Genomic DNA, 144179 nt, shown 5'->3' with positions numbered 1-144179 from the left:
GAGCAGGAGGTCTTGAGAAGAGTAGAGAGGACGATTTGGGTGATATTTGGAGACAAGATTGGTGATGTAGCTCGGGCCAGAGTTGTGAATGGCTTTGTATGTTGTGGTTAGTATTTTGAATTTAATTCGCTGGGTGATTGGGAGCCAGTGTAGGGATTGGAGGAGAGGGTTGGAAGACACTGAGCAGTTGGTAAGGTCTATAAGTCTGTCAGCAGCATTCATGATAGACTGAAGAGGGGATAGCCTATGGAGAGGTAGGCCAATGAGAAGGGAGTTGCAATAGTCAAGGCGAGAGATAACAAGGGAGTGAATGAGGAGCTTGGTGGTTTCATTTGTTAAAAAGGGGCAAATTTTAGAGATGTTACGGAGGTGAATTCTACAAACTTTTGACAACGATTGGATTTGAGGCTGAAATGACAAATCAGAGTCTAGGATTACACCTAGTACCCTGGCGTGAGGGAAGGGACTCATGGTTGCATTGTTGATTTTAAAGGAATAGTCATGGAGGGGGTCAAGGGGGAATATTAATGGCTGTTTTAGAGAGATTTTGTTTAAGGAAGTGTTGAGACATCCATGCTGATATGTCAGTTAGTAAGTTAGTAATGCTGTTTGATCTTGACTTTGATTTTGTTTATTCTTTAATATCGATTGTAGAGGCCACCCATAATTTTCTATATGATGTAAGTTTTAACTCTCAACATTTCTCCTATAGACATGAGTCTATAGGAGAAATCCCCTGAAGAAGGATTTGAAACGCATCAGTATAGAAACATAAATAGTCTCCAAACCTGAAGAAAGATTTAAAACACAATGGGAATTTCCCACATTTATGATACAACTCAAATAATTCTTCAGGAAAAGGAGACTATTCATGTCTATGGGAGATGTTGAGAGGTACAACTTACATTATATGGTTACGCACACTTAAAATGTGTGTTTGTTGATTGGGGTCCTCCAGGTTCTTGAGAGAAAGATGTTTTTTTTGGCTGACAAGATTGCCCTTTATTTGTAAGTAGGAACTATGACATAGTATTTTTTAGGATTTGAAATGCGTTGGTATGGAGATTGAAATAGTCTCCATAACCTGAGGAAGTTACAGGACCTCTATGTGTGTAAGTTGGAACTATGTGTACATTATTGTATGATGTTAGTTGTAACTCTCAACATATCTTCTATAGTCGTGAATAGTCTCCATTTCCAGAAGGATTCAAAAGACATCGGTATGGAGATATAAATAGTCTCCAAAAACCCGAGGATGTTATAAGGTCTCTATTTGTAAGTAGGAACAATGACATAGCATTTTATGTGTACATTACTATTTGATGTAAGTTGTAACTCCTTACATATCTCCTATAGACATGAATAGTCTGAAGAAGGATTTGAAATGATATAAATGACATAAATAACGGCTGCGGCCTGTCCATTAAGGGCACGGGGCGCCCCCCCCCCCCCCCATCCATGCGTCCCGCCCCTATGCAAGACGACGGGCACATGAATTCCAACAGGGGGAGGTGTTTTTTTGAAGCACCTAATTAGAGCCAGAGGGTCTAATAGTGTTACATACCAGGTGGTGATCAAGCTGGAGAGGGAGCTTCTCTTGCACCTCCTGTCCGACACCCCTGGTAGTGATGACAGGCAGTGAAGGACACAGAGTGGCATGTTGGCCGATGTAGTTGATGGCGCTGGCTGGGCCTTGGCAGGAACCAGATGGCTGAAGAGCGCTGGCCAGACTTTGAGAACCAGAGCTCTGTATTGCTGGGTCAGCAGATGGAGGCGTAGTCAGGATGTAAGCCAGGAGGTCATCAACAGCCAGGCAGAGCAGGTACCAAGACAAGAGGCAGAGAAGGGACACAGGCCGGGTTCGGTACACAGACAGGCAGCAAGGTACAGGAACATCAGGCAGAAGCTGAGTCAAACGCAAGCCAGGATAAGGTAGGCAGGTGGAGGTCAAGGAGAACGTTCAGGTGTAGGGTAGGCTCGGGGCTCAGAGAATACTAACAAGACTACCCAGGTGTGTTACAATAGCGAATTACTATTCCCTATTTGTAATACTGAACCTCCTCCTGGCCAATCAGGAAGCTGGTCTTGAGACCGTCACCTGATTGGCTGAAAGGACAGGCAATCCTATTGGGCGTCTAGGAGGAGGGGAGGAGACGCACGGCAGAAGCCATCGTGATGGAGGAGCGGACGCAGGACCCGCTGCCAGCTGCCCACTGCCCGCCACCCGCTACCTAGATGGGGTAAGTGCTGGATCGACAGGGAGACAGCGGGCGGACGGGGAGGGTTGGTTGTTTGTGGCTCCCCCCCCCAAAAAAAACACCAGCTGCCACTGATAAATAGTCTCCAACCCGGAAGAAGAATTTGAAATGCATTCTGAATAGCCTACATCTATGATACACCTCGACACCTATATCAAGTGTTCTATTATATGTAATGTGGTATGATGGGGATGTATTTCTGGGTGATGTAATGTACTATGTACAGGCTATGGCTGTACTGTATATTAGAATGTTTTTTAGATTTTTTTATAACAATAATTCTATGTAACGTATGCCTTTGGCATTCCACACAAGATCCCGCCATACCAGAAGCAGAGCACTAGAGGACAATCCCACCGTGAGAAACAGTAATAAAGCCACAATATCGTCATACAGGATCAACTATATATATTGCTCTATAAATTAATTTATCAGGGCCAAATGTTTTCTCCTCCCACGGCTTCCTGCAAATAGCTCAGGCATACCAGGAAAGTACATTCACTGCCGACGTCAATGGCTTCTTCAATGGCTTGTTTCTTTCAAGCCCAACTTCAATGAAAACCGTTTCTATAGAGTTGGAAAAAGCAAAGAAGGATTAGAGCTCCTGTTAAGTTTTCATTGCTGTGTTCCTATTCGGGAGTTTTCTTTTTCTTTTTTTACTAAATTCCTGTCAGCACAGGAAGTGATGGCAAATCGCATACCAAAAGTGTTGGGACGCCTGCCTTTACATGCACATGAACTCTTATGGCATCCCAATCTTAGTCCGCAGGGTTCAATATGTTCAAAAACAACCCCACACCATAATCCCCCCTACACCAAATGTTTTTGACCAGTGCACAAAGCAAGGTCCATAAAGGTTTCATGCTCCCAACTTTGTGGCAACAGTTTGGGGATGGACCCTTCCTGTTCCATCATGACTGCGCAACAGTGCACAAAGCAAGGTCCATAAACACATGGATGAGTGAGTTTGGGGTGGAGGAACTTGACTGGCCAGCACAGAGTCCTGACCTCAACATGATAGAACACCTTTGGGATGAATTAGAGCAGAGACTGCGAGCCAGGCCTTCTCATCCTGACCGTCCTGACCTCACAAATGCGCTTCTTGAAGAATGGTCAAACATTCCCATAGACACACTCCTAAACCTTGTGGACAGCCTTCCCAGAAGAGTTCAAGCTGTTATAGCTGCAAAGGGTAGGCCAACGCAATATTGAACCCTGCGGACTAATGCCGCGATTTTCCGACAACAAATGTTCGATGAGAGCTTGTTGTCGGAAAATCCGACCGTGTGTAGGCTCCATCCAATTCCACGCACAAAATTCCACGCATGCTCTGAATCAAGTACAAGACGGAACCACTGTGTCTGGTAAAACTAGCTTTCGAAATGGAGATAGCACATTCTCCTACTGATCTCCATAATATTTTTTGTCGTTTTGTGTGTCAAGTTACCACAACACCATTATGATCTTGTATTTTTTAACCTCAAGGAGGTTGGTTGGTGTTGGTGTACCTTGTTAATTTGACCTTTGTATTTTTGAAATGTACCTGCCTACTCACAAACAAACTGTCCTGTCCTTTTTTAATGAAAACACATAGCCAATGATTTGAGAAAAAAAAATAGACATTTATTAAGGTGTCATAAAAAATAAAGAGGAGGGAAACAATGGATAAACTGGTGAAATTAGCGAAGCCTTTGTACCCCAGGGCACACATCAACTATTTGACATGCAAAATTGGTAGCCTGAGGAGTCCATTTAATAGGGAGCACAATTCAGTGCAGGACTCCGAGAGATCAGGAACAGCAGCAGATGACATATATGTCCACAGGCTGTGGGCTTACAACAGCCCGCATCTTTTTCCAGACCAGACTGGACCCAGGCCATCACTCTCTTGTCTTCCTTCCCCGCTTGCTTCCAGGCTGTGGCTCTGGTGTTGGAGTTGTGGCAGGAAGTGGAGGAGGAGGAGGAGGATGGTCCAACTCACACAGGTGGGTTTTGCTTATGAGTTTGCCGCTCAAACCCATATTTAGGGCCAGATATATCACTTCCTTACAAATGAGGCGTTGGTCCACCTCCATTTCCTCCATTTTGTTGGCAGCCATGCAGGCATAGGCCTCAAGAAGACTGGGGGGGCGGTTCTGAGGGCCGCAGAAGCCTGCCAAATTAACCCAAAACTGTCTCCTCCACGCTCCTCCCATTCCTGGGCCTTTTTTGGTGAAGGCAGAGGGGAGGGACCTGGGATTCAGTCAGGCTACTAGGCCCGGCCACCTCGTGGCTGTCACTTTCACCCGCCACCTTCTGGCTGCCACTTTACCCTGCCACCTCCTGGCTGCCACTTTCCACAGTCTCCTCCTGGCTGAGGCTTTCCTGTGTATGAAAATGGGACATAGTTTTAGATTATTGTTCAGCAATCACACACAATTTAGAGAAATATGTTTAACAATGCTATACCTAACTCAAGCTGAGCTCCTCCACATCTTCCTGGGTGGAAGGCCCAGGTTGGACGTCAGAAGCCTCAGCTGGGATGGAAGGAAGAGTGGAAGGAAGAATGGAAGGAAGGGTTGAGAGCAATGGCCTGATTTCAGTCTAGTCTGACAGAAACCGCAATCTGTCATAGTACCACAGCCTGAGTACATAAATGTAATCTTATGTTTAACAATGCTATACCTAACTCAAGCTGAGCTCCTCCCCATCTTCTTCCTGGGTGGAAGGCCCAGGTTGGACATCAGAAGCCTCAGCTGGGATGGAAGGAAGAGTGGAAGGAAGAATGGAAGGAAGGGTTGAGAGCAATGGCCTGATTTCAGTCTAGTCTGACAGAAACCGCAATCTGTGATAGTACCACAGCCTGAGTACATAAATGTAGTCTACTGCTGCTCCTAATCTCATGGAATCCTGGACCTTCTTGCACTCCCTATTATAAGTGCTCCTCAGGCCACCAATTTTGCACTTCAAATAGGAGATGGTTGCCTTGGGGATCTGCGGCTTCACAAATTCCAGCAATTTCTAAAGTGCTGCCTGCCTCTTTAGTCAATTTGTATAAAAGGGGTGTTTTGTCTGCCACAGACAGGGCAGCTCTCTGTACAAATCAATTAATTGGGGGAGGAAATCATGATCGTTGATTCAATCCATTTTATCTGCAAGACACAACACAAGACAAACCCTAATATCAGGCTAAACTCCTTCTGGGTTTACTTGACGGAAGAGCCAGGGGGAGATCCTTCATAGGGGTAAGTATGTGAGTGGTGAGGAAGGATCTTCAGCTATGTTTACACCGAGAGTTTTTGAAATTTCTTGGGGCACCTAGGGCCCATATAGGTCAGTTTGTACAAGGGTATGGCAGTGTTCACCAGATCCCGTCAAGTGGAGGCCTGAGGTGGTTCCACTGCCTTCCATTGGAGGAAAATTGTTTCCTTGGCATAGAAAGCCAAGGAAAGATAGACAGTTTTTTTATGGTTGTTTGTGGGCAGGTTGTCTGTAATACCCAGCAGTAGAATTAGGGGGTCAAGCCCGACCGATATTCCACTTATCAAGGTGATATCATCAGCCGCACATCTCCAGAACTCTTGACTCTTGTATGCGCGGGCAAACCACAGTGCTTAATAATTTGCAACAATCAATCCATTTTTGTCACTCAAAAAAAATTATTCAGGATGCTGAAAATGATGAATATTTTTTATCATTAGTGCATTACATACATTAACAACAAAAACAAAGTGTGTGAGTAGCAGACCCACAACATAATCGTTAGCTGAAGAAGAGATTGTCACCTCATGTATCAAAGAAATTATGTTTGCACTATTGAAGAAAAAAAGAAAAGCCCATTGGATAACATAGGAGACAGCTAAAAGAAACACAAGCAGTAAATCAAAGGAAATATTTTTCAGTTTAAAATTAAAATGTATTTAGAAAATGTTTGTTAAACATTTTCTGGCATATCAATGGCCCCCCCTACCCGTATTCCATATATTTTTGACAGCGTTTTGGGATGGGGGGGGGGGGGTCAGGCTAGGATGGCCAGCTTCAAGTGCTGTCAGGGTTTGGTCTTGAAATCCAGCCTAAAGCCCAACTGAGGCCACATAGTTCATCAAATTTCTCTTCAAAAAGTTGTGAAGAATTCCGCATGAAAGGATTATATGGTTACGTTTATATTCCGCCATGTTAATTGGCATAAGGAATAGGCGGAACCGGCTGACCATTATCCCAAAAGCATTCTCCATCACTCTTCTGGCTCTGGCCAGCCGGTAATAAAAAACCCTCTGATCCGGGGTGAGGGTCCTCATCGGGAACAGCCGCATCAGGTGATTACCCAGCCCAAACGTTTCATCAGTGTTCTGATGAAACGTTTCTTCCCCACGTCCACATAGAGAAACTCATATGTCGCCGACACCACTGCCAATATCACAATACTATTAAACCCCTTATAGTTGTAATAGTATGACTCTGAGTTGGGGGGTGGGACGATATGGACACGTTTTCCATCAATTACCCCTTTGCAGTTGGGAAAGTCCCACGCTGGGCAAATTGGGAAGCCACAGTCTGCCATTCCTGTAGCGTTGAAGGAAACTGTGGTGTGAAACAAGAAATTTTTTTTTTTTACTTTTGCACATAACATTGCAAGCAGATTAGACACAAATATTGTTGGCCAACATCAGTATAACATTTATTTGAAGGAGTATTTCAAAAATAAAATCTAAGGTCCACTTATAAAATTCCTCACCCCCCCTGATGGCCCATTCCCTCTCCACTTCATTAAGAGCTGAAAGCATACATAATGTGTGTTACTTTGGCCAGCCCCTCCTTACTTACAATATTGGCAGACCACTGGACAGGTAAGAAGTGTCATAATACAAAAATATGAATACACACTGTCCAAATTGAAGCACATTTTTACATTCTGCAATTACCTATCAAGATAATAGGACAGTGGTTCTTAACCTGGGTTCAATTGAACACCAGGGGTTTGGTGAGTCAGTCTTGTGGGTTCGGCGGAAGTCAAGACACAAATCCGATTCATATGATTCGTGATGACACGCCCCGCTTGTCCATCATTGGCTGTAGGTGATAACGCCACATCGCTAGGCGGCCTATCTGTGCTGCAGGGAATTTGGTGCGCCCAGTAGTCGAATTGTAACTGTCGTGATGGTACGTCGTGTGATTTCTTTCTTAATATTTTAATCCCTTCATACTATGTCAAGCAAAAAAAGAAAGTGATTGGACAAATATGTACAATATGGATTCACATATATAACGGAACGTGATGGGAGTCAGCGTCCTAACTGCATTATTTGCAATGCCAAGTTGAGCAATTCTAGTCTAGCACCAGCAAAACTAAGAGAACACTTCCTTAAGCTGCATGGAAATCACAAGAATACAACGCTCGCTGAATTCAAGGTGAAGAGAGCTAGATTCGATGAAAAGGCTACTCTGCCTGTTCTCGGGCTTTGTACCCATCAACAAACCAATCCTCACAGCATCGTACAAAGTTGCTTACCTGATCGCAAAGCAGGGCAAACCAAACGCAATTGCTGAAACACTGATAAAACCAGCTGTGCTAATGATGGCGAACATCATGCTGGGAAAAGCGGCTGAAGTTAAGTTATCCCAAATACCTCTTTCAAATGACACCATCATCGACAGAATAGAGGACATGGGCAAAGACATCTTGGCTCAAGTAGTTGCAGATCTGATTTCAAGCCCGGCAAAATTCAGCCTTCAACTCGACGAGAGCACAGACGTTTCCAATCTAAGCCAGCTTGCAGTATTCGTGCGCTATGTGAAAGACGACGTGATAAAAGAAGATTTTTTATTTTGTAAGCCTCTTACAACAACAACTAAGGCCGCGTACACACGCGGGGACTGTTCGCTCAACTTTGTCCGTCAAACAGTTTCAGCGGACAGTCCGCTCAAAATTAGCATGGACGGACACACACGACGAACGAACAGTCCGCTGAAACCGTGCGCGATGACGTGAACGGCACGTACGACGGGACTAGAAAACGACGTCCTATACACTGCAATGCAAACTTCGGCGTGTAAATCCTTTCTGAGCATGCGCGGAACTTAGTTTGACGAACAAGCCTACACACGAGGGGACTGTTCGCTGAAACAAAGTTTCAGCGGACAGTTTTTCGGAATTTCCGAAAAACTTTGTTCAGCAGACTGTCCGCTGAAACTGTCCGCTGAAAGCCCACACACGAGCGGACTGTCCGCCGAAACACTGTTCAGCGGACAAAGTTGAGCGAACAGTCCCCGCGTGTGTACGCGGCCTAAGGCAGCCGCTGTGAAGAAACTTGTGGATGACTTCTTGAAAGACAACAATCTTTTGTGGGATATGGTTTCTGCAGTTTGTTCGGACGGAGCTCCAGCCATGCTGAGAAGAAAGTCTGGTTTTGGTGCGCTAGTGAAAGCCGATGCACCACACATCATTGTTACGCATTGTATTCTGCACAGGCATGCATTGGCAACAAAAACCTTGCCTTTAAAACTGGCAGAAGTATTAAAAATTGTAGTGGAATGCGTGAACTATGTGCGAAATAGTGCTCTGAGGCACCGCATCTTCAGGGAGCTGTGTAAAAAAATGGGATCTGAATTTGAGGTACTTCTGTACCATTCTAACGCTCTGTGGTTATCCCTGGGACAGGTGCTGAATCGTGTTTTTGCCGTGCGTGTGGAATTAGCCCTGTTTTTGCAAGAGCACCAACATTGTCATGCAGATTGCTTCAAAAATTCTGAGTTCGTTCTCATTTTAGCGTACATGGCTGATATCTTCGCAGCTCTCAATAATCTCAATCAACAGATGCAGGGCGGTGGAATCAACATCATCGAAGCGGAAGAAAACCTGAAGGCTTTTCAAAAAAAGCTACCGTTATGGAAACGATGAATAGAGAACGATAACTTTGCAAACTTTCCCCTGCTAGACGACTGTGTAAGTAAGATCGAAGATGTATCTGGAATCTGAGAAATTTCTGTACCCGCGGAACTGAAGCAAGCAATTGCCACGCACTTAGATTCGCTTGCAAAGACTCTCGACGGATACTTTCCTACAAGAAAGTCATATCCAGCATGGGTGAGACAGCCGTTCACGTTTAGTGTTGAGACAACAGATGTCAATGATGAATACCTTGATGAAATCATTGAAATTCAGCAAAACCAGGTTCAACAGCAACTCTTCAGGACAACAACGCTCTCAACGTTTTGGTGTCTACAAATGGTAAAGTACCCTTTTATTGCTAAGAAAGCTCTGGAGATTTTCATACCGTTTGTTACAACATATCTTTGCGAGCAATCCTTTTAGAGGATGCTGGACATAAAAACGAAGAAAAGGAACAGACTTTGTTGCGAAAATGACATGAGAGTGGCACTTGCCAAGGTAAAGCCGCGCATTTCTGAACTGGTTTCTGAAAGGCAACAGCAGAAGTCGCACTGATTTGCAGTAAATATTCATTATTATGGTTTTGTTTTTGTGTGAAAATCATGTTTCAATATTCTGATGGTTTAGTTCTTTGTTCTTAATGGTCTTATTCATTTTGTGCACCTATGTATAAAAATATACCTAAGTATAAATGTATACCTATGTTTTGAAGTTGAATAAATCATATTTTATTTTTCAAATTAAGAAGGGTTCGGTGAATGCGCATATGAAACTGGTGGGGGTCAGTACTTCCAACAAGGTTAAGAACCATTGTAATAGGAGAACAAAACTTTAAACAGTACCATTTGAAAGTATTCAGGCAGGCCCTTTCATGCTTTGGTGAATTCATCCATAAATATGAACACAAAAGAGGTAGGTATAGTGTGTATGGGTTTGGCAAAGTCAGCAGGTAGAGGATTGGTATCGGTTGACTTAGCGGTTGAGGGGAGGGAGGGTTCCAAATGATTTTGGGACCCCAAAAAAAAGCCTCTGGCACTCTGCCTAAATTTGAGCACACAAATAACATTTGTAAAGTTGCAAGTACCGCAACGTGGGGTCTAGCCTCTGTTCAGGAGTGATGGCCTGCCGCATGCAGGTGTCCTACTTCATAATATAAGGGGATAGCAAGGCCAACAAATGGTGAAAAATGGGGTCCGTTACCCGGAGATAATTCCTGAAATCATCAGGATTATTCTCATGGATCTCCCGCAACAAAGGCATGTGTGAGAATTGGTCACGCTGGAGTAACCAATTCTTCATCCATGAACTCCTCCCCATCCTGTTCATGGACTGGGCTTGGGTCAAAGTAAGAACACCAAGCCCCTGCACAGCACGAACTCTATGATGAGTACGTAACCGCAACATGGCTTCAAAACAGTCAGCTGGTCAGATCGAACTAACAGAACGCACTGAAAATCAGAAAGGCCTGAGCAGAGCGAGCTAAAATTCATAAACGAGCAGATAAGAACACACTGAAAATCAAATATGTAATATTAAAATACTCACTAAAAACCAGATACGAACTGACTACACGCACTGAAAAACAAATACGAACCCACAAGCACAAACGGAAGAGCAGTAACGATTTGAAAAGCACGAAGCTGAAAAGCGTGAATAGTCTCTCGCCAAACTTCCACTAACATGAGATAAACACGAGATTAGCAGAAGGAGCCCAAAGGGTGGCTACTGGCTATTGAACTTCCTCTTTATAGTACCGTTGTACGTGTTGTACGTCAGCGCGTTCTTGACGATCGGAATTTCCGACAACATTTGTGCAACCGTGTATATGCAAGACAAGTTTGAGCCAACATCCGTTGGAAATAAATTCTAGGATTTAGTTGTCGGAATGTCCAATTGTGTGTATGCGGCATTAGACTGGGATGCCGTTAAAGTTCATGTGCGTGTAAAGGCAGGTGTCCCAATACTTTTGGTAATATAGTGTACATGTGTAGTATCTTGCCATATATTGGTGCCAGGAAAAAAAAATTAATAATTTTTTTGACTTCCCGGATCGAGGTGGCAGCAAACATGTGGTAGTATGCTGCCATAGATTGATGCAAGGAAAGGATAATTGCAGTAAATATTTGATACAATTTTCCATTCTTTCTGAAAATTCTGGCTATATCAGCAGTGCCAGTATGTATTGCAAAATAACTGTGTGACAAATGTTTCTACTTAAAACGGAGTTCCAAACAAAAGTGTAACATCTGCTGATTTGCCTCCTCCTCCTCTCCGGTGCCACATTTCCCACCTTTCGGGGGGTGGTTGAGCGGATGCCTGTCCTTGACAGTTATCCGGTCCCCACTTCTGGGAGTGCGGGCCGCGGCGAATTACATCACAGCTCAGCTCCCTCCTCTTTCCCCTGTCCGTGAGGCCAGTAGGAGAGTGCAGCGGTGCATCACTCCTGCACAGTAGGGACCCGGAGTGAAGCCCTAATGGGGTCCCTTACCCGCAATGGAGGCAGCACCTGACAGCCGATGGAAACATCAGGTACAGTGCCGACATTTGCTGGACTCCAGGACAGGTAAGTGTCCTATTATTAAAAGTCAGCAGCTGCATCATTACTTTTTAAAAATTTTACTTATTTAACTCCTTCCCTCCGATGGTACGCAAATATGCGGTCTCACTGAACTGGGCTTTTTTCCACGGGACGAATATATGGGTAGCTCTCTCTGTGCTGGGAGCATGCTGCACAGCACACTCCTAGCACAGAGACCGGTAATAGAAAGACCGGTAAATAGCTTGATAAAGGTTAGATCGAGGTCAGTGCCAAGGTTAGTGTTAGGCTCAAGGCAAGGGTTAAAGGTCATGGTCAGTATATTTTTGGTAGGATTTAAAAAAGAAAAAAGCTTTTTTTTAACCGCTTTGCACACATCGAAATGCCTAAACTCAATTTTGCAATTTTATGTGTTAAGGCCCCTACACGATCTGACTTTTTGACAACAAATATGCAAATTAGCCTTAGTCTTAATGCAACATCCAACCATGTGTAAGCTCCATCGGACAAACTTTTTCTGTTTTCATCGGACAATTGTTGGCTGTGCGAACAGACAAACTTTTCGACGACATAAGTCCGATGGAGCAAAGTCAGATTGTGTGTACAGAAAACCATCGGATTTTACAAACACGCATGCTCAGAACTAATGCAAAAGATCAGACAACAATACAGAAGTTGACCAAAGGTGGCGATAAAGAGCAGAAAAAACACGTGATTTGGTGAAAGTTGGCTGAAAAAGTCCGATCACGTGTATGTTTAACAAGTTCGTGGGCAACGCCCTTTGTACAAAAGTATCATAACTACTTTTGCATCCAGGTGGATTACACCATGTTTTTACCTGGACAAATTGGGCTTTCATTTGGGGATACATGGTAATGGATATCTCCTGATTTTTTCCCATTTTATTATCAGTGGAAAATGGGCCCAAAATTGTACGTAAATATATATATATTTTTTTAATTTAAATGTATATTTCTTGCTACAACCTAACCAACCACCAAAGACCAACCCAAAATAAATTCTTCTGCTCCTGACAATCACAGCGATACCACATATGTGTACGTTAGTTGTTGTTTGTACCCGTAGTAAAGCCCTAAAACAATAGTGCGCATTTTGTTTTGTTTTTTGTCCTACCTAAAACATACCGACACTGACACTAACTGACACTGATACTAATTTAAAAAATAAATAAAAATCATGTCGAAAAAATACTGACCCTGACCTTTGACCTTGACCTTTGATCCTAACCCTCACCCTTCACCCAAACCTGGCACTGACTAGATCAGTGATTCTCAACCAGGGTTCCTCCAAAGGTTGCTAGGGGTTTCTTCAGCATTGAGCAATTTTTGCCTCTCAGATAAGTTCCCACCGACACCATTGATCTTTTTAGCTATCTGTAAGGAGGTAATTCTTCCCAATGACCACAAGTGTAAGGACCATTCTTCCCACTGACCATCACACTAATGTATCATGAGTTGTAGATTTCACATTTTTAGCAGGGGTTCCCGAGACTGGAGAACTTTTTCAAGGGTTCCTCTGTGTTGAAAAGGTTGAGAAAGGCTGGACTAGATCAAAACTTGGTCTAGGTAATAAAAAAAAAAAGTTAATTACATTTTTTTTATAATTATTATTACCGTATATACTCGAGTATAGGCCGACCCGAATATAAGCCGAGGCCCCCAATTTACCCCCAAAAAAACTGGCAAACTTATTGACTCGTGTATAAGCCGAGGGTGAGACATGCCTGTCCATCCCTGTGTGTGTGTCCGTCCATCCCTGTGTGTCCGTCCATCCCTGTGTGTCCGTCCATCCCTGTGTGTCCGTCCATCCATCCCTGTGTGTGTGTGTGTCCATCCATCCATCCATCCCTGTGTGTGTGTGTCTCCATCCATCCATCCATCCATCCCTGTGTGTGTGTGTCTCCATCCATCCATCCCTGTGTGTGTGTGTCTCCATCCATCCATCCATCCATCCCTGTGTGTGTGTGTCTCCATCCATCCATCCATCCATCCCTGTGTGTGTGTGTCTCCATCCATCCATCCATCCCTGTGTGTGTGTGTATCCATCCATCCCTGTGTGTGTGTGTGTCTCCATCCATCCATCCATCCGTGTGTGTGTGTCTCCATCCGTGTGTGTGTGTGTGTGTGTGTGTGTGTGTGTGTGTGTGTGTGTGTGTGTGTGTCCAGCCTACCTGTGTCCCGAGCCTTTGTCCCGAGCCTCCGTCCCGTGTCGTGCCTTGCCTTCGTCCCGTCCCGTCCCGTCCCGTCCCGTGCCGTGCCTTGCCTTGCCTCCGTCCCGTGCCCTCTTCGTCGGCGGCCATTGTAAAATTCAAAAGCCGCGCCTCCTCCTTCGCCTGTGATAGGCGGAACACTGAATTTCCCAGCAGCCTGTGTTCCGCCTATCACGGACGTCGTATCATCCTCGTCCGTAGTACGAGGATGAGACGATGCCCGTGATAGGCGGAACACAGGCTGCTGGGAAATTCAGTGTTCCGCCTATCACAGGCGAAGGCGGAGCCGGAGGCGCGGCTTTTGAATCATAGAATGGCCGCTGTCTGTCTGCTCGACACGCTGATCGAGCGGGCAGACAGCGATGACTCGAGTATAAGCCGAGGGGGGCACTTTCAGCCTCAAAAAAGAGGCTGAAAATCTCGGCTTATACTCGAGTATATACGGTATTTTACTTTTTTTTTTGTCTATTTCTGCATAGACTGAGCGATACAATGTATCTCTCTCGTCCACAGAGACAGAAAACACAGGGACGGGCTTCACAGTGACTAATCACAGTGATCAGATAACCCAGATTAGGCCATTCCAGGTCCCGTTACAACGGGGCCCAGGGCTCTAGGTGAGACCACCAATCTCTGTACTGGGAGTGCACCGTGCGCCCTGCCCACAAAGGCAAATACGCGGCCCCTTAGAAAAAAGTCCAACTCAGTGGGACTGCATATTTGCGTACTGTTGGCGTGAAGGGTTTAAATTAGTATCATTAATAACAATTAATGTCAGTACACGGGTACAAACAAAAAAATAACATACACATACGTGGTATCATCAGGAGCAATTTATTTTGGGTTGTTGTTTGGTGGTAAATTATGGTAACAGCAAGAAATATACAGCTAATTTGTAAAAAAAAAAAATGTTTTAACTATATTGGCCCAGTTTTTCTTTGATAAAAAAAATCAGAAGATATCCATTACCATTTACCATAAAAAGAAAGCCAGATTTGCCCTAAAAAACAAGGTATAAGGCCCCTTTTACATGGGGCGGATCAGTAATGATCCGCCCCGTGATGATCCGCTCGCTCAGCGGGGATCGCTCTGTTGTCCCCGCTGAGCCAGCGGCGGACAGGGCGGTCTCCGCACACTGTGCAGGGACCGCCCTGTCAGCTCTCCGCTCTCCTCTATGGGGATCGGACGAGCACGGACCGCCTGTCCGTGTTCATCCGATCCGCTCTGCAGACGGATAGAAAAATAGGATTTTCCTCCGTCTGCAGAATCGGACAGTAGCGGAGGCGGACGATATCGGGTGTCTACGGATGTCCGCATGTGTGAAAGGGGCCTTATTCACCTGGATATACAAAGTGAGGATATGTACAGACTTACTAATACATGTCAAAGATGCAAAATTGTGTTCAGGCATTAAAAGTTTTTTTACCCTTAGTCACTGATGGGTTAAAAAAAAAACGTTGTCATCTTTAAAAAAATAAATAAAAATTCCTGGCATCAACACTGCAGCATACATGTGGTAGTATGCTGCCATGGATTGGTGCCAGGAAAGGAAAATTACGATAAATATTAGATACAACTTTCCATTTTCCTGGTGCCAATATAGATGTGGTTTTCCTGGTGCCAGTCTTTTGCAGCATACTACCACATCAGTGGTGGAACTACCGCCATAGTGACACGAGTGGGCACTATGGGGCCCGGCGAGGACAGGCGGCTCCGCAGGTCCGCGGGTGAGAGCACCGGCTGGGCAGCTCGTGGGTGAGCAGGCTGGCCAATCAGAGAGCTGACAGGAAGGGGAGCATAGAGATGACATCATCTCTCCCCGCCCGGCGCGAGCCCTGCATCCCTGCATTGCAGTGAGCAGAGAAGGATGACATCATCTCTCTGCTGCCTGACTGATAATCTGCTGCCTGACTCTGGGACACAGCAGGAAAGTGACACAGCAAGTGACAAGCCGTAACGCGTGGCAGGCGGCGTGGCAAGTAACAATCCGGGATGTGGCAAGTGACAATCCGTAATGTGTGGCAGGTGATGTGGCAAGTGACAATCTGGGACGTGGCAAGTGACAATCCATAATGTGTGGCAACGACAATCCATAATGTGTGACAGGTGACGTGGCAAGTAACAATCCGTGACGTGGCAAGTGACAATCCGTAATGTATGGCAGGTGATGTGGCAATTGACAATCCGGGATGTGGCAAGTGGACAATCGGTAACATGTGGCAGATGACATTCCACAACGTGTGACAAGTGACAACCTGCATCTGGTGGCAGGCAACATGGCAAGTGGACAATCCGCAACGTGTGGCAGATGATGTGGCAAGTGACATTCCATGACAAGTTGCATTTGGTGGCAGGCGACGGTGGCAAGTGACACGATCAGGGCTCCAACTAATTCTGCATTATGGTGAGTTGAACTATTTCATTTTATATAACAGAACAGAAACTGGTTGGAAGGCATGGAGGTCTGCAATGTGTGTCCTCAGGGGCTGCATATAGTATACTGCATACTTTGTTGTTCATAATGAATATAAGCTGTTGCCTGGGTACTGTGCCACATGGGTGTGGTAATCTGTTGTTCAATGGCATTAGTTCATATTTTATTTGTGTGGGGGGGGGGGGGGGGGCCTGCATACAGCATTTTGCTATGGGGCGCTGTGATTTCTAGTTACGCCCCTGTGCCAGGTGTATGCTGCCATGTAGACACCAGGAAGACAGTAAATTGTATCAAATACTTACTGTAATTTTACTTTCCTAAAATATTAATATTAAACAAAATATTTTTGTTTTAAATAAGCAGTAATAAGTTTTTAAAATAATGAATGATATAAAAAAAAAAAAAAAAGTTACTGAGTTATGTTAACTGATATATACTGACACTACAAAATGTTGGTCTGGGTCTCATAGCAGTGCCATTGTGAAAAACGATAAATGAATAAAACAGATGAAAAAAAGTAGAATTACTCACCATACGCTCAGTTTCCAGCATGGTTCCCTTAGGCTCGGGTGACATCACTGGGCCTTCCCATGATATCTTTATAAAGCTACGGAGTGCAGTTTTTTGTGAAAAGTCGCTCTTGTGCAGCACTGGAAAGACTTCTCACAAGATTTGGACTCCTTGGTGTTCCCAGGAGCTGGGAGAAGGACCAGTGACATAACCTTCTTCTAGGACAGCACATCGGGTGAGGTATAAGGTGAGCTACTTTTACTTTCTTCCAATGTTTTCTCACTTTTTTTCAGGTGCTCTTTGGACTCTGATATAAGAGGGGCTTTGGTGAGCAGAGACCCCCTTACAGTAGGGTGACCAGATGTCCCCAGCTTCGGGGGACAGTCCGCGGATTGAGGACACTGACCAAGTCTGTCCCCGGTTTTGTCCCCGGATTTGACTTCAACAGGAGCTGGGGCAATTATCAAAGACCCCCCCCCCCCTACTAGCTGTATTTTTTCCATTATCTGTGTCCCTTTCTGATGATGATGTGCTGGACGGAGTGGATGGACTATTTCTTCAGTTTCCGGCACATGTCCATTCAGCTCCGCTCACATGTTCTTCTGCCTTGGCTCAAATCCCGGCCAGCCGTCTGCCTGATTACCTCCTTGCCTTCCCCGGCAGAGCCATTTTCCTCCTCTCTCCACCCAGTAGTAGCCGGGGCCCGGAGAGTGAGAGCTGTGAGGCCTGCGGAGGAGATGGGCAGAGAGAGGCTGTGAGGCCGCCGTAGGCGACGGGCAGAGAGAGGCAGCTGAGCTCAGCTGACGATGTCCAGCAGCAGGAATAGAGGGGAAGCAGATCCAATCATGGGGCTGCCAGTGCCTTCAAGGCTTCAACACAGGGGTGCTTTGGGGGTGTCTGTGAATAGACTACATTGCACTGTGTCTGTCTCTCTGGCATAATGGATGGTATCAGAACTCACAGGCAGCAGGCACTTATTGGTCAGAAGTTAGCAAAATCAGCACCCAGCAGCCATGTTATGTGACACACTGACAGAGCCAGCCAGAGCCATGATAGAGTGCCTGCTGCCTGTGAGTTATCATAATGCTGATGATCTTAACGAGTTTCCGATCGCCTGATAGCAGATTTACCGCTAAAGGGCGGTCGCACTGTGCAGGATCACTTATATACGTGATCCTGCATTTCTGGTTGTCAGAGCCAATCAGCGGATCCGGCGGACTCGCCTAGTGGTCTGCCTATGTAAACAAGGCAGTTCGCCATTCTGTCAGTGTGGAAGACATCGATCCTGTGTTCCTGCAAAGCAGGTACAGGGATCTATGTCTTCCCTTAGTAAAATCACCTCCCCCACAGTGAGAAAACACTATTTAGGCACACATTTAACCCATTGATTGTCCTAGATGTTATCCCCTTCCCAGCCAGTGACTCCCTGCAGAGGTGGTTCTGGCCAGCTCAGTAGATTGCTTTAAGAAGGGCCTGGATAATTTCCTAAGTGTACATAATATAACTGGGTACTAACATTTATAGGTAAAGTTGATCCGGGGAAAATCCAATTGCCTCTTAGGGGATTAGGAAGGATTTTTTTCCCCTGCTTTAGCAAATTGGATCATGCTCTGCTGGGGTTTTTGCCTTACTCTGGATCAACTGTGGGTATAGAATTGGGTATATGGGATTATATGATATTGTTATTTTTTTTTTTTTTGTGGTTGAACTAGATGGACTTGTGTCTTTTTTTCATCCTGACTAACTATGTAACTATTAGTACAGTGATAGTACATATTTTTAGCACTGATCACTGTATTAGTGTCACCGGTTCCCACAAAGTTTCAAAAGTGTCACTAATGCCGCGTACACACGAGCGGAATGTCCGACAGAAAAAGTCCGACAGAATCTTTTCATCGAATATTCCGATTGTGTGTGGGCCTCATCTGACTTTTTTTTTGAAAATTCTGACGGACCTAGAAATAGAACATGTTCTAAATATTTCCAGCGTAACCAATTCCTATTGGAAAAACCGCTCATCTGTATGCTGTTACGACCAAAAACAACGCATCCTCTGAAACAAGTATGAGATGGCAGCTATTGGCTACTGGCTGTTGAACTTCGTCTGGAAAACCTTCAGAGTTTATTCCGAAACGTGTGTACGCGGCAGTAGTGTCCAATTTATCCACCGCAATATCGCAGTCCCACTACGAGTCGCTGATTGCTGCCATTACTAGTAAAAAAAAAAAAATGTCCCCTGATTTCATTTTAAAAATCTGGTCATCTTACCTTACATCACAGTTCCCCTTTACACCAAAGTCCACAGTGTTCCCCCTTACATCAGAGCCCCCCCACCCCCCCTTTAGATCAGGGTTCCCAGAGCACCCCTTACATCAGAGTTCCATTTACGTTACAGTCCAAAGAGCTCCTCCGTACAGTGTAAGTGGAAACTCTGCAGACTCTGATGTAACAGGGCTCTGGGAACACTGATTAAAGGGGAATGCTGGGAACTATTATGTAAGTGGAGACATCCTTATATAAGAGCTACCCTTTACACCATAGTCTGCAGTGTTCCCCTAACATCAGAGTCCTTAGAGTTCATCCTTACATCAGAGCAGGGGCAGACTGACAACTCATGGGGCTCCCGGGCAATAGGAGATTATGGGGCCCCCAGCCAGTCAGAGATTATGGGGCCACACAGTATACACAAACACACACACACAGTATACAATCACACAGGTTACACATACATGTACACACAGTATACACAGATATGTTTCTATTGGCTGAGAAGGTACTGGAGAGGTGGGGCAGCTATAATCTCGGGATTTTTAGACCAAAAGGATGTCGGTAAGGGACATTTCAGAGGCAGATGTAAAAAAAAAAACACAGATTTTTACATACTGTCCCTGGTTTTACTGAGGCTGGCAACCCTGATGAGGCCCCCTAGTGGCCCGGGGCCCTCGGGCAGTGCCCGAGTGGCTGAATGGTCAGTCCAAATCTGCAGTCCCCCCTAAAGTATAAGGCAACTGTGAGTTCAGATATAAAGGGGAACTCTGCGGATTCAGATATAAAGGGGAACTCTGCGGGTACAGATGTAAAGGGGAACTCTGCGGATACAGATGTAAAGGGGAACTCTGCGGGTACAGATGTAAAGGGGAACTCTGCGGGTACAGATGTAAATGGGAACTCTGCAGATTCAGATGTAAATGGGAACTCTGCGGATTCAGATGTACACGGGAACTCTGCAAGTTTAGATGTACAGGGGAACTTTACAAGTTCAGATGTAAAGGGGAAACTCTGTGGATTCAGATGTAAAGGAGGAACAATGTGGACTCTGATGTAAGGGGGAATGGTATAGTGTATACTTATGGTAAGTATTTGGTGGGAAATTTTCCATTTTTGGTTTGGAAATGGTTAGAACCTTTCTTTTTTTTTGCTGTCTAGGAGATTTCCCTTGACACCCTGTCCTAGAGAAGCAACAGGAAGTGAAAGGAAGTCCCCACTTCTGACTGGAACAAGCATTCCCAATTGAAAGGTTTCTTCTGTTTCAGTGACAACTATAACATTTTGGATTTCTTATCACTTTCTGTCCTGGTGATATTGGTTATCTGGACATATACAGAGAGTAAATCTCACTACTGGAGACACGAATAGCAATAAAAACCTGACAGAGCATCCAAACCTTCTCCCAAAGTGAGAAAAAAGTTTTGACTCTAGATACGCTTACAACTTGTGATGTTTTTTTGGTGTGCATGGACTAATTTTTCACACGGACAGAAGCTATTCAATAAAAAATATTGTTTTCTTTCCCCTGTACCAGCTGAAGACAAACTAATTAGCTTTGTTAGAGGGATAATTTGTCATAGCAGACGTAGGGGGCGAAGGAACAATGAAGAGCTGGCACAATGTATTAGCCTGGCGTGTAATTAAAGTGACTCAGAGGAAGGGCAACTTGGGGCAAGCGTGGGCTTCTTAAAGGGAGATGGCTAAAGATGGTCATACAGAATTTTTGTTTCCTTTTTACTCAGTGCTAGTTGTGTCCTTAACTCTAGACCCACACTTCTTCGTTTCCCATGCATTGCGTTACCTGCGGACGTTGCGTCACATATTAACATTTGTTGAGTTGAGAAAGCCAATTCATTTAAAATGGGCTGCCATTGGACAGGAAGGACCAAACATTAAGCATGCAGTATTACCGAAGCTGTGAACTGCAAAGCCAGTAGTAGGTTATCATGGGGGTCACTGCAAAGTATGTGTGTAGGTATCACTAATGCCACATACACACGACCGGACTTTCCGGCAGATTAGGTCCGATGGAATCAGTGCATCGGACAATCTGAACGTGTGTGGGCTAATTTGATCGTTTTTCATTTAAAAAAACCCAACGGACCTAGAAATAGAACATGTTTTAAGTCTGTCCGACGGACTCAATTCCTATCGGGAAAAACGTTCGTCTGAATGCTGGTCCGACGGACCAAATACGACGCAAGGGCAGCTATTGGCTACTGTCTATTAAACTTCCTTTTTTAGTCCCATCTTACGTTATCACGTTCAAAACTAATTTACTTTCGAACGGACTTAGTCCGTTTGTGTGTGGCCAAGTCCGTTTGCTCGGAAAGTCTGTCGGAACTACCCCGAATGTCCGTTGGGAAGACCGTCGGACCTAGTCTGCCGGAAAGTCCGGTCATGTGTACACGGCATAACAGGTCTCATACCCTATTTTCTGTATTAATGTGGGTGCCCCACTCTCTGAGGTCATATATAATGTGTAGAGTTCAACACCACATGTACATTGGCATGCTACCACACTCTACCCTGCAACCGCCTGGCTGAGCCAGGGTCCAGATAGAATAGGCAAAAAACAAGGAAGAGTTCAGTCCAGTAAATTTTCCAGGCGTTACTCCATAAACGGTATGGCAGATAAGATCCTACATTTCAGGCAGCTATTGACAGTACCTTTCCCAGGGTGGGCATACTTAGTCCTGACCCTACAACTAGGGTTCTAGACCTCTTCAGCTGTCCTTCAGCCAAGGAAATAACCAACATTTCCAGGGCTACATGGTTGTAAATAGAGCCAACTCCAGCAGTTACCTCCTTTCTGTTCTACAACTCTGCCTGAACTGATTCTCTCTCATTCTACCCACAATTTATAAGCTACCAGAGGCTGCCACCTAGTGGCCAAACTGGGAGTTGAGCTAACACCTCCTTACAAGTGCACTGGAGATGTATTGCCTTAATTAAATTTACACTTAAAGAGATACTTTCACCTTGCCCATTCAGGGCAAAATGCCCTGTGAAGGGGACCTACCAACTAACCTTTCCTGCACTCCCTTGCTACTGGCAACAATATCTGGCACTTCTGGGTATGGGAGCACACATGACCTTCTCCTATGTGACAGTGCTTGGGTCTAGCAGCCAATCCCATTAAAGGGGGAGTGGCGGCAACATTTCCATATGCCTTACAACCTGATTGTACAGTCTCTTTACGATCAACCAAAAAATGTATTATAAATACATACCTGACTGAATATAAATTGAATAAATTGTACTGTAAGGCTAGGTTCCCACCAGTACAGTGCAACATAGTGAGTGTGTAGTTCGGCATGTTCTTGTGTGATGCATATTTATTTAAATGGACTGCCCTACCGACGAGAAACGCAAGGAAAGAAGTCCCCAACCCTTTTGTAAAATCATGCTGCGCCAAACCACATGGTGTTGCAGCGCCATGCCTGTTGCCTATGCATGGGGGTTTCATTCAGAATTAATGGCACCCCCCACGTGTCTGCTAAAGACCAGCGCATTTCTGTGCATGTTGGAAAAGTGAAAGTGTTCCCAACCCACGTAGATGTAAACCTAGCATAAATGTACAGCAGTGCTAAAAAAAGTGACACTGCCAGAGTGTAAGGTATCCATTTAGTCATTCCCAACTCTTGGAAATTCTATGGGCCAGCTCCAATAAACACTTGGGAGCCTTTTCTTTATGAGTGCTTTACAAGGTAGGTTATCAGGATTTCCTCAACTCTCCCTAATTGCTTGGGCTTGAGACCTGCATGCAGAATATGATCTGCACAGCTAGTTCCAGTACTGCTACATACCACAATTAGGCTCCAAGATCGCTGAGCATAAAATGTATGGCATTTAGAAAAAGCCTGCTTCCATCATTGCACTACGTGCAACATTTCTGAATGCAGTGACGAAAATCAATCAGACCCATCTAAATGCATGGTAGCAAATGTATAATATAAGCAACAAAAAAAATCACATACTAGAGCATTAAATTAAAAGTAAAAACATTTGAAAATATATGCAATAATGAGTTTTTATAAAGGTAGGCGTAGGTGTAATGCCGCGTACACACGACTGGACTTTCCAGCAGAAAAGTTCAGACGGTCTTCCCAATGGACTTTTAACGGAGTTACGAGGCACTTCCGAATGAACGGACTTGCCCACACACGAACGGACCAAAGTCCGTTCGAAAGTCCATTAGTTTTGAACGTGATGACGTACGACAGGCTTAGAAAAGAAAGTTCAATAGCCAGTAGCCAATAGCTTCCCTTGCGTCGTATTTGGACCATCGGACCAGCATACAGAAGAACGGTTTTACCGATGGGAGTTGAGTCCGTCAGACAGATTTGAAACATGTTCTATGTCTAGATCCATTGGATTTTTTTAAAGAAAAATGATCAGACTATCCCACACACAATCGGACTCTCCGACGGAATGATTCAGTCGGACCTAGTCTGCCGGAAAATCCGGTCCTGTGTACGCAGCATAAGATGGTAACAGCATGCAGTACCTTATTTTAGCCTACTGGGGTCAGTGTGGCTGAACTTTGGATAAAGCAGGCGAATAGCTTTTTCCTATACACAGTTGTGGAATGTGTGGTGTGGTCAAACTCTGAAAAATGCATTTTTTTCAGAATTGTAAAGGAAAATTTACTGCTGATCTCTCCTTATACTACATATAATTGTTGCCTGGTTATCATGTTAATATAAAGGCTTTAGTCTTGTCAGGATCACTGACAAATCTGCAGATAAAAAGCCCTGACTTCAATTGTGCTTGTTCAGGTCAGTGACTGAAGATGGCCATACATTTGTAGATTTACAAGAGAACGTTCGTATGAAAATTCTCAATACATCTAGTGGCTTGACAAATATCACTTGAAAGTTTACATTCAACATTCGATTTTGGGATGAGTGCGATTTCCAAAATAAAAAACACATTTACTGTCGAAAATGTGTTTGTTTGAGAAAAGTTTTCCATCTCGCTCCTTCAAATTTTCTTTTCAATTTTTTCAAATTTCAACGAATGGTGATTTGACCCCACTTACCATTAGAAAACCGAAGGAATGTTCTTAGACTGAGAAGACAATATTCTACTAGTGCAGTCATTCCAATCATGGCTCCATGGTTCCTCCAGAGGTTGCTAGGGTTTTTTGGGCTGCGGCTGATTGACCTCCTATCTGATGATGACTACATAGTTTAAGGGGAAACACCACTTGGCATAGACAGCTGCATGACAACAATTATCTCTTTAGCTGTCTGTAAGGGTGGCATTCTTCTCACTGACTACCACTGTAAGGGGAGCTTTCTTGCCACTGACCACTAATGTAGGGGGTACCATTCTTTCCCCTGACCACCACTGTAAGGAGAGCATACGTGCCACAGACCAGCACTGTAAGGGTTCCATTCTCCCTACTGACCAACATTGTATGGGTTCAATTCTTCCCACTGACCACGAGTGTAAGGGGAGCATTCTTCCCACTGATCACCACTGTAACAGTTCCATTCTTCCACTGAGCACCACTGCATAGGTTCCATTATTCCCACTGACCACCACTGTAAGGGTTCCATTCTTCTCACTGACCGTAACTGCATAGGTTCCATTTTTCCCACTAATCACCACTATAAGGGTTCCATTCTTCCACAGACCACCAACATTGACCGCCACTGTAAGGGTTCCATTCTTCCCACTGATCATCACTGTAAGGGTTCCATTCTTCTCACTGACCGCCACTGTAAGGGTTCCATTTTTCCCACAGATTACCACTGCATAGGTTCAATTCTTCCCACTGACCGCCACTGTAAGGGTTCCATTTTTCCCACTGATCACCACTTTAAGGCAAGCATTCTTCCCACGGAGTGCCAATGTAAGGGACATTCCTCCCACTGACCACCACTATAAGGGGGCATTCCACCAATGTAATGGACATTCTTCCCACTGACCCACACTGTAAGGTGGATGTTAGAGACCTTGCGCTCCTCCACCTTCCATTTGAGGATGCCCCACAGATGCTCAATAGGGTTTAGGTCTGGAGACATGCTTGGCCAATCCATCACCTTTACCCTCAGCTTCTTTAGGAAGGCAGTGGTCATCTTGGAAGTATGTTTGGGGTCGTTAACATGTTGGAATACTGCCCTGCAGCCCAGTCTCCGCAGGGAGGGGATCATGCTCTGCTTCAGTATGTCACAGTACATGTTGGCATTCATTGTTCCCCCAATGAACTGTAGCTCCCCAGTGCCAGCAGCACTCATGCAGCCCCAGACCATGACACTCCCACCACCATGCTTGACTTTAGGCAAGACACACTTATCTTTGTACTCCTCACCTTTTTGCCGCCACACACGCTTGACACCATCTGAACCAAAAAAGATTATTTTGGTCTCATCAGATCACAGGACATGGTTCCAGTAATCCATGTCCTTAGTCTGCTTGTCTTCAGCAAACTGCAGGCTTGTTTCTAGCCTAGGCCATCTTAATGTAGAGCAACAATTCTTTTTTTTAGATCCTTAGAGTTCTTTGTCATGAGTGTGTGAGGTGTCATGTTGAACTTCCATTGACCAGTATGAGAGAGTGAGAGCGATAACACCAAATTGAACACACCTGTTCCCCATTCACACCTGAGACCTTGTGGCACTAACGAGTCACATGACACAGAGGAGGGAAAATGGCTAATTGGGTCCAATTTGTACATTTTCACTTAGGGTTGTACTCACTTTTGCTGCCAGCGGTTTAGACATTAATGGCTGTGTGTTGAGTTATTTTGAGGGGACAGCAAATTTACACTGTTATACAAGCTGTACACTCACTACTTTACATTGTAGCAAAGTGTCATGTCTTCAGTGTTGTCACATGAAAAGATATAACAAAATATTTACAAAAATGTGAGGGGTGTACTCACTTTTGTGAGATACTGTATATGCAGCCTCTCTGCATATATGCGTACGGACGGCAGGAAGAGGTTAAAGTGACAGCTCATTCATTATGAGCACTAAATTAGGCACTCGGAAATGGACACAGACTTTTTTTTGTAAAGGATCATACCACAGCGTAACACATTGGCTTAGTGTTTAGCACTTCCGCCTTGCATTACTGGGGTCCTCAGGTTTTCATGTTCTCCTTGTACTTGCATGGGTTTCTTCTGGGTACTCCCATGTTCCGAAGATATACAGGTATGCAAATTCTTTGTTTCGTAGCGTTTTTTCAGCCTCTTTTAAAAGTATTCAAAATCTCAAGCCCCCCTAGGTGAATTATACCTTGAAGACAAATGGAGTCTTCATTTGGTGGTATATTAACCACTTCCCTACCTGCCCATTTTCATATGACATCTGCAGAAGGGATCTCCTATCCTGGGCGGGCGTCATATGATGTCCTTGGCTCCCCAGCGGTATAGGGGGCAAGTGTGCGTCAGCCGCATCACTGAGGCGCCGATGCGCGTGCCCGGTGGCCACGATGTCTGCTGGGCACTCGCAGTCGCTTGTTACAGAGAAGGACCGTGGATCTGACTCCTCCCCTAGTCAATCCCCTCCCCCTACAGTTAAGAATCACTCCCAGGTAACACATTTAAGCCCTTGATCCCAGCCAGTGACATTTATACAGTAATCAGTGCATCAATAATATATATATATAGAACTGATCGCTGTATAACTGTCAGTGGTCCCAAAATAGTGTCAAAAGTGTCCGATATGTCCTCTGCAATGTCACAAATAAAACCCACAGAGGTGATCAAATACCACCAAAAGAAAGCAATATTTGTGGGGAATTTTGGGTACAGTGTTGCATGACTGCGCAATTGTCATTCAAAATGTTACAGCGCTGAAAACTGAAAATTGGCCTGGGCAGGAAGGGGGTGAAAATGCCCTGTATTGAAGTGGTTAATGGATATCTCTTGATTTTGATATTATCATATAAAAACTGGCCAAAAATGATAATATATATATATATATATATATATATATATATATATATATATATATATATATATATATATAGCGATACCCTCACTTAAGAGGGCCGCAAGTTTGGTTTGGGTCCTGAGCACAGCTCCGCCAACCCCCCGGCAATCTGCACTACCCACTTTGGCACAGTTAGTATCTAGCAATACACATTAAATCACTTATACTCTAAATATGTGTGTGTGCGTGGGTGGATAACTCAAGCTCATAGACAATCCTTGAAAGTATATAACTGACTTTACTTATTGTTTTTATAAAAGGAATAACATGAATCAAACATTTGTATTGCAACACATAATCAGGTCCCTGCAGTAACTAGTAATAAAGATAAACAGAGTAATCAGCATAATAAAGTATTGCTATGCAACTCTAGCGCTGCCCTTTTTCAGCTACTTCCCCACATGGGTAAACTAACACCCAGCACTGTCTACCTATGCAGTCAGGCCTGACTGATCTAGATGGAAGTCCAGTAAAACAATATTCGCTAGCAATCTTTCGGTGGTGCACTTGAAGAACAACTTTGTAATCCAAACGAATAATAAAGATAAAGCATCTGTCTTTAAACAGCTCTCACCACCCGGACAAGTCCAAGTCCGGTTTCTCTGCCTTTTCGTCTAGGAACAGGAATCCACCGACCTCCGAGTCTTCAATCCTTCTGGTGTACTGCAGCAAGGAATGAGAAAATGTCTCTCAGGTGCAGCTAAGCTGGCAGAGAGCTCTTTGGAAAAGAGCACAAGGCCCAGGCTTCAGGCCTTGTGCCTCCAGCAGTGCAGCACAGATCTCCTCTAGCTAGGAGAGAGGGGGGTGTCCAAAGAGAGCGAACTAGGCCTCTCCCCCTCCTTATATTTCCTCCCCCATAAGTCTCTGGGGCATAACTCAAAGCATCCTGGGAACCAGCGGGGTTCTGGGAACAGTAGTTTTATAGTTCTTAAAGAGACCCCGCTACACACTCCCCCCCACTTAAACTCTTTGGTCCCCAAAGATAAACTTTTAACACATATCCTGTACCAATTTTGAAAGTGCTGAGTATGATGTTGGTACAGGGAATTTCCACCAGAACTCAGAGGTGGGATTCCCTGTCCCACAGGTCACACTGACATGAGTGGCCTGCCTAACTGTGCCAGAGAGTGAGCTGGGGTTGCCCTCCACCAAATGGTCAGTGGAAGGATTAGAGCGTTCAGCACTTCTTTTAGCAGTCACAACAGAGTCCTCAGAGCTCTCCCCCATTTGAGAGTAGGTTAGCTTCTTGGGGGGTCTCACAACTCGGCGAGCTCTCTGTTCTCTTGGGACTTCAGGCTCTGGTGCCACAGGCTCTACTTCAGGAACACATTCTGACAGCATCACTGGTTCTGGAACATCGGTTCCTTCCTCTTCTGAGTAAATGCTAGGGATATCTTCCCAGCCTTCAGGCACACCACTAGATGGAATGAACTCTGTAGCTTCTGGGTTCAGTGTCCCATCCTGTGTATCCTCAGTAGGTGGGAGATCTATGGCAGAATTTCCTGGAGTTGATGAAGGCCACAGCCACTCAAGCTCTCCTCTTCCACCTTCACCTCGTTGGGAATTTTGTCCATCTCTAACCCGGGAGGTCTGAGACCGAGTGCTAGGTCCCGGGGTATCCAGAATGGAAACAAATTCAGGTGGACTTCTCAGTGGAGGTATTCTGACTGCTTCAGTAAGCGGGAGCAAATGATTCCTGTGCCAAGTCTTCAAGGGCCCCACTTTCCCCTCTGGTTTTAGCTTATACACAGGCAATCCAGGTAGCTTTCTGCAAAGGACATAGGGCTCCGATCTCCATCTATCAGCAAGCTTGTGCTTCCCTGGGATCCCCAGATTGTGTAGCAGTACACGGTCCCCAGGCTGCAGGTCTTGCACTCGAACCTTCAGATCGAAGTTCCTCTTGTTGCGGGCTCCCCTTTGGTCCGAGGCCGCCTGAGCTTGTTCATGGGCCACTTTCAAATTGTGTCTAAGTCGGTCCACATATCCCTTGTGGGAGGTAGCAGAGGCATGGTCTAGGGAAATGTCAAAGGCCAGATCCACCGGCAATCTTGCTTCTCTCCCAAACATGAGACGGTAGGGGGAGTAACCCGTCACATCACTTGTGGTGCAGTTGTAAGCGTGCACCAGAGCTGATATGTGTTGGCTCCAGTGTTGCTTCTTCTCTGTCTCTAGAGTTCCAAGCATGTTTAGTAAGGTCCGATTAAACCTCTCAGGTTGGGCATCTCCTTGTGGATGATAAGGTGTAGTCCTGGTCTTCTCTACTCCCAATGAGTCCAGTAGGTTCCGGATCAGACGACTCTCAAAGTCCCTTCCTTGGTCTGAGTGGATTCTCTGTGGTAATCCATAGTGGACAAAGTATTTTTCCATGAGCACCTTGGCCACAGTGGAGGCCTTTTGGTCTTTGGTGGGGAAAGCCTGGGCATAACGGGTGAAATGATCGGTTACCACCAGAACATTTCCCAATCCACTCAAATCGGGTTCGAGGCAGAGGAAGTCAATGCACACCAGATCCATTGGACCCTGACTCTGTAGGTGGCCCATTGGGGCAGCTTGATGGGGTAGAGTCTTCCTCTGGATGCATCGTGCACAAGAACAGCAATATTCCTCCACTTCTGCCCTCATACAGGGCCAATAGAACCGGCTTCTGACAAGCTGAAAAGTTCTCTCCGCCCCTAGATGGCCATGCTGGTCATGTAAGGCAATTAGTACCGTCTCTCGGTGCTTCTCTGGGAGAAACAACTGCCACTTATCTTCTGAGTTATCAGAGGGGCCCCTTCGGTAGACCACTCCCTGATGTAATTGTAGCTTATCCAACTCCTTCCTCAGCAGGCGAGCCTCCTTGGAAGGGTGATGTCGAAGTCCCTCTGGATTCTCGTTCTCCAAAGCTTCAAGGACCAATCTCCCCATGGGGTCTTCCAATTGGTCATAGCTCAGCTCCTTTCTGGACAGCTTTGGCAGGAGTTCCTCTGCTAGTTGAGTTACCCCACAGTAGGGTCGAGGGACTCCCACTGCGGTGACTCCTATCTCCTCTGCTCTGGGGCCCCCTCTTGCTTGAAACTCAGCACCCTGACAGAGTGCTCGCACTCCTTCCGGTGCTACCTGGGTCCAGTCTTCCCAGTCATTGACCATGACATGAGATCTTCGGGACAGGCCATCTGCATCCCTATTTCCAGCCCCTGGTCTGTACTTTAGACTGAAGTTGAATCCGGATAATGCAGCCAACCATCTGTGTCCAGTTGCATCTAACTTTGCAGTAGTGAAGAGGTAGGTCAGAGGATTGTTATCTGTCTTTACGGTAAACTCCGCCCCATAGAGATAGTCCTTCAGTTTGTCTACTACTGCCCATTTGAGGGCCAAGAACTCCAATTTATGAGTGGGGTAGTTCTTCTCCGAGGGAGTCAGGCTCCGGCTCACATAGGCCACTGGTCGCAGCTGCTCTTCATGCTCTTGATAGAGCACTCCGCCTAGGCCCTCATGACTGGCATCGGCATGTAGCTCATATGGTCTGGTGGGATCGGCATAGGCCAGGACTGGGGCCGTGGTAAGGCTCCTCTTCAAGGTTCGGAAAGCCTCTTCACACCTTGGGCTCCACTGATCTTGAACCGACTCACCGGCCCTCCTGGGTCCCAAGCCATCCTCTTCTCCTTCAGTCTTGAGCAATTCGTTTAGTGGCTTGGCAATCCGGGCAAACCCATCCACAAATCTTCTATAATAGGAGCAGAACCCCAGGAAAGATCTGAGCTCTGTGACTGTTGTCGGTCTTGGCCAAGAGGTAACTGCCTCCAACTTCTCAGGGTCTGTAGCCACTCCCTTTTCAGACACTATGTGTCCCAGATAGTTCACAGAGGATTGGTAAAACCGACACTTCTCAGGAGAAAGCTTGAGTCCCTCTTCGCTGAGTCTTCTCAACACCTTCTCCAACCTGGCCTCATGTTCTTCCAAAGTCTTCCCGAAGACAATGACATCGTCCAAGTACACAAGGACTTCTATGAGGTTCATGTCTCCAACGGTCTTCTCCATGAGGCGTTGAAAGGTAGCAGGGGCTCCAGACAGGCCCTGAGGCATTCTGTTGAATTCAAAGAATCCCACTGGGGTTATGAAAGCTGTCTTCTCTCGGTCTTCCTGGTGCATGGGGATTTGATAGTACCCACTCTTGAGGTCCATTACACTGAACCACTTGGCACCAGACAAACTCTGTAGGGCATGCTCTATTCTCGGCGCTTTATACTGGTCAGGGATGGTCCTCCTGTTGAGAGTCCTGTAGTCGATACAAAGCCTCAACGACCCATTCTTCTTTCTGACCACCACTATGGGGGAGGCGTAGGGACTTCTAGACTCCCGAATCACACCAGTCTTCTTCAACTCCGCAAGCTGCTCCCTCAGATCCTCCAGATCAGCTAGAGGGACCCGCCTAACCCTTTCCCTGAAGGGTTTGTCTTCTTGGAGGCGGATTCGGTGGGTGGCACTCCTGGCACATCCCACATCAAACTCATCCTTTGAGAAAATCCTCTCCCATCTAGTCAGCTGGGCCTTGGCTCTCTCCTTCCAGGCTCCAGGTAGGTCTGGGTTCTCCATGGAAAGTTTTTCCCAAACATCTCCTCCTTCACCCGTTCCTTTTACTTCGGACCAGCTGACTGGGGCCGCAGGACTCACCTGCCCCAACAGCATTCTGGCAGGGATCTCTATGGGTCTCTCCATAGGGTTTCTCACACTCACTGGGACTCTTCCTCGAACCTTCTTCAGGGCCTTGATTGAAATCACTTCCGGTATCACTTCCAGGCCTGAGTGATCCTCCCTTGGATCGGATTCCAGCATGACAAAGGGGCCAGGCTGCTCCCAGGTAAGCTTCACCGTGGCCCTGAGGCAGGCTACCTCTCCCGGCTGCAGCACCACTCCCTCTCTCCCAAGTCTCCACACCTTCCCTATCCCCTCTCCTGGGGTCTTCTGCTCTAGGACCAACCGTTGGTAGGCTGTCTTCAGCATGGGATGGATATTGGGATCTTGATGGTTACTCGCCTCCACTAGAGGGGTCAGAAGTCTTCGCACCAGATCCGTATTGGTCCCTATGATGAGGGACATCTTGCTGGCCCCGGGCGGTCTAGGACACACAACTGCCAGGGTGTCAAACACCTCTGTTTCCCCGCCACAGATGGATCGAAGGTCAGCTTTATGGGCAGGTAACCATCGTAGGGGAAACACTGAGTTCCCAGGCCCCATATCTCCAGCTCTTCTATCTTTTGTATAGGCAAATGGCTCAAGTGCCTATCATAGAAGTCTCTGTACAACAAAGTCACTTGAGCTCCAGTGTCCAGGAGGGCCTTCGTGTAGACTCCTTCCACCTGGATGGAGACAGTGGGGGACGGGCCGACCAATTCTTCTGGGAAGGGCCGGGTTGAGGCCACCCTCTTCTGGGGACCCGTCTTCATCCAGTTGGTTTTTGACTTTACTCTTTTTCGAGCCTGGTATGCATTGACCCTCCCCACAGTAATGGGAGTACGAACCCGCTGAGGGATGTTATTGTCTCTTATTTGTAGACATTCCTTCTGAGGGGTCTGGTTTCCTCTCTCTCTCTTCCTTCTATTCAGTTTGGAGTTCACTGAAAGGCATGGGCACCCGGTTGACTCCCTCACCGGGGCCCTCTGAAGTTTCCCGCCGGCTGGCGGTTATCTATCTTCTTCTTCTTGGGACTGGAACATCTACTGGCGAAGTGGCCACTGCCCCCGCAGTTGTAGCATAGCATCTCTTCTCGGTCTCGAGTGGGGCTTGGTGTTGGTGTATCTGGAAACAACTCCCTCCTAGGACTTGGTTTCTCGGCTCCCCCTTGACCTTTCGCCATCATAGCAGTCAACATCTCCATCACCTGGGACATCTGTAACTTCAAAGTGTCCAGCTCCTTATCTCTAGCGGGAGTCATGGCCGGTGTAACTATTGCTACCGGTTGGTTGACGGGCTCGGTGAGATCTTCTTCCCTTTTCTCTTTCAGTAGGGCCTCTTCCTCTCTGATCATTCGGATGAGGTCAGTGTACTCCAGACTCTTCCCATCCTGTCGGGCACGTAGTGTCCATGCAATAGGATCCATGGGTTGAGCTCCCCTCAGTACCTGTTGGGCACGGGCTTCATCTACTTCCCCTGGGCTGATCCCCTTCTTTAGGATCATCCTATGCAGGATTTTATCTAAACGTCCCATGTAGTCTGATAGTTTTTCACCTTTCTTCTGGTAGCAATGCTCTAACTGATAAGCAAGCTCAGAGATTTTCTCTGTCCCACCAAACACAGACTGTAGTACATCTAGGTACTCCTGCGCATTACAGTCTGTCCTGCTCATCTTCAGGTTGCGTACGGCCTCTAGAGCAGGCCCCTTTAGACTTTCCACAATCCTCTGCTTCTTTCTGCGCTCTGGAACTTCCCATTCCTCTAGTGCCTGAGTTGCGCTATCTAACCACTCTTCAAATCCCTCTTCTTCCGAAGGTACAGGTTTCCTCCCTGAAAACATCCGGAGTTTTCTGTACCCCGACATCGGGTAATCTGTGGGATCCTTCTTGCACTGGGCCACAATCTCCCCCAGGACAGCACACAGTTCTGCGCTAAGGGTGGCCGGTGCTGATCTGAGACTCTCGGGTGAGGTACGGGCCCCAGCCTGCGGTGATCCCGTTGGCGATGGCTCCTCCCCTGGGAGGCTAATGACCACTGACTGACTTGGGTCGGCCTTAGCCGCTTCACACCACGCTCTGACTCCCTGTGGGTCCATGCCGGTACCTCTGGAGTGTTTACCGCTGTCTCAGAAATCCCGGATTTACGAGCCCCCACGTATAGCGATACCCTCACTTAAGAGGGCCGCAAGTTTGGTTTGGGTCCTGAGCACAGCTCCGCCAACCCCCCGGCAATCTGCACTACCCACTTTGGTACAGTTAGTATCTAGCAATACACATTAAATCACTTATACTCTAAATATGTGTGTGTGCGTGGGTGGATAACTCAAGCTCATAGACAATCCTTGAAAGTATATAACTGACTTTACTTATTGTTTTTATAAAAGGAATAACATGAATCAAACATTTGTATTGCAACACATAATCAGGTCCCTGCAGTAACCAGTAATAAAGATAAACAGAGTAATCAGCATAATAAAGTATTGCTATGCAACTCTAGCGCTGCCCTTTTTCAGCTACTTCCCCACATGGGTAAACTAACACCCAGCACTGTCTACCTATGCAGTCAGGCCTGACTGATCTAGATGGAAGTCCAGTGAAACAATATTCGCTAGCAATCTTTCGGTGGTGCACTTGAAGAACAACTTTGTAATCCAAACGAATAATAAAGATAAAGCATCTGTCTTTAAACAGCTCTCACCACCCGGACAAGTCCAAGTCCGGTTTCTCTGCCTTTTCGTCTAGGAACAGGAATCCACCGACCTCCGAGTCTTCAATCCTTCTGGTGTACTGCAGCAAGGAATGAGAAAATGTCTCTCAGGTGCAGCTAAGCTGGCAGAGAGCTCTTTGGAAAAGAGCACAAGGCCCAGGCTTCAGGCCTTGTGCCTCCAGCAGTCCAGCACAGATCTCCTCTTGCTAGGAGAGAGGGGGGTGTCCAAAGAGAGCGAACTAGGCCTCTCCCCCTCCTTATATTTCCTCCCCCATAAGTCTCTGGGGCATAACTCAAAGCATCCTGGGAACCAGCGGGGTTCTGGGAACAGTAGTTTTATAGTTCTTAAAGAGACCCCGCTACATATATATATATATATATATATATACTCACAGGGGTTGATTTACTAAAACTGGAGAGTGCAAAATCTGGTGCAACTCTGCACAGAAACCAATCAGCTTCCAGTTTTCTTTTTTTTGACAAAGCTTAATTGAACAAGCTGGAGTTAGAAGTTGATTGGCTACTACCATGCACAGCTGCACCAGATTTTGCACTCTCCATTTTTAGAAAATCAACCCCACTGTGACACTGAAACGAATTTAGATGAAGCCCTGATTTAACTATTTAATCTTTTTTTTTTTCAACCAATTCTTTTTTTATTTACACAGATGCCTCCTTTAGAGATTGGCTATCACAGTGATCAGGAAACGATCTTACCGACTCCTAATGGAGACCAGGAGTTGCCGGTGACAGCTTAGGCTTCTGGGGGGTACGCGAATGAACATGCTTCCAGCGCCATCACTTGGTGCATATACATACCTCCCAACTGTCCCTGATTTCGAGGGACTGTCCCTGAATTGGAGCAATGTCCCTCTGTCCCTCTTTCCTCCTCATTTGTCCCTCATTTTTCTCCGATCTATAATATTGTATATAAAATGCACTTTTTATCTTTCAAAAAGTGTTTCCCAGTGCTAAACCTTTTATCTGATTTCTAAATTGCATTGGTACATTTTAACAGCCAATATAAAGGAATAGTAGTGGTAAAAAAATGTCCTTATGGATTTAATTAACCTTTTTATTTGGATAATTCTCCTTTAAAGGGGTGTGGCAGGGGGCGTGTCCTATGCCTACATACGTTTGTTAGTAGGTGTCCCTCAGTCCCATCTCAAAAATGTTGGGAGGTATATATATATATATATATATCAGAAGAAAGTCCACTTTTATAACAATGCATATTTGTGCTAAGCTGTTGTCAGGAGTGTTGTAGTTTGGTGGGTCTCCCTTACGTACCCAACATTTCTCTGGTGGAAGAATGCTGGGTTTATTGGCTCTATTGAGTGCACCCAACATGACTGCCTCATCTCCTAAGCTCCTTAAGTCCCCAGGGAGAAAAGGGCTATAGAAACACCATATTAACCACTTGACCACTGGGCACTTAAACACCCTTAATAACCAGACCAATTTTCAGCTTTCGGTGCTCTCACATTTTGAATGACAATTACTCAGTCATGCAACACTGGACCTATATGAAATTTTTGTCCTTTTTTTATTTTTTGTGCTATAAAAGAAAAAATACAGAAAATTCTGTAAAAAAATGAATTTTTCTTTGTTTCCGTTATAAAATTTAGCAGATTAGTAATTTTTCTTCATAAATTTTGGCCAAAATTTATACTACTACATATCTTTGGTAAAAATAAGTACAAATTGGTGGATATTATTTGGTCTTTGTGAAAGTTATAGAGTCCACAAGCTATGGCGCCAATATCTGAAAATTGATCACACCTGAAGTACTGACGGCCTATTTCAATTCTTGAGACCCTAAGGCCGCGTACACACGCGGGGACTGTTCGCTCAACTTTGTCCGTCAAACAGTTTCAGCGAACAGTCCGCTCAAAATTAGCATGGACGGACTTGCCCACACACGACGAACGAACAGTTTGCTGAAACCGTGCGCGATGACGTGAACGGCACGTACGACGGGACGAAAAATACGACGTCCTATACACTGCATTACAACTTTCGGCGTGTAAATCCTTTCTGAGCATGCGCGGAACTTCGTTTGACGAACAAGCCTACACACGAGGGGACTGTTCGCTGAAACCAAGTTTCAGCGGACAGTTTTTCGGAAATTCCGAAAAACTTTGTTCAGCAGACTGTTCGCTGAAACTGTCCGCTGAAAGCCCACACACGGGCGGACTGTCCGCCGAAACACTGTTCAGCGGACAAAGTTGGGCGAACAGTCCCCGCGTGTGTACGCGGCCTTACATGCCAGAAAAGTACAAATACCCCCCAAATGACCCGTTTTTGGAAAGAAGACGTTCCAAGGTATTTAGTAAGAGGCATGATGAGTTTTTTGAAGTTGTCATTTTTTCCCACAATTCTTTGCAAAATCAAGATTTTTTTTACTTTTTTTTTTTTTTTTTCACAAAATTGTCATATTATCAGTTTATTTCTCACACAGCATATGCATACCACAAATTACACCCCCAAACACATTCTGCTATTACTCCCAAGTACGGCGATACCACATGTATGAGACTTTTACACAGTGTGGCCACATACAGAGGCCAAACATGCATGGAGCGCCATCAGGCGTTCTGGAGCACCCAGGACAATTCTGACATTTCTCTCCTACATGTAAAAATCATCATTTATTTGCTAGAAAATTACATAGAATCCCAAAACATTATATATGTTTTTTTTAGCAAACACCCTGGAGAATACAATGGTGGTCGTTGCAACTTTTTATCTCGCACGGTGTTTGCGCAGCAATTTTTCGAATGCTTTTTTTTGGAAAAAAAAACAGTTTTGTGCTTAAAAAAAAAAAAAAACACAGTAAAGTTAGCCCAATTTTTGCATACTGTGAAAGATGAAGTTACACCGAGTAAATCGATACCTAACATGTCACTCTTCAAAATTGCACAGGCTCGTGGAATGGCGCCAAACGTTGCTATTTAAAAATCCCCATAGGCGACGATTTAATTTTTTTTTTACTGGTTATATGTTTTGAGTTACAGAGGAGGTCTAGGGCTAGAATTATTGCTCTCGCTCTAACGTTCGCAGCGATACCTCACATGTGTGGTTTGAGCACCGTTTTCATATGTGGGCGGGACTTACGTATGCGTTCGCTTCTGCATGCGAGCACATGGGGACAGGGGCGCTTTAAAAAAAAAAAAAAAAAAATTTATTGTTCATTTTACTTTATTTATTTTAGTTTGACATTTTTTTCCCCAAAAATACATTTTTTGATCACTTTTATTCCTATTACAAGGAATGTAAACATCCCTTGTAATAGGAATATGGCATGACAGGTCCTCTTTACAGTGAGATATGGGGTCAATAAGACCCCGCATCTCACCTCTAAGCTGGGAAGCCTGAAATAAAAAAAGATTCTGGATTTGACGAGTCGGTAGAAGCACCGGAGGGCAGCGGGAGGGGGGGGGGGGGGGGGTGTCTATGGCTGGGTATTGCAGGGTATCACCGACTATGGCTGGGTATGGCTGGGTATCTCAGAGTATGGCGTTGCAAAGTATTGCGTTGCAGAGCATTGCAGGATATTGGAGGGTGTTGCAGAGCATTGCAGTGTTGCACGGTATTGGCGGGTGTTGCAGAGAATTGCAGAGTGTTGCAGGGTATTGCAGAGCATTGCAGAGTGTTGCAGAGCATTGCAGAGTGTTGCAGGGTATTGGCGGGTGTTGCAGAGCATTGCAGAGTGTTGCAGGGTATTGGTGGGTGTTGCAGAGCATTGCAGAGTGTTGCAGAGCATTGCAGAGTGTTGCAGGGTATTGGCGGGTGTTGCAGAGCATTGCAGAGTGTTGGTGGGTGTTGCAGAGTGTTGCAGGGTATTGCAGAGTGTTGCAGGGTATTGCAGAGTAATGCAGAGTATTGCAGGGTATTGCAGAGTATTGCAGGGTATTGCAGAGTAATGCAGAGTATTGCAGTGTAATGCAGTGTAATGCAGAGTATTGCAGAGTATTGCAGAGTAATGCAGAGTAATGCAGAGTGTTGCAGGGTATTGCAGAGTAATGCAGAGTATTGCAGGGTAATGCAGAGTGTTGCAGGGTATTGCAGAGTAATGCAGAGTAATGCAGAGTATTGCAGAGTAATGCAGAGTAATGCAGAGTGTTGCATGGTATTGCAGAGTAATGCAGAGTAATGGCAGGGTATTGCAGAGTATTGGCAGGGAATTGAGGGGTTAATTTTCGGTGAGCAGCGATGTGGGCACTGCAGATGCAGCCCACATCGCTGCTGACACTGATCTCTTCCCCCTCCGCTGTTCCGATCGGTACAGAGAGGGGGAGGGAGGAACCGGCGTCATAACATGACGCCGGTTTGTTTACAAGTGATCACTCCGTCATTTGACAGAGCGATCACGTGGTAAACGGCCGCTATGAGCAGGACCCGGCGGTCACGGATGCTCTCGAGTGCGCGCCCCAGGGGGCGCGCGAGAGCGGAATTCTGGGAGGACGTCATATGACGGCCTCCCAGAGATAAGAAACCGCCCTGTAGCCGTCATTTGGCTATAGGGCGGTTGTTAAGTGGTTAAACTAAAACACCCAAATTATCCTAAGCACAGAAACAGTATTAGACACCAAGGAAGCAACTTCAACAAAATAATATATATAAATATATTTAATATACTAAATATAAATATATAATATAAAAATAACTCCATCTACACTTGACCACTCACAATACACACAGCCACGGGCTTTTGTGAATGGTCAGGAAGAGAAAAGTATGGAGACACGAAAGCTGGACTGTGGTCTGTGAGACCCATGGCACTTACATCCTAGGGGCCTGAAAGGAATGAGCCTGGAAGCTCTACTTCCCCAGGCATGCAAGGTGGCTTAGACTGCAGGGGTCTCAAACTGGTGGCCCTCCAGCTGTTGCGTAACTACAAGTCCCATCATGCCTCTGCCTGAGGGAGTCATGCTTGTAACTGTCAGCCTTGCAATGCCTCATGGGACTTGTAGTTTCGCAACAGCTGGAGGGCCAGCAGTTTCAGACTCCTGGATTAGAGGGAGATTAACCATTTCAGCCTCGGAAGGATTTACTCCCTTCCTGACTAGAGCACTTTTTGCCATTTGGCACTGCATTGCTTTGAAAATTGTGCGGTTGTGCGATGTTGTACCCAAATAAAATTGATGTCCTTTTTTCCCCACAAATAGAGCTTTCTTTTGGTGGTATTTGATCGCCTCTGCGGTTTTTATTTTTTGCGCTATGAACAAAAAAAGAGCGACAATTTTGAAAAAAAACACATTATTTTTTACTTTTTGCTATAATAAATATTCCCAAAAAATATATAAAAAAACATTTTTTTCCTCAGTTTAGGCCGATATGTATTCTTCGACATATTTTTGGTAAAAAAAAAAAAGAAAATCACAATAAGAGTTTATTGATTGGTTTGTGCAAAAGTTATAGTGTCTACAAAATAGGGGATAGATTTATGGCATTTCAGCGATTTTTTATCATGACTGCGACATTATGGAGGACACATCGGACAATTTTGACACATTTTTGGGACCATTGGCATTAATACAGCGATCAATGCTATAAAATTGCATTGATTACTGTAAAAATGTCACTGGCATTGAAGGGGTTAACCACTAGGGGGCAGGGATGGGTTAAGTGTGTCCTGGGGCGTGTTTCTAACTGTCTGGGGGATGGGCTAGCAGTGACATGAAACTGATCGCTGCTCCCGCTGACAGCGAGCAGACGATCAGTGTCCTGTCACTAGGCAGAACAGGGAGATGCTGTGTTTACATTGGCATCTCCCTGTTCTTCAGCTCTGTGACACAATCGCGGGTATGGCACGGTCACGGAGCTCGTGGCAGGCGCGTGTGCATGGCAGGAAATTCAAAGTAACATACAGGTACGTTACTTTGCCCAGCCATGCCATTCTGCTGACGTATATATACAGGCGGCGGTCCGCAAGCAGTTAAAGAACGTGTTCAGCATGTGAGGTGGCTTTTGATGCAACTGAGTCTAACTTTTTTATGGTTCGTGCACACAGATGTATGTGTTCATAAAAAAACTGGTGTATTTCAGAGCCTAGAATCATAGGTGGTGGATACAGCCCACTGCCAATACCCTGTCAAAATCAATGACAGGCTGAAATTTGTAGTGCCTGTGCGTACATATGAGTGATACTCATGTATAGGGCCATTAGAATGCAGGGATATACGCCCTGGACGCCAAAAGTCCATGTTTGGTGCATACAGCCCTGTACGTGAATACCACTTGGATGTATGTACAGCCACTTAGTATTCCAGCTTGTCATTGATTTTGACAGTCTGCTGGCAGCAGGCTGTATGCACCTCCATGAGCCCCGGAAGAATTTACCCCCTTCCTGACCAGAGCACTTTTTATGATACGGCACTTCAACGCTTTAACTGACAATTGCACGGTCATGGGACGTTGCACCCAAACAAAATTGACATCCTTTTTTCCCACAAATAGAGCTTTCTTTTGGTGGTATTTGATCACCTCTGCAGTTTTTACTTTTTGCGCTATAAACAAAAAAAAGAGCAAAATTTTTGAAAAAAAAAAAGCAATATTTTTTTACTTTTTGCTATAATAAATATCCACAAAAAAACTAATTTCTTTCTCAGTTTAGGCCGATATGTATTCTTCTACATATTTTTGATAAAAAAATCAAAAAAAAATCGCAATAAGCGTATATTAATTGGTTTGCGCAAAAGTTATAGCGTCTACAAAATAGGGGATCGATTTAAGGCATTTTTATTTTTTTTATTAGTAATGGTGGATTTTTATCATGACTGCGACATTATGGCGCTTACATCGGACACTTTTGACACTATTTTGGGGCCATTGTCAATTATACAGTGATCGGTGTTATAAAAATGCACTGATTACTGTAAAAATGTCACTGGCAGGGAAGGGGTTAACACTAGGGGGCGATCTGTCATTCCTCACAGAACAGGGATTTGTGTGTTTACACACACACACGTCCTTGTTCTGCCTCTCATGCCCTCCCATGCCCTCGCTCATGGCCGGCAGTCATCATTGGCCACGAGCAATCGGCACCATTGCAGTGCATCATGCACGTACCTCCAGCGGCGTGCGTGTGCGGCTGCTATCCCGATCCCGTGAACCGATGTACAGTTATGGCGATTTGCGGGATTGTGCCGACCTGCCGCAGTTTAATGACAGCGGCTGGTCGGCAAGTAGTTAGTAAGCCTAACTCTACACGCAATAGGCTTACCAGTATTACTATTATACAGCATTTATATAGCGCCAACAGTTTGCGCAGAGACAATAAACAACAATATAATTCAATACAAGAGGGTTAGGAGGGCCCTGCTCCCGGGAGCTTACAATCTAATAGGGAGAGGCTGGTGGAACATAAAGGTAGTAACTGTGAGGGGTGAACTGATGGGAGAAATAAAAGATTTGGTTTTATAGCTGAAGGCAGGATAGGCTTCCCTGAAGAGATGAGTTATTAGGGATCGCCTAGTGCACAGAGTAGGAGATAACCGGACAGATTGGGGTAGGGAGTTCTAGAGGAGGTGGGAGGCTCTGGAGAAGTCCTGGAGATGAGTATTGGAGGAGGAGACAAGGGAGCTAGGAGGTCTTGGGAGGAGCAGAGAAGACGGTTTGGGTAATATTTGGAGATAAGATTGGTGATGTAGCTTGGGGCAGAGTTGTAAAAGGCTTTGTATGTTATTGTTTCAAATTTTAGTCAGTGGGCAATGGGAAGCCAGTGGAGGGATTGGCAGAGAGGGGTGGCAGACACTGAGCAGTTGGTAAGGTGTAGGAGTCTGGAAGCAGCATTCATGAAAGAATGAAGGTGAGATCTCCTACCAAGAGGTAGGCCAATGAGGAGGGAGTTACAATAGTCAAGGGTTAGATGTGGCATTCATATAAGGCATGTCCCTTCAATAATGGTCACGTGTGCACACCCCATCCACACAGAAAAGCAGGCAGTATACCCATCAATGTCTAGGTCACGTGACTGCTGTATTTTTTTGGGTTCAATTAAAACTCTGTTTGGAAACACAGAAAATCAATTCCATTTTCGGATTATTTATACATTTGCTTCCATATAAAAATAAAAAAATAAAGACTACAATTCTCCAATGGCAGAAAAATGGAAAAAGGACGGCCGCACTGCAAAATAATGCCTTTATTGAATAAAGCTTGATCAATAAATCAATCAGAGACACAGGTCTAGATGATAGCTTACGCGTTTCGCACCGTTAATGGCGCCTAATCATAGCTCCAACATGTCCAAAAAAAATAAATAAATAACCACATATACTTTTTTTTTTTTTTTTTTTTAATCCAGTTCAGAATCATTTAGCAAAATCATTTTCATTGAAAGGTGTTAAGAGAAGAGGAAATGTTTGATCTTTCCCTTTTATATATAGATTTTAAAAGAAAAAAAGTATTGAAATTTGCTTGGGGTTCATTAAAAATTGAAGACAACATTTTCAGATTTTTTTTTTTTTAGCAGACAGAAGAAGTAAACTTGAAAAGATATTAACCCGATAGAAATAGTCCCCCAATTATATCAGCTAAATGCATTTTATACGTGTATACTGTAGTTATTGCAGAAAATATAATCCCTTATGCAGATCCTCTGCAAACAGCAAAGACATCCGTGCACAGCAAATTATAGCAGAGCATGTTAAAAGGTATTCATGGACATGGTTAACGATTTACTGCATACATTAATGAAATTCCGTGAAATGTTAGTGACTCTGTGTCCTATTAGATGTGTATGGTATGGGAAGCCGCATACACAGTTTAATATATTACTAAAACAAATTTGTACTGTGTGATACGTAGGAGGATATTGTAATGTCTCGGTTGTCAGACAGAAAAACAATTTATTTGTGGGTAATAGGTACTCCTGGTGTGGTCATGGCTGAAATCAATCACTATGTACTATACTTACATAAGAAGGGTAAGCGAAGAAATGAATGGTGGAATAACCCCCTCTTGTGGCTGTATTACATACTGCAAGTTCCCATGTACTACAAATTAAACTAGCCGTTTGGGACTTTTTCCAGAGCGACTGGCAAGTAACCATAGGTGTGCACAGCCTATTGCATTAGGGTGTGAACCTCAAAGCTAAAATGTTGCTGTGCATGTGTATACATACTGACAGTGTCAGTAGGGCAGTGGCAGGTGTCAGTAGGGCAGAGATTGGCGCCAGTAAGGCAGTGGATGCTGTCTGTAGGTTTTATTAGTATTATTTGATTCTTTAGTATTTTTTACAAACTTTTTAGGAGCCCTGTTAGGAGGCCTTGGTGAAATATCAGGGGTTTAAACAGGGGGAATTTGCACCACACAGGGAGATTAGGGTGTGCCCAGGCACACCTGGCACACCCTGTGCACACATCCATGCAAGTAACTAATTGTTTAAAGCCCCACTCAATTTGATTGTAAGCTCTTCTGAGCAGGGCCCTCTTAGTCCTCTTGTATTTTATTGTATTATAATTGTATTGTCTCCTTTTTATATTGTAAAGCGCTGCGTAAACTGTTGGCGCTATATAAATCCTGTATAATAATAATAAAGCCCAACTCTGGGCTTCCCATGCCCGGGGGTCCACTCCACCTCCTTAAAACTTCCGCTTCTCCTAGATGTAATCTTTGCCTTTTCTCTGGCACTGCATAGGCCTGAAAGCGGAGGTCCGCCCTAAAGTGGAGCTTCCGCTCATTGGAATCCTCCCCCCCTCCGGCGCCACAATTGGCACCTTTCAGGGGGGAGGGGGGTGCAGGTACCTGTACAGTACAGGTATCTGCACCCACTTCCGGCGTAGATTCTGCAGAAGGTACGCCCCTTTCCGCAGAATCTACGCCCCTTTCCGAAAGTCCCCCGCTGCCTGCTGGGAAACACACGGATCCCAGAGACAGCGGGGACCATCCTTATTGCGCAGCGCGACTCGCACATGCACAGTAGGGAACCGGGAAATGAAGCCGGAAGGCTCCACTTCCTGATTCCCATAACCAAGACGGCGGCGGCAGCACCCGAGAGACGATCGAGAGATCGGCTTCGGGTGACGACATCGCGGGCGCGCTGGGCGGGTAAGTGTCATTATTTTAAAAGTCAGCAGCTGCAGTATTTGTAGCTGCTGGCTTTTAAAAAAAAAAAAACGGCGGAACTCCCGGCAGACTCCCGCTTTAATGATGCAGAATTTATTCGTACCTATCTATTGTTACAATGGGAGTGCTGGTGCTCCTGAGTGGGCAGGTCCCTGACCCCCTGCCCTTACAAAAACTGTGTGGGCAAGGTGGTTTCCACATTTCTTAACTCGTATGAAAATGTCTTTACTACCTTGCAATAACCCTAAAAATATTTCTACAGCTATACAAACTCCACGTGTCCCTTTACAGTTTACCGTTGCACAAATGCGTTCCATCCATTTAGTGTCTATCAAGCAGCGCCAATGTTCCAATGAAATGCTTACTGTGTCTTTTTCCCAGAATCCTCTTCCTCATCCCTGTCTCAACTTTTATCTTTATATACAGAGGATGAACGGTATCCTATCCTTCCTCAGCTCTCCTGACATTTGCTATAATCCATCACCAGGGTTTTGAAGGATTTCCATACAGTGGTGTCCTGGATACACACGGTGCCCCCTCCTCTCTGCATCTCCTCCTTGTCCCGGTTCATATCGCCAATGCAAGCCCAGCCAGGACTGTCCGACCAGGTCACACACCACTTGGAGTGGTCTTTATGTGAGGAGAATGTGACAGTGGGGTCAAAGGAGAGAGTCAGGGCGTTATATGTGTGATATGCTAGAGAGCAATTTGATTGGAGGATTCCCCTGGAATTTAACCAAAACTGAACACACAGATCGGACTTCAAAGCCTCTGACACCCAGCCGGAGTACAGGTCTGCAGAGAAAGAACACACAGAATCAGGAAATATCCCCACATACCACTATGCCATCATACATATTACATACTGTACATAGCTTACCATCAGCTCCTAAATGCCCTATAACCTCTGTAACATACAGTAACCCAGGGTATTGTTACCCCTGTAAGATAATATTACAGCAACCCAACTCCTGAGTGTCTTATTGCCCCAGTAATATCTTATTACAGTAACCCAGCTCCTGAGTGTCTTATTACCCATGTTATATCTTATTACATTAACCCAGCTCCTGAGTGTCTTATTACCCCTGTAATATCTTATTACAGTAACCCAGCTCCTGAGTGTCTTATTATCCCTGTAATATCTTATTACAGTAACCCAGCTCCCGAGTGTCTTATTACCCCTGTAATATCGCATTACAGTAACCCAGCTCCTGAGTGTCTTATTACCCCTGTAATATCTTATTACAGTAACCCAGCTCCCGAGTGTCTTATTACCCCTGTAATATCGCATTACAGTAACCCAGCTCCTGAGTGTCTTATTACCCCTTTAATATCTTATTACAGTAACCCAACTCCTGAGTGTCTTATTACCCCTGTAATATCTTAATACAGTAACCCAACTCCTGAGTGTCTTATTACCCCTGTGATATCTAATTACAGTAACCCAGCTCTTGAGTGTTTTATTGCCTCTGTGATATCTTATTACAGTAACCCAACTCCTGAGTGTCTTATTGCCCCTGTAATATCTTATTACAGTATCCCAGCTCCTGAGTGTCTTATTACCCCTGTAATATCTTAATACAGTAACCCAACTCCTGAGTGTCTTATTACCCCTGTAATATCTTATTAAAGTACCCCAGCTACTGAGTGTCTTATTACCCCTGTAATATCTTATTACAATAACCCAGCTCCTTTGTGTCTTATTACCCCTGTAATATCATATTACAGTATCCCAGCTCCTGAGTGTCTTATTACCCCTGTAATATCTTATTACAGTATCCCAGCTCCTGAGTGTCTTATTACCCCTGTAATATATTATTACAGTAACCCAGCTCCTGAGTGTCTTTTTACCCCTGTAATATCTTATTACAGTAACCCAGCTCCTGAGTGTCTTTTTACCCCTGTAATATCTTATTACAGTAACCCAGCTCCTGAGTGTCTTATTAAGCGACCCCCCCCCATAATATCTTTTGTGACAGGTCTCACCTCCACCTCTTTATGGCGCAATATTAGAGACACAGCCTGAAATGAAAAAGCTACTTCTTTGCTCTTCCTTTCAAAAACCCATAATGCTCTGTGAATGCTGTATTCAACTTTTAACAATAAAAACATTATATAAATCTGTTTAAAATCTTGTAAAACAGAGAGAAAAAAAAACAGACCAAAAACCATGAAATTTCCTTCTTAGCTTACCGTCTCCAAATCTGGCATGCTTGGCAAAACTCACAAATGTTTTGCCTCCTGCGGAGGTGAGGGTGACTTGCCGGTTCCAGGGTGGTGACGTCACTTCCGCCTTCATTGCTGCGTTCTTTAGGTCAGGGAGGTCATCGATGAAGCAGTCAGGAACAGAGGAATCGTATGGAGTAATGGTGTTGTACAGGAGTTGCGTTCCTGAGAAGGGACATGTACTGTCAGTTATTACTTCCCCGAACCAATTTGTTTTCATTTCATCAGCATCCAAATATCTCTCGGCAACTCAGTTTACCACTGAAAAGTAAACCCCTCCTTCTAAGGTCTAGATCAGCCTTTCTAAACCTTTTCAACACAGAGGGACCCTTGAAATAGTTCTCCAGTTTCAGGGAACCCCTGCTAAAAATTATGTGATGGTCAGTGGGAAGAATGGTCCTTACACTTGTGGTCATTGGGAAGAATTATCTACTTACAGATAGCTAAAAAGATCAATGGTGTCAGTGGGAACCTATCTGAGAGGCAGAAATTGCCCAATGCTGAAGAAATGCCTAGCAACCTCTGGAGGAACCCTAGGGTTTAACGGAACTCTGGTTGAGAATCACTGGGCTAGATAATGTCATTCTCCAATTGACCTGCCCTCCTTCTTTGGACCAATCAGCTTCATTTTTAAGCATCCTCCACCTCACTTTACCACTGACCCCCCCCCCCCCCCCCCCTACTAAATTCCAGACAATGTCAATTCTCCATAGACCCCCCTCCAGCCTAATTTTACCTCTGACTACTGCTGCTTTTCAGTAACCAATCCACATAATCACTACGTAAAAGTTGAACACCAGGTATGGATTTTACTGTAAAGTTACATTGATCCAGCTTGAATCAACACAACTACAGTATGCTTATTCCATACCTGTGGGATCCCTGGGGAAGTTGAAAATCATTGTAGTAGTCGCCACTACTACAGTGATCTTAGTGGTTTTCCAGGTCCACTGCCAAGCGGTTGCCCTGCTGCAGAAGTAACCACAGTGGGCCACTTGCTCGGCACAGGTGCTATTCACAGAACACCTTGCATTTTTGTCAGTGAATGTAAGGAGTTTTCTTATGGGACAAGATTAGAGGTAGTGATATCACCCCCCTCCACCTCATCCAATCAGAGAATGTCATGCATTCATTAAAAAAATTCAAGGCATTCTGTAAATTGCCCCCATGCTGAGCGGGTTGCCCCATGTGGTTACTCTGCAGCAAGGCAACAGCTCAGCACTGTAACAGCATGTGTATATTTACAAGCTGAAGAAATACAAAACTGGAATTCAGTTTTAATCTGAAAAAAATGATCTGCACTCCGGTTGTTGCTCTTAAAATGTCTTCATTTTATTGAATAGCCACAGTGAACATTAAGTCAGCTGACGTGTTTCAGCCAATAAGGCCTTAGTCATCAGTTTTAACCTCCCTGTTCTCTCAGAACAGAGAGATTCGCTTCACTCCCCAATGCCCTTGCCTCTCTTTCACCTGCTCATGTAGCTACTCTATGGCCCTCTTTGTCTCAACCAATTAGCTTTACAATACCATTACTCCAACCCCTTTTCAGTTTCCCATGGATTTCTCCTTAGACCCTGCCTCCTTCTTTTGACCAATCGGCTTCATTTTACCTGCTTGTGCTTTTCAGTACCAACAGCTTTATCTCTGTTATTCTCCTTGCTCTCTCAGGGCCAGTCAGCTTCATTTTGCAATGCTCGTGCCTGCTGGCTCAAATAGCTCCTCTAGGGTCCTTTCCTCTTTGCCTAGACCAATCAGCTTCACAATACCATTAATCCAAACCCCTTTTCAGTTGCTCATTGATATCTCCATAGATCCCTTCTTTGGGCCAATCAGCTTAATATTACCTTCTGCTTTTTCAGTACCAATTCATTTCATCCCTACATTAAGGCCCAATTCACACCTGAGTGTTTTGTAGCTTGAAGCCTGAAGCTACAAAACGCTGGAGGGGAAAAAAAAATCAATTATTCTCTATGAAAATGGTTCACATCTCCACCTCCAAAACGCCTGAAGCCAGAAGCTCCAAAACTCCTGAATCTCAAACAAGTTCTCAAACTTTTTTTAAGGCAGATTTGGATGTTTTTCTGCTTTTTACATTGGTGACTTTTGACCTGTACAAAATCACGGTAAAAACCTGGCAAAATTGCGGCAAAAAGCACGACTTTCTGCCTGAAAACTACGCTCAGGTATGAATGAGTCCTAATGTTCCTGCACTTGCAGGAGCAGTGGGATTCATTCGAAGGTGCTCCTGCCTCTTTTCATACAGCTTTTGCCTTCTCATATAGCCGCTCTAGGGTTCTCCGCTCTTTGCCTAGACCAGTCAGCTTCCCAATACCATTATTCCAAACCCCTTTTCAGTTATTTATTGGTTTCTCCATAGATCCCCCACTCTTTCTTTGTGCCAATCAACATAAGTTTTCCTCCTTCTGCTTTCTAGTATCAATCAACTTCATCTCTATGTTAAATTTCCTTTTTCTCGCAGGACCAGACGGCTTCATTCTGCGATGATCTTACCTATTTCCTTGGCTAAAATAGTTCCTCTATGGCCTTCCCCCCTTTGCCTAGATCAGGGGTGCCCAACCACTGGCCCGGGGGCCACATGTGGCCCGCTGAGCCCTCTGATGTGGCCCGCGACCTCCTGCTCTGGGATAGAATAGAAAGAATACTGTCATTAAAGGTCAGTTTATTACTAAAATCATAGTGTATATATGGGCATATCTTTTTCTGCAGTGGTTACTGGGTTGCTTTCAAACTGATCCGCATAGACTTCTGTTATTACCTGCAAGTATTCTGAAAGTGCACCAAACCTGCAGAATATAATAGAAGTCTATTGCAAACTTCAGGAAAGCCAAAGGTTCACTGCGTTCATCGGGTGCGGGTAAACCTCAGCGCATCAGTGTGAAAGCAACCTTGGACATTTACCTCTAAGTAGTGGCAGACATAAACGGACTTGTGTTCTACCTCCAATACGATCCACTAAAAAGTGGGCTGCGCCCGTGTCCGCTCTCCAGATGCAGAGTGGACACGAACATGCCATCCACCGCTCCGCTCAGTGTGGCCCACGACGGGTTACCAAGTTGCTTAAGTGGCCCTCGCTCTTCAAAAGTTTGGGCACCCCTGGCCTAGATAAACCAGCTTCCTAATAGTTACTTCAATCCTTTTTTCAGTTCCTCACCGATTTCTTTGAACTGCAGGTATGGGTACGTGACACAGATGAAGGTTTGACCATAGTTATGTGCACTGCTGGGCCAGTCGTACTGGGAAGAAGCAGACGGTGGAAATCCGGGGGTGCTGTGTACCAGCCAGTACCCACTTTCTTTGTCCAGGAGAATCACACCTAAGGGAATGAGGAAAACATCCAAAAATATTGGTGGTGTGCTTCAGGAAAAGTACATAACCTGTATTTACACATACCTGGGTTATTTTGAGTACAATTTTGTTTCTCCATATCTCAGTACAATGCTTTTGCCAATTTCATTGGTCTGCTGACAGATACACACAGTCCCTCACACACGGTCTCCAAGCTTCTAAGGCAGGCCATAGATGCTGCAAATTTCTTTCCTGCAACTATGGGTTGCAGGAAAGAAGTTTTCTCTCAGTAGGGGATGGGGGCCGGCGGGGGAAGCCTTCCCTCCTGGGAGAAGATAGGGATTATAGCCAGCAGCTATAGCAGCCGTTAGCGTTAATCGCAAGTGAATCAAGCAGGCTGGTTGTACCAAAGATCGATCAACTTGATACATTCTGCTTGCCCACACATGGTTTAAATCTCAGCTCTCACCCAAAATTTAAACCATCCATGGCCGGCTTTAGTATATGTACATGACATAAAGTTGAACTCCGGGACAAGCCAATAATGTCTAAAGACTAAGAGAACTAGCATCAAACGGAGCTTTTAAGGACAAAGACACTCGCTTTCTTCTTTTTAAGGGCTTTTCTGGCTCAATTTTATTAAAAGAAAGTCCAAAAACAATACATGAGTTTCCCTCACAGGGGTATTCAGCATTGTTTTTCCATCCAAACAAAATAAAATTGAACCTCCTGGCTTACACGTACAGCCCTGTGGTTCTGGCCTTACTCTTCAGGCCCTTGTCTGTTTCCTACAGACTGTCCCCTCACCGACACATAGTTACATAGTTAGTCAGGTTGAAAAAAGACACAAGTCTATCTAGTTCGACACATACAGCTAGTCCATACAGCTAGTAGCCCCTTGCTACTCCGGCTCCCACCTCTCTGCTAGGTGGAGCCTTCCTGACTCCTGGGCGAAGACCTCCTGTCTGCCAGGGTGGAGCCCAGACCCATGGTCAGGTCGCTACAAAAAGCATTTGGTGATATTTGATCACCACTGGTTTTTATTTTTTGCGCTATAAACAAAAAAGACTGGAAATTAAAAAAAAAAAAAAAAAAACATTTTTTTTTTACTTTCTGCTATTAAACATATCCAATAAAAAATGTAAAAAAAATCTAATTTATTCATAAGCTTAGGCCAAAATATATTCTGCTACATATTTTTGGTAAAAAAAACCCTAATACGCCGTCATTGGTTTGCGTGAAAGTCATAGCGTCTTAAAACTACTATGGTGTGTATGTATATATATATATATATATATATATATATATATATATATATATATATATATATATATATATATATATATATACACACATATACACACACACACACACACACACACACATATACATACATACACACACATACTGGATTTTTTTTTTTTATACTAGTACTGGCGGTGATCAGAGACTTATAGCGGGAATGTGATAGCATGGTGTGCAATCTGACACTGATACTTTTGTGGGAACCAGTAACACTAATAAAGAGATCAGTGGTAAAAAATATACACTGTCTCTGTACTAATGACACTGGTTGAGAAGGGGTTAATATCAGGGGCAATCAAGGGGTTAAATGTGTGCTTAACAACGCTTGGTGCATTCCCTGTGTGTTTTTACTAATAGATGTGCTGGTTTTTATTCCGTTCGCAGGGAAACAAAAACCGTCCCGTCCCCGCTGACAGGACAGAGCCCTGTATTGTTTACATTCACAGAGCTCTGTCCTCTTCACTAATCAGCAGTAAGTTGTAATACTTACCCTAGTCCTTGCTTTAGCAGGCTCCAAATCATGCTGTAGACTCCCCCCTGAAGCCTCTTCTCTTAGGTGTCCTGGCCAGTGGTGTCATCAAGTGCAATGCAGAACCAGTAGTCCTGCATTGTATGAGAGGATGAGGATGAGGTCTTTCTCTCAACCAGGAGCAGTGGAGAGAAGAGGAGACCCACCACATAATGACGGCTAAGGTAAGTGTAAAGGAAATTTGTAAGTTCTGTATATAATTGTATTCTATTTTGTATATATTGCACACTGCCCTCACTGTGCGCACGGTACTAATAATGTTTTCAGTACATGTTTGCATTCTTTCGAGTCCTGTTTAGAATTATCCTACCTATGTTACGCCCTTGTTACCATAAAAGTACAAATGTAATAATAATGTGATACCTACGTAATCATGTGTATAAAAACCTTCAATTGCATCATAATAAAGCAGAACAGTTATTTGGAAAAATGAGGAGTGTATTGTGTCTGTTCCCTACTGCAGTAGGTATTATTAATTTGGAACCACTAATCAATATGAGGATAGGAGTTGCCTATCTATAAATGTCCAGGTCAGTAAGTATTACAGCTTCTTCCTTCGCTATTAAGGCAGTTAACCCTTGAATGGGGGGGGGGGGGGACAGGTTGCATTAGGGGATGCAGCTGGTAGGGGAGCAGTGCAAGAGTATTTCATACAAAAACCCCGGGGTTGTTATAAGTGACCTCTGCTCCCTTGCCCCAACTCATGTGCAGAGATGTGGGACAAACTAAGATGGCTCTGCTCCCGATGAAATCACCCGGACGAAACGCATATGGCAGAGCATCTGCCGTCACTGTGTCATTTCTGGTTCCTGTCTGTGGAGCGCATAGCGTCCTGGACGCATTGTATTACATGCTTTATTTAATCATGTACAATGTATGTGCATTCGTAGATTTTTTTTTTAAATAAAATGACTGAACGGATTCACACTATGGGATTTGCCTTAGTTTTCTTACTCTTTATCCATAGCGCAGCTCCATTTTCTATAATATGGCACAAACTAAAACACTCCCATTCCCCAGCAGCCACCAAAAACCAAAATATAAATTTTGCGTGCTTCATAGTATTAGGAAAATCAGTTCAACTATATGATAACATGTTCAGCCATAGGCAGAATGTAGGGAATAATGAGAATACCTTTGGTGTGGCCACGCACTTCATTGCTTGTGTCATGAGGAGGCTGATCGTTATACAGTATATATGCCACATTCTGCAAAAGAAAACAGGATATTGTTCTCATCATTCTATGTTAATAATTATACATATAACTTGTAATCATATCTGATCATTGCATGCAGCCCTATTTGCTCATTATTTTCTGCTTACTGCCTTAATAACCTTTTTTACCTCACTACATGGCTAACAGACAGGGTTGTCAGATACAGTATACTGTAAAACATTACAGCGGCGGGGGATGTTCTTGAAGCACCTGATTAGAGCCATAGGCTCTAAGAGGCGTCATAAAAGGTGACCTGCGAGCGCCATTCTGGGCGCCCGCAGGTCACTCAGCTGTGTTAGAAAAGCAAATGAATATTTGCTTTCCTAACACTAAACCGCCTCTCCACCAATCAGGTGCTTGGGTCTGTTATCTGTCACCTGATTGCCTGAAATGACAGGCGCAACTATTGGACTCCTATCAGGAAGAGAGGACGGGAGATGAGGACGGCAGGAGACACACAAAGGACCTCGCTCGTCGCTGTCATCCGCTGCCCCACCAAGACAGGGTAAGTGCCGGGCAGATGGCGAGCGGGCGGGGGTCACACTGGGGGCATTCAAGGGCACACTGGCAGCATTTAATGGGCACACTGGCAGAATTTGATGGGCACACTGGCAGCATATGATGGGCACACTGGCAGCATATGATGGGCACACTGGCAGTGTTTGATGGCACAGTGGAAGTGTTTGATGGGCACAGTGGCAGCCTTTGGCAAAGTGGCTGCATTTGATGGGCACAGTGGCAGTGTTTAATGGGCACAGTGGCTGCAATTGATGGCACAGTGGCAGCATTTGAGGGCACAGTGGCAGTGTTTAATGGGCACAGTGGCTGCAATTGATGGCACAGTGGCAGCATTTGAGGGCACAGTGGCAGCATTTGATGGGCAAGGTGGCTGCAACTGATGGGCACAGTGGCAGCGTTTGATGGGCAAGGTGGCTGCAACTGATGGGCACAGTGGCAGCATTTGATGGGCACAGTGGCAGCGTTTGATGGGCACAGTGGCAGCGTTTGATGGCACCGTGGCAGCATTTGAGGGCAAAGTGGCAGCATTTGAGGGCAAAGTGGCAGCGTTTGAGGTCACAGTGGCTGCAATTGATGGGCACAGTGGCAGCATTTGAGGGCACAGTGGCAGTGTTTGATGGCAGGACCTCGCTCGTTGCCGTCACCCGCTGCCCCACCAAGACAGGGTAGGTGCCGGGCAGATGGCGAGCAGGTGGGGGTCACACTGGGGGCATTCAAGGGCACACTGGCAGCATTTAATGGGCACACTGGCAGCATATGATGGGCACACTGGCAGCATTTGATGAGCACACTGGCAGTGTTTGATGGCACAGTGGCAGTGTTTGAGGGCACAGTGGCAGCGTTTGATGGGCACAGTGGCTGAAATTGATGGCACAGTGGCTGAAATTGAGGGCACAGTGGCAGTGTTTGAGGGCAAAGTGGCAGCGTTTGATGGGCACAGTGGCAGCGTTTGATGGGCACAGTGGCAGCGTTTAGTGGGCACAGTGGCTGAAATTGATGGCACAGTGGCAGTGTTTAAGGGCACAGTGGCAGCGTTTGATGGGCAAGGTGGCAGCGTTTGATGGGCAAGGTGGCAGCGTTTGATGGGCAAGGTGGCAGCGTTTGATGGCACAGTGGCTGCAATTGATGATTTTTTTTCCAAAATTTTGAGCACTAGCTGCCACTGCTCACAGGCAATACGCTTTAGGTACACTATGTTAGACCAGTTGCATGCATGGAAGAAGTCTGCCGGAGCCAGGAATATGGTAACTATTGTGCCGCGTACACACGACCGGACTTTTCTGGCAGAAAAGGTCAGACAGAATCATTCTGTCGCATATCCGGACTTTTTTCTTCAAATTCAGACGGACCCAGAAATAGAACATGTTTCAAATCTATTTGATCAATTCCCATCGGGAAAACTGTTCGTCTGTATGCAGGTCCGACGGACCAAATACGACGCAAGGGCAGCTATTGGGTACTGGCTATTGAACTTCCTTTTCTAGTCCTGCCGTACGGCATCACGTTCAAAACTAAAGGACTTTGGTTCCTTTCGTGTGTGGGGAAGTCCGTTCGGTCAGAAGTCCGTCGGAACTCCGTTGGGAAGACCGCCGGACCTTTTCTGCTAGAAAGTCCGGTCATGTGTACGTGGCATTACACCTTATCTCTGTACGCCTAAACGAAACAAGCATTTAACCCTTGCAGTGTGTGTGGAGGGGGGAGGTTCCATAGCAAGGGTAGAAGTTGTGTAATTCCTGTAGTTCAGCTTTCATCATTCTGAAAACAGCAAAAGAAGAAGCTGGGTTTGAAAAGGTTCGGCTTTGTCTTTGTAGAAAAGTATGTTTATTCGGCAAATCCCACAACTTAAGCAGTATCAGCAAAATGTAAGCCATCCTTCCTCTTTCACATCTATGACTCTGATGAGCTTCATTGTAGTCATAGAAATAGCAGTGATTGCGAGAGACGCCCAGCAGCTCCGGGCTGTCCTTCAGATTTTCATGTTGCGGTTTGCATATGGTCAGGGTGATTTATATGATAGTGATAACCTCACTTCCGGTTCTCGGGCATAAACACATCTTTTTTTTTATTTACCTTTAAGGTAAAAAAAAAAAAAAAAAACATAAAAAACATTTTTTTTTCTTTTGCTTTTAAGAGTAAAATGAGAGATCTGGGGTCTTTTGGACCCCAGATCTCTCAATAAAGAGGACCTGTCATGCTTATTTCTTTTACAAGGGATGTTTACATTCCTTGTAATAATAAAAGTGATCAAAAAAAAAATATTGAAAAATAAAGAGACAGTGTATGAATAAAACAATAAAAAGTAAAATATATAAGAACATTTTTTTTTTTAAGTGCCTAAGTGCCCCATCCCTCCGCGCTCACGCTCAAAAGCAAAGGCATACCTAAGTTGTGCCCGCTTATGTAAACAGTGTTCAAACCACACGTGTGAGGTATAGCCGCGATCGTTACAGCAAGAGCAATAATTCTAACACAGCTCCTCCTCTGCAACCCTAAACAGGTAACCTGTAAAAGTGTGCGCAATTTTAAAGTATGACATGTTAAGGATCTATGTACTCTGCGTAACATCAGCTTTCACATTATGCAAAAATTTTTTACAAAAAATGTGTTTAACCACTCCACCCCCAGAAGGTTTTACCCCCTTCATGACCAGGCCATTTTTTTGCGATACGGCACTGCGTTATATTAACTGACAATTGCGCGGCCATGCGACGTTGTGCCCAAAAAAAATTGATGTCTTTTTTTCCCAAAAATAGAGCTTTCTTTTAGTGGTATTTGATCACCTTTGCGCTATAAACAAAAAAAGACCAACAATTTTTCAAAAACAATATTTTTTTACTTTCTGCTATAAAACATATCCGATAAAAAAAAAGATCGAATTTCTTCCTCAGTTTAGGCCAATATGTATTCTGGGAACACAGAAAAAAAAACAAAAAAACGCGCTATGATAATGGGTGTGGTATACTCGGTTGCTGCCGTCCCAATACTTCACACCTCCCAAAAGGAATTGTGAACTGTAGCTGTTAGGAAAAATAAAGTGAGGGACTCTGGCGCTACCTATACTGAATATAATTGTGAGCAAATGTGTCCTTACTAAGTAAGGTAATCTATGTTGCCTCTTTAAGACCCCTTTCACACTGGGGCGTTTCTCATGCGTTTTTCAAGGGGCTTTAGCGTTAAAAAAAGCGCCTGTAAAGCGCTTGAAAGAAGCCAAATCTGCAGTCCCAATGTGAAAGCCCAAGTGCTTTAAGAGCCCTTTCACAATGTCAGCACCCGAAAAACGCTTGTAAAGCGCCGCTTAAACTAGCAGCGCTTTACCAGCGTTTTCCGAGCGTTATTGGGGCGCTTTTAAGCCCTGCTAGTGGCCAAATAAAGGGTTAAAAGCGCCCACAAAACGCTGCTGCCAATAGCGTTTTTCAGGCGTATTTCAGGCGTTTTACAGGCGCTTCCCATTGATTTAAATGGGAAGGGGCGCTTTAGGAGCGTTGTATTCACCGCTCCAAAAGCGCTGCAAAGAAGCTGCTTGCAGGACTTTTTTTGACGCCCTGCCAGCGCAGCGCCCCAGTGTGAAAGCACTCGGGCTTTTACATTGGGTTTGCAGTTGCAGCTTCTTTCAGGCGGTTTTTTTAACGCTAAAGTGCCTGAAAAACGCCCCAGTGTGAAAGGGATCTCAGTGTGAAAGCACTCAGGCTTTTACATTGGGATTGCAGTTGTGGCTTCTTTCAGGCACTTTTTTTTTAACGCTAAAGCGCATGAAAAACGCCTGAAAAACGCCCGTGTGTGAAAGGGGTCTAATATTGATGTTCCATAGGTAGGGGAGAGAGATACCACATGTGAGTGGCAAAGAAACAGACAATAAAATGACAATAAAAAAACAATAAGAAAAAGGGGGCAGTTAACATATGAAAACTGCTACAAGGGTCCCTGTATTTAAATTATATTGTATTCCCAGGACCTGTGAGGGTTATCTACTAGCCTCTTGTTTAGTGTATAAGCCAGCTAACTGTTTGTAGGCGTACTATATAAAGATGAAAGACTCAAACTTAGTGCAATATCACATTATGAGGCCATTAACAATCATATAGACCAGGCTCAAAAAGAAACAATAGAGAAATACAAAGAATACAAAAAGGATAGAGGTATCGGTATCCAGCTGTATGGATTGTAGGGCACTATGCCAAATCCATACAAATGGCAGGGAAGGGGTTAACACCAGGGGCGATCAAAGGGTTAAGTGTGTCCCTAGGGGATGTTTTCTAACTGTGTGGGGGATAGACTGACTGGAAGAACACAGAGATCCCCTTAGCATGAGCACAAGATCTCTGTGTACTCCCCTGCCAGATCACCATTCTGCCTCTCTTGGGAACGATCGGCGGGTCACAGCGGACTTTGCGTCCATCGGAACCTGTTGATTGGCTCCCCCCCCCCCCGCCCACTCAGCGCGTGTGCGCGCCCACAGTATCTTTTGCACTAAATGAGGTAAAGGTATGTCGTTTTACGCAATAGAGCCTGCCGCAGTATATATGCAAGTGGGCGTTTTTTAAGTAAATAAAAGACTGCTACGCAAATACCGTGTGAGATAAAATACTGCAACAATCACCATTTTATTCTCTAGGGTCTCTGCTAAAAATATATATATAAAATGTTTGGGATTTCTAAGTAATTTTCTAGCAAAGAATGCTAAACTTGTAAACAAAAAGTTCCATAAAAGGCCTGATCAGTAAGTGGTTAACTAATCAGTGGGCTGTGTACTGTAACTACAAATATTTTAATAGTAGAATGGTAAAATACTACCGTGTTTCCCCGATAGTAAGACACCCCCGATTGTAAGACGTATCGGGAGTTTCAGAGGGGTCGGCTAATATAAGCCGTACCCCGAAAGTAAGACATATGTCTTACTTTCGGGGAAACACGGGGGTATTGCCGCCTCCAGTGGCGTACTAAGAGTGGGGCGGGGGGTGCGGGCCGCACCGGGTGCCACACCCTGGGGGGGTGCCAGGCCAGCGCCCTCCCCCTCCGACTGAAGAGACAGCGCCGTTCTGATCAGTCTCGGGCAGCGGCTGTCACTCACAGCCGAGCAGATTGAAGCCGCCTCCCCCTCCTCTTGTATGGCTACACAGTGCTGTCCATGAAGGAGAAGGAGGGGGGGCGGCTTCACTGAAGCCGCCTCCCCCTCCTCCTCCTCCTCCATACACAGCACTGTGTAGCCATACAAGAGGAGGGGGAGGTGGCTTCACTCTGCTCAGCTGTGAGTGACAGCCGCTGCCCGAGACTGATCAGAACGGCGCGACGCAACCACAGAGAAGGGGATTATTGCGCCAGGTCCCGGATCACTGCCGACAGGTGTCACTGGCTCTGTGTCCTCCCGGTACAGGTCAGTGCTGGTCATACAGAGAGAGACCAAGGAGGGGAAGGGGGAGGGGGGGTGTGAAGAGATTCTCTGCAGCTCTTATTATGTAACCGCAAGATGCAGCTGAGGAGGACTACAAGTCCCAACATACCGGGCTGTGTGGGCTTACAGTTCTCCTCTGCTGAGCATAGCAGCTTTGTATGCTTGGACTTGTAGTCCTCCATAGTGCAGCCTTGCATGCTGGGACTTGTAGGCCTCCTCTGTAGTACAGTGCAGCCTTGCATGCTGGGACTTGTAGTTCTCTGTAATGCAGTGCAGCCTTGCTTGCTGGGACTTGTAGTCCTCTTCTGTAGCGCAGTGCAGCTCTGCATGCTGGGATTTTTTTCCAATATAAGACATACCCCGAAAGTAAGACATAGTGGGGCTTTTGGGGATAAAAAGAAAGTAAGACACTGTCTTACTTTCGGGGAAACACGGTATGTCAATTCCTTCCTTTACTCCACCCTCTTCTCACCACCCCCAGGAGCTTCCCCCACTTGTCTATATACAGTATATTTGCATGTGTATATATTCTTTTTAGAATTTAGGCCGGTGATATGACCTGTAGAGTCCTCTTCCTCTGCACTGAATGGTACTCAGTGATGCAAAGAGCTGCAGGCTCCAACGTAGGGTTGCCACCTTTTCTTCAAGTCAAACCTCAACACTTTAATGGCGCACAGCAATTATTATTTTTTTATATAAACTATGCATAAGAGCAGGCAGGAGGATCCAACAAAAGAAGACGCGAGTCGGAGTAGAAGGGATTTTTAATTTGGCACAGGTCACATTAACCCCTAAAGAACAAAATATTCTGAATTTGGGCTTAAAATGTGGGATAAAGAAACCTGTAAATAAATTTGACGTATATATAGATATACATAAATATATACGAAAATTAAACATAAAAAAATATTTTTTGGGGAACAATCCCCGGGTAGACATTCCCAAGGTATATAGCAATAAGGCAATAAATAGTGGATTAAAAAATAAATCTCTTTTTAATCCCCCCAATCACCCAAATCATCAGGTTGAGGTCTTTAAAGGCCTGGTGTTGAAAGACCTTGAAGCATTGAAACCAATCAGAACACCACACCATCAACATATTAATGACGGGATTAAATCACTTGAGAAACGTAAAGACATCATAATCCGCCCAGCTGACAAGGGTGGAGGGGTGGTAATCCTCACTAAAGAATACTACCATAATCAAATAGTGGCGTTACTATCTGATGACCAAACCTATGTTAAATTGAAAACGGATCCCACAAGCCCCTATCAGAATCACCTGGAAAAGTTGGTGAACTTGGGGAAAAAGGCTAATGTGCTCACTAATAAAGAAGCAAAGTATTTGCTCCCTTTAAGTAATCGTATTCCCACACTGTATACTCTGCCTAAAGTACATAAAAACTTAGAAAATCCCCCTGCAAGACCTATAGTAAACAGCATAGGGTCTGTCTCATCTAGATTAGGCCAGTATCTTGACACTTTTTTACAAAAAAGCGTTACTTGCACTAAGGCATATTTGAGGGATACAAAAAGCTTTTTAAACCTCATAGATGTAGTAGACCTTAAAGCTAAAGATAATATTCTCTTGGTAACAGCGGATGTATCATCCTTGTATTCCATTATCCAGCACGATGACGCTCTATTGGCACTAAACTGGGCATTATGTCAAAGGGATGATCTCCCTCATGCCCAGAAAGTTTTTTTGAGAAATGCTTTGGACTTTTGTCTAAATCATAATTATTTTTGGTATAATGGAGAATTTTATCTACAGAAAAGAGGGGTAGCTATGGGGGCAAAATTTGCACCGAGCATAGCTAACCTCTTTATGTCAGAGTGGGAGGATAAGGTTATTTTTAATAATAGACCCGTGGAATTACTTTTTTACAAACGGTACATAGATGATCTGTTCTTCATTTGGAACGGTAACCAAGCCCAATTAGATGGTTTTCTCAATAATTTAAATAATAATAGTCACAATATTGTTCTGTCCTCAGATTCTAATAAAAATGAGATCAATTTCTTAGATGTGACTGTATATCGTAAGGGAGATAAACTCGAAACAAAGGTTTTCTTTAAGAAAACAGACCGGAACAGCTATCTGCCCATATCTAGTGGACATCATCCAAATTGGCTACGAAATATTCCTAAGGGTCAAATAATGAGGGTCCGCAGGAATTGTACCAATTTCGATAATTATATATCTCAGGCCACTGTTCTGAGTAATAAATTTATTGCCAGAGGATATAATCCCCAGGACATGCAAAAAATTATTGAAGATGTGGGGCAGATTCCAAGAACAGAATGTCTGCAAGAACAACATCTAAGGCCGTTGTTGACGGTGGATGACAAGAGAATGAACCCCATAAATAATAAAGAATGGGGTTTTATCTCTAATTTCCACATACAATATAAAGAAGTGGAAAATATTTTTAAAAAACATTGGCCTGTTCTTTTAATGGATAAAAAACTGAATCCAGTACTACCAACTCAACCACAATTCATTTATCGGAAAGCGCCGAGTTTCGGCGACAAAATAATAAAAAAAGTCGTAGATCCACCGGCTCCTCCTCGTACATTCTGGGATAAAAATGGTTTCTTTGCATGTCGTAAGTGCAAAGCATGTCGGGAAATTAGGAACCCTACTAGAAATCTTGTTAAATTTACTTCTACCTCGAACAACAGAGAATTTACCCTGAACCAATTCATTACATGCAATAGCACTCATGTTGTGTATGCCCTTATGTGCCCATGCGGCCTGATGTACATTGGGAGGACGAAGAGAAAATTGAAAGTTAGGATAGCAGAACACATACATAACATTAAGATAGGTTATAAAGACCATAATGTATCCCTGCATTTTAATCTTCAGCACAATAGAGATCCAACTGAATTGCGTTTTTGGGGGATTGAACAGGTTAAACCCTATTGGAGGGGAATTAATAGAGTTCGCGAATTATCAAAACAAGAAACCCATTGGATATTTTTAACTGATGTTTTAAATCCTAAGGGTTTAAACATTGAATTGGATATAAACTGTTTTATCAGTGACACTTAAGCTTCTAACTGATTGTCTCCTGTAGATTTTATTAGGTTTTTTTTCATTATTTGATTATTATTTGTTTATTTTTATTTTATTTATTATTTTTTGTACATCTATTTATTATTATTTTTTATTTTATTTTATTTTTATTTTTATTTTTATTTGTTTTTTTATTCTTATTTTTATTTTTATTTTTATTTTTATTTTTATTTACATTTACATTTATTTTTATTTATTTTTTATTTTTTATTTTTTATTTTTATTCTTATTCTTATTCTTATTTTATTTTTATTTTTAATTTTAATTTTAATGGGCATTTTTCCGTTTTTATAAAAGGGTTAAATTTTATAAAAGGGTTAATTTTTACCTTATTAATTTTTACCTTATTGATTAAGCATGCCCCTTGTAGAATAAAAATTAGATCATTTTTAGAGCTAAATATAGGACACTAATTGGCGCATATATCTATACGTGTAGGTATAGGATATAACGTGATTTATCTATTAAGCATTGTTGGATGTTTTTACTTATTGGTCTCTATGTTTTTAGATTTTAAGATATTATATATTTATATGTTAAGAAACTCGCATCAATGGATCATGGTTTTATTTGTTATTTTATCTGCTAGTTTATTGGCATACTGATAAGCATGGTCCTGTTAACTTGATTTTATTATGATCCTGGTGTATACATATGCATTTGCGAGATTGTATTGCATGTCATTCAACTGCACATCGGGTCTAATGAGATCGTATTGCATGTTATTTAACCACACATCGGGTTCAGTGATTATGTCGAACGGTGTCTGCAGAGTGGCGAGAGACCCAGATCACAGTAGGTCAGTCTGGGCGGATCCTGGCTCTTGTCGCTCTCAACGAATACTTATTTTCATTGGTTCCCGATGTGTATATGTATCATCTTCCGGCGTGGTGTGTTACTCCCTCGAGACGAAGTCGGAAATGACGAAACGCGTCAGGGCGTAACACACACCGGAAGTTTCGTGTGCGTTCCAGTGACTCGATCGTGAACTTACCAAGGTACCAGGAAGTAAGCCGAACGTACAGGACGGTCGTTCGCGGTAACCGAAGGGGCTCACCACGAGTAACACAGGCACAGTACACTTATTCTATGCGAATTGTTTGATTATATTTGGTACGCCTATTTTGTATGGGGGGTCTATAATAAAGGTTTTAAAAACAGTATCACACTATGTCAGTACGATCTTGTTTCCTTTATATGCTTTGGACCACCCTATTATGGTGACATCAAGCGACCAAAGAATTTAAAGTTTTTGAAGGCTCCTATATCTTTGATTTCCCATGACTAAAGAAATTCAGTAGTCTGGTATATTGAAGGCTCATATATCCTTGATTTTCTGGTGAGTGCATCCCCTTGGGGGGTTCGTTTCTGGAGAGCACATAAGGTGGAGAAACGCCAGGTGGAAAGTGGCTTTGATCTCTTTTCTTTTCTTCACGTGTTGGACTCTATCACCATTCTTTCAAGAGCACATATCAACAAATATCTGAATAAGATTTTGCATACTGAGCGCTGCTATATATATATTTGAATTGTGGACTTTTTGAAGTTTTATCTATACATTTTCTTATGTATATATTCTATATGAAGTGTTATTTTTAACAAGCAGCAGCTACTATTATTATTAGTTTAATTGATAGAATAATCTAGCAATCCTAAGGTTTAGTCTAAAGTTTGCTACATTTTTCTTTTCCTCAAGCGCTGAGCAGTGTGTGGTTAGTAGGTGGGAACGATAAATTTCCAGCACGCAGGCTTGAAATATGCATATATTTTGGAATTAAATAACATTTCTTAAATGAAGTTAAGCACAAGAGTCCTCCCCTTTACATCAGAGTCCACAGTGTTCCCCTTTTACATCAGAGTTCTTTTACACGGGGGGGGGGGGGGGGGACGACTCTGCAGACTCTGATGTAAGTGAGAACTCTGGGGACTCTAACATAAGGGATGCTCTGGGAACCCTGATCTAAGGGGAACACTGAGAACTCTGATGTACAGAGAGAACTCTGATGTAAGGGGGAACACTGAGAACTCTGATGTACAGTACAGAGAGGACTCTGATATAAGGGGAAACACTGAGAACTCTGATGTACGGAGAGGACTCTGATGTAAGGGGAAACACTTAGAACTCTGATGTACGGAGAGGACTCTGATGTAAGGGGAAACACTGAGAACTCTGATGTACGGAGAGGACTCTGATGTAAGGGGAAACACTGAGAACTCTGATGTACGGAGAGGACTCTGATGTAAGGGGAAACACTGAGAACTCTGATGTACGGAGAGGACTCTGATGTAAGGGGAAACACTGAGAACTCTGATGTACGGAGAGGACTCTGATGTAAGGGGAAACACTGAGAACTCTGATGTATGGAGAGGACTCTGATTTATCTCTTAGTATACTCAGAGGCATGAGAGAGGAGCTCACTCACACCTTGGCAGTCAGCACCTCTCATCCAGGTGTAGCTGAGGCTGCTGGACTTCAGATTTCCGGTCCCCGCTTTCCTTTTGTGCGGCACCGGTCCGGGGATTGGAGTGTGGGCAGACACAGAGGGGTAGGGGTGGAGGAAGAGGAGCAGATCAAGCCCTCTCTCCTCAGCCAGCAACCCTGCTGGGAAGCCACTGTCTGGTCTGCATAATGTGTCCGGGTTTCAGGCGGTCTGAAACCCGGATGCATGATTCCAAACCTGAACTGTCCGGGTGACAGGTGGCAACCCTACTCCAATGACTTGAAACATCCACAATGCTCTTGGTAGTCACTGAACATGTGATCTAGGCTCCCAAAGCGTTAGGCCTTGAGTGAGCTTGGATACAGCAGTTTTTATTCATGGTAGGCAAGAGCTAATTACGCATTTAAAATAAAAGTCCCGCTGGCTGCTGAATACAATAACTGGCATGGGAACTTGCTTCATCCACACCACAGGGCAGGCCTCAATGGGAGAGATCTGAACGCGTATCTAGACGTGTATGGCTAGTGTCAGGGTCAGCTCCTATTGTCCACACTATGACATCACATTACACAGTTGAATTTACTAGGCACAGGACAAGAGGACCACTGCAGAGTTACCTGGGACTGTGAGAACTTGTAAAGCTGACTGACGGTCCGTCCAACTGCACTGTCTGTGCTGTTCATCAGTGAGACCCCTGCCTTCCAACCTTCACTGTTACCATCCTGGTACATGTACTTCATTCCAGCCTCAGCGCTGCGATCCAGATGGGGAAGCTTGTACACAATGAACCTGGAAATTATATTCAACCAGAAAATCAGCGGCTTTAAAAATACATTTTTTGCATTAAAAAAAAAAACAGTTTTAAATAAAAAAAATAAAAAAATCAATCAATTTCTATTTTCATCCAGGCACCTGGATCTGTCTTTGACATCAGCCTCCTGTAATTCCCTGCTAATAATGCATTAGTGCATTGTACAGCCCTGCCCATTTAATAGTGGGAGCGGAGTGATGATCTCATCAGTGTGCTTCTCCTGTCAAATTGTCCAATCAAACAAACTTACTTCAACCAATCAAAGCCCCTGCCCCCCCTTCCCCCCCCTTTTACCCTTGTTTCACACCTATGCGTTTTTTAGTGTGTTTTGCAGAAACGCACTACAGCTCACTCATTTAATATGGTTTCCTATGAATCTAGTTCACATCTGTGCGTTTTGAGCTGATGCATTTTTTGGAAAGGGTCAGGGATTTTTTTTCTAGCAGCAGATTGCGTTTTGCATGTAAAAGTCTTCAACGGACCAGCATCAAAAATAAAAGGTTTGCATTTTTGATGCGTTTTTGATGAGTTTTGCTGTTTTTTTTGGCTAATAGGAAACTATTACAGTTAAGGGGAAAACACTGCGCTATGATTTAGTATATGTAGAAGGAGGCCTCAACAGCCAAAAACAGCAGCCAACACCAAAAACAAACAAAGTTCAGCAAACAAAATGATAAAAACAGTGTAGCGCTTCAATAATAATAAATGTGATCAACATAAATTATATAAAAAATAATATAACAGAGATCGTATGAATATGAATGCCTAGAGGAAAGTCCAACATTGGCCGCACATTCCACTATGTAGCAGGTACGAGGGTGACCGAACCGTCACAGAAGAGGAAAAATGGACTAGGCGAATGTATTCATGTGAATCTGCTTGACTGTAAACATCAAGAGAAAGTGGATAAAATACTTCTTACCAACTCAGTTGGACTCACACAGTCGTATGACAGTTGAGTCTAGAAGGCTTGAGGTCACAGTCTGGGACCAAGGAGTACGAAGAGGGAAGTCTGTTGAGCTGATGGATGAGCTCCAAACGATTGTAGGCCCAATGATGGATCCTTTCAGAAGGAACGTCAAGGTTGTTTGAAGTCAAGCTCAGACGCGGCCCGTTGTACTGATGCTCCAATCTCCCCCGAATGGGGAGGGAGATGTTATAGAGGTTTAAGCCAAAGAAACGGAAAAAAGAAAAAAAGAAAAAAGGCTCCACATGGTGCAGGTCAAACGGTATAAAAATGTTGGTTTATTGAAGTCAAAAAATAATTAATGACTTAGTGATCACATAAGAAATATAAAATAGAAATTAAAAGCAATGTAGGGTGCCAACAGCTCGCCCAACGCGTTTCGACATATGTGTCTTCTACAGGGGCAATGCTTTTAATTTCTATTTTATATTTCTTATGTGATCACTAAGTCATTAATTATTTTTTGACTTCAATAAACCAACATTTTTATACCGTTTGACCTGCACCATGTGGAGCCTTTTTTCCTTTTTTCTTTTTTCCGTTTCTTTGGCTTAAACCTCTATAACATCTCCCTCCCCATTCGGGGGAGATTGGAGCATCAGTACAACGGGCCGCGTCTGAGCTTGACTTCAAACAACCTTGACGTTCCTTCTGAAAGGATCCATCATTGGGCCTACAATCGTTTGGAGCTCATCCATCAGCTCAACAGACTTCCCTCTTCGTACTCCTTGGTCCCAGACTGTGACCTCAAGCCTTCTAGACTCAACTGTCATACGACTGTGTGAGTCCAACTGAGTTGGTAAGAAGTATTTTATCCACTTTCTCTTGATGTTTACAGTCAAGCAGATTCACATGAATACATTCGCCTAGTCCATTTTTCCTCTTCTGTGACGGTTCGGTCACCCTCGTACCTGCTACATAGTGGAATGTGCGGCCAATGTTGGACTTTCCTCTAGGCATTCATATTCATACGATCTCTGTTATATTATTTTTTATATAATTTATGTTGATCACATTTATTATTATTGAAGCGCTACACTGTTTTTATCATTTTAATAGGAAACTATGACAGTTCTGTTCATGGCGTGCGACTTTGATACGATTTTACACTCTCTGGCATTCAAGTTGCATCAAAGTCGCATGAAATCATACGCCATAAACAGAACTGTCATACTTTTCTATAAGCAAAAAAAAAAAGGAGCTAATGCATCAAACACAAAACATCAACGCACAACCTGCATAGATGTGAACCTAGGCTTATTCTCTAGGTGCAGTATGCGGGAATAATATAAAGATTGTGTGCTTATCAGTCAGGAAAACTGACTTTTAATGTATCAAGAACCTGAGTAAATCTGAATACAATACATTGGAACCTTGGATTATGAGCATAATCGGTTCCAGGAGAATGTTTGTAATCCAAAGCACTCGCATATCAAAACGAGTTTCCCCATAGAAGTCAATGGAAACAAAGATAATTTGTTCCGCATTGACTTCTATTACACGCAACACCGCATGTGGCCAGAGGTGTGGGGGCGCCGAAGAGAGTCAGAAATACTCGGGACAGCTCGGCTGAACTCAGAAAGCCTCGGAAAGGCTCAGAAACACTCGGGAACGGAGTATTTCCGAACGGCTATGAACCATTCCGAGTGTCCCCAGCGCCCCCCCACCTCTGGCCAAATGTGGCACTGCACACCCCGTTAGCTTGAATTCTGCTCGTTTTGCGAGACAACACCCGCAAACCGAGTCAGAATTTTAAATAAAAGTCTTTCAAAACGCTTGTTAACCACGGTAATTGTAAACCAAGGTTCCACTGTATGTATTGTCTCAGACCTATATAGGAAAGCCCAAAACTTAAACTGATGATCCTATGACCAATGGGAACTCACCAGTCTACTGGTTGGCCATTATCCCCATAACACGAGATGGCAGCAGAGGACAGGTAAGGCATCAGCAGGAACATCAGTAGCTGCAGCGCCATCTTCTGGCTTGAAGACACTACAACAAGACAAAGAATACTTTATAGTGCAAAATTAATCTTAATAAGCGTTAAATTGAAGGCCATCGCAAAAAAAAAAAACACATTTATGAGTGGACACCAAATTGCTTGGCAAATCCCTTGTTTTAAGACACTCAGCAGGAGTGCACAAAACTTTTTCAGCCATGTGACTGATATTACCAATATCTATATATTTTTAATTGTGTATTTAGAGGTTTGCATGAAGTTCAGCTGTAACCATTTTAGGTAGAAGCTGGGAATTACTAATTATCCTCTGCAAAAAAAAAAAACACGAGAGAGAGCGAGTGTGTGTCTAAAGAGGAACTTCGCCCCATGTGATTTTTTGTAATCCACACTTACTGTGGTCACTGAGTTATTCTCAAAATCATAGCTCCCAACTGATTTCAAGGGACTGTCCCTGATTTGGAGCAAAGTCCCCCTGTCCCAATTCCCTCCTCATTTGTCCCTCATTGTGGTCTGATCTATATAAATGTATATAAAATGCACTTTTTATCTTTCAGAAAGTGTTTTCCAGAGCTAAACCTTTCATCTGATTTCTAAATTGCTTCATTTGTAAATTCCAAAAGCCAATATAAAAGGAAGAGTAGTGGTAAAAAAGTACTTGTGAGTTTAAAGTGGTTGTAAACCCTTTACAACCACTTGAACCTACAGGTAAACCTAGATTAAGACATTTGCAAATCACTGTACGACAATTTCTTCTGCGCATGCGCCAGAGTTAGAAAGGGCACGCTGTGCCGTTTCTAACTCTGGTCATGCCGCTAAAGGCGGCTCCCGCGCGCATGCGCAGCAGTGACATCAGGAGACGTCAAGTGACGTCATGCAACTCCAGCCAGTCACAGATCTGGAGTTCGCTGCCCCAGAAGGAAGAGGGGTGAAGAATGCACGCCCGCTACTAGGGAGGAAGACAGGGACATAGCTGGCTTTTCCTGCAGGCAAGAGTCACATAATGGAATACTATGCGATGCATAGTAGCCCATTATGCTTTACCTTTGCAGGGAAACAAAGAGGAAGTAACACCCATCAGGGTGCACAATGCCCCCCAGTGTGAACACATTCATATCATTTAAAGGGAAGCTTTTTTCTTGAGCTTTTCTGGCACTTTTTTTTAAATGCAAAGAGAATGAGAAAAGGAGAAACTCCACCCATCCCACCCCCAAGTTAGTTTTTTTTCTTTATCCTCTTACTTGGTTTTCTGTTCCACAAAACACATATGCATTCAGTGACTTCAACATTGCTCTGCTATAGTATGCTGCTGATATCTTCTTTAGGCCCCTTTAAGCCCCCGTACACACGGTCGGACGTTGCGACAACAAAATCCGTCAGATTTTTCAGACGAATTTTGTCCGAAACTGGTGTTGCATGCACACGGTCAGACAAAGTTGTCGGAAAATCTGATAATTCGGAACGTGATGGCGTTATTTAGTAACGACGGGACTACGTTCAGGCTAGTAGCCAATAGTTTTGGTCTAGGAAACTTGATCTGAGCATGCGTGGCACTTTGTCCAATCGGCATTCTCTACAAATGATCAGACAAAGTCCGATCGGATCATGTTGTCGGAAATTTTTTATATCCAGCTCTCAAACTTTGTTGGTCGGACATTCCAACTGAAAAAGTCAGATGAAGCCCACACACGGTCAGATTATCCGACAACACGGTCCGATTGGACATTTTCCATCGGAATGTCCGACTGTGTAAAAGGGCTTACACAAGGCATGCAGATGGGCCTGCTCAGCGGGGGGATCTCTCTGCTGATCCCTATTGAGCAGGCGGATGACAAGTTTGTGTCTGCTCTGCAGAACGGACATGGACACAGCTCGCTGTTATCTATGGGGCGGTCGAGTGGAAATGGACTGCCTGTCTGTTTCCATACGATTGTCAACCAATCTGGTCCACCAGACGGATGAGGAACGGATCCTGACCCGTCTGTTTTTAGCAGACCGGATGGGATGCCGGCAGGTGTCTGTCTGCTGGCATCTGCCACTCCATAGAGAACAATGGTTGGTCCGTTTGGGTCCTCCTGGAAAATGAAAAGACCCGATCGGTCTGTGTGAAAGGGGCCTTACTTACATCATTGGAAGCTGCCTGTCTCTTCTGGGTTTTTGCAGCCGGCTCCTAATGATGCATCACAGGGAGTGTGCAGTGTATTCTAGATGCCTCCTGGCATGTATGACGTATCTCAGGCAGCTGGTGCTACTTCATTCTTGCCCAAACGAGAAAGGCAAAGTGCGGTATGCAGCTCAAAATTAAGCCCCCCCACCTAAAAAAAAAACGAATTTCACCTGCAGTTGTGAGAATGGAGGGAGAGAAGGAGCAGTATAGATAAAAGCAGGAAAATGGGCTGAAGTTCTGCTTTAACACAAGACAAGCATTTTACAGCATAGAAACTGAAGTTAGGCCCCTTTCACACTGGGGCGGTTTTCATGCGTTACAGCGCTAAAAATAGCGCCTGTGTGGCGCCTGAAAAAAACCGGCCCCTTTCACTCCAGTGTGAAAGCCGGAGGGCTTTCACACTGGAGCGGTGCGCTGACAGGACGGTGAAAAAAGTCCTGCTAGCCGCATCTTTGGAGCGGTGAAGGATCGGTGTATTCACCGCTCCTAAACCGCTCCTACCCATTGAAATCAATGGGACAGCGCGGCAATACCGCCGGCAAAGCGCCGCTGCAGCAGCGCTTTGCGGGCGGTTTTAACCCTTTTTTGCCCGCTAGCAGGGGATTAAAACCACCCCGCTAGCGCCCGCAGACCGCCGCTAAAACGACGGTAAAGCGCCGCTAAAAATAGCGGCGCTTTACCGCCGACGCCCGCACCGCCCCAGTGTGAAAGGGGCCTAACAGATCAACTAAAAGCTGTATGTGTCTCATAAGCCACTGATTAGAGATCAATAACTCAAAAAGGATCATAGCCTTAGGCCTCTTTCACATGACTGATCCGTTCAGGTCCGCCTGTCAGTTATTTAGGCAGACCTGAACGGGTGCTCCATAGACCCCTATGGAGTGTCGGATGTTAGCGGTGACATGTCCGCTGACATCTGACCTGCTCCGATCTGAAAAAGTGTGACGGAGGAAAAATCTACTTTTCCGTCTGCGGATCGGATCGGGTGACGGTGGACTCTGCTGTCCGTCGCCATCCGATCTCCCATAGGGGAGAGCGGCGCTCTGACAGGTCCGTCCCTGCACAGTGTGCAGAGACAGACCTGTCATCTTCCTGCTCTGCAGGGATCGATGGAGCGTTCCCCACTGAGCAAGTGGATGTCCATGGGGCAGATCATCACGGATCCGTCCTGTGTGAAAGAGTCCTTACAGGTAGGATAGACTCTGTAAGGCAGGGGTGTCCAAACTTTTTTCAAAGAGGGCCAGATTTGATGAACTGAACATGCGCGAGGGCCGACCATTTTGCCTGACATTCTTTGAATCGTTAAAATTCGGTCTAAGTGTGTTCGTTCGAGCTCTAATACACTGCCCAACAAGAATTCTCTTGCCTTTGTGGCTGTGTGTGGGAAGAAATGAGCTTGGGCGTATTTGTACATACTGTATTAATTGGCGTATAACACACACCTTCACTTTAAGAGGGAAGTTTCAGGAAAAAAAAATGTTTAAATAAAGAACTGTGAAGCAAAATAATGGTCAGTGCCCACCAATGCAGCCTAATCAGTGCACATCTGGAGACCCACCTTTGCCAGGAACACACCCACCACAGCCAGGAATGCCCCCACCATAGCCAGGAATGCCCCCACCATAGCCAGGAATGCCCCCCCCCCATAGCCAGGAATACCCCCCCATAGCAAGGAATGCCCCCACCATAGCCAGGAATGCCCCCACCATAGCCAGGAATGCCCCCACCATAGCCAGGAATTCCCCCACCATTGCCAGGAATTCCCCCACCATTGCCAGGGACACAGCACCATTGCCAGGGACACAGCACCATTGCCAGGGACACAGCACCATTGCCTGGGACACAGCACCATTGCCAGGAATGCCTCCCCAAATGCCTCACCATTGCCAGGAATGCCTCCCCAAATGCCTCACCATTGCCAGGAATGCCTCTCCAAATGCCTCACCATTGCCAGGAATGCAGCACCAATGCCAGGAATGACTCACCATTGCCAGGGACGCAGCACCATTGCCAGGAATGCCTCCCCAAATGCCTCACCATTGCCAGGAATGACTCACCATTGCCAGGGACGCAGCACCATTGAAAGGGACGCAGCACCATTGCCTGGGACGCAGCACCATTGCCAGGAATGCCTCCCCAAATGCCTCACCATTGCCAGGAATGCCTCCCCAAATGCCTCACCATTGCCAGGAATGCCTCCCCCAATGCCTCACCATTGCCAGGAATGCAGCACCATTGCCAGGAATGCAGCACCATTGCCAGGAATGCAGCACCATTGCCAGGAATGACTCACCATTGCCAGGAACGCAGCACCATTGCCAGGAACGCAGCACCATTGCCAGGAACGCAGCACCATTGCCAGGAATGACTCACCATTGCCAGGAACGCAGCACCATTGCCAGGAATGACTCACCATTGCCAGGAACGCAGCACCATTGCCAGGAACGCAGCACCATAGCCAGGAATTCCCCCACCATAGCCAGGAATTCCCCCACCATTGCCAGGAATTCCCCCACCATTGCCAGGGACACAGCACCATTGCCAGGGACACAGCACCATTGCCTGGGACACAGCACCATTGCCAGGAATGCCTCCCCAAATGCCTCACCATTGCCAGGAATGCCTCCCCAAATGCCTCACCATTGCCAGGAATGCCTCTCCAAATGCCTCACCATTGCCAGGAATGCAGCACCATTGCCAGGAATGACTCACCATTGCCAGGGACGCAGCACCATTGCCAGGGACGCAGCACCATTGCCAGGAACGCAGCACCATTGCCAGGAACGCAGCACCATTGCCAGGAATGCACTGACGAGCGCCAAAGGAGAATCTCCTGTTTACATGGCGGCTTCTTTAATAGAAAGTCCCGCCTCCTTTGATGGACAGAAAAGTCGTCCAATGGCAGTGCAGGAGAAGGACTTCCTATTACAGAGGCCGCCCATAAACAGGAAATTCTCCTGTGTACGGCGCTCGGTCCTGTCCTCCCTGTACCTTCCGAAGCATATATATCAGGGGTAATGAATTAAAATTAAAGGAGGTCCGGTCGCCAAAATTTTCTTTGGGCCGAGGTCCGAATCTCAAGTCTGTGCTACGACTCAGAAATATTGTAGTAACTGTATATCTATCAAAAACATGAGAAATGTACAATTTCCTTAGCATTTCAACAATATTTATTGTCAAGTTAAATCTGGTGTCCCCATCACAGTGCCCCTTTAAATCAGGTGTCCCCATCGCAGTGCTTCTTTAAATCAGGTGTCCCCATCACAGTGCCCCTTTACATCAGGTGTCCCCATCGCAGTGCCCTTTTACATCAGGTGTCCCCATCAGTGCCCCTTTACATCAGGTGTCCCCATCACAGTGCTTCTTTAAATCAGGTGTCCCCATCACAGTGCCCCTTTAAATCAGGTGTCCCCATCACAGTGCCCCTTTACATCAGGTGTCCCCATCACAGTGCCTCTTTAAATCAGGTGTCCCCATCACAGTGCCCCTTTAAATCAGGTGTCCCCATCACAGTGCCCCTTTACATCAGGTGTCCCCATCACAATGCCCCTTTACATCAGGTGTCCCCATCACAGTGCCCCTTTACATCAGGTGTCCCCATCACAGTGCCCCTTTACATCAGGTGTCCCCATCACAGTGCCCCTTTACATCAGGTGTCCCCATCACAGTGCCCCTTTACATCAGGTGTCCCCATCACAGTGCCCCTTTACATCAGGTGTCCCCATCACAGTGCCCCTTTACATCAGGTGTCCCCATCACAGTGCCCCTTTACATCAGGTGTCCCCATCGCAGTGCCCCTTTACATCAGGTGTCCCCATCGCAGTGCCCCTTTACATCAGGTGTCCCCATCACAGTGCCCCTTTACATCAGGTGTCCCCATCACAGTGCCCCTTTAAATCAGGTGTCCCCATCACAGTGCCCCTTTACATCTGGTGTCCCCATCACAGTACCCCTTTACATCAGGTGTCCCCATCACAGTGCCCCTTTACATCAGGTGTCCCCATCACAGTGCCCCTTTACATCAGGTGTCCCCATCACAGTGCCCCTTAACATAAAATGTGCACATCAGGATTTCCCTTAACATAAAATAAGTGTCATGCTGATGGGCACATTTTATATTAAGGGGCACTCTGATGGACACAACAAAACATGCCCCTTAACTTAAAATTTGCCCATCAAAGTGCCCCTTTTAATATAAAATGTACCTATCAGTGTTGCTCTTAAAATAAAATCTGCCCATCAGCGTGCCCCTTAACATGAAATAAGGGTCACACTGATGGGCACCTATTATGTTAGGAGGCATTCTGATGGACAATTTTTATTTTAAGGGGCATGCTGATGAGTATATTTTTAATGTGCACATCGATGGGCATATTTTGTAGGGCACATTTTGTTGTACCCATCAGCGTGCCCCTTAACAAAATATGCCCATCGATGTGCACATTAAAAATATACCCATCAGCGTGCCCCGTAAAATAAAATTTGTCCATCGGATTACCCCTTAACATAAAAGGTGCCCATCAGCGTGACCCTTATTTTATGTTAAGGGGCACGTTGATGGGAAAATTTTATGTTAAAGGGCACTCTGATGGGCACATTTTATTTTAAGGGACACGCTGATGGGTATATTTTTAATGTGCACATCGATGGGCATATTTTGTTAAGGGGCACCTTAACAAAACATGCCTATCAGTGTGCACATAAAAAATATATCCATCAGCGTGTCCCTTAAAATAAAATGTGCCCATCAGAGTGCCCTTTAACATAAAATTTTCCCATCAGCGTGCCCTTTACAAAAAAAAGCCCCTTAAAATATGCCCAACAGTGTGCACAACACTGATCACTAATAGATAACTAATGTGCCCACATACCTTAACTGCAGGAGTGTGGGCACAACTGAAGCTGCCTTGCGATGAGATCCGGGAACCGCGGGCAGCAGGGGGGCGGGGCACGCACGTGACGTCACACCCCTACTGCCCGTGTCTCTTCAGCTCCGAGAGACGCGGCCAGGAGCAGGGGGCGGGCGCTTGCGCGCAGCGTCACTGGTTGCTGGGGAAACCCGCAGTCCCAGCAAACCAGTGATTGCTGTCGCTTGCTACACTGGCAGCGCTCGGTCCAGCCATTTAGTGACGGCTGATATATATCTTTTGTGGCCCCGGCGCTGGGAGATCGTCGGGGGCCACAAAAGATATGTATATCCAAATAACCAGGCAGGCCGTTCAAAACCGGGCCGCGGGCCGCAATTGGCCCGCGGGCCGGACTTTGGACATGCCTGCTGTAAGGGGATGGGTACCCGCTGCTTACTTTCCGCCCAACATAGAAGTACTCCACTATGACATCGTAGACTGAAGCAAGAAAGTAAAGGTACAGAGATGCTAGATTTTATCGACTTAATGAACATATTTTCCCGCACACCTGGCAACAGAGTTGCCAACCTCCTGCAGCATTTTTTACTGATAAAACATGGAAAATTTACTGGCGGAGCACATTTCTTACTGGCAACCTGAGAAATGACAGAACTCCTATTGAAAACAAACACAGTGAATATTTAAACAGTATAAGCATGATATGGAAACACGGACAATACCAATAACAAAGTAATTTGCTTGATTTACACTTAAAAAGTCAACACACCATGAAATGATCAGCCCCCTGATATTTACTGGCAGTTGTAAAAATAATCACCGATTTTTACAAACTGTCAGTAAATTTATTGGCGGTTGGCAACCCTGCCCGGCAAATAGAATTGCACGTTTATAAAAGCTGACGTACACTTGTACTTTCCTAATCTATACAAGACAAGAGCATACATGTCTAGGCAGATAGCAGAGGCTGAAAGACAAAGAGCTGCAAATTGGGAACTCACGTGTGGCGGGGACACAGCGATCTCTGAGGATTTGTTCAGAATTCTGGAGTTTTACAGCAAGTCTTGTGACCGACCTCCCCTCCCCCCCATGACCTCACTCATTTACTTCCCTTTTCTTTACAGAAAATCTCTGCTGTCAATTTTATGTACTTGCAACATACAAAGGATGTTTAAATAGTGCGGACAATACATGGGAAGTGGATAAAAGATACCAACACAGCAAAAACCTGCAGCAATCAATTGTGAACATTTACACAACAAAGCATGTGGCTTGTACATTCAGGGCCCTTGGAAAAGACAGGTACACTTTAACCATTTGCTTATTGGGCACTTATACCCCCTTCCTGCCCAGGCCAATTTTCAGCTTTCAGCGGCTGTCGCACTTTTGCCGCGTACACACGATCAGATTTTCCGACAACAAATGTTGGATGTGAGTTTGTTGGCGGAAAGTCTGACCGTGTGTATGCTCCATGGAACATTTGTTGTCGGACTTTCCGTCAACAAGTTTTGGCTAGCGGGTTGTCAAATTTTTGTTGTCAGACTTTCCGATCGTGTGTACACAAGTCCTTCGCACAAAAGTCCACGCATGCTCGGAATCAAGTACAAGCCGGAAGCGCTAGGTCTTGTAAAACTAGCGTTCATAATGGAGGTAGCACATGGCTATTGAACTTCCTTTTTATCGGCTCGCCGTAGGTCTTGTATGTCACTATGTTCGTAATTGTTGGCCAACATTTGTGTGACCGTGTGTATGCAAGACAAGTTGGAGCCAACAACCTTCGAACAAAATTCCATGGTTTTGGTGTCGGAAAGTCCGATCGTGTGTACGAGGCATAAGAATGACAATTGCTTGGACATGCAACACTGTAAATTTTTTTATAATTTTTTTTCACACAAATAGAGCTTTCTTTTGGTAGTATTTACTCACCGCCGGGTTTTTTTATTTTTTTGCTAAAGAAACAAAAAAAAAGAAAAAAAATTAAAATTTTGAAAAAAAAAAAGCATTTTTCAGAGTTTTTTATAAAATTTTGCGCTGATGAGGCAGTACAGATGGGCACTGATGATGAGGCACTGCCGGCAGATTGGAAGCTCTTGGCTGAAAGCAGATCATGTAGTAAAGGGCTTCTGTGATTGGCCCTTTACCCCGTTCTGTGATCAGCCAAGTTCGAAGGCTTGCAAACAGCGCGATCACAGGAGGACGTCTATTGACGCCCTGCCGGTACTGGAAGCCCACTCTGTAGCGGTCTTTTGGCTATAGCTTGGGTGGAAAGTGGTTAAAGCATATACAGTATCTCACAAAAGTCAGTACACCCCTCACATTTTTGTAAATAATTTATTATATCTTATAGTAGTGAGTGTACAGCTGTCCCCTAAAAATAACTCAACACATAGCCATTAATGTCTAAACTGCTGGCAACATAAGAGAGTACACCCCTAAGTGAAAATGTCCAAATTGGGCCCAATTAGTCATTTTCCCTCCCCGGTGTCATGTGATTCGTTGTTACAAGGTCTCAGGTGTGTTAAATTTGGTGTTATCGCTCTCACTCTCTCATACTGGTCACTGGAAGTTCAACATGGCATCTCATGGCAAAAAACTCTCTGAGGATCTGAAAAAAAGAATTGTTGCTATAAGGAGATTGCCAAGATCCTGAAAATGAGCTGCAGCACGGTGGCTAAGACTATACAGCAGTTTAACAGGACCGGTTCCACTCAGAACAGGCCCGTGCTCAGCATTATATCCAGAGGTTGTCTTTGGGAAATAGACATTTGAGTGCTGCCAGCATTGCTGCAGAGGTTGAAGGGATGGGAGGGTCAGCCTGTTAGTGCTCAGACCATACGTCGCACACTGCATCAAGAAAATAAATAAAAAAATAAAAAAATTATATATATATATATATATATATATATATATATATATATATATATATATATATATAATTTTTTTTTTCTTATTATTGGAGCGGGTACCTTTTTTGACAGATACCCGATCCCACTTTCTCAAGACTTGCCTAAGCATGACATTGCTTGTTTCTCTGCCTCCCTGTCCCACAGCTTTCTGGGTTTCATCATAAGGCTGCAGGACCAGCAATTGCGATCAGGCCATTTTTTTGCAGTACGACACTGCGTCACTTTAACTGACAATTGTGCAGTCGTACAACACTATACTGAAACAAAATTGATGTCCTTTTTTTCCACACAAATAGAGTTTTCTTTTGCTGGTATTTAATCACCTCTGCAGTGTTAATTTTTTGCGCTATAAACAAAAAAGACTGCCAATTTTGAAAATAAAAGCCACTTTTGTTTTTACTTTCTGCTATAATACATATCCAAAAAAAATTTTTAAAAATGATTTATTCTTCAGTTTAGGCCAATATGTATTCTTCTACATATTATTGTTAAAAAAAAAAAAAAAAAACAACGCAATAGGCGTATATTGATTGGTTCGCACAAAAGTCATTGCGTTTACATGGGATAGATTTATGGACTTTTATTTTTTCTTATTGTTTTAACTGGTAATGGCGGCAATCTGCGATTTTTAGCAGGACTGCAATATTGCGGCAGACAAAGCTCAACCCAAATGACAATTTTTGGGGACCAGTGACATTATTACATTGATCAGTGCTATAAAAATGCACTGATCAATGTACAAATGACACTGGCAGGGAAAGGGGTTAACACTAGGGGGCGATCAAGGGATAAAATGTGCTCCCTCAGTAGACATGGGCGCCGTCAAAAAATTTGCTTTGTTTTGTTCCGTATGAAAAAAATTTAGTATTTTGTAATTCGTGTACGAAATTTAATTTGGATTTGTACGAAATACGAATTTTCGTTAGATTCGTAAACTTGTCGTTAAAATAACGAAAGTTCGTTATGATGAATTTATCATTATGAGGGGTTCCCACCATCCCTGTGCTGTGCTGACTTCCTGGGTTTTTAACTTTTAGGTTTGTTAACTTTTGGTAACAATTACGAATGTTCGTTATGATGAATTTACCATTATGTCCCTGTGCTGAGTTCCCACTTCCCGGATCTGTACACCTGCTGTGTGCCCATTATCCCTGTGCTGTGCTGACTTCCTCTGATTGGTGAACAAAACACCAGTCATGTTTCTGTTAATTTGGATCCAAAAATTCGTTAACGAAATTTCGTATTTTGTATGAAATTCGTAAGCATAAAAATGTGTATGTTTCCGGAAATTCATACGAATTTTCGATTCGTACGAAACTAATCGCACATGTCTATCCCTCAACATATTCTACCTGTAGGGGGGATGGGCTGCCTGGGACATGACAGAAATACTGTTCTAGATCACTGGGGACAGTAGATTTCTGAGATGTCCCCTGTCAGAACGGGGATCCGCATTGTTGACGATGGCAGATCCCCATTCTGCCTCTGTACACAGCGATCGTAGGCGGCCGGCAGACACTGAGTCCGTCTGACCCACAGCACGCTGCAGGCGTGCGCCCGTAATCTCACGTGCACGGACCGACGTATGGGTACGTCGGTTCGCGCAGGAGAGCTGACCTAGAGCCATATAAGTATGGCGGCTGGTCAGCAAGTGGTTAAAGTGGAACTCAAGCCATTGATTTAACGGTTTCCTAAAAGTTTTAAGGAATGCTTTGAAAGAAAACTGTGGCCGTTGTCATCTCCAGCACCAGAACAAGGTCAGGTCAAGGGCTAGTGTTGGAGGTGACGGCACTGAATACCGCCATGCTCTGGATAAAAAAAGCCATGCTGGCCAATGACACCGCCCCTTGTCCCTATATAAGTCGCCGCGCAGCGCGTCCCTGGCATTGCGGCCGGAGAGAGCTTCGAGTCAACATCTCCAGGAGAAGAAGAAGAAGAAGAAGAAGAACGGAAGGTGGCGGCGGCGGCCGCGACAGAAGACCGGGCCACCGCCTGTAAAAGAGCTATAAGAAGGCGCGGTGGCCCGGCAGAAGAACCGAAGAGGTGGACAAGACCCCCGAAGTCGGAAGAAGAGGCCGCGGCGACGAAGAAGAATTCCGGGCTCCTCCGCTAGCAAAAGAGCTACAAGAAGATAGCGGAGGAGTCCGGCGAGAAGACCCCCGAAGACGGAAGACCCCCGGAGCTGTGCAATAAATTATTTTATCTTGTGTGTTGTGTTTGTTTTTGTACTTTATTTTACAGGTGAATGGGTAGGGGTACATTGTACCCCATACTCATTCACATAGGGTGGGGGCCGGTATCCGGGGGCCCCCTTATTAAAAGGGGCTCCCGGATTCCAATAAGCCCCCCGCCCGCAGACCCCGACAACCAACGGCCAGGGTTGTCGGGAAGAGGCCCTTGTCCTCATTAACATGGGGACAAGGTGCTTTGGGGTGGGGGGCCGCGCGGCCCCCCCTTCCCCAAGGCACCCTCCCATGTTGAGGGCACGTGGCCTGGTACGGCTCAGGAGGGGGGGCGCTCCCCCGTCCCCCCCTTTCTGGCCGGCCGGGTAGCGTGCTCGGACAAGGGTCTGATGTGGACCTGGGGGGAACCCCCACGCTGATTTTTTTCAGCGTTGGGGTTCCCCTTTAAGTCCATACCAGGCAGCGGGGCTAGCGACGTCTCCTTCGCAGTCCCCGCCTCCCTGGAGACGCGCTCGAAATAAGCGGACTTTACTCCGCGTGTGTGGGCAGTCCGTTCATTTCAAAAGTAGGGCGGATAGTACGGCGGACTTAGTACGCCGTATTAGTCCGCTGAAAGAGTGCCGTGTGTGGGCAAGTAGCCCGTTCGGAAAGTCCGACGGACAGTCTGGCGGGAAGTCCGCCAGACTAAGTCCGTCGGAAAGTCCGCTACGTGTGTGCGCGGCATAAGTGTCACATGATCTGTCATTACATATACACACCTTTTTGAAAAGCCCCAGAGGCTGCAACACCTAAGCAAGAGGCACCACTAACCAAACACTGCCATGAAGACCAGGAAACTCTCCAAATAAGTAAGGGACAATGTTGTTGAGAAGTAACTATGTAAGTACAGTGCTTCATCCATTGGGCCAACCAGAGAGCAGGTCATCGAATCTACATTGAGAACCTGGGTTTAGAGCATGATACGTTTCATGTATTTTGGCATTGGAAGCAGGGTATGATTTGGGCAGATCTATTTGTAGTTTTTGGTAAATTATACCAGAGTTGGCCTCCACCAGACATTTTGATTTTACACTTAGGTGGTAATGATTTGGGCAAGGACAAATCTCTTGATTTAATTTTTTCTAGGCGTAATAATATTGTGAAGTTTCATTTGTCCCCCCCAATAAGATTTTAGTCTTCTCAGAAATAATTCCTAGACTGAAGTGGTTGAACTCTGCTTCTCTACACCCACTCGAAAAGGTTAGAAGAAGGTTAAATAGATCAGTGGAAACATTTTTAGGTCCATTTGCAGGGTTTTCATACTGCCACACCAAATTTGGAGGGTGGTCTCCCTGGGCTATATAGGCCTGACGGGGTCCACTTATCCGATATTGGATTGGATATCCTCAATGCAGTTTTCCCTCAAGGTGTGCTATTGGTCACCTTCCCTCGCATAGGTCAGGCCACCTAGTATCCAGGCAGTTTGAGAAAAGAGCGGGAAGGTGCTCTATTGGTCACCTTTTCCTAGGTAGGTCAGGTGATCTAGTATCCAGGCAGCCTGGAAAAAGAGTGGGGAGAATTTGAAATAAAAGGGGGTTCCGAGCCCTGAGGTTCAGTGGCGCCAGTAAGCACAATCTGTGGCGTTACCTCCCTCACTCCTTATCCATCACAGCTAATTATTATGTGGCAGTGTCACCTTTGTTAAGAGGGACAGTTTCTTGAGCCTAGGTTTTTTTACTGACTAGGTCTCTTAAAGTTTATATTATCTGAGTGATTTCCAGTTGAATAATGTTTTGATATTATGGGTGAAGAAGAGAAGAAGAGGAAGAAGGCGGTGACAGCGACAAGACCGGGCCAACGCTAGTAAAAGAGCTGTAAGAAGATAGTGGAGGCCCAGCAGAAGAACTGAAGAGTGGGACAAGACCCCCGAAGTCGGAAGAAGACCCCCGGACGGCGGCGGGGACGAAGGAGAAAGCCGGGCTCTTCTGCTAGTAAAAGAGCGGTAAAAGAGCAGAAGATAGTGGAGGAGCCCGGGCGAGAAGACCCCCAAAGTCGGAAGAAGACCCCCGGAGCTGTCTAATAAAGTACTTTAAAAACCTGTGTTGTGGTTTTTTTAACACTTTTTCCCTCAGGTGAATGGGTGGGGGTACCATGTGGTGGGCCAGAATCTGGGGGCTCCCGGATTCCGATAAGCCCCCCGCCCGCAGACCCCAACAACCAATGGCCAGGGTTGTCGGGAAGAGGCCCTTGTCCTCATAAACATGGGGACATGGTGCTTTGGGGTGGGGGGGCTGCAGGGCGCCCCCTTCCCCAAAGCACCAACCCCCCATGTTGAGGGCACGCGGCCTGGTACGGTTCGGGGGGGGCACTCGCTTGCCCCACCCCCTTTCCTGAGCTGCGTGTTCGGATAAGGGTCTGGTATTGACTCTGGGGGGACCCCCACGCCATTTACGCCATTCGGCGTAGGAGTTCCCCTTTAAATCCATAACAGGCGACGGGGTTCGCGAGGTGTCAATCTCGCCGATGGAGGCAGCAACATTGATTTCCTTCTCTAGTCCCGTCTACTTGGAGTCACGTTCAAAATGAACGGACTTTACTCCGTGTGTGGACAAGTCCGTTCATTTCAAAAGTCTGGCAGACTAGCACACAGACGAGCGGATTATCCGCCGGACTTTTGGGAAGAAAAAAAGTCAGCTGAAGCCCACACATGGGCGGATTGACTAAGTCCGCCAGATAGTCTGATCGTGTGTACGTGGCATTAGCCTTCATGATGCTGTTTGTTCATGAATCAGTGCCAGCGTTAGTAGTAAAGCACCGCAAGCTTTACCGCTGTTATAGCGGCACTTTTCGCCCGCTAGCGGGGCACTTTTAACCCCCACTAGCGGCCGAAGAAAGGGTTAAAAGTGCCAGTGTTGCTTGCAGGACTTTTTTTCCCATCCTGCAAGCGCATCGCCCCAGTGTGAAAGCATTCGGGCTTTCATACTGGGGAGGCATGCAAAACACGTTTTGGGTGCTTTACAGGCACTATTTTTAGTGCTAAAATGCCTGAAAAGCACCCCAGTGTGAAAGGGGTCTAAAGTTTTCTAAAAAATCTCCGAGGGCTTCACAGAACAGCTGTATTTGTACTGAGATTAAATGACATATAGGTGGACTCCTAGGTGTCTTCTGAAGCCAATTGGTTCCACTAGATTTTAGTTAGGGGAATCAGAGTAAAGAGGGCTGAATACAAATGCACGCCACACTTTTCAGATATTTATTTGTAAAAAATTTGAAAAACCATTTATCATTTTCCTTCCACTTCACAATTATGTGCCACTTTGTGTTGGTCTATCACATAAAATCCCAATAAAATACATTTTCTTTTTGGTTGTAATATGACAAAATGTGGAAAATGTCAAGGGGTATGAATACTTTTTCAAGGCACTGTATTTGGTTTGTGTATATTGGAGAGTATATTCATGTTTTTTTTTTTTTTGTGGAGGGGGTTTATTTTTATTAATATTACATTTTTTCTCATTCAAAAGGTTTATTTGTTTTAGAAATAATAAATAACAACAAATACAGAATATTTGACAAAACAAAAATATTAAAATATAACATTAAAGTATAAATGTTATATAAAAAATAAGTAAATACATAAATAAAGCCATTGAGGTGCCCTAGACTCTCCGTCATATTCTGTATGTACCAAACTGTCTTGTATTACAAATCTGTATACATCACGCCTGTAACTGTAGTCGTGACCAATGTATGTGTTCTTTTTTGTTTGTTAGTTTGCTTGCTGTTGTTTACTGCATAAACTTTAATAAAAAGATTTGCAAAAAAAAAAATACATAAATAAATATGCAAATAAATAAAAATAAACACACTAAAACAGGAGAGGAGTGCTCCATCATTTACAGCCTATGGAGATGAATGCAAATTATAACTACAGATATCTAAGTTAAAAGGAATAAAATACCAAGGAGGAATAATAAACACTCCAAAAAAAAAAAAAAAAGGTGTGGTTATTATATAAGCTAGAGAAGACTAGAGTATAAAGTTGTTTATATCTGAAATGTCAGGAGCTCAATAAACTAGAGAAGACAGAAATATATAAATTTTACATATTTGAGCAAAACGAAATCCTGACCTTAGGTATACTTCTATATAGATAACAAATACTGTAGTATAATTAAAGGTTTTTTGAAGAAGCATGGAAGAGAAAATGGTAAAAGGAAATGGGGACAGAAAGGAGGGGGATAGATAATTATTTAACTCCAGGGGTAAATTATAGTTTATATAGCTAAATATTGTACCAGAAAGAGAGAGAAAAAAAAAAAATATATATATATATATATATATATATATATATATATATATATATATATATATATATATATATATAAATTACCATGACAAGAGCGTTCGATTATCAAAATTATCTGACATATAGTATCTAATCCATGGTCTCCATATGTTATTGAGTTTTGACAGACGATTCTTATCTAAAGCATCCATTTTGGCATGTATGAAAGATTGGTTCATTCTAGTTTTGTTTTCTGAAATATTCACAACAGATGTTTTCCATGCATTGGCTACTGTCTGTTTTGCGGCTATCAGAAACGAGAGGAATAGTTTGAATTGGTTCCTTAGTGAGAGAATCCGGTTTTAGGTTAAGGAGAGCTAGCATTGGGTCTGGTGAAATAGAACAATCGAATAGTTTCGAGATAATCAGAAAGACTTTTTTCCAAAATGAGTACACAATAGGACAATGCCACCAGATGTGCATATATGTACCCTGTTCTGGACAGCCGCGAAAATAGACGCCTGAATTATCAATTGTGAATTTGGCTAATCTGGCAGGAACCAAATACCATCTTGTAGGCACCTTATAAGATGTCTCAATTGCCAAAATGTTTGTGGAAGAAGATTTAGTATTAGACCAGATATGAGACCGAGTTTTGGGATCAATCGTGCGCTCAAGAGCTTTTTCCCAAGTGGATGTATATGTAGGTACTATTGTGTTAGATTTAGTAATCATATTACATTTTTTTATCCAACATTTTTTGATACACAAACATTTTCTATTTTCATAGATTAGCACATCACTTTTTCACCATGAAAATCGGGTGCAAATAGCGCGTGCGTGTTATACACCAACACTTCAATTTTAGCTGCCTCGGAGGGGACAGGGAGGGGACGAGACGAGCACCGTCAGATTACAAACAGTGAGAATCTCACGTTTACTTGGCGGCCTCTGTAATAGGAAGGCTCATATCCTGGGCTGCCATTGGACTACTGTTCTGTCTATCATAGGAGATTCTCACTGTATGTAATCTGTCGGCGCTCGTCCTGCTCCCCTCCCTGTCCCCTCTAGGCTGTAGATGGGCATCGATCAGGCTGCACTGATGGCAATGGTGAGGCTGCTGCATTGCTGGCAATGGTGAGGCTGCATTCATGTGGACTGATGAGGCTGCATTGATGGCACTTGTGAGGCTGCAGATGGACATTGATCAGGCTGCAGATGGACATTGATCAGGCTGCAGATGGGCATTGATCAGGCTGCATTGATGGCACTTGTGAGGCTGCAGTTGGGCATTGATCAGGCAGCGGCTTAAATTTAGTGTTATTATTACTAATACAGTGGAACCTTGGATTACAAGCATAATCCGTTCCAGGAGAATGCTTGTAATCCAAAACACTCGCATATCAAAGCGAGTTTCCCCATAGAAGTCAATCGAAACAAAGTATGCAATACCAAATGTGACCATAGGTTGGGGGGGCACCGGAGAGCACCAGAGAGCCTCGAAAATACTTGGGGACAGCTTGGCTGAACTCGGAAAGCCTCCGAAAGGCTCAGAAACACTCGGGAATGTGGTATTTCCGAGTGACTCTGAGTATTTCCGAATGGCTCCAAACCGTTCTGAGTGTCACCTACACCCCTGCACCTCTGGCCAAATGCGGTACTGCACACCCCAATAGCTTGAATTCTGCTAGTTTTGCAAGACAACACTCGCAAATCGAGTCAGAATAAAAAAAAAAAAGGTTGCTCGTCTTTCAAAACGCTTGTTAACCATGTTACTCGTAAACCAAGGTTCCACTGTATACAGGATTTATATAGCGCCAACAGTTTGCATAGTGCGTTGGGGGGCAATAAAACCACATCTCAACAGCTTGGTTTTACTCCCCTCCAGCCACACATGTGAATGGATCCCTAGGGTGTGTACAGTACATCGGATGAGCAGCTAAAAGTGGTAGTACACCCGCTAAATAAAAAAAAAAAATTTCAGACCTGCAAGGGAAAAGGCATAATGAGCTAGTATGCACCGCATACTAGCTCATTATTAAATACTTACCTTAGAACGAGGCCCTGATATCTCAGACGATCCACGCCGAGGGAGCTGACATGTTCCCTCGGAGTGTCTTCCGGGTATCGCGGCTCCGGTGCTGTGAGTGGCTGGAGCCGCGATATCGTCACTCCCGCGCATGCGTGCGGGAGATTTCTTTATGGCAGAGTCTGGCATCTGCCGGGCTTTCAGCTGAAAATCCCCTGTGCGCATGCGCCGCTGCAGTCAGCGGCTCATTGCGAGGGGAATATCTTCTAAACCGTACAGGTTTAGGAGATATTTTTTTTTACCTACAGGTAAGCCTTATTATAGGCCTTATTATAGGTTTACCTGTAGGTAAAAGTAAAAAAAAAAAACACTATACAACCACTTTAAAGTAAAGCCCACGTGGTCAAATAAACGTTTATGAGAAACACATGCGTACAAAGCATACCTGTCACTGATGTCTGGTCTCTCTCCGAAGGATCACCTTTGCTGACAGCTTAAATGAAGCATCCTAGCAGAGAGGAAAGGAAACACAGGTTTAAATGTATATTATGTATATTATGTATATTACTACCTGCATTTGGCAAATGCCATTCACCACTAAAATCTGCATATTATTATTTTCTGCAATATTTTATTATTTTAAAACACGTAGAAAGGTTGTTCCAAAAAAAGCCAACCTGAAATGTTTCCTATTAGAGAACAAAACATAAATCAACCTTACATAACATATGAGTTATACAACCATAAGGGCCGGTTCACACTGCAGGCGCGGCGAGGCGTCTCCGACTTGCCTCGCCGCGACCTGCGGCGGCCTCGGCGGCGACTTGCAGATGACTTCTGTATAGAAGTCAATGCAAGTCGCCCCCGAAGTCGCCCAGAAGTAGTACAGGAACCTTTTTTCTGAGACGGAGCGACTCGAGTCGCTCCTCTCAGAACGGTTCCATTGTACAGAACGGGGGCGACTTGCGGGAGCGAGGCGAGGCGAGTCGTGTCGCCTCGCATCGCCCGCTGTGTGAACCGGCCCTAACACCACCAAATCCAAAGATGAACATTGTATCTGCAAAATGTTTTGGCCCCTTGCAGACATGGAGGACTCCGCCAAGCGGATCCGCCTGCTCAGGAAGGGAACTGTCCGCTGATCCCTGCTGAGCTGGAGGATGGCCGCTCCATGTCCACTATGCAGAACGGACACAGCTCTTCTCTATGGGGCGGTCAGATGGAAACGGACTACTTGTGGTCCAAACCGATCCGCTGGAGGGATGGGGAACGAATCCCATGTGCTGGAAAGACATCATAAGGCCCTGCTCACAATCGTGCGCCTTTGCCACTCTAACAGCCATCTTTCCAGCATGACAAAAGTGCATAAAAAGTAGTCACCTTTAAATCCTATCTACCTGCACATGACTGTGCTGCAGGTATTCGCAATGGCGCACTTTTAACCGTGGTATGTGCATATTGCATTTTTTTTATTTTTTTGTGCGTTTTCTTGGTACATTTTCTGGACCTTTGAAACATGGACATGTGACTCAAAAAACGCACCCAAAACCCATTAACAATACATTTTTGTATGTGTTTTGTAAGCTCTCTAATTGAGTTGGAATGTGCGATTTTGGTGCTCTTTTGAAGAAGGGCACCAGAGATGCAGCATGCAGAACTTTTAACCACCTCAGTACTGTGCAGTTACACCCCCTTCCTGACCAGACCAATTTTCAGCTTTCAGCGCTTTCACAGTTTGAATGACAATTACTCAGTCATCCAACACTGTATCTATATGAAACTTGCGTCCTTTTTTCCACACAAATAGAGCTTTCTTTTAGTGGTATTTAATCACTAGTGGGTTTTTTATTTTTTGTGCTATAAATAAAATAAAACGTAAATTTTGTGAAAAAAATGCCTTTTTCTTAGTTTCTCTCATAAATTTTTGCTAATTAGTAATTTTTCTTCATAAATTTTGGCCAAAATTTATACTGCTACATATCTTTGGTAAAAATAACCCACATTAGTATATATTATTTGGTCTTTGTGAAAGTTAGGCCCCTTTCACACTGGGGCGGTATTCAGGCGTTGTAGGTGTAACGCCTGAAAAAAACCGGCCCCTTTAACTACAGTGTGAAAGCCGGAGGGCTTTCACACTGGAGCGATGCGCTGGCAGGACGGTGAAAAAAGTCGCATCTTTGGAGCGGTGAAGGAGCGGTGTATTCACCGCTCCTATACCGCTCCTACCCATTGAAATCAATGGGACACCGCGGCAATACCGCCGGCAAAGCGCCGCTGCAGCGGCGCTTTGCGGGCGGGTTTAACCCCTTTTCGGCCGCTAGCGGGGGTTAAAACCACCCCGCTAGCGCCCGCACACCGCCGCTAAAACCGCTAAAACGACGGTAAAGCGCCGCTAAAAATTTACCGCCGACGCTGCTCCCGCCCCAGTGTGAAAGCAGCCTTATAGAGTCTACAAACTATGGTGCCAATCACTGAAAATTGATCACTTCTGATCAGGCCTTCAGTACATCATGGTGAGTTTTTTTAAGTTGTCATTTTTTCCCACAATTCTTTGCAAAATGAAGATTTTTTATTTTTTTTTATTTTTTTTTACTAAATTGTCATATTATCAGGTTATTTCTCACACACAGCATATGCATACAACAAATTACACCCCAAAATACATTCTGCTACTCTTCCCGAGTACGGCGATACCACATGTGTGAGACTTTTACACAGCCTGGCCACATACAGAGCACCAACATTGATGTAGTACCTTCAGACGTTCTACGAGCAAAAATGACGCATCTCATTTCTCAACCACCTATTACACTTTTGAAGTCCCTGGAGTACCAGGACAATGGAATTTCCCATAAAATGACCCCATTTTGGAAAGCAAACACCCCAACGTATAATCTGTGAGGCATAATGAGTCTTTTGAACGGTTCATTTTTTTCCAGAAGTTTTTGGAATATGTGGAAAAAAATTAAAACGCATTTTTTTTTTTACACAAAATTGTCAATTTATAAGATATTTCTAACACATAGCATGTATATAGCAAAAATTACACCCTAAAATACATTCTGCTACTCCTCCCGAGTATGGCGATACCACTTGTGTAGGACTTTTACACAGCCTGGCCACATAGAGAGGCCGAACATTGAAGTAGTACGTTCAGGCGTTCTAGGAGCATAAATGACACATCTCATTTCATTCCTACCCATCACACTTTTGAAGGTCCTGGACCACCAGGACAGGGAAATTCCCCACAAAATGACCCCATTTTGGAAAGCAAACACCCCAACGTATATTCTATGAGACATGGGCTGCAAATAGGTACTCGGGTACTCTGATGGCCTGGTGACAGGTACTCGGGTACTCTGATGGCCTGGTGACAGGTACTCGGGTACTCTGATGGCCTGGTGACAGGTACTCGAGTACTCTGATGGCCTGGTGACAGGTACTCGAGTACTCTGATGGCCTGGTGACAGGTACTCGAGTACTCTGATGGCCTGGTGACAGGTACTCGAGTACTCTGATGGCCTGGTGACAGGTACTCGGGTACTCTGATGGCCTGGTGACAGGTACTCGGGTACTCTGATGGCCTGGTGACAGGTACTCGGGTACTCTGATGGCCTGGTGACAGGTACTCGAGTACTCTGATGGCCTGGTGACAGGTACTCGGGTACTCTGATGGCCTGGTGACAGGTACTCGGGTACTCTGATGGCCTGGTGACAGGTACTCGGGTACTCTGATGGCCTGGTGACAGGTACTCGAGTACTCTGATGGCCTGGTGACAGGTACTCGAGTACTCTGATGGCCTGGTGACAGGTACTCGAGTACTCTGATGGCCTGGTGACAGGTACTCGGGTACTCTGATGGCCTGGTGACAGGTACTCGGGTACTCTGATGGCCTGGTGACAGGTACTCGGGTACTCTGATGGCCTGGTGACAGGTACTCGAGTACTCTGATGGCCTGGTGACAGGTACTCGGGTACTCTGATGGCCTGGTGACAGGTACTCGGGTACTCTGATGGCCTGGTGACAGGTACTCGGGTACTCTGATGGCCTGGTGACAGGTACTCGGGTACTCTGATGGCCTGGTGACAAGTACTCAGGTACTCTGATGGCCTGGTGACAGGTACTCTCATGGTTTGGTGACTGGTATTTGGGTACTCTGAAGGGCGGTGACAGGTACTCATATGGACTGTGACAGGTACTCGGGTACTCAGATGAACTGTGACAGGTACTCGGGTACTCAGATGGACTGTGACAGGTAATCTGGTACACAGATGGACTGGAACAGGTACTCGGGTACTCAGATGGGCTGTGACAGGTACTCGGGTACCCTGATGGACTGTGACAGGTACTCGGTACTCTAATGGACTGTGACAGGTACTCGGTACTCTAATGGACTGTGATAGGTACTCGGGTACCCTGATGGGCCGTGACAGGTACTCGGGTACCCTGATGTGCCGTGACAGGTACTCGGGTACTCTGATGTGCCGTGACAGGTACTCGGGTACTCTGATGTGCCGTGACAGGTACTCGGGTACTCTGATGTGCCGTGACAGGTACTCGGGTACTCTGATGTGCCGTGACAGGTACTCGGGTACTCTGATGGGCTGGGACAGGTACTCGGGTACTCATATGAACTGTGACAGGTACTCGGGTACTCAGATGAACTGTGACAGGTACTCGGGTACTCAGATGGGCTGTGACAGGTACTCGGGTACTCTGATGGGCTGGGACAGGTACTCGGGTACTCTGATGAGCTGGGACAGGTACTCGGGTACTCTGATGGGCTGTGACAGGTACTCGGGTGCTCTGAAGGGCGGTGACAGGTACTCATATGGACTGTGACAGGTACTCGGGTACTCAGATGAACTGTGACAGGTACTCGGGTACTCAGATGGACCGTGACAGGTAATCTGGTACACAGATGGACTGGAACAGGTACTCGGGTACTCAGATGGGCTGTGACAGGTACTCGGGTACCCTGATGGACTGTGACAGGTACTCGGTACTCTAATGGACTGTGACAGGTACTCGGTACTCTAATGGACTGTGATAGGTACTCGGGTACCCTGATGGGCCGTGACAGGTACTCGGGTACCCTGATGTGACGTGACAGGTACTCGGGTACTCTGATGTGCCGTGACAGGTACTCGGGTACTCTGATGTGCCGTGACAGGTACTCGGGTACTCTGATGTGCCGTGACAGGTACTCGGGTACTCTGATGTGCTGTGACAGGTACTCGGGTACTCTGATGTGCCGTGACAGGTACTCGGGTACTCTGATGGGCTAGGACAGGTACTCGGGTACTCATATGAACTGTGACAGGTACTCGGGTACTCAGATGAACTGTGACAGGTACTCGGGTACTCAGATGGGCTGTGACAGGTACTCGGGTACTCTGATGGGCTGGGACAGGTACTCGGGTACTCTGATGAGCTGGGACAGGTACTCGGGTACTCTGATGGGCTGTGACAGGTACTCGGGTACTCTGATGGGCTGTGACAGGTACTCGGGTACTCAGATGGACTGGGACAAGTACTCAAATACTCTGATGGACTGTGACAGGTACTCTGATGGACTGTGATTAACAGGTACTATGAGGGGTGGTGACAGGTCCTCTTTATTGGGGGGGGGCAATCAGTATGATTGGTGTACACTGTATGCGGTAACGAGATGTTACCGCAATCTCCTTCTCACACACGATCGGTGTGTGAGGAGGAGAACCCGGTAACATCCCGTTACCGCAGTTTGTTTACATTTTTGTGATCGGCTGTGAAAGGATCACAGCCGATCACGTGGGTAAACAGCCGGCCAATGGCTGTTTACCAGCGTCGGTGACGAGCAGTGTTCCCGGGGAACACGCCGCCACCGACGTGCACGCGCAGCGCGCTCGCGATCGCGCGCATGCGCCGTGCACGTTCGGGGTGTGACCATCTGTGATCGGCCGTGACTTCATCACGGCCGATCACGTGGTAAACAGCCATAACCAATGGCTGTTCACCCCCTTCGGTGGCGAGCGGTGTCTCCGTGACACGCCGCCACCGAAGAAACAGGGATGCGCGCACGATCGCGCGCATTCCCTGTTTAAACGGGAGGCCGTCATATGACGGCCTCCCGCCACAATAGGTGCGCCGCCTGGCCGTCATTTGACGGTCGGCGGTCGGCATCTAGTTAAGCTCCTCACACCGGCCATACGCATATACAGTGGATATAAAAAGTCCACACACCCCTGTTAAAATGTCAGGTTTCTGTGATGTAAAGAAATGAGACAAATAAATAATTTCAGAACTTTTTCGACATTTAATGTGACCTATAGGCTCCATACCTATACACAACGCCCCATACTATGGCCAAGTCAGTATATATATATATATATATATATATATATATAAAACATATATTCTGCATATAGGACAGTGCTCAGAGGTGGGTAGGGGGTGGAGACAAAGGGTGACTTGGAAGAGGGGAGTACCTGCACCTATTATCTGAGAATAAAAACCCTGAGTATATATCTCTATATATATATATATATATATATATATGTATATACAGTACAGACCAAAAGTTTGGACACACCTTCTCATTCAAAGACTTTTCTTTATTTTCATGACTATGAAAATTGTAGATTCACACTGAATACATCAAAACTATGAATTAACACATGTCCAATTATATACTGAACAAAAAAGTGTGAAACAACTGAAAATTTGTCTTATATTCTAAGTTCTTCAAAGTAGCCACCCTTTTCTTTGATTACTGCTCCGCACACTCTTGGCATTCTGTTGATGAGCTTCAAGAGGTAGTCACCCGAAATGGTTTTCACTTCACAGGTATGCCCTGTCAGGTTTAATAAGTGGGATTTCAAGCCTTATAAATGGGGTTGGGACCATCAGTTGTGTTGTGCAGGAGGTGGATACAGTACACAGCTGATAGTCCTACTGAATAGACTGTTAGAATTTGTATTATGGCAAGAAAAAAGCAGCTAAGTAAAGAAAAACGAGTGGCCATCATTACTTTAAGAAATGAAGGTCAGTCAGTCCGAACAATTGGGAAAAAACTTTGAAAGTGTCCCCAAGTGCAGTGGCAAAAACCATCAAGCACTACAAAGAAACTGGCTCACATGACGACCGCCCCAGGAAAGGAAGACCAAGAGTCACCTCTGCTGCGGACGATAAGTTCATCCGAGTCACCAGCCTCAGAAATCGCAGGTTAACAGCAGCTCAGATTAGAGAACAGGTCAATGCCACACAGAGTTCTAGCAGCAGACACATCTCTAGAACAACTGTTAAGAGGAGACTGTGTGAATCAGGCCTTCATAGTAAAATAGCTGCTAGGAAACCACTGCTGAGGACAGGCAACAAGCAGAAGAGACTTGTTTGGGCTAAAGAACACAAGGAATGGACATTAGACCAGTGGAAATCTGTGCTTTGGTCTGATGAGTACAAGTTTGAGATCTTTGGTTCCAACCACCGTGTCTTTGTGCGACGCAGAAGAGGTGAACGGATGGACTCTACATGCCTGGTTCCCACCGTGAAGCATGGAGGAGGTGTGATGGTGTTAGGGTGCTTTGCTGGTGACACTGTTGGGGATTTATTCAAAATTGAAGGCATACTGAACCAGTATGGCTACCACAGCATCTTGCAGCGGCATGCTATTCCATCCGGTTTGCGTTTAGTTGGACCATCATTTATTTTTCAAATAGGACAATGAGCCCAAACACACCTCCAGGCTGTGTAAGGGCTATTTGACCAAGAAGGAGAGTGATGGGGTGCTGCGCCAGAGGACCTGGCCTCCACAGTCACCGGACCTGAACCCAATCGAGATGGTTTGGGGTGTGCTGGACAGCAGAGTGAAGGCAAAAGGGCCAACGAGTGCTAAGCATCTATGGGAACTCCTTCAAGACTGTTGGAAAGCCATTTCAGGTGACTACCTCTTGAAGCTCATCAACAGAATGCCAAGAGTGTGCGGAGCAGTAATCAAAGAAAAAGGTGACTACTTTGAAGAACCTAGAATATAAGACATATTTTCAGTTGTTTCACACTTTTTTGTTCAGTATATAATTGGACATGTGTTAATTCATAGTTTTGATGCCTTCAGTGTGAATCTACAATTTTCATAGTCATGAAAATAAAGAAAACTCTTTGAATGAGAAGGTGTGTCCAAACTTTTGGTCTGTACTACATATATATATATATATATATATATATATATATATATATATATATATATATATATATATATATATATATATATATATATTGTGACAGAGCGAGGCTCTGTCCTTATGAAATTGGGGGAAAAAGGGACACAGAGTTTGCATATCTGCGGACTGCAAGACTACAGAGTGTAGCGTTTAAATGGAGAAAACTGCTCTGTCAGTTTTCTCCAGGTTTTGCTAGCTCCAAATGGGATTCTGTAGTTTGGAGATCCGAGAGTCATGGGTGGGATGGGATCTCCAACCCTGTGTCCGGGTCTTGAGGATAGCGAGCAGGGTGTGTGCCCAGCTGCACACAGGCCATATAACGAAGGGCTGCCCAGCTGCACACAGGCCATATAACGAAGGGCTGCCCAGCTGCACACAGGCCATATAATGAAGGGCTGTTGGGAGTAGAGTGTGGAGTGTGGAGGATGGTGGAGTGTGAGCAGCTTGCTGTTGTTTGAAGCGTGGGCTGCCCTGTGGGAGACTGTAGTCCGTGTAAGGGACTGGAAAAGGCTGACAGCCTTGAGAGTCAGGAAGACTAAGGAAGTTGGTGAGTCCAGGGGGCTGGAAAGAATTGATAAATCTGTTGGGAGCAAGCAGAGGAACTGCTGACAATTGAGAGCCAGGTGACTTGGTATGTTTTCATTTGTGTGCTGAATGAAGTTAAACCCCTGCGTGGGATTCCTGGATGGACTATTGTTTTGTTTTCCTTTTAATAAACGTGGGCTACCAGGCCCTTAACTAGAAATGCCTGTCTGATGTGGACTGAAAAATGCATCTAACCACTTGAGCTAAACACCCCAATGTCACAAGTGGTGCTCGCATGTGGGCATGTAGACGGTGGAATCCGGGTCCTTGCTCCATGGTGAGTCGCATCAGGAACTACTGCTAGCTGTGTCTGGCAGCCAGGCGAACAGCATTGCGCATAGGTATTTGATAAACTGTGTTGCATGCAGGTTATGTACCTGTGAAAGAAGTCAAAGTCAAAAGAATCAAACATCATATAATTTTTTATTTTTTTCCTCTGCTGAGAACTGTTACAAGCTGCTGTGTGCAAGACCGCAAGGATGGGATGGTCAAAGCAAAAAAAGGAAGCAATCCTTGCTAAAGCCAGGGAGTGGCTATTGTGGCTAGATGGTATTTCACCACATGCCCCAGCCACACCAGAGAATTTGTCTGAGTCTGACATCGCTGTGATCTGGGGTAAATTGATCATGTCACCCCCAGTTAAAGGAGAAGTGAAAGAGGATGTTGTTTCTGGCAGCCTGAGCCCAAAGGTGCCACAGCATGACGCAAGGAGGCCTCTGCACTGCATGCGTTGTAGTGAGTGGGGACATGCTGTTGCCCATTGCCCCTTGTCACAGGAATGTTCGTGGAATAACCAAGCTGGACGGGAGGTTGATGAATTCTGGAACACCTCTACTAATGATTGTGATCAGCTGTGTCCTCAGAAGTGGTATCCCATGGCAACGAGTGAGAGCCGGTCATGGAGGAGACTCCAAGAAGTGAGCTCAGCGTGGCCTTAGAAGATGTCTCCACCTTGTAGAGCCAGTAAAAAGGGGCCAGTGATGTGTGAGACAGTGAATGAATGGTTCAAGCGGAATCCCAAAGAGTTGGGTGCACTGCAAGGGGCTGAGATCTTGGCCTCTGTCTATATGCAGCCCATGCTGCCTACAGAGGAGGTGGGAGACCTCCTTGTAAAATTTGAAAAAGTTGCTGTAAAGAGAAAATGGCCTAGGGACCGGTGGCCAAAACTGCTGCAAACCTTATTTGCGGATAGAGTTCCGGTCGGTTTACCATTTGATGGATGGGGACCAAGATGACTACCCCAACTTTAAAGAGGAAATTCTTCTTAGAGGAGAGTTCCATCGCATCATGGGCCACCAGCAATGCTCCAGGATGGGAGAAGTGTCACCTGAAGACCTAGGTTTTGGAAATCCAGATAAACGTAAGGTTTTCTGTCATGACCACTTAGGGAAAGTCGTCAGACCAGAAAGAAGAGCACATCAGCCTGAATCCTGCATGAGATATAGCCGACCAGATGTGGAGTGCAAGTTACCCCTAGCAACCAGGATCTTGTGTTACCTACAGGGGGCGTCAGTGGGTCCAGAAAGGCTGCAGTTTTGCTCCATGGCCACATGGGGGAGTCAGCCTGTAGAGACACCACACCTGTGAGACAACGCACTCAAGTGAAGGCTATGACACCAGCTGCAGGAACTGGTAAGACTGTTTCAGTTTATGATGCTGAACCCAGTGAAGTGGGAGAATGTCCAGTGGGGAGATCCGCAGTACAAATGGACATAGACTTGCTGCAGTGTGCTACCCAGAGCAGTGGGGAGGCGCAGCGTAAAGCCCAACTAGACACAGGGCTAAATACTGAAAAGGCCATGGGGACTCTGCATGTGCCTGCTATAATCCAGCAGACGGCTGGGAAAAATGAGCTAGGGGTGACCAAAACAGTGCTGGTACCATGTTCCCTAGTGACAGCTGCTGCAGGGTTGCCCAGGAAAACTTCCAAGAAGCCCACAGTGATGGAGCCGAGAGTTTTCCAGGTCAGCTATGGAGCTGCCCAAGTAGGTAAGAGGGCTCCTTTACAGAGAACGGGTGCTGTGAGGAGTCGCTCAGATATTGTGGTGGCTCATAGACAACCCACAAAAGCAGTAGCTATGTCTCCATGTAATGAAAATATTGATGGTCATGCCGACAATAGTGTTGGCCAATGTGATGTGATGTGATTATGACGTTGAAAAATGTATTTCCTGTAATGTTATGACTGAGCCACACAGTGAGAGAGTGTGGGCGCAGCCCCACAACCCTACGTGTAACCCAGTGGGCAAGGGGTTAATTCAGCCTGCAAAAGCTGAGTGTACAAAGCTGGATGTGTCTGTAGTGCCACCAGAAAAAGGTGTTCAAAATGGTGTGTTGCACCAAGCTTTAGGTGACGAAGCATCACCCCAATGCAACATTGGTAAAAGTGTGGTGTCACAAAATGATGTATATAGAAGTGATGAATGTGCAATTGAAGCTATTGATTCCCAGGTTTCTGTGCGGCCTTCTACAGCAGGTGATGCAATGCTGTGGAACACCCATGAGGGAACCACAATGGACTAGGACAGCTGGGCCAAACAATTGCTGGGTAAGGCTAGTTTAAGTAACAAGGGTGTGGACACAACTGCTATGCCAGACAGGGGGATCGCAGAGGCACTGGTGGTTGAGGGCGTCTTGGTCCCTGCAAAGGTTGCTGCCCTCCAGTCTGAAGAAACAGTTCAGAGCACTGGCATCCCAGATGTGTTGTCCACAGCCTCACAGCTAAATGATGTTGAGTGTGATAGTGTGACTTGTAATGACCTGCAGCGGCTCACCAACACTGGTGCAGAAGGGCTAAGTGTGAGACATGTGTCTGACAGCGCTCCAGGGGAGCAACAAGCTGTGATGATGGGTACCTCCAAGGAGGATGAGGTCTCTTCAAATCACCCCCTTCTGACATCATGTGACGTTGGAGGGGGCGGGGTCACACATTTATGTCACCGGTGGACTGTGGGGGCTACACGCTCGTTTTGTTTTTTGTTTTTTTTAAGTGTGGGTATAAGAGTTTGCGTTTTTCAAAGTTAATCTTTGCCTAAAATGCAGTTTGGTTTGGGTTTATTTGTCTAGATTTAACCTCTGCATCAGTCTGACTGGACTGTGACATGTTCAGCCTGGCCACAGGGGGCACTGTCTCTTGTGGCAGGCATGGAACTATGGTCTGGTTAGGTGCTTAAGTTACTCTCTTTCAGAGCCAGGTCTGTGGGAGTGGCTCTCTCGTTGTGCCCTCTGGGAGAGGGTATTTACGATGCGGACATCACGTGGTTCGGGGTTGCGGTCCAGTATGATGTGCTGACTTCATGGTCCTGGTCCTCCTGACCAACCCCCAGGAAGGCTATGGCCTGGGGTGCGGATCCACCCAACTTTAACCACTTGAGATCCGCGCTATAGCCAAATGACGGCTACAGCGCGGATCTCCTTTTCCGGGACTACGTCTATTGACGTCGTCCCGTGCACGAGCGGCCTGCTCTGTGATCGGCGAGTCCATGAGACTCGCCTGATCACCGATCCGTGCAAAGGGTCGATCCCGACCCCTTATCACGTGATCAGCTGTCAGCCAATGACAGCTGATCATGTGATACAAAGGAGCCGGTAATCGGCTATTATTCCTCCTCGCGCTGTCAGCGCAAGGAGAAAAAAAAAAGCCGATCACCGGCGGCCGTGATCGGGACATCAGTCCCGATCACGGCCAGCCCCTTCTAGTGCCCACCTGCCCCCTGCAGTGCCACATGTATTAAAAGTAAGTGCCCACAGTGCCACCTGCAGTGCCACCCAGCAGTGCCCACAATCTGCCTCAAAGGTGCTGCACCCCAGTGCCACATATCCGTGCCCATCAGTGTCATCTACCAGTGCCCAGCAGTGCCGCCCATCAGTGCCCAGCAGTGCCACCTATCAGTGCCCATCAGTCCCATCTATCAGTGGTACCCATCCGTGCCACCCATCCGTGCCACCCATCTGTGCCATCTTATCTGTGCCCATCTTTGCCCATCAGTGCCGCCTTATGTGTGCCCATCGATGCCGCCTTATCTGTGCCTATTAGTGCCGCCTTATCTGTGCCTATTAGTGCCGCCTTAACTATGCCTATCAGTGCCCACCAGTGCAGCCTATCAGTGCCGCCTAATCAGCGAACTTCCATGAAGGAGAAAAATGACCCGTTTGAAAAATTTTATAACAAACTATTAAACATGATTTTTTTTTTTTTTTTTTTGCATCTTTTTTTGTTTGTTTAGCAAAAAATAAAACTCCGAGCTGTAACTAAATACCACCAAAAGAAAGCTCTATTTGTGGGAAAAAAATTATAAAAAATTCATTTGGGTACAGTGTTGTATGCCCGCGCAATTGTCATTCAAAGTGCATCAGCGCTGAAAGCTGAAAATTGGTCTGGGACTGAGGGGGGTTTAAGTGCCCAGTAAGCAAGTGGTTAATGTCTAGGGGCTGGCTAACTCGAGGCAAGGAAACTAAGGAGGATTCTGAGGTGGTTGGGTGCCGTCTCAGGTTCGGGAGAGACCTAGAGTACTTTGAGCATTCCAGGGGAGGACTCTTTAGAAGAACACCACGTACGGGTTGTTTTTTTTTTTTGTAACAAGAGCCTGGAAGGGCTGAAGTAACTGAGAGAATCCCGTCTTGTGGATATCGCCAAGCAGGCTGAAAGATCCAGGTATCCTACAAGCATTTCAAGTTTAGTTTCCCTACATGTCCTACAACAACGTCTGTGGCAGAGACATTATTTTGTACATTCTACAACAACGTCTGTGGCAGAGACATTATTTTGTACATTCTACAACAACGTCTGTGGCAGACTTGTTCCTGAGTTAAGCACCTTGTTGGCTGCAAGGCCTTGTGATAGAGGGACTGTCCAACCTAAATGATCATCCAGCTGCGAATGGCTATTCTCTGGATGCAGTCAAAGTAGTAAGTTCTGACTTTGACACTAATGCCGCGTACACACGATTGGGATTCCGGTCAGAAAAGGACCGATGAGAGCTTTTCATCGGAAAATGCTCCATCGGAATTTAGCTGTCCGAATTTCCGCCAGCCAAAAATTGATAGCATGTTCTCAATTTTCCCGATGGAAAAACGTTCTATCGGTAATTCCGATTGTCTGTATGCAATTCCGTCACGCCAAAAATCACGCATGCTCAGATTCAACTACGAGACAGAAGCTATTGGCTATTGAACTTCATTCTAGTCACGTCATACGTGTTGTACGTCACCACGTTATAAACGATCGGAATTTGATGTGGCCGTGTGTAGGCAAGACAGCTTGAGTCGAATTCCGTCGGGAAAACCATCAGAGCATTTTTCTGACGAGAATTCCGATCGTGTGTACGCAACATAAGAGTTCCCTACCCTCTGATCCCAAGTTGAAAGACTGTTCAATTGACTGAGTTTTGCAAATAAAATCCATTCAAGTGGATGTGTTGTCAGTCTAAAGTTACTGGGCTATTTACCACGGGACATCCCCTAGACGTGCCACAAGGAGAACAGAAGGTAACGGTAAGCCCAAAAATAACCAGCAGCTCCTTCAGGGGTTAGTGCTACATATGTATACTGCAGGGATTCGGCAATACAATAACTCACATGTCATGGAAATTGAATGCAGTTCGAAATGCATCCAATTCGCATATATGTGAACCGAGCCTCAGGGTGATATGATCAATGATTAGCGGGTGCTCAGATCATCAGCATCCACTCTTTATTGCTGCCAGTCATGCCCCCTCTTCCCCAGTTCAGATAATATTTATTACAATGTTAGGATCCTTTTTTCAATGCTTTTGCACAGTCATGCCTAAAATAGTTTCATTTATATTGAAAACCAAGTATTGGACAGGGGAGTTCATAGACAACATTTACAACAAATGCGTGCATTTACTGTGCATCCATGTTTTATGTTATGCTCTTTAAATTATTATCATAATTATTAAATTATTATATTATAGCGCTGATATTTATGCCTATTAATGCAATGTAAATATTTTATAATGAAAGTCTATGGACAATTCTATAGCTTAGTATTTGGCGCCATCTAGCGGCCAAATACAGAAAATGCGCTGGGATGACATTTGTTTTCAAGAACATTGACCTAATACAGGAAGCAACTGTTTATTTACTTTGGAGATTTGACCTGCTTACCCAGAATGCCAGCTGACCTACCCATGGACACCCTCTCTTGCACTGCATGCTGGGTAGGAGATAAAAGGACCCCGCGTGGCCATCTTAGGCCTCTTCTGGACGCATGGCCTGCCTGTGAGGTCCTGCGAGGAGGTCTCCAGAAGGAGCGGCCTACAGCCATTGCCAAGCGCAACTCTAACAGATTGTGTGAGCTATCTGACAGCATGAGAGACACTGTGACCGGATTGGGAAAGATCCAGAGACACTAGTCTGTGCATCAGAGGACCTGGTTCACCCAGCGGAGCGGTGTGATGGAGACGGCTGGCGCTGAAGCGCGTCACAGAGCACCGGACCAGAGCTACTATACCAAGCTTCAGATCCAATTGGTGAGCGGGTTGCAGCCCACAGTTTCATTATGCACTTGCATCTAGTCAGACTCATATACAGTGTTTGCTGGGGCCTGTAGTCCTACAGAAGAAGTTTACAGAAACTGACTTTAGGCAGGCATAAGGCCTAACTTTTATTGCATCTTAAGCATTGTACTATACCTCAGGAAACACTCACTGGAACATTTACAGAAACATTAACAGGACCACTCCTTAATCAATCCTAATTTCTTTACCGTTTGAATTAAAATTTATAAGAGACCATCATAGCTAGCAGAAGACAAGAATATTAAAGACTGTGTACTTTTAATGAGATCTTGCAACTAGCTATTAAAGTAGAGGGAGCTCCCTTATAGTTACACTGTGTATAATTGTTGTTCAGTTTCATTGTCCTGTCATTTTGTGTTAAGGTGACAGTACAATGATTGTAACCACCTGTTTATCATAATTTACAGTAAAGTATACTTCTGGTTAACTACTTCAATTGTGTGGAGTATTGCTTTGACTCATCAGGTGGAGCCATTGGATACCCTGGTGATAATACAGGTATATTATATTGCATTGTGTATTGTGGGGTTATCTCGCACCATTTCATTACACACTCCACATCGCACCACAGCTGTGTCGAGGGGACTGAGTCAAGTCAGTGAGGGTTCATTAGCAGAGTGCAGGCTCAAATCAATCAAACCGTTCCTTTGGGGGTTAGTGCTACATTTATTTATTTTAATTTAATTATTATTATTAAATTATTTAAATGGGAAATACAGAGTTTGCTGATTCTCATTCTCACGTACTTACCACGCATCTACGTTGTACTGTTAAAAAAAAAAAAAAACTCCTTAATTAGTATTGATTTTGCTTTTTCAATGACTTTGTTTTCTTGCGTAGAAAATGCAGTCTAGTGTGAATGAACCCTTAAGCGTAATTAATTGGTTTAATTACTTAAGTCTTCAAAAGTGACTTCAGAAGATGTCTACTTGTCTAGGCATTCTCCAAATATCTACTATAAATAAGAGAAATTGTAAACTTCGCCCGGCAGTTGGGGGAGAGGGTGATTAGTCACAAATGAAGATGATAAGTTTAAACTTAAAACCCTTTATTTAAATTTTTCATTTAAGTTGCGTACAAAACATAATCAAGTATTAAAAGAACACCATAGGACCAAAATACATTCATGCCCTTCAATTTTTCACATTATTCTGGTTTTCTTTCTTTACTTCTCGAGTTCTTCTAAAATATCCTCCTCCCACCCCTCTCCCCACCCCTACCGACCCATTACCTCGTTAAAAATCATAGATTGTCTAAAGATTTTCCAGTATTTCCATTTCACATGGAATCTCTTTCTTTCTCTTTCTTCCTCCATTCCCAGCCCTTCAATACTATAAATTTCCTCAACTTTTCCTAACCATTCCTTTACTTTGGGTGCTTCTATTTCTTTCCATTTTTTCGGAATCAGACTTTTTGCCACGTTTATTAATGAGCTTGTAAGGGAATTCCTATACTCCTTAATTGGGGTATCTACTGCATGGAATAGGCATAACCATGGGTTCTCAGGTAACTGTATTTTAGCTATTACTTCTATATATCTTATTATTTCTCTCCAATATTCTTTAATCTTGGGACAGTCCCACCATATATGGGCCAAACTTCCCGTTTGTCCACAATTCCTCCAACATTTCCCAGATTGTCCCTCCTGGTACTTTGCCATTATATCTGGGGTCCTATACCATCTTACTAAAATTTTATAATTTGTTTCTATCATCTTACTATTTTCTGTGGATCTGTGCACCATCTTCAATATTTTTTCTATATTTTGGTTTTCACCCCGTGCTCCTATCTCTTCTTCCCATTTTTTAATGAAAGTTGGTACCTCCGCTTCACATTCCCGTCTCAAGACCTTATAAAACTGGGCAATACCTGCCCTTGGGGATTTCCCCTCACATATCCGCTCCAAGGCAGTCAAATTTTCTCCATCTCTAAGCGGTTGTGGTAGTCTTGAGACGAAATGTCTAAGCTGCAGGTATCGCCACTCATTCAAATCCATCCAATCATTTTCTTTCTGTAATATTGCTAGTGTTTTCAATTTCCCCTCTTTAATTATGTGTCGTAATTGCATATTATCTTGTTTTATCCATTTCCCTCCTATTGTACTTTTACCAGGTGCAAAAAAATCATTATCTTTTAAATAAATTAAAGGGGAATTATATTTCCACTTGTTATGTTTGTGTATTCCCTCTCATACTCTAAACACATTTTTTGTGACCAAAGGTGTTGTCTTCCCTAGTGATCTATATTTTAAAGGATTCCAGATTTCTCTACCTAGATTTGTGCCTGATAAACTGTGTTCTATTTTTCCCCATCTTTTTTTACTTTCTAATTTTGCCCATTCCACCACCCGTGTTAACACTGCTGCTTCGTAATATTTTCTAAAGTCTGGGACATTCAGACCCCCCTCATCTTTTCCCTTTTGCAAAGTCTTCAGTGGGGTTCTAGGTTTCTTGTTGTTCCAGATAAATTTAGAAATGAAAGAATTTAACATTTTAAAATATAGGGGGGGCGGGGGGATATATATTGGTAATAGCTGGAATTTATAAAGGATTTTAGGTTGAATAATCATTTTTAAGGCATTAATTCTTCCTAACCATGACAGGGGCTTTGTTCTCATTCTCCTTATTTCTTCTCTCAATTCTTCTAGAAGGGGGATATAGTTTATTTGGTATATTTTTTCTATTGATGCAGTCAGTTTAATCCCTAAATATTTAATTTATTTTTGCCATAGAAATGGGAATTCTCTCTTAATGTCAAGTTCTTCTCTCGGATTTATATTTACGTTTAAGATTTCTGACTTGCTTGGGTTAATTTTAAAGTTAGATAATTCCCCGTATTCCTGTAAAGCCTTTAACAAGTTTGGCATGGAGATTCGTGGGCTAGATACATAAAACAGAATATCATCCGCGAATGCGGCTGTCTTATGTATTTCCCCCTCTATCTCAACCCCCTTTATATCTGGGTTTCTCCTTATCGTCTCCAGGAGTGGCTCCAATGCCAGAACGAACAATAGGGGGGACAGCGGACACCCCTGTCTAGTCCCATTGTTCATTCTGAAGGCTGTTGATAGTACCCCATTAACTCTTACCACTGCCTTGGGGCTGTTATATAGTGCCTTTATCCACTTCAAAATTTTGGGTCCAAACTCCATTCCCCTTAGGGTACCCATCATGAATCCCCAGTCTACTCGATAAAAAGCTTTCTCAGCATCTATTGATAGGAGTAGACTGGGGATTCTACTCTCCTTCATCCCCTGAAGCAGTAATATTGACCTTACTCCATTATCTTTTCCTTCTCGCCCCTCAATGAATCCCACCTGATCTGCATGGACTAAGCTAGGCATTAACTTCTTTATTCTAGCGGCCAATATTTTTGCGAACAATTTAACGTCCGTATTGAGTAGTGAGATCGGTCTATAGTTTGAGCATATTGTATTCTCTTTTCCCTCTTTCAATATCGTGGAGATTGTCGCAGTGGAGGCCTCCTCGCTCAGTCCATATTTTGTACCTAGTCCATTATAATATGCACATAAAATTGGGGCTAGTATGTCTCCAAACTTTTTTAGATATTCTATTATATAGCCATCAGGCCCTGGACTCTTTCCTCCTTTGGTCTCTTTTATTGCCTGTATTACTTCTTGGACTGAGATTGGATTCTCCAATTCCTGCGCTAATTCCCCCGGTATTTTAGGGATATTTGCTTGGAAAAAATAGTCTTTGATTTTTTCCCCTTCTCTTCATCTCTTGTTTTTCTGTCTCTTTTTTTCTCACGGAATATAACTGCCCATAATATTCTCTAAAAACTTCTGCTATTTCCTTAGTTTTATAGACCGACTCTCCCTCTTTATTTAATATTTTCTCTATATAATTCTTCGATCTTTTTTTCCTCAATATCTTTGCTAAGATCTTACTATTTTTAATGCCGCTATAATATCTCTCTTTAGTAATCCTATTATATATCGTCCTCATTTCCTGTTCCATTAATTCCCTGAGTTCCTCTCTTTTCATAGCCAGTTTATGTAATAGGTCCACTACCTGTCCACTTTCCCTGCCATTTGCCTTTTTATATTCTTGCTCTAATCCATGGATTTCCTCCCTCAACTCCCTATTCTTTTTAATACCTTCTCTCTTCCTATTTGTACCTAGTGAAATATATATCCCTCTTATATAAGCTTTATGTGTCTCCCAAATAATATTTTCCATATTCTCTTAATTTAAATTAGTGGTAAAAAAAAACTCCAATTCCTTTCTAATTATTTCCTCTCCCTTCTCGTCCAACAGTTCCCTATTCAATTTCCAGGAAAAAGGAGATTTCTGAAATCCTGGGATTTTGATCTTCAGGCATATTGGAGAATGATCAGACAATGTTCTAATTCCTATATCTGTGGATATCACCTCGTCCAGAACCCTGTGTTCCACTAACCAGTAGTCGATCCTTGTGTACGTCCCGTGTACAGGGGAATAGAACGAGTAGTCTCGTATCCTTGGGTGCATAGTTCTCCACGCATCCATAAGCTGATACTGATATAGCCTGTGTTTTATTATTCTCCTCTGCTCCTTTCCAATCCCCTGCACACGGGACGAACTATCCATTTGCGGATTCATACAAAAGTTCATATCTCCAGCTATAATTACTCTTCCTCTTTTAAAATCCCATAAATAAAGAATAAAAAAATAAAAAAAATAAACTTAAAACCCTTATTGCATTGCTTGCAATGTGCAGCTAATGTGTTCACATAAATGAGTGCAAGTACAACAGGTTCACCATAAAAATCAACTGACAAATTGCATCCTCCGGCATGCACGGGTGTTGTGTGCTCATTGCAGTGACAAGGTCATCTAGAGCCCAGGGCCGACATGCCAAACTGTGCCCCCCCCCCCCCAAGATGTATGAGCATTATAAAAATCTCCCCCCCAAAAACAAATTGAAAACTAATCTGCATGCTTATCCCTAAGCATAAATCCCCCCCCCCCCCTCCTCCCAGAACAAATCAACCCGCCTGCTTAAATCCACCCCCTCCCAACAAATCTTTGTCCCCCAAATCCCCCAAGCACAATGCGCCCCCCCCCAAAGAAAATTACCCCTCGTAGCCCAAATCCTCTACCCATCTAATGTGCCCACCGAGTGCACATTCTCCCTCTTCAAATTCCCCCCTCTCAGCACAAATTCACCCCTATCACTTCTCCTAGCACAAATACCTTCCAATCATCTCTACTAGCACAATTTCCCCACCCATATACCATATCACCTCTTCTAGCACAACCCCCCCTACTAGCACCTACACCTACTAGCAAACGTATGTGGGCATAGGACGCCCCCCTGCCATACCCATTAAAGGGGACATAACCAAAAAAAAAGGGTTAATTAAATCCACAAGTTTATATTGGCTTTTAAAATTGACAAATGCAACCATTTAGAATTTGGATGAAAGGTTTAGCACCGGGAAACACTTTTTAAAAGATAAAAAGTGCATTTTATATACAACTACCGTATATACTCGAGTATAGGCCGACCCGAATATAAGCCGAGGCCCCCAATTTACCCCCAAAAAAACTGGCAAACTTATTGACTCGTGTATAAGCCGAGGGTGAGACATGCCTGTCCATCCCTGTGTGTGTGTCCGTCCTTGTGTGTCCGTCCATCCCTGTGTGTCCGTCCATCCCTGTGTGTGTGTGTGTGTCCATCCATCCATCCATCCCTGTGTGTGTGTGTGTCCATCCATCCATCCATCCCTGTGTGTGTGTGTCTCCATCCATCCATCCATCCCTGTGTGTGTGTGTCTCCATCCATCCATCCATCCCTGTGTGTGTGTGTCTCCATCCATCCATCCATCCCTGTGTGTGTGTGTCTCCATCCATCCATCCCTGTGTGTGTGTGTCCATGTGTGTGTGTGTGTGTGTGTGTGTGTGTGTGTGTGTGTGTGTGTGTGTGTGTGTGTGTGTGTCCAGCCTACCTGTGTCCCGAGCCTGTGTCCCGAGCCTCCGTCCCGTGCCTTGCCTCCTTGCCTCCGTCCCGTGCCGTGCCTTGCCTCCTTGCCTCCGTCCCGTGCCGTGCCTTGCCTCCTTGCCTCCGTCCCGTGTCGTGCCTTGCCTCCGTCCCGTCCCGTGCCTTGCCTTGCCTCCGTCCCGTGCCTTGCCAGGATCGCCGCTCTTCGTCGGCGCCTCGGCGGCCATTCTAAAATTCAAAAGCCGCGCCTCCGCCTTCGCCTGTGATAGGCGGAACACTGAATTTCCCAGCAGCCTGTGTTCCGCCTATCACGGACATCGTCTCATCCTCGTACTACGGACGAGGATGAGACGATGTCCGTGATAGGCGGAACACAGGCTGCTGGGAAATTCAGTGTTCCACCTATCACAGGCGGAGGCGGAGGCGGAGGCGCGGCTTTCGAATTGTAGTATGTCCGCCGTCTGTCTGCTCGATACGCTGATCGAGCAGTCAGACGGCGATGACTCGAGTATAAGCCGAGGTGGGCACTTTCAGCCTCAAAAAAGAGGCTGAAAAACTCGGCTTATACTCGAGTATATACGGTATATAGATCAGACCAAAATGAGGGACAAATGAGGAGGACAGAGGGACATTGCTCCAAATCAGGGACAGTCCCTCGAAATCAGGTAAAGTTGGGCGCTATTCATTTTCAACACAATGGGAACATATGATCGTAAGACAGAAATGGTGCTGAATAAGGGGGGGATATCTGCTTAATATACTGTATGAGTCTCTTTAATAGCTAACAGCTAGATGAGAGAGCAATAGCTGTGAAATAGAATTTGATCTAAATTAATATTTGTCAGAAAAACGAGCAAAAAAAACTGCTACATATATAGTTGCTACTTGCTAGTTTAAATCACAGTATTTTAAACCTATACAATACTGACTTCATTGATGTTTGTTTATGTTCCAGTTTTCAACACCAGGGGGAGAACTTGAGTCATTTATTCTCTACCCTTTGACAACTGGCAGAAGAGGCTGTATCAGGCGTATATTATGACTGATTGTATTGCAGCTTTAGCAATATGGGTTAGGTGAGCTGTGCATTTATATGATGTCCATTATTATTGGACAAAAGGAGCGGTATAATAGTCAAAAGTTAGTTTTCTAAAAATATTCTGCTTACGGATTCACAATTCACCTCTGTTTTGATGCAGCAAAACTCTTGCATGTAAAGTAGAAATCCCATTCCTTCCAATGGGGTTAATTCGTATCTATGCACTGAAGTTTAGTGTGAAAGACAAAGGAAACTCTATGGGGTTGATATACTAAAGGCAAATAGACTGTGCACTTTGCAAATTGTGTTGCACTCTGCAAGAGCAGTTGCTCCAGAGCTTAATAAATGATCAGAAGAATCTCTGCTGACCCCCATTATCCAATCATATGCAAGTTAAAATTCAGTTTTTTTTTTTTTTCCTTGCTCGTGATTGGGTATTTCTTGCAAAGTGAAGCCTTATCTCATTTACTAAGCTCTGGAGCAACTGCACTTGCAGTGTGCCACTGAACTTTGCAAAGTGCACAATCAATTTGCCCTTAGTACCAACCCTTATGGAGCAATGCATGCGCACAAAAAGGTAGCTTACTGCTCTCATGTCTTAATTGGCTTTAAACTTGAATTCCAAGTTTAGCTTTTTTTGCATAGTTAGATTGTTCCAGCTTGGACCAATGTTAACCGTTTCACTCACTGGATGACCACCGGCACTCACTGATCATCGAGGAGAAAGACACAACAGACCTCTGCATATGTAAGCAATTCAGGGTTCTGTCCTGTCAGAGGGGATGTGCTGGATTTTGTTTCCCTGCAGTGCATATTTTTAGAAATGATCACTGTAAGCCCTTGAACACACGGTCGGACATTCCGACGGAAAATGTCCGATCGGACCGTGTTGTCGCATAATCCGACTGTGTGTGGGCTCCATCGGACTGTTTCCGTCGGAATATCCGACGGACAAAGTTTTAGAGCTGGGCTATAAAACTTTCCGACAACATGATCCGATCGGACTTTGTCCGATTTTGTGTAGAGAATTCCGATCGGACAAAGTGCCACGCATGCTCAGATCAAATTCCTAGACCAAAGCTATTGGCTACTAGCGGATCCGACGTATTTTGTTGTCGGAATGTCCGACAGTGTGTACAAGGGCTAATAGTATAACTGGTCCCCAAAAAAGTGTCAGTTAGTGCCAGCCTGTCCACTTCAATATCGCAGTCCTTCTATAAGTTGCTGATCGCTGATAGGGACCGGTCGAACGACAGTGAATTTGCAGAATGTGCTGTACCACAATGGCAGGTTCCCAGTCACTATTTCTTTTCATGTAAGGCCATTCCAGCTCTCTACCATCACGTGGAAGGCAATGTTGTGACATCGTTGGGCAAGGCAGTCAGCCGCAAAGTCCACGTTACCGCTGACACGTGGTCCAGAAAGCATGGGCAGGGATGGTATATTTAGTTCCCAGCACACTGCGTAATGCTGCTTGCAACTTGGAAAGATGCAGGACAGGGCTCAGTGCTGCAGCTTGTTGTGTCCTCACGTCTCCCTACAGCTGGTGATGCAAGATTTGTCAGCTCTACCCCATCCTCCTCCTCCATGCCCTCCTCTGCTGAATTGTCCTATGAACCTCAAGTACCCCCTAAGTGTTCAAAGGGCTAATTAATGAATCATGCTAATATGGGCCATGTAGTGCTTCAGCTGGTGTGTCTAGGGAACAGGAACCACACCAGAGCAGAGATTTTTGCAGGTCTGCAGGGACAGGCCCAGAAGTGGTTCACGCAATGCCAGCTGGAGCCAGGAATGGTGGTGTGTAATAATGGCACAAACCTCCTTTCCACTCTTAGACAGGGAAAATTGACACATGTGCCATGCGTGCCACATGTCCTCAATTTGGTGGCGCAGCATTTTTTAAATAGGTACCCAGGGTTGGAAGATCCACTAAAGTAGGCCAGAAGAGTCTGTAGCCATTATAGGCGATCATACCCAGCCAGTGCTTGGTTGGCTGAAATTCAGCAGGAATTCCACTTGCCTGTAAACTTCCTGATTTGTGACATGCCCACCAGGTGGAACTCGATTTTGGCAATGCTGCAGTGGCTGCACATGCTGCAGAGAACTGTCAACGGGTAATTGTTGGAGTATGGCACAATGACAGGCTTAGGCCGGCTCTGCTTTTTTTCCCCATGCCAATGGCTGCTCATAAAGGATGCATGCCCTGTACTGTCACCTTTTGAGGAGGCCACAAGGATGGTGAGCCATGACAATGCATGCATCAGTGACACAATCCCTGTTGTGTTCCTGCTGGAGCAGACTATGCGTGGCATTATGGACAGGGCACTCAAGGCAGAGCAACGAGGTGAATAGGAGGACTTCCTTTCCTCTCAGGCCCACTTTATGCAGACAACATTGTTCTTATGCCACAGAACACACAGGAGGAGAAAGAGGAGGAGGATTCTGGCAGTTTCGGAGGCATTGAAACAGAGGAAAGCATATGTCAAACAGTAAGAAATGTTTTTCTATCCCCAGAACCCTTGGGAGTAGTATGTGGATGGGAGGAGGCAGTTCCAGATACTGTAATCCTCAGTGACTCCGAGGAGTCTGCTTCTCATGCCTCTGTAAATTGCAGTGCATGAGCTCCCTCATGTTTCAAGCCTGCGAAAGGACCCAAGAATATGTGGAGTAAAGGGAAAGGATCAGTATTGGTTGGCAACCCTCCTTAATCACCGTTATAAGGGGAAAGTCTCAGAACTCATCCTGTCCCCACAGAGAGTGCAGAAGATGAAATCTCTTGAGGACACCTTAAAGAGGAGTTTATTGAACACTTTTCTCGACTCTGGTAGGTTACAGTGTCGTAGTTTTGAGGCTTCTGTTGGTCAAGAGAGTAGCGGTGGAGAAGTCCTCGCCGCCCAGGGCTGTCAGCTTCCACTTTTCATCAGCTGCGTCTGCATCATATGGTGGACAATTATCTAGGGGCGAAAACAGAGATGGAGAGCTTTCCAGTCGACGATCCACTGGCTTACTAGGTAATGACAATAGACCACTGGCCAGAACTTGCTCAGTATGCTATTGAGCTGCTGGGCTGCCCTGCATCAAGCGTGCTTTCCAAACAGGCATTCAGTGCTGCTGGAGGTTTTGTTACTGATTACAGAATGCGTCTGTCCACAGACTCCATGGACCGTCTGACTTTTATCAAAAGGAGTCCGTTTTGGATTAGTAGCAGCTATGAAGCCCCTGATGCCGGTGTTGCAGATTAGGTGTTTTTGGGATGTGAAATCACTGCAGGACTTCTATGCTGCCTAGTGTTGTGGATGTTCATTTCATCTGGAAGACTGTTTTTGGTGTAGGTTTCATGGGCATAATTAACACCAAAAGAACGATTTTTCCGCACCTGTTTGACAGAGACTGTATTTTTTTTGTTCACTGCAGCAGATGGGGCAGAGAAATTTTCTGGCTATAGTCTACAGCTGGTGGTGTGCTGCAAGGACCTGGGACACCCTGTGCTATACCATCATCCCTGCCAGTGGAGGCTGCTGAAAAGTCGTGAGGCAACAGTGCGATCGGCTGCACGTGTACTAAAAAAGGCCCAGACAGTTGAGCTGTGGGAAAAGGTGGGCTGGGAGGTAACAGCTCCACAATGTGATGGAATAGGTTGGCTGATCTCTACTCTTTCATGATGGCTGCCTCGTTGGTGTTTTGCCTCACCCTCCCTTTCCTCCTCTGCTCTAACCAGCACCCAAGTTGAGTGAGTGACCTCATCATCATCATCATCATCATCATCATCATCATCATCATCATCATCATCATCATCATCTCCTCTTTCCTCATTAGCACTGGAGACAATTTGGCAACGCGCTGGGCTGGGGAACATGAATGCTAATTTGTGTACCGGTGTTCTTGCCTTGCTCAACTTCAGAACCAACATCTGAATTGAGTAATGGCTCTGCATCGTCAAGAAGCAAATAGCTGTGTTCAAATAACACCGCTGACTCCTCCATGCCTGATGCTGGGGCTATGGCATGATTAGCTGTGGACAAGGAGGCAGGTTTTGCCACTCTGGCGGCTGCAGGGGGCTACACACTAGTCTCTGTTTGGGTGACGGAAAATGAGCAGGGTGAGGACAGTTTAGTAAGCCAGTCCACCACCTCCTCTGCATGCTGTGGCTGGATAGCATGGGCAACATCACTAAACAGATGAAATTATGCCCGGTCTGAGGACTGACCACATCCCCCCTTTGCCTGTGGACACATACACTGCCAGCCCCCTTGCAGTGCCAAAGGAACATATGCATGGGGGGAGTGGGGGGTGATTATTAACAAAATGTAATAAAGATGTCTAAATGTGTACATGAATGCACTTTAATCAATGGAAAATGGTGTTTGGTACACTTTAATTTGAGTATTCACTACACAGGCACACTCCACAGATACACTATAATATACTGCGCCAAAAACGCAGTAACGCACAGAACTATATGGCGTTAAACTTGCAGTAATCCACAGAACTCTATGGCGTTAAACTTGCAGTGATGCAATGGAATATATACGGCGTTAAACTTGCAATAACGCACAGAGCTATATGGCGTTAAACTTGCAGTAACATAATTAAATATATGGTGTTAAACTTACAGTAACGCAATAAACTTTACAGTGGTAAATTTGTAGTAACACACAGAACTATATGGCATTAAACTTGCAGTAACACACAGAACTATATGGCATTAAACTTGCAGTAACACACAGAACTATATGGCATTAAACTTGCAGTAACGCAATAAAATATACAGGCTGTTAAACTCACAGTAACGCAATGAAATATACAGCGTTAAACTTGCAGTAACGCAATGAAACATATGGCGTTAAACTTGCAGTAATGCACAGAACTGTACAGCATTAAACTTGCAGTAATCCAACCAGTCATAATGGAATACTCGGAGCTCGAGTCCACCCTTCGGGTGAAGGATTTGGAGAAACCCACTTCTCAGATTTATGGGTCCCTGTTGGTTGCTGCCATCCCCGAACTGTCCTCCCTACGCAGGAAGTGGGTGGGGGACATACCGGAACTGGACGATGATGATTGGAGGGAAATCTGGGTGTTCCCGTTCTCTCCACTGGTCTCGGCCAGGGACAAACTTGTTCAGTATAAAATTATACACAGAGCGCACTACACACCCCATAGAATGCACCAGATGTCGCCGACACATTCCCCGGCGTGCTGGAGATGCTGGTATCAGCCAGGGGAGTTTTTTCACATTTTCTGGGCTTGTCCAGCAATTGGGCATTACTGGAAGGAAGTTCTCCAGGTAATAGCTAACATTACTAAGATTAGTATTCCTTATGATCCTAAATGTTGTCTGCTGGGGCTGGTGGAGCAGTTGATAATCCACAGAGCTAGGAAAATACTCATATCCTTACTACTATACTATGCACGTAAGGCCATCACAATGAATTGGAAGCAATCATCTCCCCCCTCTGTCACGTTCTGGAAGGGTCTAGTGAATGCTAGTTTGGCCCTTTATAGAGCCACCTACGAGGGTAGGGGATGCCCAAAAAAATTTGAAAAGGTGTGGACTTGTTGGTTAGCTGATAGCACTACGGCGACTGATGCAGTAACTAACCCTTAGACCAACATTAAGGTCATGATATGGTAATAGACTGACCCAGGTATTACTTGTACTTCTATGCTTTGACATCGTGTACTTATGCTTTTGAGCACGGATTCTCCTGCTGTTAACCCTCCCCCCCATGGGGGCTTAGATACGTTTAGTTTTGTTTTTATCGGTCTGCCTGGTTGAGGCCTGTTGTTGCCTCAGAGGCAGACCGATCATGTTGTGTTACCTGATATGCCCTGCTGCGGTTGTAGCCGTAGCGGAGAGTTTGCCCCTGCGTGGGTACTGTTGGCCCGGGTGTGGGCAATTTTCTATGCTATTGAAAAACTCAATAAAAAAGATTTTACAAAAAAAAAAAAACTTGCAGTAATCCACAGAACTCTATGGCGTTAAACTTGCAGTAACGCAATGGAATATATACAGCGTTAAACTTGCAATAACGCTCAGAGCTATACGGCGTTAAACTTGCAGTAACGCAATGAAATATACAGAGGTAAACTTGCAGTAACGCACAGAACTATACATTGTTAAACTTGCAGTAACGCACAGAACTATATGGCGTTAAACTTGCAGTAACGCAATAAAATATACAACATTAAACTTGCAGTAACGCACAGAACTTTATGATGTTAAACTTGCAGTAAAGCAATGAAATATACAGGGTTAAACTTGCAGTAAAGCAATGAAATATACAGCGTTAAACTTGCAGTAACACAACTGAAATATACTGCGTTAAGAGTGCAGTAACATCCAGAAATGTACTGTGTTAAACGGCACGTACCGTACTGAAATATACAGTGTTAAACTTGCAGTAACGCAATAAAATATACTGTGTTAAATGGTCACTACACTCACACTGATTGAACTATCCCTACATTCACACTAATGTAAAGATGAATGGTTGTACTACACTCACACTGACCTATCCCTAGATACACACTAAACTCATATTCTACATGGACAATAGAATCAGAATAGCACACTATGGGGTTTATTTACTAAAGGCAAATCCACTTTGCACTAAAAGTGCACTGCAAGTACACTTGGAAGTGCACTTGGAGGTGTAGTCGCTTTAGATCTAAAGGAAAGATCTGAAATGAGGGGAGGCTCTGCTGATTTTATCATCCAATCATGTAAAGGCAAAAATGCTGTTTTTTATTTTGCTTGCATGTCCCCCTCAGATCTACAGAGACTGTACTTGTAGTGCAAAGTGGAGTTGCCTTTAGTAAATAAACCCCTATAGCACACTGACTGTCTAATAGCACTAAACAGTGCCCTTTTCTATCTCTCACCATGCCGCTATCACACAACAAATGGCCCCTATAAAATGAATATTTTTATCGTGTGGGGCGGGATTAAGAGCAATGAGCCATGATTGGATACAGCCATCATGACAGTGTCCAATCATGGCTCTGACAGTGCTCTGTGCCCTGATTGGGTGAAGCTTTCATTGTTTTAGCCAATCAGGGATTTCAATGCATTGTGCAACGGTGCAGTGCATTGTGGCTGTTCGGTGAGCCAAACAAATGGTCGAATGACCCTATAATTCAGTTGTTCAGAGAATGTCCAAACAGCCAAAGTTCGACTTGAAGTCATGCTCTAGCCGAACCGTTTGCCCATTCCGAATAGCCACCATTACTAGTATAAAAAAAAATACATTTAAAAAAATTCCAGTACATATCCCATAGTTTGTAGATGCTATAACTTTTGTACAAACCAATCAATATACACTTATTGGGATTTTTTTATACCAAAAATATGTAGCAGAATACATATTTGCCTAAACTGATGAAGAAATTAGATTTTTTTAAATTTTTTTTCTTGGATATGTTTTATAGCAGAAAGTAAAAAAATTTGGTTTGTTTTTCAAAATTTTTGGTATTTCTTTGTTTATAACGCATCAAATAAAAAAAACCCAATGGTAAACAAATACCACCCAAAGAGAGCTCTATTTGTGGAAAAAAAATGATATAAATTCTGTTTGTGTACAGCATTGTATGACCGCGCAATTGTCAGTTAAAGTAACACAGTGGCAAAAAGCAAAAAATGTCCTGGTCATGTAGGGGGGTAAATCTCCCTGAGGTCAAGTGGTTAAAGTAGATTGCACTATAGTCAAACATGGTTTGTTTGTATTTTGGTGCCATAAATTTAGGAATGCATTTTTGGCATGCATACCTTATCTTCTCTTCCATTTCCTTATCACAGAAGAACCCTTAAAGCGTATCCTCACCCTCATCATTCCTTCTATCCACTGTTTTTTAAAATGTATTTCCTTTTTTTAAAGGAATCCTTTTGTCCCATCCCCCTCCATGTCACTTCCCTAGGTGAATAACGTGCATTAAAAAAATAACAGTAAAGGAGGAGGGGACAGCCCTAGTGGTGCATCATCAGAAGGTGTACTGGCTGAACCTGGACGAGCCGGAAGCCTCCTGATGATATCATACAAAAACATGGCCACACAGAACCAAGGGGTGGCAGAAGAGAAGAGGATCCCAGCAGGACAATGCTGGATCCTCTGGGTGGGTGAGTATCTAAATTGTGTGGAAGACACCTATCGGTAGATTACCTATCAGTAATCATGGTTCCAGAGGCGAAGAAACTGGAGATTTCCCATGGGTCATATTAAGCCGACATGGGTTGAGAGACTTCAAATCCTAGCACACCATGTTTCCTTTCAGGCCACGAGGTCTCAGCATGTGAACCCAAGATGGCGACCCAAACAGTAATGCATCCTCCTCTGCAGAGCAGAAACTGCCAACAGATTGGTGCAAATGTTCTCTGGGAACTGTGGTGCCCGCCTTCTTTATGCTGCGGCGTGCCAAAACTGTACTGGAGTCCAGTTTGGAAACTGTATTAATGCCCACAACGCTGGCAGGAAGTGTCAAAAGACCAGGCTGATCCTCTCCCCTGAGCAGTGAGACTTGTTGGTTCTTCCCCACATTGGTAGTACACACGATAACACAGTCCATTAGAAGTGTAAAGGTTACTTGCCACCTTCCCACAGAGCCAGACGAAATACCAATAAAGCTGAGGCTGGTTGCTAAGGGCGACAGTTGCAGAGATAATGCCTTAGCCACACGCTGGGCACAAAATGTAGCAAGGTCCCAGGCCTCCTTTGATATAATGAGAACCTCCAGGGCCAGGGATAGATAACATCCTTCTGTATGTAGTGGGTTGTGAGGAATGGTGGGTGCAGAGTAGTTAAAGTTATTGGGTGCCAGACACTTCTTGAATGCAAAAGAAAGTTTATTTCTCTTAACAATTTTTTTTGGGAGAGAGAGGGTTAGGGCAAGGACACCCTTAGGTAGTTGCAAGATTAATTGGCAGACTCAGAGACTTCAATAGGAGGACAGCCATGCAGGGAAAGGCATCTAGCAAGATGTCACATCTGCATTTACAGGAATGCTGTCTCCTATGGCAACAGTCTTTAAAGCGGGAGTCCACCGGGACTCCGCGTTTTTTTTTTTTTTTTAAAAGCCAGCAGCTACAAATACTGCAGCTGCTGACTTTTAAATAGTGACACTTACCTGTCCAGTGCGCCCGCGATGTCGGCACCCGAAGCCGATCGCTCGCTCGTCTATCGGGTCCTGCCGCCGCCATCTTGGGTATGGGAATCAGGAAATGGAGCCTTTCGGCTTCATTTCCCGGTTCCCTACTGCGCATGCGCGAGCCGCGCGGCTCAATCCGGACGGTCCCCGCTGCCTCTGGGAGCTGTGTGTTTCCCAGCAGGCAGCGGGGCACTTGCTGAAGGGGGCGGGCGCTTGCGGAAAGGGGCGTAACGTACGCCCCTTTCCGCAGAGAGCTAGCCCGGAAGTGGGTGCAGTTACCTGGATTATCCAGGTAACTGCACCCCCCTCCCCCCTGAAAGGTGCCGATTGTGGCGCCGGAGGGGGGGGGATTCCGATGAGCGGAGGTCCATTTTAGGGTGGACCTCCGCTTTAACAGTTCCTAACACAAACGTAACAGTTCCTTTATCGTCCACTACAATCTCTCCTTGTAGATCTTCAGCCCACTGAGCTCCTGGTCTCTCACGAGACCCACTGATTCGCTGTCACTGAATCCCTTGAGCTCCTCCAATCTTCACGGTGGTATCTTCCTTAAGCGTCACCCCTGCTTTTCTGCTGGGTCTATAGCTTGGCACTCAGGATACTTCCCAAACTTCACCCCACTGGCCTGCTCGTTCCCTGGCTGGACACACAAGGCTGCTCTGCAAGCGTCATCTCTGCTGGCTAGGTCCCTGGCTTGATACCCACTGAAGTTTCCCGATTCTTCACCGTTAGTGAGAATGTTGCTCCGATACTTTCTTCAGTTACTCACGGTAGTCCCTGGTAATTAGGCAGGTAGTCCCTTACTGGCGACAGCTTCCCCTCTACCCCTGACCACGACATGTTCTCCGGCCAGCAGAACCGTCCGTTTTGGTTGAACTGTAAGCCACAGTCCCTACCCTGCACTGCTCGCTTGCTTCTGGATAGGCCCTCAGACAGCCTAACAGCCAGATGTGCCCGAAATGGACCCCATCTCTGGCCTAGCATCCCAGGCAATACAATACACGTCCACCCAGACAGCCATCCAGGTGGTACAGAACACAGATCACCCGACTCCATCCAAACACACAGGCTCTCCCAGCAGGCCAAGGGATCCAAGAAAACCCCTGCCCATTGGCTGAGATACCCCATATACCCATAATCTGACCCTGCGTTGCCCTTCTCATATCTAGTACCACCGGCCATCTAGTGATAGAAGAGAAAAGTGCAACAAGGCTAAACTTAGGGAGAAATCTATAGATCTCTAACAATTAACCGGGATAATTATTCCTGACAAGTAAATTTGTGGGGAGCAACCCTGCCTAAACTTAGGGCCCCTTTAAAGTAGACGCATGCTAAAATGGATTTAGCATGCTGGCTACTATCCAACATTGCAGGCAGTGGGGACAAGGAGGGGGTCGAAGGTGGTGCCTTGCATTGTTACAGCGCCTGTTCAGTCATTTTTGTGATTCATACACTTCTTCCAGGCAACACAGCCAGAAGGGTTACACTACTTCCTCATCCTCGGGTTAAGTTATTTTCCCTCCCCTATCCTTCCTGTGTACATTCACACGCACCACCCAGGAATAAATTTTTTCTACCTGTCTCAACTGCCCTGTAATCAGTGTTTTAACAGAAAGTGACATCATCAGTCATTGCAAGAAAACTTTGTTCGTCTGATGTGAGTTAATGTATGTAAAGTGCTATATAAATGCCTGCAATAAAAAATAATAATAATATCTTTGGCTGCCAGAGGGAGGGTTCTGCATGACACCCTGTGTATGTAGGGCACCCTGCAAACTACATGTACCAAGAGACTTTAGCATGCCTGCACAGAGTATGTGAGAGGGCTTTTGGGAGGGTAGGCAAAGGGGTGGGAAAAAGAGGAGCCAGTGGGGTGCAGAGCTGGGCTGGGACTGACACTGCTAAGCTAATCAAAATATATATTGACAATAAGGCCCCATTCACACCTGAGCGTTTTGTAGTTTGAAGCCTGAAGCTACAAAACACTGGAAGGGAAAAAATCTATTATTCTCAATGGAGATGGTTCACATCTCCACTCCAAGTCCCCTGAAGCTGAACGCCTGAAGCTCAAACAAGTTCTGGACCCTTTTTTGTTGCTCGAATCTGGCAGATTTGGGCGTTATTCTTCTTTTTACATTGGTGACCTTTTGCCCTGCACAAAATCACAGCAAAACTCCGTAAAAAAACGCAAGTAAAAAAGGCCGCAAAATCTATTTTCTGCCTGAAAACGCTTTACTCAGGTGTGAATGGGACCTAATTCAGACAGCGCCAAACTGATGACATTAGCATTGCCTAAACTGCAAAACCCTTAATGATCCTGCAGGTTATAGGCTGCGCACACCTATGCTCTTATATATACTGTTCAGCTTATTCCTCTCCTCTTCCTTTCTCTCTTGAGGTCCCCCAAGGTTCTGTTCTTGGACCTCTCCTATTTTCGACCTCCTCCCTGGGTCATCTGACTGCTTCCCATGGCTTCCAGTATCATTTCTATGCTGATGAAACCTAATTCTATGTCTCTACACCTCAGCTCACTCCATCTCCACACCCATCACTAATTAACTGACCAACATATCAGTTTGGATGTCACACCACTTCCTCAAACTCAATCTATCCAAAACTGAGCCCAGAATATATCCTCCTCCACGTGCCACTCCCCCCCCCCCCCCCCCATACCAGGGTGCTAGGTGTAATCCTGAACTATCCATTTCCCTCATATCAAATCAGTGTCCAAAGCTTGCCGCCTCAACCTCCGCAACATCTCCAAAATACGTCCCTTCCTTTATAAAATTTTCCAAACAGGTAATTTTCCTCCTTCATTGATGTGCGCTGATGAGGCTGCACTAATGGGCACTGATAGATTGCACTGATAGGCACTAATAATACGGCACTAATGAGCACTGATAATTGGCAGTCTTGAGGCAGCACTGGTGGACACTGATAGGTGGCACTGATGGGCAGCACTGAAAGGTGACACTGAAGGGCACTGATGGATGGCACTGATAGTTGGTACTGATGGATGGCACAGATAGGCACTAGTAGGTAACACTGATAGGCAGCACTGATAGGTGGCACTGATAATGAGGCACTGATTGGCAGCACTGATAGGTGGTACTCTTGGGCACTGATAGGTGGCACTGGTGGGCATTGATAGGTGGAACTGATGGGCACTGGTAGGCACTGATAGGCAGTACTAATATTCACTGGTGGGTGACACTGATAGGTACTGCTTAGCAGCAGTGAGTGTCCGTGTGTCGGACGGATATCCCTCTGACAGAAGCCGGTAATTCTCTCTTTTTTTTTTTTTTTTCTTCTCACACTGACAGCATGCAGGGAAAAAAAGCAGATGATGATCTTCTGTTTACATCACGTGATCAGCTGTCATTGGCTGACAGTTGATTACGTGGTAAAGGGCAGGGATCGGCCCCTTACTCCAATCTGTGATCAGCCGAGTCTCACTGACTCGCTGATTACAAAGCGCACACCCTGCAGGGGGTGTGCAGGCAGCTTATGCACGTGAGGACGTACATGGAAGCCCTCAAGGCAATTTAGGCCCACTCTGTAGCTGTCCTTTGGAAGGAAGAGGTTAAGAGTGTAAGCTGTAACAAGCAGGGCCCTCTGATTCCTCCTGTGTTGAATTGTATTGTAATTGTACTGTCTTCCCTCATGTTGTAAAGAGCTGCTCAAACTGTTGGTGCTATATAAATCCTGTATAATAATAATAATAATACTCAGTGAAGTGACTGGCCTCAGGTGATACGCAGAGATTAAACAAATTCCTCTACATCCCTTCAAATTATGTATAAAGCTTGTCTGAGCTGTCAGAAAAAAGAGACAGAGAGCTGAAGTTACACTCTGCAGAGCTCAGTGAGGAGAGCTCTGGAAGCTGATTGGAGAGAAGAGACACACCCCCTTCACACAGCACACAGGAAATGAGGCAAGGCTGTCAATCAGCTGGAGGTCCCTCCCATGTCACCTTTTTTCTCTTGGTGTCAGCAAAACTTGTCAAAGTGACTCATGCTGATAGCAGAGGCAGCAGACAATAATGACACTTCATGCTCTTGATTGAGACAAGTGCACACTATAGCAGGTTATGATCTGTTCATATTTCATGTCTGAGGTTTACAAGCACTTGTGCACTGGGATCCCACTGTGTGAAATCAGAGTTTCAGTAAAGATTGAAGAGGAGAGCTACAAAGTGAAGACACTGAGGTTGATTTACTAAAGGGTTACAGGCTGTTTACTTTGCATGGGAAGTTCAATTTGCAAAGAACTTGCCCCAGATCTTAGTGAATGTGGTCCGGTTTCACTTTGCAAACAATACCCAGTCATATGCAGGGAAATAAAAAAAAAAGCATTTTTCTTGCACATGATTGGACGGAAAAAAAAAAGTAAATGAACCTCACTATCTGCTGAGGTAAGCCTCTGAAAGCATTAGGTTGATGACAGATTGGCAGTTATGGCACTAGAGACAAATCGCCAGCAGCAGGATTGTTAAAGAGCCTGAATGTCTGTCCCTATGGAATCGCTCCATTCCACTCGTGATCCTGCAGCTCCAGCTCTCCTGTGACAGTGATCAGCTGCAGTAGGGGAGAAGAGGGAGTACTGACAACGGCTGGGCTATGGAAGCCTATGGGTGGCATCATGGCTCTCAGAATTACCAGCCATTGTTGAGCACTCTTTGATACAGGGAAGTTGGGGCTGAAGGACCAAGTGCCGGAACCTGAGCCAACTCAAAGTACACAGATCTTTTTTTACACAGGATATGCAAGATAAGTATCTAGACATGATGAAGATGACTTGCTGAAGTTCAAACCAAGCATCAGAATGAGGAAGAAAGGGGATTTAAGTCACTTTGAACCTGGTTTTGTTGGTTCTGGACAGACTGGTCTGAGTATTTAACTGCTGATCTACTAGAATTTTCATGCACAACCATCTCTAGGATTTACAGAGGATAGTCCAGAAAAAGAAACAGTGGGGGTTATTTACTAAAGGAAAATCCACTTTGCACTACAAGTGCAAACTACAAGTGGAAAGTGCACTTGAAATTGTACTGAGTGCACCTGGAAGTGCAGTCGCTGTAAATCTAAGGGGTAGATCTGAAAAGAGGGGAAGCTTTGCTGATTTTATCCAATCATGTGCAAGCTAAAATGCTGTTTTTTATTTTCCTTGCATGTGCACCTTGGATTTACAGCAACTGCACTTCCAAGTGCACTTTGCATTTGTAGTGCAAAGTGGATTTGCCTTTTGTAAATAACCCCCAGTGAGTGGCAGTTGTGTGGAAAAAAATGCTTTTTTGATGTCAGAGGTCAGAGCAGAGGATAAGGGGCAGATTGGTTTGAGATGATAGAAAGGCAACAGTAAGGGTCCTTTCACATGGGGCGGATCAGTGCTGATCCGCCCCATGGATATCCGCTTGCTCAGCGGGGATGGCCGGAGCGATCTCCGCTGAGCAGGAAGATGACAGGTCCGTCTCTGCACACTGCGCAGGGACGGACCTGTCACAGCGCTGCTCTCCCCTATGGGAGTTCGGGTAACGGATGGAAAAATGGCTTTTTCCTCTGTCACACTTTTTCGGATCGGAGCGGGTCGGATGTCAGCGGACCTTTCACCACTGATATCCGACGCTCCATAGACCTCTATTGGAGCATCCGTTCAGGTCCACCTGAAAAACTGACAAGCGGCCCTGTCCGCGTGAAAGGGGCCTAACTCAAATAACCACTTGCTACAACCAAGGTATGCAGAATGCCATCTCTAAACGCACAACACATGAACCTTGAAGCAGATGGTCTACAGCAGCAGAAGACCACACCGGGTGCCAATCCTGTCAGATTAGAACAGGAAACTGAGGCTACATTTTGCACAGGCTCACCAAAATAGGACAATAGAAGATTGGAAAAACGTTGCCTGGTCTGATGCGTCTCAATTTTCAGCTGTGACATTCAGATGGTTGGGTCAGAATTTGGCATAGAGAGAGAAAAAAGAGAACTGCGCTAACCTCAAATGCCCAAAGTGAATGGGGTATGTGTATGTGCCAGACCCACGATATGAGTCTTAGTATCTTATTTCTCTAAGACCACCTCAAAGATATAGTGCGTACTATTATATATACAAATAAATAAAATTAAATGCAAAAACAGGACACAAATATGTGTCAATAATGTGAATTCCCCAAACGCAATACAAAATATATAAATCTCTGTGCATATACCCCTAAAATGAAAAATTATTATGTTTTCAGTTTTTTAGTTTTTTTACATGAAATAAAATATCAAAAAGTATTTTGAGACACTCTACATAATGTCCATATAGTTATATAACAAAATATAATGAAATGTCCATATGGTAAATAAACACCGGTGAAAAAAACTCCAAAAAGCTGAATTAGAAGTGCACAAATTAAAAATCTCCTCCAGAAATGTAATGTGCCTTTCCCATCACCGAATGAATGAATTGGCTCCTTACCAGATCCAAGCGACCCCCCGTTACAGAGGGTCACCACAGGCGAAAACAATCAAAGGATATCCGGGTAGCGGTTCCCCCTCAGGCGATCCCGACTCTTTCACGCAATAGGGTTATGGCTGTTGCTCCACATATCACTCCCAACTCAACGTGGTATCACATAGGGAAAAACAGGCTCCAGATAGTGTAAAACCAATGATTTTAATTTGCAAAAAACGAACGTATACACTTACATAAAAGACTTTAAAAGCAGGTTCAAAACAGAAGCGTGCACCGGCCGGATACACGCCAACGCAGAGACCAACCCGTCCTTCCTGGTCTAAAAAGAACGAACACGACTGGGGTGACGTCGACACGTTCGCACCGCCCTACGCGTTTCGTAATAATTTACGTCGTCCAGGGGCACGGGCGGCGTGCGACGTCACCCCTTTTATAACCAACAACATAACCAAGCCTCGCTTTGGGTCAGCGGCCATCTTAGATATCACATAAGCATTAGAAATCAATGACCATGGGCCAAGCCTCACTCTCGATCCACGAACGTCATATGTATATGTGTATCCCCAACGAACGTCCTATGATTGTGGACCAAGCCTCGTTCCCATACGAACGTCATATGGTCATGAACCAAGCCTCACTTCCAGGTAATAGCCATATTGGAAGAGAGACATAGCAAGTTACCCTTATTTTAAATTACCTTTCCTGTGTCCAGAAACAGGGCAGAGTATAGGTCCCAAAAGAGAATAAACTAAAATAAAAAATATAAAATGAATAAAATGGATGATAATGACAAAATAAAATAAAATAAAAATAAAATTGAGAATAAAAAATAAAAAATTAAAAATAAAAACAAGAGTACAATGAGGTGAAGTATCCCAAATTGGTATAAGGATACGCCAAAAGATGTGTTTCTTGATGTATTCACATGTCCATCAAATTCAGTTGGGAAATAGGGCTAACATAAAGATTTATGTTAGCCCTATTTCCCAACTGAATTTGATGGACATGTGAATACATCAAGAAACACATCTTTTGGCGTATCCTTATACCAATTTGGGATACTTCACCTCATTGTACTCTTGTTTTTATTTTTTATTTTTTATTTTTTATTCTCAATTTTATTTTTATTTTATTTTATTTTGTCATTATCCTCCATTTTATTCATTTTATATTTTTTATTTTAGTTTATTCTCTTTTGGGACCTATACTCTGCCCTGTTTCTGGACACAGGAAAGGTAATTTAAAATAAGGGTAACTTGCTATGTCTCTCTTCCAATATGGCTATTACCTGGAAGTGAGGCTTGGTTCATGACCATATGACGTTCGTATGGGAACGAGGCTTGGTCCACAATCATAGGACGTTCGTTGGGGATACACATATACATATGACGTTCGTGGATCGAGAGTGAGGCTTGGCCCATGGTCATTGATTTCTAATGCTTATGTGATATCTAAGATGGCCGCTGACCCAAAGCGAGGCTTGGTTATGTTGTTGGTTATAAAAGGGGTGACGTCGCACGCCGCCCGTGCCCCTGGACGACGTAAATTATTACGAAACGCGTAGGGCGGTGCGAACGTGTCGACGTCACCCCAGTTGTGTTCGTTCTTTTTAGACCAGGAAGGACGGGTTGGTCTCTGCGTTGGCGTGTATCCGGCCGGTGCACGCTTCTGTTTTGAACCTGCTTTTAAAGTCTTTTATGTAAGTGTATACGTTCGTTTTTTGCAAATTAAAATCATTGGTTTTACACTATCTGGAGCCTATGTTTTTCCCTATGTGATACCACGTTGAGTTGGGAGTGATATGTGGAGCAACAGCCATAACCCTATTGCGTGAAAGAGTCGGGATCGCCTGAGGGGGAACCGCTACCCGGATATCCTTTGATTGTTTTCGCCTGTGGTGACCCTCTGTAACGGGGGGTCGCTTGGATCTGGTAAGGAGCCAATTCATTCATTCGGTGATGGGAAAGGCACATTACATTTCTGGAGAAGATTTTTAATTTGTGCACTTCTAATTCAGCTTTTTGGAGTTTTTTTCACCGGTGTTTATTTACCATATGGACATTTCATTATATTTTGTTATATAACTATATGGACATTATGTAGAGTGTCTCAAAATACTTTTTGATATTTTATTTCATGTAAAAAAACTAAAAAACTGAAAACATAATAATTTTTCATTTTAGGGGTATATGCACAGAGATTTATATATTTTGTATTGCGTTTGGGGAATTCACATTATTGACACATATTTGTGTCCTGTTTTTGCATTTAATTTTATTTATTTGTATATATAATAGTACGCACTATATCTTTGAGGTGGTCTTAGAGAAATAAGATACTAAGACTCATATCGTGGGTCTGGCACATACACATACCCCATTCACTTTGGGCATTTGAGGTTAGCGCAGTTCTCTTTTTTCTCTTTCTGTTTTGTGTATTTTTGGTGTACATTTGAATTGCAGCTTCCGACCAATATCATTCTTATTCCGTAGCGCAGTTTTTTCCTTTTTACTCCCAGAATTTGGCATAAACAACATGAAAGCATGGATCCATCCTGCCTTGTATCAACGGTTCAGACTGATGGTGGTGGGGGATATTTTCTTGGCACACTTTGGGCCCCTTAGTACCAATTGAGCATTGTTTAAACGCTTCGGCCTTAGTATTGTTGCTGACCATGTCCATCCCTTTATGACTACAGTGTACCCACCTTCTGATGGCTCCTTGCAGCAGGATAATGCACCATGTCACATAGCTCCAATCGTCTCACCACTGAACAATGAGGTCACTGTACTCCAATGGCCTCCACACTCACCACATCTCATCCAATAGAGCACCTTTGGGATGTGGTGGAACTAGGGTTGCCACCTGTCCATAATAATGTGTCCGGGTTTCAGTCTCTCTGGAACCCAGACATGTTATTCAGACTGAGCTGTGGCTCCCCAAGTAATTGATATTAGACATGGGCACCATCAAAAAATTTGTTTCGTTTCGTTCCGTTTCATTACGTACGAAAAAAAATTGTGTATGAAATTCAATTCAGATTTGTACGAAATACGAATTTTCGTTAGGTTCATTAACTTTTCGTAACAATTACGAATTTTCGTTATGATGAATTTATCATTATGAGGGGATCCGACCATCCCTGTGCTGTGCTGACTTCCTGGGTTTTTAACTTTTTGGTTCATTAACTTTTCGTTAATTACAAATTTTCGTTATGAATCTGGATCCAAAATTCGCAAAACAAAATTTCGTATTTTGGATGGAATTCGTATGTATAAAAATTTGTATTTCGGATTAGTACTGTTGCCATCTGGGAGCTGCGGGCTGCTGTCTGGGGACAGGTTTGGCATCAATGGGGCACTGGGGTGGGTGGGGGGGGGGGCGTGATGATGTCAGCAAGAGCAGTTTGGCCACATCCCTGTGTGTGCTACATTACCACTATCCTTGGGGTACCCAGGGGTGTATCAGGTCTTTTATAAATCTATAGTGTATACTACAAAAAAAATGTGCCCTGTGCTGCCAAAGTGTTCTGGTTTGTTGTGAAGAAAAGGTGGCAACCCTAGGTGGAACTGGAGATTCGCATCTTGGATGTGCAGGCGACAAATTTGCGGGCAACTGCGTGATGCCATCATGTCATTATGGACCAAAATCTCTGAGGAATGTTTTCCAACACCTTGTTCAATCTATGCCACGAAGAATGAAGGCAGTTCTGAAGGCAAAAGCAGGTCCAACCCGGTAATTGCAAGTTGTACCTAATGTAGCGCCGGCTCCTAAAGAGCATGCGCTATGTTTTTGAAATTTAAGGTTAAACTTGAACTGCAGTTTGGTTTCGGTATAATTATTCCAAATTTTGACCTCAGCATCAGTCTGACTGGACTATAGGGTGTTCAGCCTGGCTACCGGGGGCACTGTCTCTTCTGGCAGGCATGGAACCACAGTCTGCTTGTGTGCTTTAAGGTTACTCTCTCTCAGAGCTCACCCAGTGGGAGTGTCACTCTTGCTGTGCTTTCTGGGAGAGAGTACTTAAGATGCGGATGTCACGTGGTTCAGGGTTCCGGTCCGGAAGTATGGTCTGACTCCATGGTCCTGGTCCTCCTGACCAGCCCCCAGGAAGGCTATGGCCTGGGGTGCGGATCAACCCGACTTTATGTCTCGGGGCTGGCTAGCCCGAGGCAAGGAAACTAAGACAAGGATTCCGAGGTGGTCCGGTCCGGTCCCGTCTCTGGTCGTGAGAGGCCCAGCAATATCCAGTGGAGGACTCTTCAGAAGGCCACGTATGGATTGGCTTCTTAGCAAGAGCCTGGTGAGGCTGAGGGACCTAAGTGAATCCAATCTGGTGGGTATCGCCAAACCAGCTGAAAGATCCAGGTATTACATGAGTGTTCTACAAGTCCTAGTTTCCTACATGTTCTACAACAACGTCTGTGGAAGAGACTTGTTCCTGAATTAAGCACCTTGTTGGCTGCTAGGCCTTGTGAGAGAGGGACTATCCAACTTGAGTGAACATCCAGTTGTGAATGGCTATTCTCTGGATTTAGTCAAAGTAAGAGAGTTCTTCATTATTGACTTTGACACTAATGCCGCGTACACACGACCGGACTTTTCGAGGGACTAGGTCCGGCGGTCTTTCCGACTGAGTTTCGGCAGAGTTCCGACGGACTTTCCGAATGAACAGACTTGGCCACACACAATCACACCAAAGTCGGATTCGAATGTGATGACGTACGACTGGAGTAGAATAAGGAAGTTCATAGCCAGTAGCCAATAGCTGCCCTAGCGTCGGTTTTTGTCCGTCGGACAAGCATACACACGAAAGGATTTCTTGGTCCGGCGGTGGAAAAATTTAAAACATGTTCTATTTCTAAAGTCCGCCGGATTTTTGGCAAGCAAAGGTCCGATGGAGCCCACACAAGATCAAATTGTCCGTCGGACCTTTGCTGTCAAAAAGTCCGGTCGTGTGTACGCGGCATAAGAGTACCTGAACTTTCCTCCTAACCCTCTGATCCTATTTTAAGAGACTGTTCGTTAACCAAGTTTTTACAAATAAAAATCCCTTTATGTGGATCTGTCGTCAGTCTCTAAAGTTACTGGACCATCTACCACGGGACACCCCTAGATGTAAATCGAGGAGAAGAAGGTAATGGTAAGCCCAATCAAACTATTGTTTTCTATGTGCTCTTGCAGAGACCTGCGTTTATCCAGCATAGAAAAGTGCTGGTCTCTGGACACGGTGTAAACAAGGCCTAAATGTATCTTTATATCTGATTTGGCTGCAGGGCCCAGGCTTTGTTAGACAAGGTTCACACACAGCTCTACATACATTTTCCACATTCATGCTCAAGTCTTATCAGACACGTAGCCCTGGCAGTGAAAGAGTTAGCACTGTGTTAGTAAAGTGGGTTTACACTTCTGTATAAGAACACACAGTAATCCATCTATGAACATATTTACCTTCCTGCGCCTCAGAGCCGCTGAACAAAAGGCTCCTTGCACTTCCTGGAACTGTTGTCAGGCTGTCATGTTTTAGGTGTGACGCGGCCTCCCCGCTATGCGCAGCCCGTCACACTTCATTACATGCTTCTATATAGAAAGCCAACAAACTGCACCGTAACAGGATATGCAAAATCATTTATTTCACGTAGAACAGTTCTGAATTACAAATTCTTAAAGACAATTGTGTGGCATTAAACAACTACGTTCAATCTTCTCCTTCCATATGGCAGATTAGAAACTGAAAGTAAAGAGCTTATTAACTGATAGAGGCAACAAAAAACGTTTTCTTTGTTCCACGTTGGATCTGCAATACATTCACTGCGAGATAAAATGCAAGGCTAAGCGTCCATAAATGTGAATCATTTTTATTTAAAAAAATAATAAGCCCCTCCAGTGGACATACCTGTGAACAGAATTTCTAAATACAACTAACCATATCATTACAAAAGCATTTGACACAGTTCCCCATAAATGTTTACTGTACAAAATAAGTACATGGATTGAAAACTGGTTACAAGGGCGAGTTCAGAGGGTGGTGATAAATGGGGAGTACTCGGAATGGTCAGGGGTGGGTAGTGGGGTCCCCCAGGGTTCTGTGCTGGGACCAATCCTATTTAATTTATTCATATACCACCTGGAGGATGGGATAAACAGTTCAATCTCTGTATTTGCAGATGACACTAAGCTAAGCAGGGCAATAAATTCTCCACAGGATGTGGAAACCTTGCAAGAAGATCTGAACAAATTAATGGGGTGGGCCACTACATGGCAAATGAGGTTCAATGGAGAAAAATTTAAAATAATACATTTGGGTGGAAAAAATATGAATGCAATCTATACACTGGGGGGAGAACCTCTGGGGAAATCTAGGATGGAAAAGGACCTGGGGGTCTTAGTAGATGATGGGCTCAGCAATGGCATGCAATGCCAAGCTGCTGCTAACAAAGCAAACTGAATATTGGCATGTATTAAAAAGGGGATTTTAAGGGGGTAAAACGATAATTCTCCTGCTCTACAAGACTCTGGTCCGGCCGCACCTGGATTATACTGTCCAGTTCTGGGCTCCAGTCCTCAGGAAGGATGTACTGGAAATGGAGCGAGTACAAAGAAGGGCAACAAAGCAAATAAAGGGTCTGGAGGATAATAGCTATGAAGAAAGGTTGCAAACACTGAACTTATTCTCTCTGGAGAAGAGACGCTTGAGAGGGAATATGATTTCAATATACAAATACCATACTGGTGACCCCACAATAGGATAAAACTTTTTCGCGGAAGGGAGTTTAACAAGACTCGTGGCCACTCATTAAAATTAGAAGAAAAGAGGTTTAACCTTAAACTACATAGAGGGTTCTTTACTGTAAGGGCAGCAAGGATGTGGAATTCCCTTCCACAGGTGGTGGTCTCAGTGGGAGGCATCAATAGTTTCAAGAAACTATTAGATAAGCACCTGAATGGCCACAGCATACAGGAATATACAATGTAATACTGACATATAATCAAACATATAGGTTGGACTTGATGGACTTTTTTCGACCTCACCTACTATGTAACTAAATGTGACTATGTATTACAAATATATATAATTTTTTTTATTTTTTTTCATTGTATCAAATTCAATTGAAAACATTTAGTTTTTATTTCGTATCCAAAAACACAAAAGTGTGGGACACAAACATCAAACAATACACATTGCTCTCAATGCAAATTTGACAAAAGCCCACCCTGGACTGACCTTAAAGGTAACCTCTATAGTACCAACAAGGACTGAAAAATTATTCAGAGTTTTTGGTTGAAAAGGCATAATATTGATCTGAATATTTATGTAGCTATTTTATGCATTGTATGGATACCATGCCCCAAGGGTTATAAGTAGAGTCAATAACTGTAAAGACGACATGAACTGTGGAAGCTGTCCCAAAAAAGACAATCAGAGGGCCAGGGTCTAGTAAGCTGTAGTCCTCCTGCAGCTAATCTTTCCTAGTCGTACAGTAGGGGGCACAGGCTCTTTAATCATTATGATTGGGCTGTATGCAGCTACCTTCTGGTGATTGGACACTAGAAAATAAAGAAGCTACAGGGAGATCCCCTTATATAAACCTATAAACCCTGCCACTCTCAGCTAGTCACAGTTTTTGCAGGTGTCTTTAGGTAATGGACCTCCTCCCTCTACCAAGAGAAGCCCAGCTTCTTATATGGAGGTTTGTTTATTTCTCTCTCTCTGATTGATGATATTCCAAGATGATTCATCTATCCTCCATAGCCACTGCAGCTCTACATGCAGTGTCCGGATCAGTTGAGTCCTTGGTAGAGCCCGAGAGACTGTACGAAGAGCCGGTCTGGTAGAAAATGTGGTTTTGGTATGTAATGTTGCTTTAGGCACTGGATTCTGCTGTGGGTAGGTGCCCCCCGACACATAGTAAGCCTGTACTGTATACAGACTGGCCTCACCTGGAGAAAATCTTTACTCCTCAGAAGCATCTCATCCAACAGCATCCTTTTGAGGAAAAAGAGACTGTCATGACCCCAGAGTTTAATTTCCAGAGGCTACAAACTGGAGTACTGCTTTCAAATTTGTCCTATTCCCCGCCACAGTGGGTAGATCTGCTTGAGGAAGCTTGTCTTCTGCTTTAGAACTCGGGTTCGGTTTTACTTTTAACACTGGATTCCTTGATTGCAAAGACCCCAGATGGGAATCCACTGGGACACTTCCATGGCTGTGGCCTATATCAATTATCAAGGAGGCACACCCCTCCAAGGGAAGCAGACTTGTTCCTCTGTTGGGCAGAACTTTATTTTCCTGCCTTGTTTGCCATACACATCTCAGGAGTGGAACATTTTCAAGAGGGCTTTCTCAATTATCAGAGAATGGGCTCTCCATCTAGTTGTGTTTCAAGTACTTTGCCATGGGTGACGGATGCTGGATGTGTGCCAAATGTTCTGTGGGTCCTTTCAGATCATCCAGACCTTCTGTCAAAATGACCAGTATTCCATTCTGTTTCTTGGTTGCTGGCTTTACCAGCATTGCTGTTGAAGCCATGGTCCCAAGGGCCTTTAGGATTCAAAAATTCCTAAACACTTAAAGCAAGGGTCTTCAAACTATGGCCCTCCAGTTGTTCAGAAACTACAATTCTCATTATGCCTAGTCATGTCTGTGGATGTCAGAGTTTTACAATGCCTCATGGGATGCGTAGTTCTGCAACAGCTGGAGGGCCGTAGTTTGAGGATCCCTGACTTAAAGGCTTGGAAATTAACTTTGTTGAAAGTCTATCCCTTGCACCTGGAAAGCCTATATTGCTTGTATTTTAATTCTAGAAAGTACTCCATGGGATGTATTCTGTTCTTCTTCCAGTCTGGTCTGGACCAACATCTGAGTGTCATTAAAAGAAAAATTTGGGGTTTAGCCGTTCGATTGTAGAGAGCTTTGGCCCCCCTCACACTCTAGTTAAGGTCTTTGTTCAAGGCATGGCTGACATCTCCCACCCATTGAATTGGTGATATAGTAATAATCTTGTCTTTTTTCACAACAAAACAGCAAGCATCACTGGCCCAGTCATCAGAAATGATGCAATTACCAGGAGCATTGTTTGTTAGGTCTTAGAGAATGCATATGTTATAGCGTGAGGTGGCTTAAAAGAAGCCAAAAGACCCCTCAACGAAATCAATGCAAAAGACAGCAGGGCCTATTTGCATGTCTTGTATACATAGGAAAGCGTTTACCTGCCCGGAATTTCACTCTAAGTACTCAACTCACAGTTCTTCATTATCCACAAATATAGAGAAAAAAAGACTGGTACTCCAGCTGAGTAATATCCATCACTTTATTGACCTACTGAAAAAATGACATCACTATGTAGTGTGGCTACGCATTTCAGATAAACATGTAATTTCTTAAGCAGCTAAACAACATGAGTATAGCCTCTATGAGAAATGATTTCAATTTATCTGAAAAGGTCAAGTACTTATCCAAGTGGGAGATGAGAGCAATCAGAGCCAGGTGCTGTAGGAGAGAAGAATAGAGAGGCCTAACATTGAGCGTACTCCATACAAAGTCTGTTTCCCATATAATATCCCCATCTATCACTATCATCTATCTAAATATATGGGATTTATTTCTAATTTTAGCATTGTGGAAAGAACTGTGCAAAATCATTTTGTTAAACCTTTGGGCTCCGTAGTCATAGGCTATATCTGAACTGTATAATAAGCATTTTAGTTTCTTTGTGACAGCCCATGGTTCCCATTGCTGAAGCTGCAAACTTGAACAAAAATCTAATGTTGGACAACATTTTCTTACACATAATTAAAGCCCCACTCTTTTCTCCTAACTGTGTCATGGGTATGGCAAACAGACAGAGTGCCCCTTTATGCGTTATAGTAAAAATTTTCCCACAGCTTTTAATGAAGTGAATAAGCAAAGAGTATACATGACAGGGTCGAAAGGAAACCAGACAGTAGTGGGTAGGGATGCACCAATACCAATTTATTTATGAGTACAAGTACCGATACTTTTTTTTAGTTCTTGTTGATACCAATTACTGATACCTACCGCAACTTCATCTGTCAGCAATGGTTCAATGCATTGCAAAGTTATTTACAAATGAAATACATTTTTTATTTTGCATTTTTATTATTTTGCACTTTTTTCAATGTGAAATGTGTAAATATATGTTAATGGTGTCAAAATATTAACGAACAAAGCAAACAAACAAAAAAAAAAGTTTTAATTATTACTAGTTTATAAAATAAAAATGAAGAAAAAAAAATCAGCAGGAAGATAATAATTAAATGGAGAAGAATAAGGAGTTATTAAGGCTGATTAGAGTAAATTAAGGGGTTAAACAGGGGAACAACTTCAGAAAAAACAAAGAAAACAAAAAAACATTTTTTTTTTACTTGACAGGTTGCTTCAAACTTCATCTGCAGACCAAAATTCATCCCTTTGATCTGTAAATGTATAAACAAAAAAAAAAGTTTATTTTTATCTATCTGTTTCAGCTACTGAGCAATGTTGATGATAAACAATGCCCGGCTGCTTTTTTTTTTGACAGCTCCAATTCCTAGGACTTAGTTTACACTTCAGCTGTCAACAGGGAAACCCCACTGACAGCTGAATGAGTAATTGGTGGTTAAGGATAAGACGGCCCCGCTCCTTAACAACCAATAATTGCCAGCTTTTTTTTTTTATATATTTCAGCTGTCAGTGGGATTCCTGAGCCTGAAAGTATCGGTTTCAGATATCGGAGCATTTACACGAGTACCGATACTCTTGCAAATGCTTAGTATCGGCACTGATACCGATACTATATTGGTGCAACCCTAGTAGTCGGTTAAATTAGTTGTTAGGGTATGAAGGGTTAGGACTCTTACCTGATTGGCCAAGCAGACGGGGTGATGGGAAGGAGCAGGAGAGATAGTATTAGCGACGGGGGTCATTTGCAGACTGGAAATTGTAGGAGGAACGTCCCTCCTTCCCTTCCGCCCTGGTGATTTTGTTTTGTAATTTTTGCTGATGAGGGTGGGTGTTGGTGGTTTGGGGTCCTTGACAAGGGTCTGAAACATTGTGTCTATTGATAAAATGGTGGGACCCATCTCAGATATGGAGTCCTCTGGTGGGTCTTGTTACGTTTTTAGACTGACCGGGTAGTGTAAGGTGGTAGGGGTCTGTGGTCAGTTAGTATAGTCCCAGAGGTGGTGTACGGAGGCTGGGCACAGAACCTAGTATAATGGTACCATGGACTCCAAAGGTGAGGAAGATGATGTATTCAAGGATCTGCAACCATTCTTTGATCTGGATTGTTTAGGAATGTCTTATGTTTTCTGTTATTTATGGTTTTTGGCTTACTAAAAGGCCAAACCGGCAATTTAATTCCACTCTGTATTGGTGTTGTTATTTAACAGATAAGGGGGTGGATATGGGGGCAGAGTTATGGGAATATTGGTAAACAGGTGGGATCTATACTACCCTAGTCAAGGCCCCATTCAGGGTAATGTATGGTAAGCAGGCACTTTACAGCGACTTCCATTACAACACGTTATGTGTGATGATGCACTGCAGTGCTACTTATTTTGTATGGCATCAACAACACAGGTGCACTGCAGTACACCACAGCACAAGGCACAGTGTGTGATGTACTGTGAAAAATGCAGCCTGCACACTTTTTTCATGCTTTAAGGTGCATTGCAGCCCATTCATTTTGACTGGCCTCCCTAATGTAGCGTGACTCAATGCACAAAAACAAATTTGTTGCGGTGCATTATGTTGTGGTGTAAATGGGCCCTAAGTGTATAAACACTCATTTCTGCCCGCAGAATGGAGGAATGGCAGGTCATATACTGTATGTGTCTAAATATATTATAGAAAAACACACACTCATCTTCCGTCTGTGCAAACAATGTTTGCTTTCTAAACAGTTCCCTTTATTGTCCTGCTCTTCATTGTCCTGCTCTTCATTCCTTGCCTCCTTTTTTACCATTTCTTACTAGATCATGAAGCGCTACCCCCCGCAGGAGCCTCTGGTGAATGTTGGTTATCTCCCACCATGCACAGCCAGGCACATGAGTTTTCCATTCACTCTGTAGACAAAAAACAGTCTTTGCAGCTTTGTTTTTTAATTTTTAATTTAGGGGGATTAAACTTGGATGGGGATAGGGTTCCTATGGGATGCCCATTTGATCAGCAAAGGAACTCTTCTGATACTAAACTATGTAAATCCAGTATATACACACTTCTTCTTCTAACTAGAACTACAACACCCAGGACCAGCTAGCACTGACCATTTGATCCAACACAATCTCAGTCAGATCTGAGAAAATGCCCTTTGCAGGCAGGGACCGCATGCCCCTTTTGTAGTGTAGCAAAAAAAGAGGGGTCTTTTGTTGCTAGCTGTCCTATTCCAGTACCACCTCTTCAGGCACTGCCAGCCCACCTGGCTGCAGCTGCCCCTTTCACCAGCCCTTCTGGCTACTTCTACACAGACCTCCCAGACTGACTCTGCATCCATCCCAGACTGCTTGCACCCAGTCCCTTTAGGCATGCCTCTCAGTCCTCTGACTGCAAAAATCACCAGCCCTCTTGGCTGTCTTTCTCCCTGGAGATTTGCCCGGCAGTGTCCTCCTGCTGTCCTCTACTTGCTCCCATGCCTCCTGGTCAGGATCTCTCTGTGTGTCATGAACAGGGGTCCCAACTCCCATCTGCACCAGAGCCCACCAGGCCTGAGTTAACCTCCCCCAGACTGGAAAGCTACTCTCAAAGGCCCTGGCAGTCTAACTATCATCTCCATCTTCCAACCGAACTCCACACTACCCCAGCTGAGCTGACCCAGAGTAATTGAGGGGGCCGGCCCCCTGCCAACCCATCGGTTGGGGATTGGTTAGGGCCCTCAGAACACTCCAAACAGCCCCTTCTAAACCCCTCCCAACTGCTTATGGAACCTTTTCTAAGTTTCCTGCAAGCAGGGAGGAGTCGCCAAAGATACTGCTGCTGAGTCATCTAGCCCTTCATGAGTCACTCAAATCCCTGACCCAGAAAAATACACAGCCAAGCCTGACAATTTACCTACACCTACCAAAAATCCTAACTCTAGCACACTAAGCTGGAGGGTGCTACAAACATAATAAAGGTAAAGCTGGCCATAGATGGATAAAAATTCAGACAGTTCTGCAGGGACTGAACACATTATGTTCCACCTCAATGAAAGATGTGTAAGAGAAAAATAACCAATGCCTTTAATTATTACCTGCCAGGACTAAATAAGTTGAACTGGATGGGCTGATGTCTTTATTCAACCTTACCAACTATGTAACAAAAAAAGAAATATTTGGTACATTGACAAATGTTTTGTCCCTTTAACATTGCTGTGAGTATGGAAAAATACCAGTTGAACCTTCCATAAATTCATTGAGTCCCTAACTTACAGTTTTTGGCTTACAAAGCTGTTTTTGCTGCACTGAAATTCCATCTGGTGTTGTCAGTTCTGCCTAGTCCTTCCCTGTTGAACTACAGAATTCTGCCTATCCCCATTCTTCTTTGCCCCTCTCCATATACATGCATTCATTTCTTTCCCAACTAAACGATTCTGCTACCAGGAGCATGCATTGAGATGCATTTATTCAAGAAATTGCAAAGCTGTTCATCCATTAAAACTGCAAGGAAATGTATTCTGTGCAAATGTGCCAACACTGAGCAATCTCAGGCTAAATTCTCTGTCAATTTGAATGTGTGAAGGCGAAAAATACCACATTATGGCCACTAGATGGAGCTGAAGTGCTTAATATTTTCTTTGATAGTCCGCACCATCTAGTTGTCATAACGCTGTATTTTACAAATTCACACATTCAAACTGCTGAGAATATAGCCTGAGGACATTCAGTTTGGCCCCATCTGCATGGAGCGAATGTATGTGCTGTTTTGATGGACATCTATGGGAATTTCTTTAAAAATAAACACCTTTGTGTAAGGCAGTGTTTCTCAATTCCAGTCCTCATGGCCCACTAACAGGTCATGTTTTCAGGATTTCCCTCAGATGAAACAGCTGGGGTAATTACTAAGGCAGTGAAACTGATCAAATCACCTGTGCAAAATAATGGAAAGCCTGAAAACATGACCTGTTAGTGGGTCATGAGGACTGGAATTGAGAAACACTGGTGTAAGGGAAGGGCATCATCATGTCAACGCTGCTCCCTTTGCATCATCGAGAATCGGAGAAGAGGTGAAGGACACCCTGCATGTCATGTGACCAGCCAAAAGGCATCCCAAAAGAGTAAGTATAAAGGGGGCCTAAATAGATACATTATGTGGGGCATCTGGCGGGGGGTGGGGGGAGTGTAGTTAAAGCGGTTCTTCACCCTAAAGGGGAAGTTCCGCTAGTATTATCCCTCCCCCCCTCCGGTGCCACAATCGGCACCTTTCGGGGGGTAGGGGGGTGCAGTTACCTGGATAATCCAGGTAACTGCACCCACTTCCGGCCAGACCGCCGCATGGCTCCGCCCACCGCCGCATTGCTCCGCCCCCCGTTGTGTTCTGGGAAACACACAGTTCCCAGAGACACAGCGGGGAACCAGCGCAGCGCGACTCGCGCATGCGCAGTAGGGAACCGGGCAGTGAAGCCCTCTTGCTTCACTTCCCGATTCCCTGACAGAGGATGGCGGCGGTGGCTGCAGCGAGACGAGCGATCGCTCGTCACCTGCCGCCGACATCGCTGGAACCTGGGACAGGTAAGTGTGATATTATTAAAAGTCAGCAGCTGCAATATTAGTAGCTGCTGGCTTTTAATATTTTTTTTTTTTGTGCAGCTCCTCTTTAAGTTTAGACCTGATGAAGCATTTGGTCTTTTTCTGCCATCAGTCTTCTATGTTTCTGTGGATTTTATGTATACTTCTGCTTTACACTTGTAGGATCATTTCTTTTTTTTTTTCCAAGTCTGCAGTGCAGTGCGCAAAGAAGAACTCTCAAAAGGAGGATTGGACTTTTCAGATGCTTGAAGGACAGGCAATTAAAAAAAATGGTCCTTTATTAGCATATGTTTAAAAAATAAGTCAATTTACACCATTTATTAAAATACAAAAATAAAATCCAAATTCCATACACAATGGAACCCCATATGTTTCATCAGTGTCACATATATAGTGTGACACAAATAGGGAGTCTGAAGCCACCATGTTATTGTCTTGATGTGTTTCTCGTGGTAGACCCACGTCCTCAGGAGGGCTCCAAGAGGAAACTCTAGAACAGTAATCATGCACATAAACACATATTCCTGATTGATACAACGTCAGTCATCTAGCTTATCACAAAAAAAGATACATACATTACAACCATCAATTTTATGCATAATATACATATTAGGTCCATTTTACTCAGTGAAAGTTTTGGGGTCCCCTTCACCAATATTTCCAACACACATCAGCAACCAACAACCTAGAACCCTCAGCGGGAAAGCGCAAAAGGTCTTTAATGGGACCAGTTGAGAGTGAGCAAGAAAACTAGAAAAGCTATAACATATACCTCCCTCCGAGGTCTATTATATATTTGCAAAGGTTGTTGGTTTCTGATATGTTTATTATGCATAAAATGGATGGGTGTAATGTATGTATCTTTTTGTGATAAGCTAACTGACTTGCATTGTATTTATCAAGAATATTTGTTTATGTGTTTGATTTATGTTCTATATTTTCCCCTTGATGCTCTCATGAGGAAGTTGGCATACCCTGTGAAACGCATCAAGGCATTAACAAGGTGGGTTCAGACTCCCTATTTGTGTCACACTTTATATGTGACACTGATGAAACATATGGGGGTTCATTGTGTATGGAATTTGGATTTTATTTTTGTATTTTATTCAATGGGGAACATTTATGTTTTTTTTTAACCATATGCTAATAAAGGATTAAAAAGATTTTAATTGTCTGTCCCTGAAAAGTCCAAAGTGTCCTCCTTTTGTGATTTGTTCTGTGTGTGGTGCAGAAGGCTGGGCGGACCCCTTTCCTTGTGATCAACAAAAGCAGACCACTGCGTACTAAGTTAAGGGCTCGCCAGTAGAGAAACACCCCAAGAAGGAAGAGGAAGGAACCTAAGGTCCACCCTAGACTTTAGGGTAGGCCCATTGACCCCCCACCCTACCATCCCTGAGTGGAGAAAAAAAACACATATCAAGCACAGTGAAACAGATGTAGGGAGTAACCAAATTTTATTTTTTTAAAGGTGCACCGTAAAACCTCCCTAATTGTACTATTCTCTTGAAATCAACACCCCATGCTTTGAGGTATTGGGATCAGTCCTAGATGATAATGGTCTTCTACCTCACCATGTTCTAGAGCAGTGTTTCTCAACTCCAGTCCTCGAGGCGCCCCAACAGGTCATGTTTTCAGTATTTCCCTTAAGATGAAACGGCTGTGGTAATTACTAAAGCAGTGAAACTGATCAAATCACCTGTGCAAAATAATGATAAGCCTGAAAACATGACCTTTTGGGGCGCCTTGAGGACTGGAGTTGAGAAACACTGTTCTAGAGCAGTGATTCTCAACCCCTGTCCTCAGGACCCATTTACAGGCCAGGTTTGCAAGATAACTGAAAGACATCACAGGTGATATCATTTGCTGCACAGTGAATGCAGTATTCTAGTCTGCATCTCCCCATGGCAATACATAAAATCTGGCCTGTTAGTGGGTCCCTAGGACAGGAGTTGAGAACCACTGTTCTAGAGATATGCATGACCGACAACTTACTGTAATGTCACTTGATACTTATTTCTATTTGTTGATTTTTCTTGGTGCCTAGTTACTGATACCTATGGGTTCATAGCCTTAGACAAATCATGCAAATAAGTAGGGCCTGATTGTTAGGCCTAAAACTTTTTGAAGTAGTTTTTCTGTGTTTATCGGGTAATGGCCTCTGATCACTTTGAAAAATGCATCCTCCTTTTGACAATTATCTGACATTGTTTAAGTATAAGCATTTGTATAATGCTTAAATATTTGCAATAAAAACTTTTGGAAAAGAAAATTTAAAAAAGGTGCCAGTGTATATACAATGGCTATGCCTTGATCTTGTAACAAAAATTGCCTCGGTCACGGCCAATAAGGCTTAGCCCATAGTGCCGGAAAAAGCTTTGGTGTTGTGGTCGAGTTCCCTATCTCATAGTGGGGTCCAAAGCCACAGTGATACTTGGAGCACCCTCGGGTGACCACTCCTCGGGCACGCTGCCCTTCATACTTGCAGGATAATTTGGTCAGTCACTGAAGATTGGGTGAAATTTGGCATGCAAAAACACATGAGGCACCATATTGGCCAGAGCTTCCTTGTAATACATGGCAATAATTCTTTATCGCATACCATTAAGGGGCCAATGGGCTAAAAATATACTCATGCCTTCACAGCATTAAGGTCACTTTACAGAACAAAGAATCTCTGTGCCCAGAAAGGATGTACATTTTCATGGAGTTGTTAAACGGTATCACATACAAATAACTCATACTGTCCATTTCCAACAGTTGATGTCACATAAAGGCATCTCAGGAATTTCAACATTTACAGAGACTGAACGTATTTAGCATTCTTGCAAGTGATGCCACCACCCCAGGGTGATTCTCATTTCATCCCAGCCAGTGGGGGAGGGGCAAAGCTAACGGGATGTTATTTCCTTTTCACATCCCACCTAACACTCTTGAAGCTGTGTGATCCTATGTGTAAAAGGTCACTTGTGTAAATATTTCAATTATTTTACCCCTGTACAGAAACACTAGCAGGTAGAAGAGCAACACCACAAGCCAAGCAGACTCTGTTGCAATGAGCGTGTATTGACGATGAACATAATGACAGATCCAGAGAGCAGAGATATGACCTCATCAGAGTGCTCCTACTCCTTCATTGCCCAATCAGCAGTCTGGAGTATGTTGTTGACCAATCTGTGCTGTTTCTGTCAAGGTGAAGGATCTGATTATTTTATCTTGCAGAGATATCTGAATCAAAAGGCAGGCTGCACAGACTTACAAACCCTTTGTCAGGTAGAACATGTACATTGCTCCCAACTGTCCCTGATTTCGAGGGACTGTCCCTGATCTGTCGCTCTTTCCTCTTTGTCCCTCATTTTGGTCAGATCTATATAGTTGTATATAAAATTCACTTTTTATCTTTCAAAGTCCAGTCTGAATAATGTGTCCTGGTTTCAGGCAGTTTGAAACCCGGACACATGATTCCAAACCCGAACTGTCCGGGCAACCCTAACCTGCAGCCTCCCTGTGACATGTGAAGGTGTAATTCCAGAAGGTTTCAGGAGCATTGAGTTGAGAAGGGAATGGGGCCAGATGAAAAATGTAAAAAAAGTAAAGAAAACTATCGGAAAACAGTGTTTTACATTGTAGAGCGGAAGTAGAGTCCAGGGAGTTAAAGTGGATCTTAAGGTGCTTTACATACCTGAATTCACATGTATTTTAGTATCCTGCAATTGCAGTTCTCAGGCAGGATCAGCACTGCTAGGAAATCAGGATTAATTGTTTATCATAGTGCTGGGTACATGCAGACAGGAGCAGAGAAAGTGAGACTGGTGATGCTCCTTTAATTTCCAAACATTAAGCTGGGGAGGGGTCCTTGACTAAGCTGCACTTTAACTGCAGTGGAGATAAGTGTGTTCATGGAGTTAGCTATGCTAGGTGTGGCTGAATCACAAAAGTGTCTCAATAGTATTATTAATTGGCATGTTAGACAGTTTACACCTGTGTATTTCAAGTGTGTATTGCCTGTTTTTTAGTTTATATAGAAGAATGAGCTGTACTGGGATTATGTTTGTGTGAACACGTGCAATGCACCTTTTTATTGTAGAAGTGTTTTTAGACTGCCAAAAGATGTCATATTCAGGCGGACATGCAGGCACGAGCCGACCACCCTCAGGGCAGTAAATAGTCTGAGCGTCACAGAACAATCTGCATCCTTGCAAGGTTGACTCTGCTGATACAGCAAGTTAATATCAATGCAGAGCGGAGGGGGAGGTGGTGAATGGTAAAGGAGAACAATAATGATGGGGATAGGTTTTCTGACCATCTTGAAAGATCTTCGGTTTCAAAAGCTCTTAGCTGGTGGTGGTGGGGGGGGGGGGGGGGGGGGGTTAGTCTACTAGGTCTACCAGCATTATGCAGGAGATCAGATCCTGATGTAAAAAAAAAGTAATCTCATAATTTATGCCCTGCATACACAACCGTTTTTCCCGTCAGAATAAACTCCAAAGGTTTTTCCGACGGAGTTCCCGCTGAAACTGTCTTGCGTACACACGATCACACCAAAGTCCGATCGTCAAGAACGCGGTGACGTACAACGCGTACGACTGGACTAGAAAAGGAAGTTCAATAGCCAGTAGCCAATAGCTGCCGTCTCGTACTTGCTTCAGAGCAATGCGTCGTTTTTGGTCCGTCAGAACAGAATACAGACGAGCGGCTTTCCCAATAGGAATTGGTTCCGTCGGAAATATTTAAAACATGTTCTATTTCTAGGTCTGTCAGAATTTTCGGGAAAAAAAAGTCAGATGAGGACCACACACGATCGGAATATACGATGAAGAGATTCCGTCTGACTTTTTTCTGTCGGACATTCCGCTTGTGTGCAGGGCTGGACTGGGACAAAAATTTGGCCC

At 44.5% G+C, this 144179-nt stretch overlaps 1 protein-coding gene across 2 annotated transcripts; it reads right to left on the bottom strand.

Moving 5' to 3' along the window:
- Nucleotides 1–42546: 42546 nt before the first annotated feature.
- DNASE2 (deoxyribonuclease 2, lysosomal) lies at nt 42547–130160 on the bottom strand. 2 transcript variants are annotated; one of them, XM_077470382.1, is made up of 8 exons: nt 130018–130160; nt 87101–87163; nt 68165–68273; nt 65118–65289; nt 52988–53060; nt 49885–50046; nt 46680–46877; nt 42547–45281 (listed from the first exon to the last, which is right to left on the bottom strand). In XM_077470382.1, the coding sequence occupies exons 3-8, from the start codon at nt 68254–68256 to the stop codon at nt 44938–44940; spliced, it is 1041 nt and encodes a 346-aa protein (XP_077326508.1). In that variant the 5' UTR covers nt 68257–68273; nt 87101–87163; nt 130018–130160; the 3' UTR covers nt 42547–44937. The 2 variants fall into 2 exon arrangements, with proteins under 2 accessions (XP_077326508.1, XP_077326509.1); XM_077470383.1 differs by lacking the exons at nt 87101–87163; nt 130018–130160 and adding an exon at nt 76272–76374.
- Nucleotides 130161–144179: the final 14019 nt, after the last annotated feature.

Source organism: Lithobates pipiens, unplaced genomic scaffold (assembly GCF_037356315.1).
Source record: "Lithobates pipiens isolate NorthernLeopardFrog02 unplaced genomic scaffold, aLitPip1_a1.2 Scaffold_8, whole genome shotgun sequence".
Classification (NCBI taxonomy): domain Eukaryota; kingdom Metazoa; phylum Chordata; class Amphibia; order Anura; family Ranidae; genus Lithobates; species Lithobates pipiens.
This window is presented reverse-complemented; position numbering and strand designations above follow the sequence as displayed.

Excerpts from the sequence above, each read along its gene's own strand:
- DNASE2 (XM_077470382.1), bottom strand. The coding sequence starts at position 68,256 with ATGGCGCTGCAGCTACTGATGTTCCTGCTGATGCCTTACCTGTCCTCT. Across the intron at positions 53,061-65,117 it reads ACAAGTTCTCACAGTCCCAG|AATGTGGCATATATACTGTA; the intron begins GTAACTCTGCAG and ends TTTCTTTTGCAG. Across the intron at positions 50,047-52,987 it reads AGTGCGTGGCCACACCAAAG|GTGTGATTCTCCTGGACAAA; the intron begins GTATTCTCATTA and ends TCATTCCCTTAG.